A 129876-nucleotide genomic window follows, 5' to 3' on the forward strand; every position below is an offset into this window, starting at 1 on the left:
TTTGCTTTTGAAATTTCCTACATGAGGCATTTGCCTCAATGTAGTTACGGCCCTGTAAAAATAAAATAAAAGTGAGGTAAGGTTTCCTGAGACAATATACATGTACCTCAACGGTTAAATTAAACCAATTTTTTTTTAGACATTTCAAGTATATTCAAATAATATTTATATTTTTATGATTAAAAAAATTGGGAGAGTTTCACAATTTTCAGTTTGGGGAAAAAAGATGAATTTTAAAAGAATCTGGTGCCATCTCATACTTTCGTTTAGACCTGCTGAGTTATTCATGTTCAATACATTGCAAGTCAGGTAATATGTTTGAATATCAATTATCATGCAACAACTGCTCTTTCATATATCAGTTAACTGTTTATAAATCTTATCTTTTTGTTCAACTTAGAAATGAACTGATTGTCGTTTACTTATGTGGTTCATAAGTGTTTTCCTTTTCTCTTTTTTATATAGATTAGACCGAAGATATTTTACACTTCAAAAATAGTTAATTCCACTATTTTCATATATTTTATTACAATAGTTTAGGATATTACGCTCTTCGATATGAGTTAAATTGAACTTGTTAAAAGCACTGAAAGATTAGTTGTAGAACACTTACTTTATACAGGCTGAGATAAAAACGATATTTTACTGGTGACCGCCTAGTTTAGGTAACCAATAATACTAGCTAGCTAGGGACCTTAATTCAAATGTTCAGAGGAAGCCTTAAGCTGTAATATGGTTATGATATTTTTTGTTAACTATGACTTTCTGTGGAGAGCATGGACTTGAACATGTTGAATGTAGATGAATTTAAATTTCATTCTTAAGAACGTCCGTGTAGTATTTACGGCATACCACCACCACCTTGTCGGCTGCTTTATCTGCCGGTAAAAACACAAATCGCTTTTAAAGTTATTGAAATTTATTTCTTATTCTGGAAATAGGCGTGTTATGTACTCCATTATTTACTCAAGTTCTAAATTATTTTCAAAATGTGATATTATATTATCTACAACATTTCCATTTATTTAAATAAGAATAAAGAGATTTTTGTCAGATTTTCCCCGTTTACACCAATTTTTTCGAAACAAGGAAAGAGCATCTTGGGTGACCTGAGGATACTGTTTCCAATCTATTTTAGATGTAGGACGATATGAACGATGATGTACGTTTCGGCCATACAATATATCGCCATGAGGTAGGTACTCCTATGGGCACTAACTGTACCAGTTAATGACCAAACTCAGTACAATCTAATTAAAATATTAAAAGAAATTTACACTAAGGAACTTTTTAATTCCCTTTTTGTTATTTTTTTCCCATGGTCTTTTATAGCTAACTATACAGTATGGGTTTGCTCATTGTTGAAGGCTGACATCACTTACAATATACTTTAAATTGCTACTTTCTATATGTCTCTTGTTCTCTATTAAATCAACAGTTGTCTCATTGGCAATCATATCGCATCTTCTTGTTTTAATATGAAAGCCAATTCGAAAAAAATACTATAGAGATCTGTTATTGAGAATTGTTTTACCGTTCTTGTGTTACTGGCCGCAAATATCACTTTTATATATGTACCATATTTTTTATTCAAATAGTGTGTGTTGCTTAATACCAAATGGCAATAAATTGTAACATATGTGCAGCAGATCCACATTTATGAAATAACCAATAGATCAATCATCGGTTCACTTCGTATTTCAGACTTGAATTGATACTTTAACTTGACATCGCTATTTATTGTATGTAGAAAATCTCGATGAACTTCGTAATAAGCAATTAAAAAATCTGTTTCAGTTTGATCTTTTATTTTTGGAGATATCTCAAACATTTGTTTAACCAATGGATGAATTCGTTCTTTATTAGTTCCAGCTCAAACGGACTTTATTACCACCCTTTTCGCTGAACGTCTTGCTTAACATTGCAGAACAAGGTAGGCCATACACATTTTGACAGTAGCTTACAGTTCAAACAGGATCTAACGGTCTATCGTTCCCATCATCTGTTATAACCTGGGACAAGAATTAAAATATACATTTATATACGACTAGCAGGTCGGCAACCGGAGATACAAATCCGAGACTGAAATATTTTGTTGTCAACATGATAATGATACATTATTCCAAAAGCAAATCAGTACATCTTAAAGGATATCTGTATACATTTTAAAACAAAAGCAACTATATTAAAAACTATAGAGATACACTATTTGTTAGATTTGTATTAGAAAGAGAGAAAGGGACAACCAATCTTATATATAAGCCGAAAATAAACTGAAGCATTCATGGCAAAAAGAGACAAAAGACAAAAAGACAAACACCATAGAAAATCAAATTCTGAGCACTGAATACGTACACAACCATGAATCCAGTGTACACGTGGAGGGTAAGCAGGTCCTTCTTTAAATGTGGCACAATCACGTTGCTAATGTAAATACAAACCCGGTAATAAGTTTATTATTGACTGTGGTTACGACGATTGGAACCGTCAGCTGTAAAACAGATAGCCCATAAAAGTCAACCAACTATATATAGTGATGACGTCGGTAAATTTTCAAAAGGATGATTTCAACTTCACTATGTTAAACTCTTTGTTTGATAGTTTCCTTGAGAGCAGCAACACTCTAGCAAGGACATCGTGAAAAGAAATGCATTCTCTGGAGCATCATATATATCAACTGGGACATATATACTCCAAATGCAGGCAAGATGCGATCAACAGTCACAAAACTTTGAACTATCCGCGGCTAAATAGCGGAACATGAGGTTAAAGGAAAGTGCTCAGTAGCTTCTTTTCATTCTTCCTGTGTATTTATATATGAAGTTGACCTGATTTGAGTAAAGGAACAAGTCAGAGGAGCACAACTAATTTCAAAGGGAATGCCGAGTGTTTGTTGAAAAATGCACGTCCATAACAAATATGTTACCAAACAAGAAATCAAGCGTTTATTATAATGTCAGTACGTGAGTCTACGTCACAGTTTGCATTTATGTTGATGAAACAGAGAAGGAAGTAACTCTTTCTGTTTTGTCTTTTGGTTTTGAATGGCATAACACGACCAAAGAGTAAACATAGTAAGTAATACAAAAAAAATAGCCGAAGGGCACCAATGGGTCTTCAACACAGCAAGAAAATCCCGAACACTGACCCATGGCAGGGAGACTTCAGCTGACCCTAAAAAATGTGTACTAGTTCATAATGCCCCCCTCTCCCCCTCTTCTCCACCAAAAGAAGTAAAAATAAACTGTTTTAAAATTTAACGTGAGGGGTTCGAGGTGACACGGTGTGCTACTTTTCACAAATTTCTAGTTTCTTTTTTTCTCCTGATTCCATCTTTGTTGTTCCGTGTATTTCATTACCCAACTTTTTATAATCCTATTTCCAACATCTCCACTTCAAGTTTGTAGCCTTAATCCCCCTCTGTATACCACTTTGAGGACCACTTGCAAGATTCATTTTTCAGGGGAATATAACTAAGCTAGATTTAATTCAGTTAGACGTTTAACTGTAAAGGCCGTTCTCATCTACTTTTGCTTTAAACATCATTTTCACCATTTACACAGCCATGTAGCAGGTCCACAGGCACTTGTCTCAGAAAAAAAAATTACCTCTATACCTTAATATTAAGGTATAGAGGTAAAAAAAAATTCTGAGACAAGTGCCTGTGAGCAGGTCGAATAATTTTGTAAAACTATAGTTCTCTGATCAATCATCTTTTATTTCCCATTTTCCTTGTGATTTCAATTTTTAGAGTCCCTTTTATAACATTATATCATTCTTGGAGTTTCATAATATCGTGTTTCATTGTCAAATTCCGAAAACTGCAAAATTTATCATAAGTACCGATTATCAGGTTATTTGCATGTAGATATCGTAAAATATCAGCTGCGAGACATAATATGAAGCTTTTTGTCGAGTGAGCGTAGCGAACGAGATCAAAAAGCCTTCATATAATGCCAAGCAGCTGATATTTTACAATATCAATAATCAGATTCAGTGATCAGATTACACGCGCCCCCTTGGTGCAACTGAAGATAATATTACACGCACTTCCGAACGCACATTATATGACATGCGCATTACAATGTCCGGACAAATAGCCTTGACACTATTCGTCCGGCTAGCCAGACAAATAGCCACTCCGAAATAAATTTGATAACGTAAGTGTTATTATCGCTTTCAACTTGTTTACATTGGTTACAAAAAAGAAGTTTGGTCAACATCATTTATCGAAAAATAATCAACGTCAAGATCAACTATACCAGAAGTCAGTCTCTTGACCAATCATATCAAAGTATTCCCTAATATGTAAATCACATAAGAATTATATTACAATCACTCCATCCTCCAGAAAAGTAGTGGAAAGAGGGCGCTGAATTATTTGTGTTAGTATGATGTATATTGTTCAACTTACTGGGGCGAATTCTCAATCAGCTCAGGAATATAGATATACTGTTCCCATATTAGCTACAACTTACAAGGACTATCTACAATGACTATACAGACTATGTCATGTATGTCTAGACTTTAGTCCCAAATGATTCCCAAATGACTTTTAACCGTTTAAAAATAGGCCCTTAAAAATAAAATGAAACACCATACATGTGCAAATTTAGGGATGATTTTTACAAATTACAAGCCCAAAAGCCTGGCCAGGTTGCTGGCTGAGAGTGTGATGTTTGCTTAGACCGTGACGGGTACTAATTACTCTGATTTTAAAGTGTGCAAGCACAAGATTAAATGTTCTTTAAAAAAAGAAATATATGTATTGAATAGAAATTATCTTGCTCGTATATATATTTAACTTTTATAAGACCCGTTATGGAGTATGCGTGTGAGTTATGGGATGGTTGTACTCAACAAGAAGCCGATAATTTAGAACATGTTCAGTTAGAAGCAGAGTGGTGTCACAGTGGAAAAATGGACATAAATTGATTTTGAGACTTTTCGGACATTTTGTTAAAGATTTTGTAAAACCGATGTTTTTGTTATATTTGCAATATTTCACTAGGGATTCTAATATTTTTATTGTGCAAGATTTTAGGCCAAGATTAGAAGATAAAGCTAATCTAGTTTCAGGTTTTAATTTGTTTTCCAATTAGCGACATTTTACTTCAAAATGATCTATTATTCGTAAATGTTTAATCCCATAAATAAGTCTGTATGTTCTATTGTTAATTATTATCTATGTGCTTATTTTTCCGTAATCCCTTAATTGAATTTTCTCACTCATTTAGAGAAATATTTGTCAAGTCTATTCTAGTATTTTTTAGTTTGTTATATAAACTATGTTGTTATTTTGATGTGGCAGATTGGATTTAGTATTACACTGAGCAGTTCCAACTCTGTACAATTGTAATCCATGCTGAACTTATTAAATTATACATCGCGCTAACCAGAGTCGTCTTTTGTTATACAAGAGCTAGTCCCAGAGTCAGAGTCCGTGCAGACTTGTCATACTGTTTATTGTGTGTGTGTGGTTCCAGGCCAACACATTTCCCAGTCACAGATACACCCAGAATTTATTTGTGACAGTGGTTAGAAACTGGGTTGCCCGTGTTTGCTAGTCGGGAAGCTATATATTTTATACTGGCTGCATGGCAATTGCTTGTGGACAGAAGAAAGTCCAGAAAGCTCAATATGTTCTATTCTTTACATAATGGGACTGCCCCTGATTATCTCTGTGATTTAATGCCCCCCGCATGTTGGTCAAGTATCTAACTACGATTTGCGAAACAGTAATAATTATATATATTTAGTATCCGGTTATAGACTAGACATTACTAGAAAATCCCTTTTCCCATCCTCTACTATTGAGTGGAATAGCCTTAACCCCGAAATACGAACGTCCAAAAATATATTAATATTTTTAAACGAAAGATGAAGTCCAAATTGATACAGCCACTTTCCTATTTTAGTTGTGGGGATAAAAAACTTAATATCATTCATACACGTTTGAGAAATATGTGCAGTTCCTTAAATTCAGATTTACATCTTGTTAATATTAAACCCAGTCCCGCATGCAGCTGTGGCCATCCTGTTGAAGATATTATACACTATTTTTTTAGAGTGCGCTTTTCACAACGAAGCAAGAGAAATATTGTTTTCAAAATTAGATAGATACATATGCTATATCCATTGTGCTTCTATTGGCTAATGACGGTGACCTTTCTTTTCAGCAAAACAAAGACATTTTTGAGTCCGTACAATCTCATATCAGAATAACGCAAAGATTTAAAGATATCAATTAGCATTCTAAGTTTCTACTTTACAACCTTTCACTCCAGTCCAGTTGTTTCATTATTATTCCTTATTATATTGTTTTTTTTTCTTTTTATTTCTTATTTTCGTTTGTAGTTTGTATTACAATATAACATGCATTCCTACTATGTTTTTTCGTCATTATCTAATGTACTCCGCGGGGTTTTGGTGAATATACTTAAATTTAAATAAGTCGGATATCTTTTTTTAAAGATAGTTCTTGTTTCTCTATCCATTTGACGTTTTACTACGGAAATATCAGGGGAGTAATTAATAGGTACAGGACAATCAATCAAATTTTCATTTCCATCATCATTTTGGATGTAGTCCTACAGTCCTCCTGTTCGGGCATTAAAGTCACCACAGATTAGAATTTCTCCCTGATGTTTAAACTGCATGATTTCACGTTGAAGCTGTGTAAATATCAGTTCTGAATCATCCTCATTCATATATGGTTTTATATAACAAAAACAAAAAAAACTGTATAAGATAGTCCAGGTATTTGCTTATCCAGCTTTAACCAAATTGAAAATTTTGATCTTTTTATCTCTTTTACTCCCTTTCTGATATGCGGTTTGCAGTATACTGCTTTACCACCTGATGCCTTCCCTTTCTTTTGAATTCAAAAGCTTTAAACCATTTGTTCTATGACAACATCGTTTTTCGCCCCCTTTTACTTTCGCACCCTACATGCTCGCACCCAAAATCCGTTCGCACCCTACATGTTCGCGCCCAATTTAAATTGGTCTTGTGTTGAATAACTTTGTAATCAAGGTTTGGCAAGTGTATTCTTATAAGTATAATTGTTGCCATAATGGCATTGTCTCAAAATAAAGTGAGACAGCAAGTACCCCACCCTTTTCATATATTTCGTTTATCAAAAATATATACCTTGTCATATATTAATGAACAAAAAACAGACCTATAGATATATATTAGGATATTTTTCATCTTCTTGTACATTAATGTTTACAAACATTTTACGTTTTTGTTTAGATGCAAAGCAGTCGCAATCACACCTTGCTTCTCCAATAAATTCTTCACTCCTCTATTTGCCCCTTTTATAACTGAGGTTTAATCGCATCCAAAATAAATACGAACATTTAATTAGTTTCAGATACTTATAATATAAATCCAGCAAGTGATAATATCAACCTATTGATATATTTATTCTGAATTGCTCACACTTTTCATATATTCATGAAGCATGAAATAGTGACCTATTCCAGCGGCTCATCCCTACCAGTCATTACTTAGGAAGTGGCCCCCCGAGAGTTCACAAAGGGGAGTTGTACAAATGAGTGTTAAACAGCAATCATTTGATTTTCAACAAGTCGAAAGCATTTTATTTCTTCCAATTTCAGCATTACATATAGCATGTATAGCGACAACTGAGGGTGAAACAAAATTTTTTTTTCTCAGAATCTAAACAAATTATTTTATTTCTCAAAAAACTGGAAACAAATTTTTTTCCAAAAAAATCCATGTTAACTACTGGAAGTGTTTAATGGCATTAAGGTTACAAAACAGAATATTTTGAAGGAATTCATTTTTTTTGGGTGTGTGTGTGTCTAGAACAGTGGCGGATCCAGAAATTTTCATAAAGGAGGGGGGCTGATTGACCTAAAGGGAAGCCCGCTCCAGTGATTCCCTAAATTATCCAGTTCTGCCAACTTTTAATGAAGCAAATGCATGAGATTTGGCCAAAATTGATATTTAGATCAAAGAAAAAAAACAATGCCAAAAAAGCATGAACATGCATGAGTCTAAATGCAAGAGTCTAAATGCGTGAGACTTGGCATCCCTGTATAATTATAATTAATCAAATTTAACCCACAAAGGGGGGGGGGGGGGTCCCTGGACCCACCTATGTAGAAAACAATGGTCAGAACATTGAATTTACATACATACATGTACAATGTATATGCTATAATTGTATTACTGACAAGGAAAAGAGAATTAAAAAGAAACGATCACATTGATGATCAGAAAACAATTTAAAACCTGATTTACATTGCACTTTTTTCCATTCATGCTTCTAAAATCAAGAGATAGATTCAGCTTTTATTCCCATATTAATAATTTGATATTCATTCAAATCAATTTTGAAAATTACAACACGGAGTGACTGATGTATTAAGTATCATATATATGCATGTATCAGGAAAGATGAAGTAACAAAAGGCATAAGAAAAAATCTTTTTAGTGTATTATAAACCACACGAATAAAAACAGTGGCAGATTCAGGGGGAGGGGTGTTGCGGGAATCAAGTCCCCCTTTAGTTTGACGATCAATGAATTTTAAAGGGGACATGTAGTTAGACCCCTTTATCATGTTTGTTCAAGGTTAGGAACCACTCCCCCTCAATGGACTAAACCTGGGCTAAAAAAAAATCTCTAATAAATTAAAGCATGGCCAGAGATTATAAAGATTTGTAAAATAACTAAGCGTGGAACAACAAATCGGCTGGACATGATATTATAAAGGAACAAATCACAAAAAAAGATAATTAAAAAAATTAAATAAAGAACATTAATTTTAATTGAATTGCTTGTCTGGAATATTGGTTTGAAGACTTGGTGTGACTTTGTAATGCATGAACTACCATAGGGCCCCAACTTTTTTGTTGCAAAAAGAATGGGACATCACCTTTTAAGTTTACCTGGCCCAAAGGACCATGTGAGCTTTTCTCGTCACTTGACGTCCGTTGTCCATTGTTGTTAACTTTTACAAAAATCATCTCCTCTGAAACTACTGGGCCAAACTTAGCCATAATCATTTTTGGGGTATCTAGTTTAAAAAGATGGCAAAGCATTTAGAGCATGAATTCTGACTGTGTAACATTTGTTAACCATGTCAAGATCTATCTGCCCTGAAATTTTCAGATGAATCAGACAACTGGTTGTTGGGTTTGCTTCTGCAGAATTGGTAATCATGGAAATTTTATGGAAATTTTGCTGTTTTTGGTTATTATCTTGAAAATTATTATAGATAGAGATAAACTGTAAATAGCAATACTGTACAGCAAAGTAAGACCTACAAATAAGTCAACATGACCAAAATGGTTTATTGACCCCATAAGGAGTTACTGCACTTTAAAGTCAATTTTTAACAATTTTCATAAATTTGGTATCTTTTTACAAAATATTTTCCACTGTTGCTACTTAGCCAAGTTCATTATAGTCATAATAGATAGAGATAATTACAAGCAGGAAGACTGTTCAATAAAGTAAGATCTACAAACACATCAGCATCACTAAAACACATTTTTGCCATAAATCCATCTGTGTCCTTTGTTTAATATGCACATAGACCAAGGTGAGCAACACAGACTTGAGCCTCTAGTCTTCATTCGCTGCTGCATTACCATGGAACTTTTATTTTTTTAGGTAAAGATTTGCAATCAAAACCTTATGGGACGGGCTTGCTAACCTCTTGATCTTTATTAAAATTAGAGTTATCTTCCTTTGTCTAGAATCTATAATACTAAAATAATGAGGTCCAATTTGTCAGCCGTCATGGGAAAAAAACGACAAATCAAAGAATTCAACTTTATATATAGCTAATATAGATAAACTCATCATAGATACCTGTGAGGACTAAAATTTGTATATACGCCAGATGCACGTTTCGTCTACAAAAAACTCATCAGTGACTCTCAAATCCAAAAAAGTTAAAAAGGCCAAATAAAGTACGAAGTTGAAGAGCTTTGAAGACCAAAATTTCTAAAAGTGTTGCCAAATACAGCTAAGGTAATCTATGCCTGAGGTAGATCAAAATTTTGTAAACAGTAAATTTATATAATTGTTTAAATAAACCAATTTTTCAAGACGTTTCGGCCAATGGCCTTCTTCAGTTCTTTATTTTTCCTCTCAACTACATGGCTGACATTACATTCAATCATTGATAAGATGTTATAGCTAATTGTCCTTGGAAACGTCGTGACGTCATAATACTTTAACGTCATAATAACATGACGTCACAATACTTTTTCATGAATTAAAGTTAAATTTTATATGTTTTGATCAATTAAAGTCATTCCTTTTTAACGTTAACTCCAAATGGTTTAATTGTATTAAGTTTTTGAATCCATTGTGCCTCAATATATCTCCTGTAATTTGCGGATTTATCATAAATCTGTTGTAGAACCTGAACAGTTATGTCCTCTTTGCAATGATCCTCTTGGTTAAAATGTTCTGCCACAGCTGTATCCCTGTCATGTCTGATATCTGCAAGATGTTCTTTTATTCTTTCGTTTAGTGATCTTTCTGTTTCTCCAACATAGACATAGTGGTTACATTTTTCACAGTGAAGTCCATAAATAAGATTTACCAGTTGACATCCATGAATGTTCTTTTTGAGGTTGAATGTTTTATCTCCGAGTATAATTTTTTCTTCATTTCTTTCAATATCGCAAACTTCACATTCTTCTTTACATGTTTTGTTGTTGCTGTAGTTGGTACTTTTTTTGGTGATCTTATTTAGTTTTCCATGTACGATTATGTCTGCTAAGTTTCTATCTCTCCGATAAGCTACTAGTGGTGGTTCTGGAAATATTTCTTTCATCAAGTTACAGTTATGTAAAATATTAATTCTTTTTTTCACAATGTTATGAATATCAGGTAATAAATCTGTAAAGGTTACAACAAGAGGTATGCGTTCTGATGTTTTTTTAATTTTATTTTTCCTTTGTAATAGCTCTTTTCTATTTAAGTTGTCTGCTCTTTTTAGTTGGTTTTCAATAAATTTTCCGTTGTAGCCTCTTTTTCTCAGTTGTAATTTTAGTTCTTGTCTATGTTTTTGATAGTCATCTTCATTTTCACAAATTCTTCTTAATCGTAATGCTAAACCATATGGAATTGCCCTTTTTACATTTTTTGGATGGCATGACTTGCTGTGAACATATATATGTTTATCAGTTGGCTTTGTATAAAGGTCTGTCGTTAATTTACCATTTTTTATTTTCACAAGTGTATCTAAGAATTCAATTTGATTGCTGTTGTACCTAAGTTCCACCTTTATTTTGTCATTTATTGAGTTTGCAAAGTCCATAAATTCTTTGAGTTTTTGTTCGCCATGAGTCCAAATTCCAAAACCATCATCAATGAAGCGTTTATAAAACAATGGTTTCTCTTTGAATTCTAAATTGGACCGGGCTGATATGGGTTATCAGCCTGGGTGGGAAATTATGGCTTGTGTACTTCCGTTCGTTACACATATGCAAAAGCTATCATATTAATGCTAAGTATATGATAAACATGGTGGGAAATTATGGCTTGTGTACTTCCGTTCGTTACACATATGCAAAAGCTATCATATTAATGCTATAAATCATTATATAATATGTTATAAATTCAATATACTATAATTGTCAACTAACAGCATCACTACCTCCATATATATGTACATTGTATGGTAACATTTCCTATAGAGGCATTTTGAAACATTGAATATTTGGAAGAGTTTCATGATCATTATTACTCCATGTTTGTTGTACTTTAAAATGATTCATAATTGCCAATGGCATTTGTTAGCAAGTACTAAACTATCCCCACAAAAGTTCCCGTAAATTTTGACGTCGTCATCAATATCTGACGTCACAATGGAAAAATAACAACCGATACCGGAAACACCGGAAGTAACTTGCACGAGAAGCACTGTTATGGGTTTTTGCACGAGACGCCCCTGATATGGGTCGAGTAAATTTATAGATATGACCATATCAATGACAATTCATGTCAGCACAAAAAGTGCTGACTACTGGGCTTGTGATACCCTCAGGGAAATAAATTTCCATCAGCAGTGGCATCGACCCAGTGGTTGTAAATAAACTCATAGATACCAGGACTAAAATGTGTATATACGCCACGAAGGTTTAACATTTGTTTAATGTCCTTCTTTATAAAATGGCCTGAAATTGCCATTATAATTACAATTAATTGGTAGTCTTAAAAACACTGTTAACAATAAGTCCTAAGTATTGGTAACTTGAAACATACTCAACATTTTTATCCATAGTTTGATAGTTTGATATTTTACTTTTATTAATTCATGCATAAGTTGTCCCACTAAATTTGTTTGGATCTCTGTAGAATCTCTCCTCATCAGAGGCGAATTAAGGGGGGAGGGAGGGGACATCAAAATGGATTGGCCCTTCCTCAATTTGTAAAATTGTCAATTGACGTTGAATTGTGAATTAAAATAGATTTAAAGGGAATTTGCCGTTTCTAAATTGGTAAAGTATGCATGCAATGATTTGAATAAAGTAAAAGGCAACTGACCTTACGCCATATTATTTATGTATGTGCCTCTGTCCCAAGTCAGGAGCCTGTTATTCAGTGGTTGTCATTTGGTTATGTATTTGTTTTTCGTTCATTTTTTTATATATAAATAAGGCCGTTAGTTTTCTCATTTGAATTGTTTTAATCATTGTCTTATCAGGGCCTTTTATAGCTGACTATGCGGTATGGACTTTGCTCATTGTTGAAGGACGTATGGTGACCTATAGTTGTTAATGACTGTCATTTTGGTCTCTTGTGGACAGTTGTCTCATTGGCATTATCATACCACATCTTCTTTTTTATATTACCTAATTGGTAAAGTTGGCAAAAGTGTATCTGCCCTACCTAAACTGCTTAGATTTGCAATGGTGGTTTAAAATAAATTCAAAAGGATTAATAATTGGTACTTAACCTCTTTTCTGTTGCAGTTGGTATGATTTTGTTTTTGGATTGATTGTGTATATATATGTGGTTAACAGGTAATTTTTTATATTTTTATTTTTGTATTAAATTTTTACATAATTTATTATATATATACCATGTATATATCTGATGAGTTTGACATATTTAATTCTTTATATTTATTGAGTAGTTTTAAGTTATGCATCAGTGGTTATATTTATTGTAAGACTTTGTCATGGCTCAGTGAGTTCTGATATATTGGTTATACATGTAACTCTCTAGGTTTTACTAATTTGTGTTATGAAAACTCTGTTCTGTATGATAATTGGTTAATTAAGTCATATGTCCATTTTTTGGAGGGAAATTCTATTGTTTGGTTAGAATAGGATTTATTTTGAACTGAGAGAAAGTGTTATGCTGTTATAGTATTCATAATTTGGTGGACACCTTCATTTAATTTTGATAAAAACATCAGGTCAGTTTTCTCAACTTATTTATAGGGATTTCTAAAAACATGAAAATGTAAAAAAAAGTTGTAAAAATAACATATATACAAACAGCAGCTACATTTGAAATATTTTTATTGCTATATTCTGGACAGTAATTCCTATTTAACATGTTTAAGAAATATATAGTTCAGTTTATAATACTAATTATTTGAATTGAAGTCCTAAATATTTGCACACATTTCCTATAGTTGTGTTACAATAGTGTCATGTTTGAATTAGACTGTTATAGAGAGAAAATGTATTTTTTTGAAGTCCCAATGAATGTGCATGAATTATATGATAGCTAGTAACAATGGCGGATCCAGAAATTTTCATAAGTCAGGGGCCCCGCTCTGAGAATGCTTCAATGGTTCCCTGTATTCAACCAAATTTCTAAATTCGCTGTAAGTAAATGCTATAATTTTAAAATAGTATTTCTATGAACTCGGAGAAATAATATATCATGGATATTAAATGATACATGTATTTTTACATGCAGCTACAAAAGGTCCAAAATAATGTCTTTGAATAATAATATACTTAATGTAATGTACTGTGAAAGTACTTTTATTTGTGGGGTACCAATTTTCGTGGTTTTCGTGGATGACTTTATTCACGAATTTAAGTGTCCAACGAAATAAAACAACCATTGTCCAAATCAAGACATTGAAAGATCCCCATCGGTATGTTTGACTACTGATATGATCTAGAAAATGATATATTGAATAACGTCAAAACTGAGAATACCTTAATAGCGGTCACAGAACTACAACTGCATGCAGGATTTACCCATTTAATCTTTAATAACCTAAACTGTACATCTTTTGATCTTTTAATAAAAAATAGTTTTGATCGATGAAAGGTATCTTTCCGGTATTGATATGCTAGTATGATAAAGTGTCCATTTTATATTCTCATAGTCCTCGCACTTATGGGAAATAATAATTTCATGCTGGGCTTTAATAAGAATTCTTGGACAAAATAAGATACGTTTATAGCATTTGTTTATATTACTGTTTTCTTTAGGTGACATGTTTATGGCCTAATTAACACCTTTGATGGTCTTTAATCTGGTGATCACTTTATCATGGGTTAATTGGTGTTATCACTACTACACGGGTCAATGTTTACTTTGCAATTTCCTTCATGATCCAGAATATTTGTTACCTTTTAGAATCGTTTCTAAAGGCGTTTTTTTTTTTTTTTTTTTTTATATAGATTTGTAAAATCCACGAATTTAAAAACCCACGAACATGTAAATATTGTTCAAACCACGAAAATTGATACCCACGTTTTAAAGTACTTTCACAGTAACTGCAGTTATAATTTAGTTCATTAGACTTATGTAGACCTGTTATTTTATATTTTGTACAGGATTAGAAAGCTGATGTTTTAATGATCTGGTGATCTGGTGTCGGTGATGTTACCAAATAATCTGATAATAGGAGATGGACATTTGTATAAATATACATGGTAGAAGATCAGTGTTTTCATTTTTGTCGAGCCTGTCACTTTTGTTGCAGAAAGCTCGACATAGGGATAGTGCTAAGTGGCGACTGAAGATTATGTGATATTAGGTGAGACGTCATTTCAGTATGTGCATTCTTGTTTTAGATACTGTGGGTTTATTGATATTCATTGGATACCAATTTTCAGGGATTTTTTGGAATAAGGGAACCACAAATTTGAATATTCAACAAATAACAAATTTTCAAAAGGAATGAATGGAGACTTTGCCTTTATACCATGAAATTTAATATCCACCAATATGCAAGTTTTCCTTAAACCGCGAAAATAAATGAATCCACAGTAGTCTGTGTTTGTCTAAAGAATATACACCCATTTCTTGTTTCAATGCTAAGGCAGCAACCATTTGATTTTCTGGGGGGGGGAGCTATGGTTTTTTTTTTCTGTGCAAACTTTTTTTTCGCCTTTGGCGAAGAACAATCTATTTTTTTAGCGAATACCGAAAACATTTTTTTTCTTTCAATTTTAACATTACATATCGTGGCAGCTGAGGGTGAAACAAACAATTTTTTTTTCTCAGGGTCCAAAACAAATTATTTTTTTCACTAAAACCTGGAAACAAACATTTTTTTCCAAAAAAACCATAGCCCCCCCCTGAAAATCAAATGGTTGCTGCCTAAGCATATGAAAATTTTAAAGAAACTTTATAGTAATAGATATACCTCATTTATAAATCAATGAGTGATTACCATTGTACATGGGACAAAATTACCACCATATTGGGTGTTTACTCCCAACCTATTGTAGTGGATACTAAGAATGTAGTAATTTAGTAGATCTACATCTACATCGTACGACGATCCATCAGCTCATTGATGACTATACATGTATGTCAGCGCATCGCAAACAGTCACACTTAATAAAATATAATAACGAATGAGTGCAATAATTCAAAAATATAATTGTACACACAGGTTGGATATCTAAATATACTGACTCTGGATCAGTATTTTAAACTGATCCAGGGAGTTACCCACGGAGGAGGGGGGGGGGGGGGGGGGGGGGGGGGTAACTTCCTATTATTGGGTATACAGGGATGTGCCAAACATATGGGTCATTATAATTTTGCAAGATTTTATATAAGGATGACCCTCCTTTTTAATGACATCCTATATTAAAATGCATTTATGTTTAATAACTGTATATTGATTTGGGGTGTGATCTACATATCATATATAAATATGCTATTTAGAATCTTACATTATAAAATATTTGTGCATCAAACGATGTCAATTCATATATAAAAACTTAAGGGTAGCTGGAATATTTATGAATTATGAGTGATGATGAGTTAGTGCTTATATAAGCATGGGTCATATTTTGAATATTGTATTATATATAAGTATGGGTCATTCTCTCTTAAATATTTATATAACTATAGGTACTGAATTTCAGTGAATGTTATATTAATATGGGTACGTTTTTTGAGGCAAAAATGGCACACCCCTACCAAACAAATATCGAAGTAACAGATCAAGTTTGATTTTTAGCTCACCTGGCCCAAAGGGCCAATTGAGCTTTTCCCATCACTTGGCAACGTCATCGTCCAGCTTTTTTTTTACAAAAATCTTCTCCTCTGCAACTACTGAGCCAAATTACACCAAACTTGGCCACAATCATCATTGGGGTATCTTGTTTAAAAACTGTGTCCGGTGACTTGGCCAACCATTCAAGATGGCTACCATGGCTAAAAATAGAACATAGTGGTAAAATGCAGTTTTTGGCTTAAAACATAAAAACCAAAGCATTTAGACCAAATCTGGAGTAAAGTTGTTTATCAGGTCAAGATTTATCTGCTCTTGAAATTTTTGGATGAATCACAACCCGTTGTTGGGTTGCTGATCCTGAATTGTTAGTTTTAAGGAAATTTGCTGTTTTCTGTTATTATCTTGAATATTATTATAGATATTTATAATATTTATATACAGATGAACTGTAAACAGCAATAATGTTCAGCAAAGTAAGATTTACAAATAAGTCAAGTGACTGAGATGGTTAATTGACCCCCTAAGGAGTTATTGTCCTTTATTGTAAATTTTTAACAATTTTCATAAAATTTGTAAATTTTTTCCAACATTTTCCACTGAAACTACTGGGCCAAGTTCATTATAAATAGAGATAGTTTTAAGCAGCAAGAATGATCAGTAAAGTAAGATGTACAAACACATCACCACCACCAAAACACAATACCACAATTTTGTCATGAATCCATCCTCTTCCTTTGTTTAATATTCACATAGACCAAGGTGAGCGACACAGGCTCTTTAGAGCCTCTAGTTTTTCTGTTCTAATAAATTTATGCAAAGTTTTGGTTTTTGGACACAAAAAAATCACTTAAATAATCGGTTTTCAACAACTTCTTTACATTGAAGACCTGGTGGTGACCTTCTGCTGTTGTTTTTTTCCATGGTCGGGTTATTGTCTCTGATACATTCCCCATTTCCATTCTCAATTTTATTCATCTGACCTTGACCTCATTTTCATGGTTCATTGGTCAATGTTTAAGTTTCCTGGTAAATGTTAAGATTATGTGACAAAGCTTTATATTTAGGACTATCAATGATAAATAAAGACATTTCAGCATGTGCTGTCTTGTTCTGGTATCACCTGTAGGTTGAACAAAGGTATATATGTACAGAAAAAAACATATTAATTAACATTACATTGCATTGTACATTTGTGCATAAAAATATGAGTTATATTACAATGGTATGATCAGTTTAGCTGACAGGTTAACATCAGAGAGAATCCAGTTTGTCATTTATAATTCTAATAAATTGGCACAATTTTTGAAGTTTAGATTTCTGTTTTTGGTTCAGTATAGCATTGTATTTTAACAGCTTATCAATAAGTAGTGCTATAGTTCGTTCTTATGTTGTACTGTTATACCACTGTCCCAGGTTAGGGGGAGGGTTGAGATCCCGCTAACATATTTATCCCCGTCACATTATTTATGTATGTGCCTGTCCCAAGTCAGGAGCCTGTAATTCAGTGGTTGTCGTTTATGTGTTACATACTTGTTTTTCGTTCATTTTTTTTTACATAAATTAGGCCGTTATAGTTTTCTCGTTCGAATTGTTTTACATTGTCTTATTGGGGCCTTTTATAGCTGACTATACTGTATGGGCTTTGCTCATTGTTGAAGGCTGTACGGTGACCTATAGTTGTTAATGTTTGTGTCATTTTGGTCTTTTGTGGATAGTTTTCTCATTGGCAATCATACCACATCTTCTTTTTATACCCCACGCAATGGGTTGCGGAGGGTATAAAGATTTTGACCCGTCAGTCCTGTTTCTTGTCATCGCAACTCCTCTGAAACCACACAACAGAATTTTATGAAACTTTGTAGATAATAAGGACATACTACGAAGATGTGCATATCGACAGGAGATTATGATTCATTTATATACCCCCTCTTTAAAAAAGTTGAAAATTTTCATCACATTTTTCTCAGGAACTACAATACAAGGATTTCTGAAATTTGGTTTCAGGATTTATATTAGTCAGCTATACCGTGTGAAGCGTTTTCAGATTAATCACTTGACAACTTCCTGTTTACCAAACACTTGTATGATTTTACACATGATAGCCAAGTTGAAAATTTTCGTTACATTTTTCTCAGGAACTACAATACAAGGATTTCTGAAATTTGGTTTCAGGATTTATATAAGTCAGCTATACCGTGTGATACGTTTTCAGATAGATCACTTGACAACTTCCTATTTACCAAACACTTGTATGATTTTACACATGATAGCCAAGTTGAAAATTTTCGTCACATTTTTCTCAGGAACTACAATACAAGGATTTCTGAAATTTGGTTTCAGGATTTATATAAGTCAGCTATACTGTGTGATGCGTTTTCAGATTGATCACTTGACAACTTCCTGTTTACCGAACACTTGTATGATTTTACACATGATAGCCAAGTTGAAAATTTTCGTCACATTTTTCTCAGGAACTACAATACAAGGATTTCTGAAATTTGGTTTCAGGATTTATATAAGTCAGCTATACTGTGTGATGCGTTTTCAGATTCATCACTCGACAACTTCCTGTTTACCAAACACTTGTATGATTTTACACATGATAGCCAAGTTGAAAATTTTCGTTACATTTTTCTCAGGAACTACAATACAAGGATTTCTGAAATTTGGTTTCAGGATTTATATAAGTCAGCTATACCGTGTGATACGTTTTCAGATAGATCACTTGACAACTTCCTATTTACCAAACACTTGTATGATTTTACACATGATAGCCAAGTTGAAAATTTTCGTCACATTTTTCTCAGGAACTACAATACAAGGATTTCTGAAATTTGGTTTCAGGATTTATATAAGTCAGCTATACTGTGTGATGCGTTTTCAGATTGATCACTTGACAACTTCCTGTTTACCGAACACTTGTATGATTTTACACATGATAGCCAAGTTGAAAATTTTCGTTACATTTTTCTCAGGAACTACAATACAAGGATTTCTGAAATTTGGTTTCAGGATTTATATAAGTCAGCTATACTGTGTGATGCGTTTTCAGATTCATCACTCGACAACTTCCTGTTTCCCGAACACTTTCATATTTTTACACTATTAATATTATCCACATGCGTCGGGGGTATCATCAGTGAGCAATAGCTCGCAGTTTCCCTTGTTTTTTCTAGGAGTTACGCCCCTTTGAACTTATTTGCTTCAATGTGCTTCTGCAACAATTTGTCATCTCAACTCCTCTGAAACCACACAACAGAAATTCATGAAATTTTGAAGATAATAAGGACACACTATGCATGTAGATGTGCATATTTACAGGAAATTATTATTCAATATTTTTTCTTATACAATTTTTTTTCCTTACACTTATTTAATTTCTCCAATGACAATGTGGGGACGTGGGGTATGTGAGCGTGCTCACTAAGGTTCTTTAATTTATGCTTTATTGTTGTCAGTAGACTTGCATTCCATTACATAGTGGTGTTCGTCACCTATTGCAACTCTGCACAAAGGACTGTTCTCAGGCAATGTTTTTCCATCTTATAGATGTTTAATTTTGCTGCAATCAATTTGATTATTAATGTAGAATACGACAGGATAAATGAAATGTTGATTTGAAAATGTCTGATAGGTAAAGGTAAACCCCGATGCAAAAAAGGACTGTAAAACGTAACATTTAGTTTTTGATTACCTACATTGATGGTAGAAAACAGAGAAAATGTTGTATTTAACATTAAGAGACCTTTCCAATCTTGTAGTAAACAGGGAATCCTACTTTAGACAAAATATCCGTTGGTTAAACTATTAATAGAGGTCTGAAGCAAGGTTGAATCTAAATCATTTAAGGAGGCTCGTGGGTATAAGATTTTCAGAAAAAAATTAAACGATTATTTTTCATTACAAATTTATTAATTACCTTTAGTAGTTGTTACTTTATCATATGGTACAAATATCATCCCAAAAAATCATTTTTTGCTGGCCCCAGGTGACTTTTAAAATGGAGATATCATTGAAAAAGCTCCAAATTATCTCCCTTTGGTGCAAAAATGCCATTTTTTGCCTTATTTAAAAATTGAAATATCTTTTTCAACTCATCGGTGAACGATATTTTTTATTGTTGTTTTCGAATAAGCTGTACATAAACTAGGTAATTGTAAAGTTTAAGTGATTTTTCTGTTATTTACCTCTTTTTTTATTTCCATATTACCGCTTTTTCTCCCATTAGTTCAACAGAAAAAAAGGACATTATCAAAAATGTATGCTTCTTTCGAATGAAGATTGTGAGCGTAAATGAACGGTGACCCCATTTTTGATTTCATTTTTCTATATAGTATAAAATAAAATTCATTTATAGAAAAATATAGCGAAATCCTATATTAAATAAAAAAAAATATTTAGACCTGCGAGCCCCCTTAACCAAGGATTAAACAAATAAAAGGAGTAAAATTTATCCACAGGATGAACAGAAAATACCATACTAAAAAAATTAAAATGGCAAACATGAACCAACCACAATCATGTTCATTAGCAAATTTAAAAATGTTTGCATATGCATGTTTAGTTTTAGGATGATTTTATTCCAACCAGTAGCATAATCATGATAATGTAGCTAGGATAATGTAGCTAGGATAATGAATACTGTTTTTTGTTTATTTTTCAGTATGTAGAGAGAAGTTCAGAACAAGATATTGTTTGAAGAGGAATCACAGGGGAAAAGAGCTCAACTTTTAATGAATCTTCTTAGTACAGCACTGAATCATGAGACAATAATTCATAGTTGATTGTTATTACAAAGAGTGGATGTATCTGACTAGCATTTGTATAACATGTATCATGAAGACTTACAAGGCAACAAATCAGATGTTACAAACACATGTGTGTGCATTTAAAGACATGAATATATGTAAATGTTACTTTCTTCTTGTGATTTGAAGAGAATTTGTTTTAGATACTAACTGTGTATGAATTGATGGTTGTTTTAATACTATTTATAAATACATGATTGTAACCCTTAATCAATTAAAGAAGAAAACATTAGAAAAGTTGGGGTTTTTTTTCATGCCACTTATTACATAATTCTTATAAACTGATTCTTGATTGATATGCTTAGTGTAGAGACATACCACACAAATAGACCTTTGGAAAATGTATGTATCCTTCCATTATCTTTATTTCATAGATTCTATAAGATGTTATTGTATGACACATTGTATATGTGTTCATAGATTCTATAAGATGTTTGTGTATGACACATTGTATATGTGTTCATAGATTCTATAAGATGTTTGTGTATGACATATTGTATATGTGTTCATAGATTCTATAAGATGTTTGTGTATGACACATTGTATATGTGTTCATAGATTGATTTACTGGAGCTAATGCCGCACTTGTTTCATTTGTAAGCAACACAAAATACTACAGTTGTACTCTCAGCCAATGATGACACGGGAGATGTGAAATGATTGCCAATGAGACATTCACATACTCCATTTATTAATCATGTATCAAAGATAATGAATCAATGATAAATTATCATGGAATTAAATACATAAGAAAAGTCACCAAATTGAATACTATTAATGCTGTATAAAGTTATGATAGTTTACTGTTAAAAACTGTTTTGACATCTTCGTGTATTTCTGGTTGAGCTGTATTGTTCAGTGTTTACCCTATGACCACAACTTTCCCTATACTTGCAACTAAAATTGAAGAATGAAATTGAGAATGGAAATGGGGAATGTGTCAGAGAGACAACAACCCAACAAAAGAGCAGAAAACAAGACAAAGGCCACCTAATGGGTCTTCAATACATCGAGAAAATCAGACGCTCAGCTTGCTTCAGCTGGCCACTAAACAAAAATACGTACTAATTCAATGATAATGGACTGGTTCTTAGAACTTGACAATTGTAACACCAAGAAAAAAACTTATAATTTTTTATACCGATATTATTGAATTGCATTAGGTTCTTCAGTTGTTATAATTTTTCAGTGACTGACATGAAAAACAAAACATTATGTATAAGTTGGATACTTGTGTAAACATATGGGAAGTTAAGTCGCCATCTGTGTTTAGGGTTCACAGATACTATACCTCCCATTTAGGTATAGTAACGTCCCCTACCATATGTTACACAACGTATCCACAAACTGAGGCAGCTCAGTTTGACAGAGAAAAAAAAATATTCTTCAGCACACCATATGTACCTAGTAACCATTATTACTGGTACTAACTGAGAGTGAGGAGGCTCAATTTGACTGATTTAGGTCACTCGGTATCTACCAAGTATGTCCTAGTACTGGTACTAACTGAGAGTGAGGAGGCTCAATTTGACCGATTGAGGTCACCAGGTATCTACCAAGTATGCTCTATTACTGGTACTAACTGAGAGTGAGGAGGCTCAATTTGACTGATTCAGGTCACTCGGTATCTACCAAGTATGCCCTATTACTGGTAATAACTGAGAGTGAGGAGGCTCAATTTGACCGATTGAGGTCACCAGGTATCTACCAAGTATGCTCTATTACTGGTACTAACTGAGAGTGAGGAGGCTCAATTTGACTGATTTAGGTCACTCGGTATCTACCAAGTATGTCCTAGTACTGGTACTAACTGAGAGTGAGGAGGCTCAATTTGACTGATTCAGGTCACTCGGTATCTACCAAGTATGCTCTATTACTGGTACTAACTGAGAGTGAGGAGGCTCAATTTGACTGATTCAGGTCACTCGGTATCTACCAAGTATGCCCTAGTACTGGTACTAACTGAGAGTGAGGAGGCTCAATTTGACCGATTTAGGTCACCCGGTATCTACCAAGTATGCTCTATTACTGGTACTAACTGAGAGTGAGGAGGCTCAATTTGACTGATTAAGGTCACTCGGTATCTACCAAGTATGCTCTATTACTTGTACTAACTGAGAGTGAGGAGGCTCAATTTGACTGATTTAGGTCACCCGGTATCTACCAAGTATGCCATATTACTGGTACTAACTGAGAGTGAGGAGGCTCAATTTGACCGATTTAGGTCACTCGGTATCTACCAAGTATGCTCTCTTACTGGTACTAACTGAGAGTGAGGAGGCTCAATTTGACTGATTTAGGTCACCCGGTATCTACCAAGTATGTCCTAGTACTGGTACTAACTGAGAGTGAGGAAGCTCAATTTGACTGATTTAGGTCACTCAGTATCTACCAAGTATGCTCTACTACTGGTACTAACTGAGAGTGAGGAAGCTCAATTTGACTGATTTAGGTCACTCAGTATCTACCAAGTATGCCCTATTACTGGTACTAACTGAGAGTGAGGAGGCTCAATTTGACTGATTTAGGTCACTCGGTATCTACCAAGTATGCTCTATTACTGGTACTAACTGAGAGTGAGGAGGCTCAATGGTATGCTCTATTACTGGTACTAACTGAGAGTGAGGAGGCTCAATTTGACTGATTTAGGTCACTCGGTATCTACCAAGTATGCTCTATTACTTGTACTAACTGAGAGTGAGGAGGCTCAATTTGACTGATTTAGGTCACTCGGTATCTACCAAGTATGCCCTATTACTGGTACTAACTGAGAGTGAGGAGGCTCAATTTGACCGATTTAGGTCACCCGGTATCTACCAAGTATGCTCTATTACTGGTACTAACTGAGAGTGAGGAGGCTCAATTTGACTGATTTAGGTCACTCGGTATCTACCAAGTATGCTCTTTTACTGGTACTAACTGAGAGTGAGGAGGCTCAATTTGACTGATTTAGGTCACCCGGTATCTACCAAGTATTCTCTATTACTGGTACTAACTGAGAGTGAGGAGGCTCAATTTGACTAATTTAGGTCACTCGGTATCTACCAAGTATGCTCTATTACTGGTACTAACTGAGAGTGAGGAGGCTCAATTTGACTGATTTAGGTCACTCGGTATCTACCAAGTATGCCCTATTACTGGTACTAACTGAGAGTGAGGAGGCTCAATTTGACTGATTTAGGTCACCCGGTATCTACCAAGTATGCTCTATTATTGGTACTAACTGAGAGTGAGGAGGCTCAATTTGACCGATTAAGGTCACTCGGTATCTCCCAAGTATGTCCTAGTACTGGTACTAACTGAGAGTGAGGAGGCTCAATTTTACTAATTTAGGTCACTCGGTATCTACCAAGTATGCCCTATTACTGGTACTAACTGAGAGTTGGATGGCTCAATTTGACCGATTTAGGTCACTCCGTAACTACCATTTGTACCAAGTAATTGCTATTACTGGTTTAAATTTGGATAGTCAACTGTTTTTGTAAAGTTTTTAAATTCAGATGTTTAACTGTTTTTGTAAAGCTTTCAAAGGGGAATATTTAACTGTTTTTGTAAAGTTTTTAAATTCGAACGTTTACCTGTTTTTGTAAAGCTTTCAAATGGGGATGTTGAACATGGTGAAACTGTTTTTGTAAACTTGTTAAATGGGGATGTTAATCTGGTTTAGGAAAAAAATAACTTGGATTTTAACTGATTTTTGTAAAAAAATAAATAATTGGGGATGTTTACATATAGTTTTTGTTTTTGTAAAGTTTTTAAATGGGGAAGTTTAACTGTTTTTAGTAAAGCTTTTAAATCGGAATGTGTAACTGTTTTTGTAAAGTTTTTAAATTGGAATGATTTAATATTTTTGTAAAGTTTTTAAATGGGGATGATTTAATGACTCTCAATGTTTGTAAATTACAAAATAGTAAATCGGATATTTTACTTTCATCAACATTTTAGTTGCCTTTTTTTTATTTAAAAAAAATAACAACTTGGCTGAATACCTTATGCCAAAGTTAATAGAGAATTGAAACTGGTATATCGAAAGGAAGAGGCAGGTGTTTTGCAGTTGGCATTTACCTTTGTCTACATGCACTTTTAAGTCCAGATAGGCCACAGATGAGCTGGCGAGCACAAGCAAACAGGTTAGTTTATAACATTTGACCTTTTTAGCACTTATTTTCACGTTTAGAATTTTGCCTTTTTTTGTCGAGCCTGTGACAAAAAAGCAAGACAAATCAATCCTACTTTCTGTCATTGTTGTCGTTGTAAAAGGTGGCGGCATCCACCAATATTTACTCTGTGGTTAGTCTTTGAAATTTTGATAACTCTCTTAAAATATCCTGCTTTTCTACCAAACTTGGACAGAAGATTGTTTATGATAAGATTGTATCCAGAAATACATTTTTATTACCATAACCTCATGGTACTTTGGTCAATACTATATATTTTTTTTTTTTTCGTTTTTTCAATTATAATAAGCAATAGGTCAATTATAATTTGTGTTTTGAAATATTGGAAGATGTATATGTCTGTCTGACAGCATTGAGTTGTATACCGATAATACTGATGAAAAACTGTTTTTACTTCTTTAGATTGCTCTTCCGAATCCTGAAGCCAGTATCAGGATGTCCTTCCACAGAAAAGGTAACCTGTAGATAAAATATATTCTCCAAGGTAAAAAATGGTTAAATTCATACAAGTCTTTTGGATTATTGTTGGTACAATACTAATTTACGATCACCACAAGGTATAATACTTATAACTTAATTCTTCTACTGTATTCTTAATATGGTCCTAAAAAATAGTACTGTCAGTATGAGGACCACATCTTTGTTTGTAGGATGACTTTATTTTGGTCAGGCATTTTTTTTTATTGTACATCAAAATTATAGATATAGTGCTGAATTTCCGGTAGGACATGTGCTTTATGATGGTAAGCATTCATCTGTGCAAAAGACATTGGATGTTACCGATCTAGAAAACTTGCTCAAATTGGAGAATTCACTTTTGCTATAGCCATATGAGTTAACCCTACCTTTTTAACAAAAGCTTTCTATAGGCAGATCCTATTTTTATAGACGAATCCAATAGAACTGAAATTCTAACTATTGTTGAGGAAAATCGACCAAACTACCTTTTGATATTTGTTTGTAGAACCGTAGCTAATTTGCTTCTCCCCTTCACTACTTCACCTCTCTTAACTAGAAGATTGTCTAGGGTCATTTATACGGAAAGTTGGACTGATAGTGTGAGATATAACCTTCCTAACACTATCGGTATCCAGGACTCTCCTCTTGACTAGAAGATTGTCTAGGATCCTTCATATGGAAGGCATTAGACTGATAGTGTGAGATAAAACCGTCCTCACACCATCAGTGTCTTAGACATCAATCTCCACAGACTGGCATGCTTTACACCCTTCCACTTCACCACTTTGGTTTTCTGCCATGTGACGAAGCAGAAGATTTGAGTTTAACAGTCCTCATGACTAGAAGATTGTCTAGGATCCTTCATATGGAAGGCATTAGACTGATAGTGTGAGATAAAACCGTCCTCACACCAACAGTGTCTTAGACATCAATCTTCACAGACTTGGATGCTTTACTCCCTTGCACTTCATCACTTTGGTTTCTGCCATGTGATGAAGCAGAATATTTGGGTTCAGCAGTCCTCATGACAAGAAGATTGTCTATGATCCTCCATATGGAAGGCATTAGACTGATAGTGTGAGATATAACCATCCTCACACCATTAGTGTCTTAGACATCAATCTTCACAGACTTGGATGCTTTACTCCCTTGCACTTCATCACTTTGGTTTTCTGTCATGTGATGAAGCAGAAGATTTGGATTCAGCAGTCCTCATGACTAGAAGATTGTCTTTGATCCTCCATATAGAAGGCATTAGACTGATAGTGTGAGATATAATCATCCTCACACCATCAATGTCTTAGACATCAATCTTCACAGACTTGGATGCTTTACTCCCTTGCACTTCATCACTTTGGTTTTCTGTCATGTGATGAAGCAGAAGATTTGGATTCAGCAGTCCTCATGACTAGAAGATTGTCTTTGATCCTCCATATAGAAGGCATTAGACTGATAGTGTGAGATATAACCATCCTCACACCATCAGTGTCTTAGACATCAAACTTCACAGACTGGGATGATTTATTCCATTCCACTTTATCACTTTGGTTTTCTGCCATGTGATTAAAGCAGAAGATTTGGGTTCAGCATTCCTTATGACTAGAAGATTGTCTAGGATCCTCCATATGGAAGGCATTAGACTGATAGTGTGAGATATAACCATCCTCACACCATCAGTGTCTTGGACATCAATCTTCACAGACTTGGATGCTTTACACCTTTCCACTTCATCACTTTGGTTTTCTGCCATGTGATGAAGCAGAAGATTTTGGTTCAGCAGTCCTCATGACTAGAAGATTGTCTAGGATCCTCCATATGGAAGGCATTAGACTGATAGTGTGAGATATAATTATCCTCACACCATCAATGTCTTAGACATCAATCTTCACAGACTGGGATGCTTTACTCCCTTTCACTTCGCCACTTTGGTTTTCTGCCACGTGATGAAGCAGAAGATTTGGATTCAGCAGTCCTCATGACTTGAAGATTGTCTATGATCCTCCATATGGAAGGCATTAGACTGATAGTGTGAGATATAATCATCCTCACACCATCAATGTCTTAGACATCAATCTTCACAGACTGGGATGCTTTACTCCCTTCCACTTCATCACTTTGGTTTTCTGCCATGTGATGAATCAAAAGATTTGGGTTCAGTAGTCCTCATGACTAGAAGATTGTCTAGGATCCTCCATATGGAAGGCATTAGACTGATAGTGTGAGATATAATAATCCTCACACCATCAATGTCTTAGACATCAATCTTCACAGACTGGGATGCTTTACTCCCATCCACTTCGCCACTTTTGTTTTCTGCCACGTGATGAAGCAGAAGATTTGGGTTCAGCAGTCCTCATGACTAGAAGATTGTCTATGATCCTCTATATGGAAGGCATTAGACTGATAGTGTGAGACATAACCATCCTCACACCATCAGTGTCTTAGACATCAATCTTCACAGACTGGGATACTTTACACCCTTCCACTTCATCAATTTGGTTTTCTGCCATGTGATGAAGCAGAAGATTAAGGTTCAGCAGTCATCATGACTTGAAGATTGTCTAGGATCCTCCATATGGAAGGCATTAGACTGATAGTGTGAGATATAAACATCCTGACACCATCAATGTCTTAGACATCAATCTTCACAGACTGGAAATGCTTTACTCCCTTCCACTTCGCCACTTTGGTTTTCTGCCACGTGATGAAGCAGAAGATTTGGGTTCAGCAGTCCTCATGACTAGAAGATTGTCTATGATCCTCTATATGGAAGGCATTAGACTGATAGTGTGAGATATAACCATCCTCACACCATCAGTGTCTTAGACATCAATCTTTACAGACTGGGATGCTTTACACCCTTCCACTTCATCACTTTGGTTTCTGCCATGTGATGAAGCCGAAGATTTGGGTTCAGAAGTCCTCTTGACTTGAAGATTGTCTAGGATCCCCCATATGGAAGGCATTAGACTGATAGTGTGAGATATAACCATTCTCACATCATCAGTGTCTTAGACATCAATCTTCACAGACTGGGATGCTTTACACCCTTCCACTTCATCACTTTGGTTTCTGCCATGTGATGAAGCCGAGGATTTAGGTTCAGAAGTCCTCTTGACTTGAAGATTGTCTAGGATCCCCCATATGGAAGGCATTAGACTGATAGTGTGAGATATAACCATCCTCACACCATTAGTGTCTTAGACATCAATCTTCACAGACTGGGATGCTTTACATCCTTTCACTTCATCACTTTGGTTTCCTGCCATGTGATGAAGCAGAAGATTTGGGTTCAGCAGTCCTCATGACTAGAAGATTGTCTAGGATCCCCCACATGGAAGGCATTAGACTGATAGTGTGAGATATAACCATTCTCACATCATCAGTGTCTTAGACATCAATCTTCACAGACTGGGATGCTTTACACCCTTCCACTTCATCACTTTGGTTTCTGCCATGAGATGAAGCTGAAGATTTGGGTTCAGAAGTCCTCTTGACTTGAAGATTGTCTATGATCCTCCATATGGAAGGCATTATACTGATAGTGTGAGATATAATCATCCTCACACCATCAATGTCTTAGACATCAATCTTCACAGACTGGGATGCTTTACTCCCTTCCACTTCGCCACTTTGGTTTTCTGTCATGTGAGGAAGCTGTCTCTTGACTAGAAGATTGCCAAGGATCCTCCATATTGAAGGCCTTAGAATGATAGTGTGAGATATAACTATCCTCACACCATCAGTATGTTGGACTTCAATCTTCACAATCTATCCATCACGACTATGGTTTTCTTTAATGGGTTGAAGCAGAAAATTTAAGGTCAGCTATCCTCTTGACGAGAATATTTTTTTAGAAACTTTCTTTTGGAAGGTATAAGACTTATAGTATGAGATATTATACACCTTCTTCCCATTCGCAATGTTGGTTCAGCTGAGCCAATTTGGCCTAGAAATTCAATTCCATTGGATATGTCTATCAGAATTAATCTAGCAAGAAAAGTTTTGTTAAGAGAGTAGGTTGACTTTCTCGTATGGGCATTAGCAGAAGTGAATCCTCCAATTTAAGCTGGTTTTTATCCCACTTTTTTCTGGTTTGTCATTTTTGAATTTTTGAGAACCATTTTTCAGGAATAAAATTTATATTAGAAAAAGTAATCTGAGATAGGATTTTCTTTCAAATGGAAGTTTAATTTAATGGAAGATAACTGAAAGAGCAAATAGTAAAACAAAATTAAGGTTGAAATTAATATAAAAAAAAATGTTAGAAAACTAAATTTTAGGCTGCTGATTTCATAGATTTGTAAAATATATATTTGTGTTCATTTTTATTCTTTTGTATGTTATTTCAGCGACAATGTTTTCATGAATGTGGACTTTGACAAATACTGCATATATATTAGTAGGTATGTAATTCTTCTAGTGAAACACATTTTATTTTCGGAATAAAATAATTTAAAGGAAGTGTTCTAGTTTTTAAGCTGAAAGAGGTGAGAAAACCTTTTTTCTTCATATTTTTATGATTTTGAAGTTTTTAAAGATTTGAAATAGATAGTTAAAGCTGCAAGTAATATAATTTAGTACACCAGACGTGCGTTTCGTTTACATAAGACTCATCAGTGAAGCTCATATCAAAATAGTTATAATGCCAAACAAGAATTAAGTTGGAGAGCATTTAGGATCTAAAATTCAGAAAAGTTGTGCCAAATATGTCTAAGGTATTCTATTCCTGGCTGGGATACGAAAATCCTTAGTTTTTCAAAAATTCAATGTTTTTGTAAACAGGAAATATATGAAAATAACAAATACAATTGACGTTCGTGTCAAAGTCTAGTAGATGTCATATTTGTTGTGTTTTTGGGATGATGTCAAACTGTGTTCCCTTCATCTCCTAGCAAATTTTCTATGGCTTGTATGCAGACTTTGGCAAAAAACTGAATCAAATTCCTACAAAAATACAATTCGTCCTTAATCCATGGGAATCTTTACCCACAAAAATCCTGAATAAATTGAAAATGTTACCCACAAAAATATAATTGTCCATCAATCCATGATAATAGTTAACAACAATAAATACAAATGTTCCTCAATCCAAAGTTTAAGGAATCTAATAATATTTGAACACTGATTTTTTTTAACAAATTTCGAATGACTTATCATTTTACTTTTTAGGCCAGCATTTATTATAATTTGTCAGTATGGATTGATGTTTTAAATAGTCATTGGAGTTGGCTTTTAAGGTAAGAAAGAGTATTGTAATAGTATCACCTTGTGATTGCAACACCTGGAAACATTTGATAGACAGCTCTCATACTTGTTACGATAGTTTGCCATGGTGTGAGGTTGATTTCCATTTTGATCCAACCCTTTTTACAGGAATTTAACCATAAATGTCTATTGTACCACAATTACACATTCTCTTGACTGTTTAGTTTAAACTGGTTTATTTATAGTGGGTTGGGAAACAATTAGTTATTACAACTTATATGAATTCCTTTCCACTTTACGAGTGCAAGTGTTGTCTTGTACCAGCATACTAGCCTGCTCTTTTTCGAAATCTATAAGGGTTTTACGTGCAAGAGATAGTGCTCTCTTTTAACACAGGTCAGCCATTTATCGTCCTTTTCCGACGGACTATCATTGTTTCTCAAAACCATACTTACTAAACGTGTGACTGTTAAGGGAGAGCCGAAAATTCAGTCACTGAAGTTTTCTACCCGGAACTGTTATCGAAGCACCAACCTCATGCCTCGGCAAAATTTATAGGTCATAAGTGAGAAACATATATTGACACAGAGATATTGAATAATGATACAAATAATAAACTAAGCTATTGCTTGAACCAGTCTGGTATTTCTATCTTTCATTAAGAAAAAAATTAAACCTAAACTGTTTTTTTGGCCGTGCCATGATGAAATATCCAAACCATCCCCGAGCAGGGCGCTTTCACTTAATTCGTGGGAAAGTGAGTTATGGATGTTTTGGAACTTCGATTATCAAAGAAGTTGTTTATAAAAACCACAACTACAATGTAACAATTGTTTTACTTTAACAGCTAACCAGCCTATTGGATATTTTTCATCAAATGCTGCTGTAGTGCGTTTGACACCTTCCTTTGAAGTATATTATATTTATAGAACTCAAACAAACCATGGGTTTGTTGTTAAGTAATCATGTTTGTTGTGATAAACTTACTTTTTAAATTTTCGTCCTCTCAACAAATACTTTTTATTTCTGAGGACACCCATGCTTTGCAAATTTTAAGGGGGCGCTATCCTGCCACAATCCCGCCTAAATCTGCGAAAAAAACCTATTTGATATCAACTGCCATATTCCTGACTGGGTACAGAACATTTAAAAAAATAGACAATCATTCCACTTGCTTTATATGCCAGAAAAATTGAAAGTGTCTTAATTCTTTTTCAGCCTACCATTACCATGATAACTGTGACTGCATATAAGAATTGGAATTAATTTTGTCTTATCTTAATGTTAACATACAGTTAGCCTACCGTGCATGTTTTCATTCAAAGGACACAGCTTTCAATAAAGTTCATCACATTGAGCTAGCACTTGATAACAACTGTTGTGCTATTCTTGGTATGTGAGACTTATCTGCTGCATTTGAAGTTATTGACCAGCTGATTCTGATTGAACATCTTGAATACTTCTACAGAATATCTGTTATGCCATTTCATTGACAAGATTTTACTGAAGCAACTGAACATAAATTATCACAAAACTCTCTATTAAGATTACCACAAGGCTCTCTATTAGGATAACCACAAGGCTCTCAATTAGGATTACCACAAGGCTCTCAATTAGGATTACCATAAGGCTCTCAATTAGGATTACCACAAGGCTCTCAATTAGGATTACCACAAGGCTCTCATAAGAATTACAACAAGGCTCTGTATGAGGATAACCACAAGGCTCTCTATTAAGATTACCACAAGGCTTTCAATTAGGATTACCACAAGGCTCTCAATTAGGATTACCACAAGGCTCTCAATTAGGATTACAACAAGGCTCTCAATTAGGATTACCACAAGGCTCTCTATTAGGATTACCACAAGGCTCTCAATTAGGATTACCACAAGGCTCTCTATTAGGATTACCACAAGGCTCTCTATTAAGATTACAACAAGGCTCTGTATGAGGATTACCACAAGGCTGGTTTGACATATATAATTGCATAGATGAGTTCAAATTAGATATGCTTACATTAAATCAAGACAAAACTGAACATATTGTTTTTGCTCTTAAGCAACTAAAAATGGACATATTAGATTTCTGGCTGGCTTTCGTTGAATCTTCAGTGTGTAATGCTTAATTTGTTAATAGGTATATAGGTATATTTATACAGTTGTAATGATTATTCATTCTGTAATTTATGTAGTTTTATTGTATCAACCTTTTTATTTTATCTGATGTGACATATTTTAGTTTGTTAATTGACAAGATTATTCAACATTTTATGACATATATAAGTGTGATTTGAAGATAGCCCCGTCCCCTCAGACAACCATTTCAATTTTTTAAATGATATTTTGAAATCTAGTATAAATATTAGTTAAAGGAACCTGCAAGATAAGATTTTTCTTTGTTTAATTTGTAATGATCAGTTAAAGAGGATAACTTTTTTGTATTTGTCCATCTTCACCTTCTATCCAAAACTTCCTCCTGAACATGCATGCAATATATGACACTGGACGTAAAGCAACCAACAATCACTCAATCCAAAGTCCAATACGATATAATCTGAAAGTGATTCATGTATGAAGGGTTGGGTTTTGATAAATCACAGAATAAGATGATTTAAAAGAACAAGAGTTTAGGGATTGCTGCAGTGATTGGTAAGATAGACATAATTTGGTTTCTATGGCACCTTCATCAGAATTAAAACTACAGAGGTATACTAAAGCCTGAAGAAAAAATTAGTATTTTACAATGTCACCATCAGGAGAAATTATAAATAGGTAGTGAAAGTAGATGTGAAAGATAACTTGATCAAGAATGTTTAATAAAATATGTTTTTTTTATAAATTTGGACGACATTTTACTTGCAATTATGTATCATTTCCTACATTGGAAATAGTACAGACTTGCAGTCCTGTACCAATTCAACACTTGAAGAAGTATGTACGGTTGTCTGAGCGAAGCCAATTGGAAGCATGTACCTCTTAGTGAAGCTAATTGGGAGTGTACCCTCTGTCCTTGCGAAGCCAATTGGAAGCAGTGCATATATATCTCTGTCTGCTAACACTAATTGGAAGTAATGTACCACTGGCAGAGCGGTCCCAATTAGAGGCATGTAACTCTGAGCGAAGCCAATTGGAAGCATGTACCTCTGCAAAATTAATTAAACACTTTTAAACAAATTTTATTTAACATTCTTTTTAAAGTTTACTTTCATACCTACTTTCATTTTCTATTTATGATTATTCCCCCTGTTGACACTTTGAAGTGCAAATTATTACTTCACCATTTTGTACTCATCTGTAGTTCTTATTCTGATGAAGGTGTCCTAGAAATTAAAACATGCAAACATCGTTAAATACTCCAACAATCCCTGACATTTATTAATTCATATGAACAAATATTGCAACGATATCAGTTTGTTTATTAACATTTGTAACAATGAATAATCATAATATCCTTGACATAAAAGTAATTATAAGTCACCAAATAGAATTTACTAGAAACAAAGTACTTTTAAAATGTTGCACAAAATAGATTTAAACAGTAGCCTAAAGTACTTAATATGACAACAGATAGATTTTACTATTTATAAGTACTTAAAATAACACCATATAGATTTGAATAGAAACATTAAGTACTGTATATGGCACCAAATAGTATGAAATAATTCATTTATCACAACCAACATAATGTAAAATAATCTGTTTCATTGATACATGAGCTCTGTATCTGTCAAAAAAAACCTTATTGCATGTTTTCATTGTATTTAGTTAATTAATCTGTATGCAAATTACAACATCATAATTTGTGATTAAAAATATCTATTTTCCTTTGTTTTAACACAATGTAATCTTTTTTTTTAATCTATTTTCCATTTTGTTATTGTTAAAGCTTATGATACTTAGTGATAAGTAAGGATACAAAAGGGAAATAATCCATTACAGTAAACACATAGTTTTTGTTAAAAAAAATCAAAACATGCTGAGATTGTAATCAAAATGCATATAGATACAATATGCTACTACAAATAGATTTTAGTGTCAAATTTGATGAATTAAACTTAGTATTTGTTAGAAATATTCTTTTTGTGCTAGGATTGTTATGAAAATTTATATATAGATTTGAGCTGTTATTCCAAATTGATTTGCTATGTCAAAAATGTTGTGAAACTTTATATTTACTAAGATCAAATCTTATGAATTTTTATTTCTAGTGTTATAATTCATGAAATTTGAAACCCTTTTACAGTCATGTCAGGTTTAGGAAATTTTGTCAGATTATTATTTTTGAACTCCTATGCTTTCTTTCTATGATTCAGTGAAAAATATTTTGCACTATATCACCCACTTTTCTTTTCATTTTTAAGACTTTAAAAGTTCTTAAAGGGTCATTTACCAAAATTTACGCAGATTCTCTATTTCTTTTCTTAAGATTTTAGACCCCAAAAATGCCAATGCTTATTTGATGGTAAAAGTCTGTGTCAGCCATTTCCCATCATTTTTAAAACACATGTATTAGATATCAAATATCTTTAAAAGGAGTTCAACAACCATCAATATTTAGCTTATTTTGATTCTTATCTTATGCTCCTCCCGGATTCATAGTACCAATTTTAAATATCACTGGACTACTGCTTATTTTGATCCTTAACTTATTCTCCTCTCTGATTCATAGTACCAATTTTAAATTTCACCGGACTACTGCTTATTTTGTTTGTATCCAATTAAAAGTGTATGTATATGCATCACACAAAAATGTGCAAGCTGGACAATAGCTTTCTTGGTCTGTTTTTTAACAACATGTGCACTTATAAATGTTTATAAAAACATTAGGTTGTGTCATTTATGCATTTTGAATTATGAGGCAAAAGTTTCCCTCATTTCAGGGAATAGCAAGAAAACTTGTTAAGAAGTGTTAAGTTTTTGTTTAATTATTATTTAAAATATGAAATATTTTGTTTTGAAAGGGCCAGGTAAGCTTTTCTCATCACCTTGCATCCGGCGTCCGTCATCTGGCGTTAGCTCTTACAAAAATCTTCTCCTCTAAAACTACTGGGCCAAAATCAAACCAAACTTGGCCACAATCATCATTGGGGTATCTAGTTTAAAAAATGTGTGTCTTGACCCGCCAAACCAACCAAGATGGCCGCCATGGCTAAAAATAGAACATAGGGGTAAAATGCAGTTTTTGGCTTATAACTCAAAAACCAAAGCATTTAGTGTGTAATGCTCAATTTGTTAATAGGTATATAGGTATTTTTATACAGTTGTAATGATTATTCATTCTGTAATTTTATGTAGTTTTATTGTATCAACCTTTTTATTTTATCTGATGTGACATATTTAAGTTTATTAATGGACAAGATTATTCAACATGTCATGAAATATTTAAGTGTGATTTGAAAATAACCCTCGGACAACAATTTCAATTTTTAAATGATATTTTGAAATCTAGCATAAATATTAGTTAAAGAACCTGCAAGATAAGATTTTTCTTTGTTTAATTTGTAATGATCAGTTAAAGAGGATAACTTTTGTTTATTTGTCCAGCTTCATCTTCTATCCAAAACTTCGTCCTGAACATGCATGCAATATATGACACTGGATGTAAAGCAACCAACAATCAATCAATCCAAAGTCCAATACGATATAATCTGGAAGTGATTCATGTATGAAGGGTTGGGTTTTGATAAATCACAGAATAAAATGATTTATAAGAACAAGAGTTTAGGGATTGCTGCAGTGATTTGATAAGATAGACATAATTTGGTTTCTATGGTACCTTCATCAGAATTAAAACTACAGAGGTATACTAAAGCCTGAAGAAAAAAATAGTATTTTACAATGTCACCATCAGGAGAAATTATAAATAGGTAGTGAAAGTAGATGTGAAAGATAACTTGATCAAGAATGTTTAATAAAATATGTTTTTTTAATAATTTGGACGACATTTTATTTGCAATTATGTATCATTTCCTACATTGGAAATAGTACAGACTTGCAGTCCTGTACCAATTCAACACTTGAAGAAGTATGTACGGTTGTCTGAGCGAAGCCAATTGGAAGCATGTACCTCTTAGTGAAGCTAATTGGGAGTGTACCCTCTGTCCTTGCGAAGCCAATTGGAAGCAGTGCATATATATCTCTGTCTGCTAACACTAATTGGAAGTAATGTACCACTGGCAGAGCGGTCCCAATTTAGAAGCATGTAACTCTGAGCGAAGCCAATTGGAAGCATGTACCTCTGCAAAATTGATTAAACACGTTTAAACAAATTTTATTTAACATTCTTTTTAAAGTTTACTTTCATACCTACTTTCATTTTCTATTTATGATTATTCCCCCTGTTGACACTTTGAAGTGCAAATTATTACTTCATCATTTTGTACTCATCTGTAGTTCTTACTCTGATGAAGGTGTCCTAGAAATTAAAACATGCAAACATCGTTATATACTCCAACAATCCCTGACATTTATTAATTCATATGAACAAATTGTGCAACGATATCAGTTTGTTTATTAACATTTGTAATAATAAATAATCATAATATCCTTGAAATAAAAGTAATTATAAGTCACCTAATAGAATTTACTAGAAACAAAGTACTTAATATGACAACAGATAGATTTTACTATTTATAAGTACTTAAAATAACACCATATAGATTTGAATAGAAACATTAAGTACTGTATATGGCACCAAATAGTATGAAATAATTCATCTATCACAACCAACATAATGTAAAATAATCTGTTTCATTGATACATGACCTCTGTATCTAAAAAAAAAACTTATTGCATGTTTTCATTGTATTTAGTTAATTAATCTGTATGCAAATTACAACATCATAATTTGTGAACAAAAATATCTATTTTCCTTTGTTTTAACACAATGTAATCTTTTTTTTATTATCTATTTTCTATTTTGTTATTGTTAAAGCTTATGATACTTAGTGATAAGTAAGGATAAAAAGGGAAATAATCCATTTCAGTAAACACATAGTTTTTGTTAAAAAAATCAAAACATGCCGAGATTGTAATCAAAATGCATATATATACATATATAGATACAATATGCTACTACAAATAGATTTTAGTGTCAAATTTGATGAATTAAACTTAGTATTTGTTAGAAATATTCGTTTTGTGCTAGGATTGTTATGAAAATTTATATATAGATTTTAGCTGTTATTCCAAATTGATTTGCTATGTCAAAAATGTTGTGAAACTTTATATTTACTAAGATCAAATCTTATGAATTTTTATTTCTAGTGTTATAATTCATGAAATTTGAAACCCTTTTACAGTCATGTCAGGTTTAGGAAATTTTGTCAGATTATTATTTTTGAACTCCTATGCTTTCTTTCTATGATTCAGTGAAAAATATTTTGCACTATATCACCCACTTTTCTTTTCATTTTTAAGACTTTAAAAGTTCATAAAAGGTCATTTACCAAAATTTACGCAGATTCTCTATTTCATTTTTTAAAGATTTTAGACCCCAAATATGCCAATGCTAATTTGATGGTAAAAGTCTGTGTCAGCCATTTCCCATCATTTTTAAAATACATGTATTAGATATCAAATATCTCTGAAAGGAGTTCAACAACCATCAATATTTAGCTAATTTTGATTCTTAACTTATGCTCCTCCCTGACCCAAAGGGCCAAGTGAGCTTTTCTCATCACTTTGCGTCCGGCGTCCCGCGTTGTCGTCCGGGGTTACCTTTTACAAAAATCTTCTCCTCTAAAACTACTGGGCCAAATCAAACCAAACTTGGCAACAATCATCATTGGGGTATCTAGTTTAAAAAATGTGTGTCTTGACCTGCCAAACAAACCAAGATGGCCGCCATGGCTAAAAATAGAACATAGGGGTAAAATGCAGTTTTTGGCTTATAACTAAAAAACCAATGCATTTAGGGCAAATCTGACACGGGGGTAAACTTGTTTATCAGGACAAGATCTATCTGCCCTGAAATTTTCAGATGAATCGAACAAGCCGTTATTGGGTTGCTGCCCCTGAATTGTTAATTTTAGAGAAATTTGGCTGTTTTTGGTTATTATCTTGAATGTTATAATAGATAGAGATAAACTGTAAACAGCAATAATGTTCAGCAAAGTAAGATTTACAAAGAAGTCAACATGACAAAAATGGTCATTTGACCCCTTTAAGAGTTATTGCCCTTTAAAGTCAATTTTTAACCATTTTTCGTAAATTTTACGTCTTTTACAAAAATCTTCTCCTCTGAAACTGCTAGGCCAAATTAATCCAAACTTGGCAACAATCATTTTTGGGGTATCTTGTTTAAAAAATGTGTGGCTTGACCCGCTAAACGAACCAAGATGGCCGCCATGGCTAAAAATAGAACATAGGGGTAAAATGCAGTGTTTGGCTTATAACTCAAAAACCAAAGCATTTAGAGCAAATCTGACGGGGGGGGGGGGGGGGGGGGGGGGTGAAATTGTTGATCAGGTCAAGATTTATCTGCCCTGAAATTTTCAGATGAATCAGAGAACCTGTTATTGGCATGCTGCCCCTGAATTGGTAATTTTAAGGAAATTTTGCTGAATTTGGTTATTATCTTGAATATTATTATAGATAGAGATAAACTGTAACAGCAATAAAGTTCAGCAAAGTAAGATTTACAAACAAATCAACATGACCAAAATGGTCAGTTGACCCCTTTAGGAGTATTTGCCCTCTACAGTAAATTTTTAACCATTTTTCGTAAATTTTATATATCTTTTACAAAATTCTTCTCCTCTGAATCTGCTAGGCCAAATTAATCCAAACTTTGCCAAAATCATCTCTGGGGTATTTAATTTATGAAATGTGTGGCGTGACCCGCTAAACGAACCAAGATGGCCGCCATGGCTAAAAAAAAACCATAGGGGTGAAATGCAACTTTTGGCTAATAACTCAAAAACCAAAGCATTAAGAGCAAATCCAACACGGGATAAAATTATTAATCAGGTCAAGATCTATCTGCCCTGAAATTTTTTGATGTAATCGGACAACTCGTTGTTGGGTTGCTGCCCCTGAATTGTGAATTTTAGGGAAATTTGGCTGTTTTTGGTTATTATCTTGAATGTTATTATAGATAGAGATAAACTGTAAACAGCAATAATGTTCAGCAAAGTAAGATTTACAAACAAGTCAACATGACCAAAATGGGCAGTTGATCCCTTTAGGAGTTATTGCCCTTTAAGTCAATTTTTAACCATTTTTCGTAAATTTTATAAATCTTTTACAAAAATCTTCTCCTCTGAAACTGCTAGGCCAAATTAATCCAAACTTAGCCACAATCATCTCTGGGGTATCTAGTTTATGAAATGTGTGGCGTGACCTGCCAAACGAACCAAGATGGCCGCCATGGCTAAAAATAGAACATAGGGGTGAAATGCAGCTTTTGGCTAAAAACTCAAAAACCAAAGCATTTAGGGCAAATCTAACATGGGATAAAATTATTAATTAGGTCAAAATCTATCTGCCCTGAAATTTTCAGATGAATCAGAGAACCCGTTGTTTGGTTGCTGTCCCTGAATTGGTAATTTTAAGGAAATTTTGCTGTTTTTGGTTATTATCTTGAATATTATATCAAAGTATGTATAAGGTTAAGAGACAGGTTTCCAACTTTTTTCACGAGTTTGCTCGTTTTAGTTGGTTTTTCCTGACCAGGGGGATTGTCGATGACAACAATTTTGCCATTTCTTTCTCTTTCAAATACATTTTCTTATTAATAATTGTTATGATTTTATTGATGCTTATGCTTATGAGTTGTATTAATGTATATTATTTTAATAAATATTAAAATCTATTGCCCTACTAGCTGTCTGGGTTATTGGCAATATATATTTGTAGTTTGCGAAAAGATGTTGCTGGTGAGTTGGGTCATAACATATATAATGTAATGGTAACATTATTCTTGATTTGGTGATATAAACACTTATGTTGTGTCTGTTTCAACCCAGTTCTTCCTCATAATTTAGTTCATGTCACCAAATCTTAATTTCTGCATTCGACACTCAGGTGTTACAATTAGAAGAGAACCTTCTGAACCTTCCGTGGGCACTTGAGATAACCCCTGGTTTTCAGTAAGGTTTGTGTTGATCTTTAGATTCCTAGGAAGTGTTTTGTAGAATTTTGTTTGTCATACATCGCTCTTCAACTTTTGCCATAATGTTTTGATATTATTGCTGATTATTGGTACTTAATAGATAGCATTATTCAGATATGAGGAAATTGACAATTGGAAAGTTAAAATCATCCTTTTAAAAAAATTTGGTTTGAAGGCGTCAATCTGTGTCAATATCAAAGTAAAGGTTGAGATATGAAGCAAAAATCTTGGTTTCTGTAGTATCCTTTATCACAAGCTCACTGGGGTATATGATATGTAAGTACTGATTGACTGACAATTGGGTTTTAAAAAGAGAAACATGATATCTTTAATATATCGAACTTTGAAATCAAAGAATTAAGCAAAATGTATTTGTAGAGGTGTACAGGTCCAACTGGCAGGTGTCATCTGACCTTGTCCTCATTTTCATGGTTCAGTGTTTACAGTTAGGTTTTTGCGTTTGGATTGTTTTTCTATTACTGTAAGCAAAAGGTCTACTATGTTTGGTATATGGAATGATTACAAGTTATACATGTCTAGTTGGTAGGTTTCATCTGACCTTGACCTCATTTTCATAGTTAAGTGGTCAAAGTAAAGTTTTTAGGTCAACTATATTTAGTGAATGGAAATATTTTATGATGTACATGTCAGTTTCGCAGGTTTTATTTAACCTTGACCTCATTTTCACGGTCCATTGTTCAGTGTAACCTTTTTGTGTTTTGGTCTGTTTTTCTTAAACTATGATAAGCAATAGTTCAACTGAATTTGTTTAATGGCAGATTTGAAATCTGTACATGTCTGCCTAGCATGGTTCATCTGACCTTGATCTCATTTTCTTGGTTCATTGGTCAATGTTTAGTTTACTTGGTTAATATAAAAAAAGATGATGTGGTATGATTGCCAATGAGACAACTGTCCACAAGACACCAAAATGACATAAAAATAAACAGCTATTGGTCATTGTATGGCCTTCAACAATGAGCAAAGCCCATTCCACATAGTCTGCTATAAAAGGAGGGCCAGAAATAACATTGTAAAACAATTCAAACAAGAAAACTAACAGCCTTATTTATATAAAAAAAATGAACGAAAACAAATATGTAACACATAAAAAACAGTCTGTTTCTTAGAAACTATAAGCAATAGGTTAACTATCATGGGCAAATTTGGATGATTATATAAGAAATCGCTGAAGCATGACTGGAGCGTTCCAACCTTTTTTTTTACAAAAAGTAAGTATATAATATAGAGGGTCTCTGTATATCAAAGTAGTATATTAATCATAGTATGCATGCAGATTCAGCATGTGTTTAAATGTTCAGATTAACTGACATTGGCCGGACAAACTAACAGAACATAACTGTTCAGATAATCGGGCATTGGCCGGACAAACTAACAGAACATAACTGTTCAGATAATCGGGCATTGGCCGGACAAACTAACAGAACATAACTGTTCAGATAATCGGGCATTGGCCGGACAAACTAACAGAACATAACTGTCCAGATAATCGGGCATTGGCCGGACAAACTAACAGAACATAACTGTTCAGATAATCGGGCATTGGCCGGACAAACTAACAGAACATAACTGTTTAGATAATCGGACATTGGCCGGACAAACTAACAGAACATAACTGTTTAGATAATCGGACATTGGCCGGACAAACTAACAGAACATAACTGTTTAGATAATCGGACATTAGCCGGACAAACTAACAGAACATAACTGTTTAGATAATCGGACATTGGCCGGACAAACTAACAGAACATAACTGTTTAGATAATCGGACATTGGCCGGAAAAACTAACAGAACATAACTGTTTAGATAATCGGACATTGGCCGGCCAAACTAACAGAACATTACTGTTCAGATAATCGGACATTGGCCGGTCAAACTAACAGAACATAACTGTTTAGATAATCGGCCATTGGCCAGACAAACTAACAGAACATTACTGTTTAGATAATCGGACATTGGCCGGACAAATTAACAGAACATAACTGTTTAGATAATCGGCCATTGGCCGGACAAACTAACAGAACAATGTACAAACCATAAGACATCTAGAGGTCACCATGCAGTCTCCACAGAAAACATGCATCTTTAAAAAAGAAAAAAAAACAAGCTCTAAATAATAAGTCTATGAGTTTTATGAAAAAAGCAGATTATCACAGATCTGCATTACGCACCAAACTCCCAAAGTCAACTGATTAAAAAAAACACCAAAAAACAGCTTAAAGAGTCCACACTTGACAAACGGAGATATGGTATGATTGCCAATGAACCAACACTATCCAACAAAGTACAAATGAAGTTGATATAAGCAATGATAGGTCGAAAGCATGGTCTTCAACAATACGAAACCAGATGCTCCGCAAGGCGTAGCTTTATACGACCGCAGAGGTTGAACCCTGAACGGTTGGGCAAGTATGGACATAACATTCAAGCTGGATACAGCTCTAAATTTGGATTGTGATTAAATAGTTGACACAGCATAGGTTTCTGACACAGAATGAATGTGTTCTAATGAACTTAAAATTTTGGTTATCTCTTAGAGAAATTCACTATGCTGTTGAATATTAATCCTCTCAAAAAAATGTTTGAAGGCATTTTCTTTTTATTTATGAAATTTCAAATGAGAATGAACCCAATTTTTTAATCACATCCCCCTTTCCCTTATTCCAAAACTAATCTCAATTAAAATTTCTAATGGAGTTTGCAACAATAACTACTCATTTAAATACATCATAAAATATTAAGATGTAAAAAAACGGCTTGTTATCACTGGATGGTAAAGATTATTTTAATTTATCAGTTGGTAGTAAAAAGTGAATATACATTGTTTATTGTATATAACAAAGATTTGATTCTGGACAAAGAAAGATAACTCCAATTAAAAAAAAAATCTTGCAATTGCACAATATTGTGCAATTAGATATTTCTTGCTTACTATTCTGGACAAAGAAAGATAACTCTAATTTTTAAAAAAAATGTTTTTTCACAATATTGTGCAATTAGATATTTCTTGCCATTGCGCAATACTGTGCAATTGAAAAGACTTACTATTGCACAATACTTAATATCATAATTTTAGATCCTGATTTGTACCAACTTGAAAACTGGGCCCATAATCAAAAATCTAAGTACATGTTTGGATTCAGCATATCAAAGAACCCCAAGATTTCAATTTTTGTTAAAATCAAACTAAGTTTAATTACAGACCCTTTGGGCCCCTTATTCCTAAACTGTTAGAACCAAAACTCCCAAAATCAATACCAACTTTCCTTTTATGGTCATAAACCTTGTGTTTAAATTTCATAGATTTCTATTTACTTATACTAACGTTATGGTGCGAAAACCAAGAAAAATGCTTATTTGGGTCCCTTTTTGGCCCCTAATTCCTAAACTGTTGGGACCTAAACTCCCAAAATCAATACCAACCTTCCTTTTGTGGTCATAAACATTGTGTTTAAATTTCATTGATTTCTATTTACTTAAACTAAAGTTATTGTACGAAAACCAAGAATAATGCTTATTTGGGCCCTTTTTTGGCCCCTAATTCCTAAACTGTTGAAACCAAAATGCCCAAAATCAATCCCAACCTTTCTTTTGTGGTCATAAACCTTGTGTCAAAATTTCATAGATTTCTATTAACTTAAACTAAAGTTATAGTGCGAAAACCAAGAAAATGCTTATTTGGGCCCTTTTTGGCCCCTAATTCCTAAAATATTGAGACCAAAACTCCCAAAATCAATACCAACCTTCCTTTTGTGGTCATAAACCTTGTGTTAAAATTTCATAGATTTCTATTCACTTTGACTAAAGTTAGAGTGCGAAAACTAAAAGTATTCGGACGACGACGACGACGACGACGACGACGACGACGCAGACGACGACGCCAACGTGATAGCAATATACGACGAAATTTTTTTCAAATTTTGCGGTCGTATAAAAACATCCTTTATGAATGATATGGTAACAGGAAAATCAAAAGGTTTGTAAATTTTACACAAATGTAAGCAATTTTTGGGTCAAAATTGATAAATGCGAAAATAATTGTCCTGTCCCCGTCTGAGTAAATCATGTGTTAAAACCGAGGTGCAATAGTATTGGTTCTTTTAAGAAGAAGTTCATATGTACGAAACAAGAAATACATGCACACCTAATATTATTCAAAACACTAAATACATGTACATGAAATAGTCAGTGGCGGATCCAGTCTATTCATAATTTTGATCTTATTTACGACCGGCAAAATAGCCAAACTCTATATTAAATCGCTATTGTGCCGGAGCCGGCAAAATAGCAACTGTCTTATAGTACACCTATGTTCGTAGTATATAGAAACACAAAAATATATAATCCATTCATCAGCTTTTTATTAAATGGTGTTGAAATCCGGTGAAACACAAAATGTCCCCGTTTACAGTTCGTATTTTTGGTTTACTCCTGGTTTGCCCACTTTTAATTCTACCAATTATCTATTAGTAAAGAAAACAAAAAAGACAAAAGGATTAATGAGCATACAATTGTATAGTCTGTTCCAACTTAGGTATGGTCAGGTATATAGTTAGTAAGTGTTTTCTGCATATTCAGGTTGTTTTTTTGTATAGAAAAAATTATTATAAAAAAATCAAATATTTTTTCTCATTATTTTAATACAAATTCATTCAACAAACATACATTTACACAACAAATAACAAAAAAAAAATCAGTTACAAAATGTCTATATTATTCATTAGTAACTGTTTCTGAATGATTTTCATGATAAAAATACATTGATAAAAGATCTCTTTTATTGCAAACATACTTTAATAAATTAATCAATTTTATAAATGCACTGCATGAGGAAATATGTAAAATGAGGATAAATTCAATCTTTTATATTTACACCAAAAGTCACAAAACATGATATTTACAAATCTTCACTTCATTGTCCAGTTCAAATGGAGAATATGGGATCGATCAACGGCTGAATAGTCCTTGTTGGAATCTTTCTTTCAGTAGTTGGAGTCTGGTTCTTATACTCTGTATCATCATCTTTTTGGTGGGCGGGCTCTTCCTGCTGCATACTGGATAATGTTGCATTCTGTTAGTGCCTGTGTCTTTTTCAGTAGCTCAATGATCTCGTAGATGTTTGCGTGGGCATGTTTGAGTCTCTTCTTAAGTTTGTTGTGCCATCCTCCCAAGTGATTTGTGGTGGGGGTCCTTCTGTGTAATAGTAATTCCATAGAAAACGGTAGCTTTCAATTCTGAACTCTGTCATGTATTCTGTAAATGAAGTTGTAGCCAGTATGTTTTCAGTTTCTCAAATGTCTTCTTTAGTGTTTAGCCAAACTTCCCCAACAAGGTGGGGTGGAACAAGAGGTAGTACTGCGGCTCCTCGTATTAGTTGAGTTATGTCTTCTTTTTTCTTTATAATAGGACTGTAGTCCATATTTCTGTGACTATTGCCAAATACACTGGGTGAAGTGGAAGTAGCAGCCTTTCACATTAACCCCTAGCCATACTGTTCTTGCTGCGTTGTTGGTTGCTGTTTCATAGACAGTAAATAGCCTTTTTGGTTGAAGTTCTAACTGGTGTTGTTACCAATTATGATTATTAATCGAAAAATATTTTATTGTTATTATTTTTTTAAGCAAATGCTAGCTTGGATGCAGATTACTGTGTAATTTGTGTTATATTTATGGGTACGTCTAAACACCGCTCAGGACCTCCTGAGTGCACTCAGGACATACAAAGTGCACTCAGGACCCTTTATAGTTATCGCATTTGCACACAGGATGTATGTATATATTCGTTACATGCTGCTTATATAAGAATTAAATTTTGGTAGAATTTGAAATCGAACTTAGATAGATATGTTAATTTTTTTAAATAATGAGGGCACGTGTCACTGATTACACAACTACTGAGTCGTGAATTATCCAATCAACAAAATTAATTGGATTATCTTTATTGATGTTTATGAATTGTTTTGTTTGTACAATGTTGCATTTAAGATAGTTGAGATTGTTTAATGTAGTTGAATTTAAATTATGCACTGTGAAAATAGTGAATTGTATGTTTATGGAAAAAAAATAAGATAACCCATTCGATGTTCTTTTTCAGTTTATTTTTCATTTTGACGGCTAAATTTATTTTTTTGTATTCTGCAGTTTATGAATAAAGAAAATACAAAAATCTGTAACAAGTTCTATTTTTGTTTTTCTTTGTTATTTTTTTCTCTCTCTCCATATCAACTTAATAAACAAAAACAATGTTTACTAAATATCAAATTTTATTCTCAATAAACAATACACATAGTTAAAGAGAAGACAATTACATGTATGTACAATAATTACAATGACAATATTTACAATTTTAAAAGAAGTCTATCTTGGCTGTGTGCATGCTGGCTGTCGAAATTCGTTCAAGGCTTGTATTACTGGACAAGAACGACTTTAATGAGAAATAAAATCTTACTAAATGCGGATTTGTTCAAACAATCGTATTACTCGGGAATTAAATTACTGGACAAGTCCGATTAAAATGAGAAATAGAATCTAACTTTATGAGATTCTTATTGTTTGAAAAATTTATTTTGGTCAGTACGGTTTCTATACTTAAAAACGGGCTCTATATAAAACTTATTAACTTCATGAAAAGTAAATTTATTTCCCTTTTTAACCTCGTTCAAGGAATGTATTACTGGACAAGAACGAGTTTCAATAGGGGAATAAATCTTACAAAATATCTTAACGACAAGAAAAAAGAGAAAACACACACACGCACATGCATATATATATATAAATATTAAAGTATTAAAAAACCCAATGATACCAATTTAAAAAAAGAATCAACGCTACTATTCGTAATTGTAACTGTTAGCTTGGAAATAAATTATACATAAAAAGGTGTATCACATATTCTTTTATTCTTTTTTTTACTATGGAACAGTGCAATTAAAATCTATTGTAGTAAATCTAGAGATATGAAAATACGAAAGAATTATTCATCTTAATTTTTGAACTATTAAAGAATAAAACTAAAACTTTTCCGTATATAGAACGAAATTTGATAAAAAAAATAAATAAACGCAACTTTTTTTTTATTAACTGTAAGCTTAAAAGTAAAAATATATTCCGTTTTTTTCCCACTATGGAACAATACCATTAAAAAGTCTATTGTAGTATATCTAGAGATATGAAAATACAAAAGATTTATTCATCTTGATTTTTGAATTAAGAATATAACTAACACTTTTCAGTATTTTTTTTTTTATAAAATTCGAAAATGTTTACGATATATTTTTATCTATTAAGTTAATATACCTTGCTCAATCTCTGGAAACACTCTGGAACTGGGTTTTGATCCCCAAGGACGCCACATTTTCCAATAAATTTTATCTATATTTTTGAACGTTTTCAAATGAGATGAATTGAATGAAAATTTCCCAACTTTAAGTAGATTTCTGATATTTCTCAACTGGCTTCAATAATTACAAAAAAAGAAAAGTTTATTTAACATTTTTTTCCAAAACAATATATCTTCTTTGTTCTCTATTTTTTAATAGACATCTTGGTTTTGTCTGTTTGCCAAGCTTACATGTATGAGGTTAGATCTATCACTAATCACTTCTTATCATTAAAGATTAAACGACCTAATCAACATGATAATTGGTATTCAATATAATCATCGGTCATGCCTGACATATTTCATAAAAACGGCGCGTGCCAATGAAAACTCAAATAACTTCTTAAATATAAAATTGATTTTATCGAAACCAAAACTATAAGATGAAGAATTAAATTATCTATCAAATGCATACCTTCACCACCAAATAAAACATAGATTTCATGTCCTGAGTGCACTTTGCATGTCCTGAGTGCACTCAGGAGGTCCTGAGCGGTGTTTAGACGTACCGTATATTTATAGCTTGGCTATTGAACAGTTGCATTTATAATTTAGTTGTTAGAATAAATTGGATATTTTTTATATTAAGTTTCAGAACAGTGTATTTTATTAAAATTAAAAAAAATTAAGTTAAATAAAGTTAAAGATATTCAATGAGATTTATTCTAATAAATCTTTAGATTCATTCTTTTACTTTTTACCCTTTTTCAGAATGTACCAATAATTAAAACTAATTGTTGATAAATTGGAAAAATAGTTCATTTCTAGTGCACATTTTTCCTATTTTTTGTATGAATAAAAATACATTTTCCTGCCAAAAATATATAAAATTTAGAAAGTTTTGCACACTTTCCTTGATTTAATAACAGAATATAATGTTCTTTTGAACATTTACAGGTATAATAAACGGTAAAAAATATGATTATAATTCAGAAATAAACTATAATTGTTAAAACAACAATTCCCTCTATGTTTACATATACATGTAATTAAAAGTGGGCAAACCAGGATGACACCGTATTTTTTACCTTTATTATAATTTGTCATCAAAAGGGCTTCTAGGATTATCTTTTTCGCCTAATGCATAGAACATTATGTGTGATGTTTGAATAAAAAATTGAAGAATTTCAACGGAGGCAACTTTCATAAAATCTTTATTACGTTTACAGTTATTGTGCTCCTCTATTTTACTTTTCGATCAGGGCGATTTTGACTCGGGGTTTTTCGGCAATACAAAATAAATCGGTGGAATTTCAGCGGCGGAATCAGGTGGTGTGGAGGGAATGTACGCCACCTTCTATTTAATAATAATATCTTTATTTCGGCAAAACATACAAAAACCAATTTTGATTGTGGCAAATACATTGACAAACAAACATAATGAAACATATTGAAAACTCGACAATATTATAAGAAATATGATAAAAACAGTTACTGTTCTCCTTTCCTCAGTTCTAATGACTCTTTAATAAAAGAAACAACTGCTTTTACATCATTTGGTGTTGATGGATTAAGTATTATCACGAGTTTATCAGTAAAATTAAGTGTATTAAAATTTACATATTTTTGTATATAATATTTTAGAAAGATTTCTCTTTTATTTTTATTTATTTTACAGTTGAAGAAAAAATGAAATTCATCGTCTAAGATATTTCATCTTTTACATTTTCCATCATTTCGTGGTATTTTGGTATATCGTCCAGTTTCTATGAAGAGACAATGATCGCTTATTCTAAATTTGGTTAACATTTTTCTTGGGTAATTGGGTTCATTCCCTCTATTCCCACTTTTTTAAAATTTGGTAAGATAAGATAAGATAAGATATTTTATTTTCCAATTATGGGCCCCAAAGGGCATAAACATTACAACATCAATAATTTTTTTAAGAAAAGGTAAAATTTCATGTGGGAATAGGAGGAAAACTTGTGCAAACAAAGGATTATACTGTACAAACATTTTTTAATCAACTGTTAATTGTCCAGTGTTGTTTTTTTTTATTAGAACAGGTAAAAAGTTACTTTTGCATCTGTATGAATTCTATTACTTTTATAACACAAATTCAACTGTAGATTTAAGCAAGCATAATGTAACACAACTTGTACAACAGCACTTAATCAAATCACACATTGTAGCACAAACTTTAGACAATCACTGATTTATACAAGTCTATGAAGGTTTGTCAATCTATTCCACGTGAAGAAGGTGGGAGGCTGCATCACCAAATTCTACCGTTGTGACTTCCTGGTTGCGGTGTCTAATCTTAAGTTCGTCTAATCTGTGATAGATTTCTACATACTTTTTGGCGGCCACTCTCTTCCTACCGGCTGCATACTGGATCATGGTTAGGGCGTTGAAGGCTTCCTTATGGTTCAGATGTTTAATAAGTTGAAAAATATTCGGATGTTGATGCGTGACATATTTCTTCAGCTTGTTGTGCCATCCCTCTAGATGATTCATTGACTTGGTCCTTGTGTTAAGTAGTGGTCACAAAAGTGACTGTTCTGTTCAACCCAGTATGTTGTTACGTAGTCTAAAGGCTGTGTAGTTGATGTTGGTATCAATCTGATCTATGTCTGCTAGGGCCTTAAACCACAGAGTTTTAACCTCAGCAAAGGGTATTCATGGAAGTACAGCGGAATGGCGTACTAGTTGATGAATATTGTTTCCCCCCATTTTTTTTTATATCTTTGATTATTGGTCCAAGTAATGATATTTTCAGAGTAATGATTTTCCACATCTTAAGTTTATACTTTGTTATAATAATTTTATCATTTAAATCATGATTTATTTGTACAACAGACATTAGTTTTTAAATAAATCTTTTCTTTATTTTTAAGTACAAATTCATTTTTTTTATAAATAAATCTAACCCCAATCTATTTATCATAATTTTCTTTATTTTTAAGTATTTCTTTGATGAAAAAGAAAAATATTACAAATAAACAAGGTATTGTACCAATTATGTTATGCTTTTTAAAAAAATACAGGTAAATCTTAGGTGAAATTCTAATTAACCTTGATTGTTATAAAAACAAATTATTTATCAAAACATCTATTGTTATTTGCAAGTGGGAATAGAAGGAATAGTATTTTTAAAAAGTGGGAATAGGAGGAAGACACCTTTTCTTGTCTCTTTACTTGGGTGTGATAGGTAGTATTTCATTTGGTTATTCATATTAGATTTAAGAAATTTATATAGATATATTTTATTATTTTTATTTAAGTTATTTATTTTATCATCAATAAGAGTTTGATAATAGTTGATATAACTTTTTTTTAATTGGGGTTTTAACATTTTAGTCTGTTTTAAAGTTTTAGTTTCCTCAATAAGTTTAATGTCAATATTTATATCTTGTGACACATTTTTTGCAAAAGTATGGGAAATACATCCCTAGCATTAACTTGTCCCAAATAAAATCTATATATTGCTTTTGTTTAAAAATTTGGGTAGCTTGATAATGCCCCTTTCAAAAATCCTCGATCCCTCCTGTCATTTCACTGATTTCATATTTATTTGGGGTAAATATGAGACTGCTATAACTACTGTGTTATAGAAGTTTCCGGGTAAATTACCACCCATAATTCTGAAATCCTCATAAATCAGTAGTCCGGTGCCAACTTCTTTTACGAATTATTCATGCATGATGCGTTACAGTAAATAATGTCCTTGGCAAGAATGGTAAGAATGATTTTTGCCACGGTGCTCTCTCCATACACAAAACGTGTATAGTTGCCGTTTCATATTCAGTATGTAGGAATGGACATCTCTCAACCCCAACTTGTCCTAATCCTAATTTAAAAAAAAAAAAGAATTATAAAAAAGGTCAATCCGTCCCTCGCTCCTGATTTTATTTACTATTTTTTTTTATTTTTTTTCAAACCTTAGATTGATACATTTAAGAAGTAAGATTGAGGTGAAACTTGAATATGTTTTTGAAAGATCTCAAAGTTCAAGCCATGACAAGCACACAATAATAAGCACTGTAAAACTCAGTTTGAAAGAAATCTTTCTATGACAATAACATAAAAAATAAATAAAGCAATATTCTTGATTTATTGTACTACGGGTTTTATTTACGATGATTTAAAAAACAACAAAAAACCGCTTTTTAAAATTTCGCGCATATTTATACTTTATATTTTCTTGTTTTTGATTGGTTGGATAACACAAAATATGCTAATGAGGTAAAAACACCGCAAAGGACCTCCTTTGTGCACAAAGGAGCACTAAGGACCCCAAAGAAGTTTGTTAAGAGCACAAAGGACCTGAAATTCCCTTCAAAGAATAAAATTAACATAATTCCTGAAGAAAAATGAAAAAAAAATAAAATAATTTCAATAAAAATTGTGATTTTAATAATGTACGATTTGGTGCAAACTCCCCGGCAGTTCCAGTTCCGATCCGCATACGGGCCCGAATACTACTCTACACTAATTGATGGAGTAAGGGAAAAAAGTTCCGGAACGGAAACGATCACTGTCCGGAGTTTGGATTTGGTGTTGTCACCGGTATCGGTTTGGAACCTACATCATATCCGGGCTATGCGATAGCTCATGTATATGAAATTTTTAACTAGTTATAATATTATATAAACAGAGACTATATGTCTCTGATTTTAATGATAACGTCAATTAGTATGCTTAATATTTTTTTGTTGTAATAAAACTACTTTACCCAAACTACGAAAATTATGTAAGTATTAGCGAGCACAAAGGACCACAAAGTAGTTTGATAAGTGCACAAAGGAACTGAAATTATTTATGAACTGGGGGAAAGTGATTGCCAACGAAGAAATATTTATTTTTTCACAAAAAAAAACCCGTCTCGAGTAAAATTGGAATTAAAGTTGAAGATTTGAGAACCGTGTTCTGTAATCGGTACGGATGTATTGAAAAATATTGAGAAAACACAAACATATGATATAAATACAGACTGGACATGAAACCGAAAATAAATAAATAAAGCAAACACTGTTTGTCAAGATTTATATCCATTTGAAAATTAAAAAAAATTGCGACAAGTTTAGGATCTCTTAACCAAGACCTTCATAAGACAGTTTCAAGATGAGGTCTGATATATGTCCGAGAAGTAAACGGACAGAAAGTCACAAATTTGATAGGATAAAAAGTCACAAATATTTTTTTAACAATTGTTAAATATATTTTGAAATATTTTTATATTTTTCAACATATATTCATTTTTTAAGTTTCGGAGCTCATTACCGTTGATAAATGAAAATGTATTAACTTTCAATCATGCAGAGGATATATATTTATTGGCAAAATGAAGCCATTTAAGCCTCGTTTGATATTTTGTTTTCGTAACAATTATTTATTAATTATTGATATTTATTGAATAAAGGAGTAGGTCCGGTAAGGAATCATTTTGGCCTCAAATTTCAGTTTCATCTGACGAAGGATTTGGACCACTTTCTCAACACTTAAGGGTCTTTTTCACTTGATTCAATTAGTTTATGTGAAAGATTTTAACTGATTAAGTCATTAAAAACGATCCGATTGAAGCTCAAATATGAAAAATCTCTCAAATATGCCAAAAAACGTCACTTTTGTGATGGTTTTTGGCAAAAATGAAAGTGGCCGCATCCGTGTTCATCCACAACCTTTATATGTTATGTATTATCATAAAATACAACTTACATTGCAATATTATGGATGAACACGAATGCGACCACTATCATTTTACACGTAAACCGTCTAAAATTTAACTTAAATGATAGAATTTTGAAGATTTCAGTAAGTTAGCATGACTTACTGGTGCTTCAACCAGATACATGTGCATTGTATTGCCAAAAACGGCCCATATTTATGTAGCAGAAGCATTCAACTGTCCAATAAAAAACTAAAAGTTTACATTTTAACAATTTTGTAAAACTGTTATATTTTGGGCCAAAAGGGGCCTTACCTACTCCTTTTCATTACAAAGTTGCTTCACGAATTAAACTTCAAGAAAAAAACTGAATTGTCATTTTTTTTCTGTGACTTTCTGTCCATTACTGTTGTGTGCAAAATAAAATTTGATACAACAGAGTGTGTATTGAAATTTCTTGAAAAATACGAATTGAAAAAATCAACCCAATTTCCTACCTAGAGAGTAAATCACATACTGTTCCCTTTGTGGCTTAGAAACGTTTTCTTTAAAGTACAAAATATGTAGTTTGAGACTCACCAAGTAAGAACATTTCGGTACATACTTTATTTTTGAGTAGAATAAAATTTTATATAACAAAGTGTGTACTGAAATTAATTTCATAAAATACGAATTGACAAATCCAAATTAATTACTTTATTGTTATATGTCTCTGTTTTAACATACTGACATGAAAAATTGTTAATTCAATCACTCTCTCTAAATATTATCTATACTCTCGAACCATCATGTATTTACATTAGCTGCGAAAACGTAGCTCTTAAGGTCCTTTTGATGATTTTTGATATTTGCGGACCATAGAGCTACGATTTACTCCCATTGAAAAACCCTCGAAAAAAAAAAATCAAAAGGACAATAGAGCTACGTTTTCGCAGCTAGTATTTACATTAGAAACATCAAGGAGTTGTATAGTAAGACCTTCGGGTCAGTTGTGCACATGGAGCCTCTGGTAATAATTCCAGCATCTGAATCTGTATTTTATTAAACAAGTTTTGATTAGTTAGTATTTTGAGATGTAAAATAAACACCAATGAAATTATGTGTTATATTAGAGTTCATGTCGTCACGATAACTTATGCAGTAATGAGGACCAGAAGGTAATCTTTTTCAAGGGTAACATTAGAAAATCCACACCTTGATAATCTTATGTAACAACCATAATAAATGATATGTTATTATATGAAATATTTACAAACACATGTGTTAAGCAATTAACAAAATTAAGAAAGCAAATATTGAAAGTAGTTTTCCAAAATTTATATTCGGAAACGATATAGTTCATCCGGGCGGTTTTCTAAATAGAGGACCTGCTTCTTCATTCATCGCAAAAGTACACACAAAATAAAAAAAAGTTGAATTAAGATAGAATGAACAGTCTGTGAAACAGAGACGAACCTCTGCAAACAATTTAACACAAAGACTGATAGGTTCTGATTAAATTTGGTTTGATATCATAAGAGAAAGGCACAAGAGATAGACAAAAATAGCTCTAAGATCATTTTGGAAAATGCATAATGATACAGAACATTTTTAGATTTTGAGGAGGATTTTTTGTGTATTTCGATTATGTGTAACAACAAACAGGTAATGTTTATTGATATTGTCATATCCCTTGCTCATAAAAGCATTATCAGTTCTGCATTTCAGGACTAATCATCTCATTATTAATATCTGACCATGTTATCATCAAAAGCTAAATGGCAAAGACAAATGAAAGAAATGTAATAGATTAATGACCAAATGACTTCAAACCTCATGCCTTTTTACTAACTTATTGTATGAGTGTGTTTCACCAAACTTGTGTATAAAAATATGGAGCATTGGCCTTTATTATCATGATCGGGATATTATTTTCATTTAATTTTGTAATCAGTTCAAATACACAAATCTCAAGTTGTATTTTTGAATGAGTTATATTAGGTGACCTGAGGTCAATCTGCGTAAATGACACCATAGACCTAAGAACAGTAGGATTTTATTGTGATATGTACATTTAATAAAATAAGCAGTGTGACAGGTAGTCAAAATAATTATGATGTCTTCTTTAAATTTCTGCTTTGACGACTTCCTGCGAATAATTACATGAATGATGACATCTAGAAAGGCTATAATATTTTTTTCTTTGGCGCATCGATGTAAAGCGTCAAAGAAAAAATATAACATGTATAGCCTTTCTAAACGTCACAATTATTTTGACTAGATGACAGGAAAGTAAAGGGAAAACTGTAGTGGATTGGGAAACAAGTTATTACAACTTTTATCAATTTCATTCCACTTTGCGGTTGCAAGTGATGCCTAATATATGAACCTTTGTCGTAAAAAAATTCCCGATGCAACCATTTTGGGGGTCATTTTGGTAAAAATTATAGAATACTCGTGTAGATCTGACCAATTTAGAGTATTCTTTATGAATGAGTTGCACCAGTTGACTTTGTGTTATTCAATAACCAACTCTTTGACTGTGTAATTATATAATAACATTACTCAGAAGCATTGTGATGTTGAAAATATACAAGGAAGTACATGAATGCAATTTATCTAAAATGAATAATATGTTAACCCTTACCATGCGGTGACCGTCATATGATGGGCTACCCTAATAACCGTAATTTGGGTCCAATGGCGTTCCATACTTTTAGAAGTCCACTTTGTGATACTTATTTTAAAAGTTATGCATGTTCCGTCAACCTGAGGCTATCTATATTCACGTTTCTCATGTATAAGTAGCATTAATTTAAGCACAAATACGGACTTGGAAAATTGAAATTGGCTAAAACTCGGTTTTCTGGAGGGGTGGGCTTCACATCTGTATCTTCCACAGCAATTTCAGAGGCATAAAACTTGCAAAAATAGTGCAAACCCACGGCCATATACAGGGGTTTATCTGGGTATTTTGGGAAAAAGGACCCTGTCCAGTTTTGGGAATTTTTTAACGCGGTTTTCGATGAGATTGGGAAAAACAACCAATATATATACCAGATGTTAGTTTTAGTGCGTTTAATTCATTAAACATTTTTTTTGTTGGTGAAAATAAAGTAAGGACTACAACTTCTTTGTTTTTGAATATAACAACATGACATTTGAGTATCAAAATAATGAGTTCTAACTTCTTAAGGATTGTTACATTTTTTTGATTTTGACATGAAAATTTGTAAACTGAAATATTTTGAGTTCTGTATAAAATATATCCTGTTTCTATTTTCTTTTTTTATATATCTTTTAGTTTTCAATTTTAGTGTTGCTAAGTCAGCTGTCACATGTTTGGTTATTTTAATTTTTAGCTCACCTGACCTGAAAGGTCAAGTGAGCTTTTCTCATCACTTGGCGTCCGTCGTCCGTCGTCCGTAAACTTTTACAAAAATCTTCTCCTCTGAAACTACTGGGCCAAATTTTACCAAACTTGGCCACAATCATCCTTGGGGTATCTAGTTAAAAAAATGTGTCCGGTGACCTGGCCATCCAACCAAGATGGCCGCCATGGCTAAAAATAGAACACAGGGGTTAAATGTATATTTTGGCTTATATCTTTGAAACCAAAACATTTAGAGCAAATCTGACATGGGGTAAAATTGTTAATCAGGTCAAGATCTATCTGCCCTAGAATTTTCAGATGAATCGGACAACCCGTTGTTAGGTTGCTGCCCCTGAATTGGTTATTTTAAGGAAATTTTGCAGTTTTTGGTTATTATCTTGAATACTATTATAGATAGAGATAAACTGTAAACAGCAATAATGTTCAGCAAAGTTAAACCTACAAATAAGTCAACATGACCAAAATTGTCAGTCAACCCCTTAAGGAGTTATTGCCCTTTATAGTCAATTTTTAACAAATTTTCGTCAGTTTTTGTAACTTGTACAAAAATCTTCTTCTCTGAAACTACATGGTAACATGGCCAAATTAAACCAAACTTGGCGATAATTATCATTGTGGTATATAGTTTGAAAAATGTGTCTGATGACACCGCCTACCAAACAAAATGGCCGACATGGCTAAAATTAGAACATAGTGGTAAAATGCAGTTTTTGATTTATGGCAGATTTTACAGTATTGTGTTCTGTCTCCTACTTTCATGTTGCTAACGTGACGGAGACAAAAATAAGTAACGTTAGCGACATTTGGACATGTAACATGAGCAACAACATCTTTAAAAGTTCAAATGTATGCACACAGTGATGTTTAATATATGCCTGAAGTATTAAATTGTACAGTCTGGTTTAGAATTTCTAAATATACAGAATGTCATTTGCAGGTGTACTTTATATCAAATGAATACACATGAAACCAATTCGTAATAGTAACATTAGCAACATCTACTATCATGACATTACGTTTTGTTGCGAACGTCTTTTTGATGGACGGAATACATTTAAGGTCCTCTTGTAACGATATTACATACAACTAACCTTCTTTGCTACCCCATCATGTGAAGGAACTGACTCCGAATCTAATTCTGCAAAGGGCGATATCGTAACTCCTATACAGGAGAGTTACAGATCTAAATATATGTTGCTCACGTGACACTGATTTGGACGGAAACCTCAAGTAGTAACGTTCGCAAAAAATAAAACAGCCAATGATATTGATTCCTCAAGTCCTTTGACCCCCTTACGTCATCCAAATTTAATATGATTGCTATTTTCAATTATTTATAAAACCCGGGATAAAAATAACTACAATTGCCTGTCTGAGAACCAACAAGAAAATTGCGATCGTGACATACCACAATGGACGGAAAAGACGTGACGTTAGCAACAATATTATTAAATTACCTTTTTTAGCCTTTACCAATAAAAATCTGCCTTAAAGTTATGATTAAAACACAAAAGAAGACTTTTTATTAAAATATCAGTCCATGTGATAAGGCTCAACTTATAAATAATACTTCAAAATTCCACTCCAAATAAGCTGGATGTCAGTAAAGTAGGTCATGATGTCTATTCCATGTCCAATATTTTGAAATTGAAAACCCTCTAATTCTAACAAAAAACACAAGCACAGAGTAATTTTTATTTTTATTTACTCAGAAAGACACATTTTATTCAATAACATAATGCATTACTCCATTACACAGTCTGTTTCACAGTTTCAGCAATTGCTTTTTTGATGGATACAAAAAAACAATAATTCCTTCTTATTGTAAAATCTGCCTTATGTCTTTAAAACTAAGACATTTAGGGGAAATCTTTCAAGATTTAAATGTCCATCAGAATAAGATCTATCCCCTCGCAAATTTTCAGATGAATCTGACAACTTGTTATTGGGTTGCTGCCCTAAAATTGGTAATTTTAAGGAAATTTTGCAGTTTTTGGTTATTATTCAATACTATTATAGATAGAGATAAACTGTAAACAGCAATTTTGTTCAGCAAAGTAGGATCTACAAATAAGTCAACATGATAAAAATTGTAAGAGTACCCCTTAAGGGGTTATTGCCCTTTATAGTCAATTTTGAACAAATTTTCGTCATTTTTGTAACTTGTACAAAAATCTTCTTTTCTAAAACTATGGGCCATATTAAACTAAACGTGGCCACAATCATCACTATGGTATCTATTTAAAAAAAAGTGTCTAATGACCCCACCTACCAACCAAGATGACCGACATCAGTAAATACAGTAACAGGTGAGCGACACAGGCTCTTGAGAGCCTCTAGTTTTATTTACTGTATTTGATTGACAAACCCGGAATAATATACTTGTCCGTTTCCGGATTTGATCTGGTTTAAGTATTTTCCCACACTTCCTGTTTATTTATGGCATCCATTGTTTTTCAAAAATTGTTCAAATTATATGTTTCAACTTGGATTTACACATTACTTGTTGGCGATTTTTGACATAAAGCTACATTTGTAGCAGTTGAATAAAATAAACATCTCTGTCATTAATAATAAAGATGGAAATGAATTTTTTGATCGTTTGCGAATTTTGCTCCCAAAATTGGGAAAAATGTAGGGTTTTTGTCGTTGGGAATGGATCCGAAAACCGGACCCTGTGGAATGCTAGAAAAATCCATGATATAACTACTGATCATTATTATTATTGAAATAAGCTAAGGAAACAACTACTTCCGGTTTTGGGTCCATTTGAAGTAAAAAATCTGCAAAAAGTGTGAAATTCAGTATTTTTGGTCAAAATGACCTTCTGTAGACTGCTGAACCAAGATCAGATTCACTCCGACCTTACAACTGTTGGGGTCAATTTGTTAACTAGGGTCCACTCTACATGCAGGCTACAGCTGGATACCTTTACCAGCATCCCTGCAGCTGGGTCTTCTGGGTCAAGATAAAGGATGACAAATTGGCAAAATTGACGCTTATTGCACCTGATGACCCACTTTGGGGCAAAATTCTATTATAGAATATGTCTGGTGTATAAACTAAATTTAGTCCTGGTATTTATGATTAGTTTATTTAACTTGCTGTTGGGTGAGCCAAAGCTCTATGTTGAAGACCATACTTTGTCTTATAATGATATACTTTTATAAATTGTGACTTGGATGGAGTCCGAGAGTTGTCTCATTGGCACTCATACCTCATCTTATTATAAAATTGAGAAAGGAAATGGGGAATGTGTCAAAGCGACAACAACCCCACCACAGAGTAGACAACAGCCGAAGGCCACCAATGGGTCTTTAATGGAGCGAGAATTCCTGCACCCGTAGGTGTCCTTCAGCTGGGCCCAAAAAAATATGTACATGTATACTAGTACAGTGATAATGGACGTCATACTAAACTCTGTTTTATACACAAGAAACTAAAAATTAAAAATCATACAAGACTTACAAAGGCCAGATGACTTGGGACAGGCGCAAAATTGCAGCGGGGTTAAACATGTTTATTAGATCTCAACCCTCCCCTATACCTCTAGCCAATGTAGAAAAGTAAACGTAAAAGTATACCTGTTAAGAATTAGGTAACATAATGCATCTTTCAATCATACATTTGACATCAAATAAATTCACTTTCTACTTAAAGTTTTTGACAATAAAGTTGCCTGACTTTACCAAAAAATGTGTTACAATGTATATTGATAAGCAATTAAGCATACATGTATATACATGCTAGCAAAATTTGCGTTATTTTTAGGGAAAGGGAAATAAACAGTGACCTGATAAATCAAGAATAGAGAACTTGATTATTACAAATAAAACCAACTTTTGAAGATTTCAGCAGATAGCTGTGTACAAAGCATGCTAAGGTTTATGAAAACTTACATTTTGTATCTGTTAATTTGTCATGTACATGTATGTTATTATATCATTTAACCCTTACATCAATGCAGGTCATCGATCAATAACTACATATTTTTTTATGCTGTTTTTGTTTCAAAATACAAAAAATGTATAAACATCTCCTTTTATTCATATTTCATGTACAAATGTATGTAAAACACAAATTCAGTATTAGACCGTTGGTTTTCCCGTTTGAATGGTTTTATACTAGTAACTTTGGGGCCCTTGATAGCTTGTTATACGGTGTGAGACAAGGCTCTGTGTTGGAGGCCGTACATTGACCTATAGTGGTTTACTTTTTAAAAATGTTATTTGGATGGAAAGTTGTCTCATTGTCACTCACACCACATCTTCCTATATCTATATTTAGTCTACTGATGAAGAATCTATAACTAATAAAAATATATATAATTTCAGGCAATCAAAAAGATTTGAAGAAATATCAAATGGAAATAAATTTAGAATGCAGGTATGTTTTGTTTACCATGTTTACTAAACAGCTAAGAGTCATGTCATCCAAAATACCTGTATATATACTCTCACAGTGATTTTTTACCAGCAAAGATTCTGTCCATCTGTAACTGTGTTCTGTTGTTTTTCATATGATCTTTCAAATTGAAAAGAAAATATGAATACATTTGTATACTTGATTAATAAAATTGAGAATGGAAATGGGGAATGTGTCAAAGAGACAACAACCCGACCAAATAAAAAAACAACAGCAGAAGGTCACCAACAGGTCTTCAATGTAGCAAGAAATTCCCGCACCCGGAGGCGTCCTTCAGCTGGCCCCTAAACAAATATATACTAGTTAGTGATAATGAACGCCATACTAATTTTCAAATTGTACACAAGAAACTAAAATTAAAATAATACAAGACTAACAAAGGCCAGAGGCTCCTGACTTGGGACAGGCGCAAAAATGCGGCGGGGTTAAACATGTTTGTGAGATCTCAACCCTCCCCTATACCTCTAATCAATGTAGAAAAGTAAGCATGGTAGGCTTTCACATAGAATACATATACTTCATGTACATGTACTTCATTAAATTTCTTAAAATGTAAACTATTGCTATTGAATGATTGACATAATCTTATCCACCCAAGTGCAACAGAATGTCAATATGCTGTGATATTTCTAGTAAGAGCAAAGAGAAAGAATGATTGCAAAAGAGAAGAAAAATCAAACAAAGATCTAGTATTAATCAATTTTAAAATGAACATTTTAATATACCAAAACTTTTATCATTAGACAACTTTCGAGTTTGATTCATTTCCGTCTAAAACTTTGGTTTTAGTGAACATCATTTGTGTATGTAGGGGCATCATCACTTCCGTTCTCATGTTGAGTGAGTGATTAGAAAACTATGATGCTACATTGCACGAAATATTTGGCAAATTGAATTCTCATAATAAAAAATCAGCACTGCTGTCACTAGGGAAAACTACAGAACAAATATTATTTCTAGTTTATCCTTCACAATGACAATGACTGGATATTTACTTGGGCAGAAGCTTCTTATGATCAAAAGATAGTATTCAGAGGAAAATTTTTAACATTTTTTTTGCCATTTTTATTGAGCCTGTGACTAACAGCAAAAGTACATGTAGGTGAGACACTTGGTTAACATTGAATATTTAATGATTTTACTTCAATCATTGATTATGTGATAGTCAATTATTACCGAGGTTGATTTTTAATGCTTGGTCTTATGAGATTCATCCAGCTGGCTCAAATATTTTTTAGAAGCCCTGGTTCATTGGTACATGTATTGTAATGTACAAAGTGTTCAGGTTCCTGGAAGCCTTCATGTACCTGTAGCTATGATGGTCACTTTACATCATTTGTACATGTGTTATAACCTTTACAATGAGTTCAGGTTCCTGGCAGCCTACATGAACATGTAGCTATGATGGTCACTTTACATCATTTGTTTATGTGTTATAACCTTTACAATGGGTTCAGGTTCCTTGGAGCCTAGCTATAAAGGTCACTTTACATCATTTGTACATGTGTTGTAAACAATACAATGGGTTCAGGTTCCTTGGAGCCTAGCTATGATGGTCACTTTACATCATTTGTACATGTGTTGTAAACAAAACAATGGGGTCAGGTTCCTTGGAGCTTAGCTATGATAGTCACTTTACATCATTTGTACATGTGTTGTAAACAATACAATGGGTTCAGGTTCCTTGGAGCCTAGCTATAATGGTCACTTTACATCATTTGTACATGTGTTGTAAACAATACAATGAGTTCAGGTTCCTTGGAGCCTAGCTATGATGGTCACTTTACATCATTTGTACATGTGTTGTAAACAATACAATGTGTTCAGGTTCCTAGGAGCCTAGCTATGATGGTCACTTTACATCATTTGTACATGTGTTGTAAACAATACAATGAGTTCAGGTTCCTTGGAGCCTAGCTATGATGGTCACTTTACATCATTTGTACATGTGTTGTAAACAATACAATGGGTTCAGGTTCCTTGGAGCCTAGCTATTATGGTCACTTTACATCATTTGTACATGTGTTGTAAACAATACAATGGGTTCAGGTTCCTTGGAGCCTAGCTATGATGGTCACTTTACATCATTTGTACATGTGTTGTAAACAATACAATGGGTTCAGGTTCCTTGGAGCCTAGCTATGATGGTCACTTTACATCATTTGTACATGTGTTGTAAACAATACAATGAGTTCAGGTTCCTTAGAGCCTAGCTATGATGGTCACTTTACATCATTTGTACATGTGTTGTAAACAATACAATGGGTTCAGGTTCCTTGGAGCCTAGCTATGATGGTAACTTTACATCATTTGTACGTGTGTTGTAACCTATACAATGGGTTCAGGTTCCTTGTACGACTTGTTTTGCGTTGCTGCAAACCAGCCATACCTGTAATGGGTTCATGACTTCTGAATTTGACAGTGTCCGTGAAAAATAAGCTCCACATGATTTTTAACCCCCATAACAATTACCAAATTATCACTTGATATCATTTGTACATGTGTTGTAACATTTACAATGGGTTCAGGTTCCTTGGAGCCTAGCTATGATGGTCACTTTACATCATTTGTACATGTACATGTGTTGTAAACAATACAATGGGTTCAGGTTCCTTGGAGCCTAGCTATGAGTATGAAGGTCACTTGATATCATTTATACATGTGTTGTAACATTTACAATGAGTTCAGGTTCCTTGGAGCATATATCTAGCTATGAGTATGAAGGTCACTTGATATCAATTGTACATGTGTAAAACTCATTGTAAAGGTTACAACAGTGTTGTAACCTTTACAATGAGTTCAGGTTCCTTGGAGCCTAGCTATGAGTATGAAGGTCACTTGATATCATTTGTATATGTGTTGTAACCTATACAATGAGTTCAGGTTCCTAGGAGCCTAGCTATGATAGTCACTTGATATCATTTGTACATGTGTTGTAACCTATACCATGAGTTCAGGTTCCTCAGAGCCTAGCTATGAAGGTAACTTGATATCATTTGTACATGTGTTGTAACCTATACCATGAGTTCAGGTTCCTGAGAGCCTAGCTATGATAGTCACTTGATATCATTTGTACATGTGTTGTAACCTATACCATGAGTTCAGGTTCCTAGGAGCCTAGCTATGATAGTCACTTGATATCATTTGTACATGTGTTGTAACCTATACCATGAGTTCAGGTTCCTAGGAGCCTAGCTATAAAGGTCACTTGATATCATTTGTACATGTTTTGTAACCTATACCATGAGTTCAGGTTCCTAGGAGCCTAGCTATGAAGGTCACTTGATATCATTTGTACATTTAGATGTGTTGTGACCTATACCATGAGTACCTAGGAGTCTCTAGTAAGTTTATAATATTGTCATGCCTTTGTAACATGCACACATGTTGTACTGCAATAGACTTTATTGTACCTAGGAGCCTCTAGTTTATAGAACTGTCATGAATGCCTTTGTAACATGAAAACGTGTTGTACTGCTATAGACTTTATTGACTCTAGGTACGTTGGAGCCTCTAGTTTATAGAACTGTCATGAATGCCTTTGTAACATGAAAACATGTTGTACTGCTATAGATCTTATTGACTCTAGGTACCTAGGAGCCTCTAGTTTATAGAACTGTCATGCCTTCGTAACATGAAAACATGTTGTACTGCTATAGATCTTATTGACTCTAGGTACATTGGAGCCTCTAGTTTATAGAACTGTCATGCCTTTGTAACATGAAAACATGTTGTACTGCAATAGACTTTATTGTACCTAGGAGCCTCTAGTTTATAGAACTGTCATGAATGCCTTTGTAACATGAAAACATGTTGTACTGCTATAGACTTTATTGACTCTAGGTACCTAGGAGCCTCTAGTTTATAGAACTGTCATGCCTTTGTAACATGAAAACATGTTGTACTGCTATAGACTTTATTGACTCTAGGTACGTTGGAGCCTCTAGTTTATAGAACTGTCATGAATGCCTTTGTAACATGAAAACATGTTGTACTGCTATAGATCTTATTGACTCTAGGTACCTAGGAGCCTCTAGTTTATAGAACTGTCATGCCTTTGTAACATGAAAACATGTTGTACTGCAATAGACTTTATTGACTCTAGGTACATTGGAGCCTCTAGTTTATAGAACTGTCCTGCCTTTGTAACATGAAAACATGTTGTACTGCAATAGACTTTATTGACTCTAGGTACCTAGGAGCCTCTAGTTTATAGAACTGTCATGAATGCCTTTGTAACATGAAAACATGTTGTACTGCTATAGATCTTATTGACTTTAGGTAGATAGGAGCCTCTAGTTTATAGAACTGTCATGCCTTTGTAACATGAAAACATGTTGTACTGCTATAGACTTTATTGACTCTAGGTACATTGGAGCCTCTAGTTTATAGAACTGTCATGAATGCCTTTGTAACATGAAAACATGTTGTACTGCTATAGATCTTATTGACTCTAGGTACCTAGGAGCCTCTAGTTTATAGAACTGTCATGCCTTTGTAACATGAAAACATGTTGTACTGCTATAGATCGTATTGACTCTAGGTACATTGGAGCCTCTAGTTTATAGAACTGTCATGCCTTTGTAACATGAAAACATGTTGTACTGCAATAGACTTTATTGTACCTAGGAGCCTCTAGTTTATAGAACTGTCATGCCTTTGTAACATGAAAACATGTTGTACTGCAATAGACTTTATTGATCTTCATGATAATTAGTCCAATTGTCCTCTGCTTAATGAATTAATCATGTATTAAAACACAAAGTATTCTCCTATGGCCTCACATAGTAGTCAATTAGCTATACTCACAGGAATTCAATTCATACCACAAAATATTCATCATATACACCTTGCAGAGTTTTACATACAAAGAGCCATGTCCCCATAATTAAGCTTGGAGCCTGGAGAAAGTTTTGTAATACTTGGATCTATATTAAACCATTTAGAATGACCCAAGATAGTTCTGATATTGTGTTTGTTAGAAAGACTTTTACAACTTATAAATACTTGTAGTTGAGACTCTTGGCAATTCTTAACAAGCCTTTTTAATTAATACTCGAGTATATACATTCATACTTTATTAACCTAAATTTAGTATAAATACATACTTAAGAAAGTCATGTAATTATACATGTAGCAGTTCAAAAAAGATTTTTCTCGTATTGAAATATTAGACTATTTTTTGAAAATGATTGAAATTGTTTTCTATGGAGTAGACTACTTTTTGGTCATGTTAAACGTTGTTGTCTCTTTGACACCATGGTTGTCCAAAACTTTAGAAAATATAATCAGAGTTATGCCACTATTCTATATTTATTTATAAAACAAAAATTGACTCAGTAGCTGACAGTTTCACTTGTTAAGTCTTTATAATCTAAATATCGGGTCAAAAGATTGTTTTTTTGTGGTCGACAGAACACATGTACACTGTCACTGGTCCATTAGTCTCAGAGTTTCCTGGAAAAATTTTGATGTTTTAATTGCTCTCTCATTGACTGGTAGCCCTCATCCATAGCTTGTAGTTTTGAAGTGGGGTGAATTATAAAAATCATTGCATAATGAAATAAAGTAGTAACAAAATAGGAGGCAGCTGGTTTCCAATTCTGGAAAAACAATGCATTCTTTGTAGTAATTTAATCCTTTCCTCCATAATGATGCCTTTTGACGCCACCCCATTACTCCATAATGATGCCACCCCATTTACTCCATAATGATGCCTTTTGACGCCTGTGTAGTGCCTCAGTTGAAATGCCTTAACTAAAATTTATTTGATGGAATATTTGTTTTTCGCAATGCATTAATACTTCAAAGCATATTTCAATATTTTGTTGAAAAATCCTATGCGAATCAAGTATGCAAAACAAAAATTTCTAAGGAGGAAAGGGTTAACATGCATGTTGTGATTTTAACATTTTTTTTGCTCTCAGTTTATTGGTCTCAATTAATTGATCTGTTTTACAGTTGTTATAATTTACCAAATACAGTACAACGTTAACATGTACATTGAATTTTGTATCAGGTTTTTTTTACCAAATAACTGATAGACGGAGTTGTAACCTTTGATTACTTTAAGCTGACTGTTAAACATCAATTGTCACTGTGATGCTGATATGGAATATTCTTGGATAGAAAATTTGTAGTTGACAGTTACTGCACTGAAATGAGCTGAAGTTATCTCCCTTTGACCTCACCAGAAAATAATAGAATATTGTGATTCACCACTGAAATTTCTACCAATTCATTTGTAAGCAAATGTGTTTTCAATTTTCTTATGATTTCAGTCAGAAAATGATTGTTTATTAATTAGATGTACAAATGTATATAAATTTTCTTTCATAAATGACCCTATAGTATGAACTAGAACATGAAGTTTTGAAAGGAAAGTTTCAAAGTTGCATTCTCTGCAAAAGAACAATGGAATTAAAGTCAAAGTGAATCATAAGTTTAAAAAGCAAGGGGACAAAAAATATTGACCTCACCTGATAACTTTTAAATTATTTCTGAAAAAGGATTCCTATTTGAAAGTCTTAAAGCTTAAGGTTAATATTCCATTAATGTTGTAAATTACACAAGAAGTTGTTATATTTGGCTTGGAGTGTTATTTGTTACCTTTCAACCTTTAATCCTTAATTTGGTTTCTGTATGTACATGTACCATTGATGTTCAATAAATGTATGTAAGGTAAGCAAGTTTAACAAAGTTGTGAGTCCCTGTGATATTTATCTGAAGTATTTTATATGCATGTACATGGAAGCTGCATCTGTATCCACTAAGTTATACTTTAACCTACTTACATGTATTGGACCTTTAATTGATGGTTTACTTTTATAAATTGTGACTTAGATGGAGGGTTGTCAGATAAATGTCTCATCTGCACTTATACAATTGTTACGAATTTGCAGTTTGAGAATGTTATAATAGTTGTACAGTTTTATATTTTCCGATATCTCTATTAGTTTCCCATATCATCCGTTTATCGTTGAAAACTGTATCAAAAATCATCCCTTTATCCTTGGTTGCTATCAGACGCTTTACCTATATATTTGTTGCTAGGGTGCTCTCTTCGAGGTCCGCGTTTAAAGTATAAATAGTGGGTAGCTTTTCAGTTCAAATCGTCATTTGTACCGAAGACAGCAGACAGTTAACATCGTAAAGGTTGGAAAGGAAGTAGTGAAATAGCAGGCAGACGGTTTAGTATAAGTAAAGTGAAGTGCTTGGAACCTGCGGAAAGAATATAGAAAGGGCTGAGACTGTTGGTTCGGTACAAATTGTCCAAACAGGGCTGGTGCTAGGGTTTTGCGTCTCACATCTCTCACTATTGCAGTGAGTGTTTGCTGACATACCATGCCTTAGTGCTGCCCTGTTTTCCAGAAAGTTATAGACATGTTTATTTAATAAAGTTTCATACGTCGAAAGTTACAACAGTTTGAATAGTTTCCATACATTCGTTTTATTCAGGTTTAGCCCGTTTTAAACATTTAGGTTTTAGACTTGTTCCAAACATTTAGGTTTTATACCAGCTCCAAACATTTAGGTTTTAGACAATAGTTCCAAACCGTCTGACCCGTTTCAAACACTTAGGTTCCAGACAGGATTCAAACATTTAGGTTTCAGACAATAGTTCCAAACCGTCTGACCAGTTTCAAACATTTAGGTTCCAGACAGGTTCCAAACAGTTAGGTTCCAGACAAGTTTTATACATTTAGGTTTCAAACCAGTTCTATACATTTAGGTTCCAGACTATAGTTTCAAACAGTTGTTTTAAACAGTATCGGACAGAAAGGGTTTTAAACAGTTTTTAATTCAACAAGTTCGGATTATGTTGATAGGTGTTGAAATTCGTTTTATGTAGTATAGTATTTGTTTCATATTTGATAGAGATAGTGTAAACATTTTTATTGACTTTAGTACCTTTTTTTTAATTGCTTTTCAAATCCAGGAAACTGGTACGAACCCGAGGATGAAAACATCTAAACTTCCCCGCCCGGTTACACGTTACACAATATCTTCTTATATCTTCTTATATCTATTTGACCTATAATATTAATAGTTTTCGTTTACAAACAACTGTGACTTGGATGGAAATTTGTCTCATTGGCACTCATACCACATCTGCTTGTATCTCATAATCTACAGCAAAATTCATTAGAATTAATAAACTGTGTATAAAAGAGTAGATATACAGTTTTAAGAAAGAAACTCAATTTAAAAGTAACTTGTCCTGATGGTCAACTTGTAGCTTTAAACATTTAAAAAATAAAAAGACAAGACCTGCTGTTATTATTATAAAAGAACAATACAGAAATCTGCTCTAACACAAATTTGATTGGTTAATGATATACATTTTTGATGTACAGTTTGCAACAAACTTTCTCAACTTATTTGTCCAAGGAACCAAATGGAAATTTTAACTAGTCAGAATAAAATTTTACAAGTTTGGGAAAAGAAAAAGTAGGTTTTAGTGGGGAAAGTTTTTATTGTCACTTCATGGATAAACTAGAGGATTTTGAATATCTGTCAAAATTCAAAATCTGAGTAGGAAACACTCTTCTAAAAGTCTGATTTCTGAAATCAAAAGGAGGGGTACTTCAAACATAGTCAACACTGAGGTTATAGATTTGTTTTGATTCATTGTCAGTTTATGTAAATGCAAAAAAAAAGAGTTTATTTTAGGACACTCAGATACAACAAGTTTCATTGTTTTCAGTGGTTCTAAGTGGTTGTTCTTTAACCATCACATAAGTCAAAATATTAGACAGTTGTGTTGTGCCATGTTTACACATACATGTACATCTAAATGAAAACCATATGTAAAAAGCCTATAATTACATACAATACTGCCAATGTTCACATCTGTAAATAATCTGTATTATACATATGAGGGAGAGTAATTTGGTGAAAAGTACTAGCTAGGTATCTGTGGGGTGGAGAATAGGTTTGGGTGAGGAATTCTCAACAATAATGATTGAATGGTTTTGATTCATTTATTATCTGACAAAGTTCCATCTTTTCTTTCAGCCTGTTTTGACAATCTTTTTTTGTAAAGAGTAATGGATATTTATATATATAGGAAGATGTGGTGTGACTCTCCATCCAAATAACAAATTATAAAAGTAAACCATTATAGGTCAATGTACAGCCTTCAACACAGAGCCTTGGCTCACAACGAGCAACCAGCTATAAAGGACCCCAAAATAACCAGTGTAAAATCATTCAAACAGGAAAACCAATAGTCTAGTCTATATAAAAAATGAGAAACGAGAAACATGTATAAATTACATAAACAAATGACAACTACTTTACATCAGATTCTTGACTAAGGACATTTAGTCTTTGTGTATATTTATTAAATTCCATTCTTTTTTTGTAGTTATTCAGTGAGGTCATTTCCTTTTAGTCCACCTTTCAATTTTCCTTTTTTCCCCGATGAACATTTAATTTTTTACACACATATCTTGGCTAGAAACTTTTTTTAATCAAAACAAAAACAAATCTGCAATCATTGATCAGCAGCAGCAGATGCACTTGAAAGATCAAGTGACAAAAATGTGGAAAATCATAAATTTTATGCATGGAATAAAATTTTCAGAGAGCATTCAATAATCATCTAAATAAAATTGTAAATTTATTCTGTTTCTACAATAATAAAAATAAATCACAATATAAAGAATTGCATAACTCTGCTGTAAAATAGACAAAAACAAGAAAATCTAGTTTGTCATGTTTAATGATAAAGTTTGCTAAAAATAGCTTATAGTTTAAATATATATTCTAAAGTGGAATTATAGCTTTTTTCAAGGTAAGTGATAATAATGAGTTTTTACCAACAAACCTATCAATGAAATCATATACAAACTAATGTACTTAGAATGGTATATATTTAAAAAACAAATACCAAATACAAAGGGGAAAAAATATAAACAAATTCCAAGGAGAAAATTAATTTGGAAACAAAATTTGCTGCAAGGTGAAATAGTATATAGATCTAATTCCAAAAGTAAATATTATTTATACTTTCCAATTGGTTAAACATTTTCTAAACACTGTTGTTGTTTCATATTGTGATGGTCAGTTGTTTTGGACTTTAAATAAATTGTAAAAAGATATACATGTGGTAATATATTTATGTAAATAGAATGTCCATAAAATTTAAAACACAGGTAAGTCCCAAGACATATTCAAAGGAAAATGAGATACCGGTACATTTGTATACATGTACAATAATGAATTATGTAGAGTTTTGAAGTCCGAAGGGGGTAAAATTATAGTGTTTTGTAATCAAATAACAAAGTGATACAATTGTACATAGTTTTTTTAATCAAATGACTAAGTAGTACAGAGTTCTGAGTCAAAGGAAAGGACAAAGTGATACATAGTTTTCTAGATTTTCTAGTGAAAGGAAAAAGTAGTTGTACATTTTGTAGTCTAAAGTAAAAGGACAAAGTGGTACAGTTGCAAATAGTTTAGAAGTCAATGGGCAAAGTGGTGGTCAAGGACAAAGTGGTAAATTTGTAAATCAATTTTTGTTCAAAGGACAAATTTTGTACAAAGTTTTGAAGTCTAAGGCCAAAGTGACACAAAGTAGTTTTTGTAGCATATGAATTATGACAATACAGATAATAATAAGTGGTAAAGTTTTTTTTTGTGTGAATTAGAAATTGAAAAAGAATTAGAAAAGTTTACTGGTATCACATGTACTAGTTAACCGATGGTGAAGATAAAGTGATTATATTCTTACACTATTTGATATTTACACTGACAGACTCACTCCTGTTGTGAGCCCCTGATTAAAACAACACACATACTAGAGTACTCATTAATGAACACTTCTTATTTATATATAGTTATTATCATAATTTAGGTGTGAAAAAGTGTGAAAATTATTTTTCACCTCAAATGGGATATTGCTTTTAACTTCTTCAGGATTTTAAGTGAAATTCATATGATGAAAGTTATAGTTGAGAATTTAAGGAATTTTTGTGTGTAATTTGTGAATAAGATAATATTCTGGGATGGTTCAGAAGTGTAGGGAATTTGGTGCTGTGAATAATTATCTACAATAGATGAAAATATATAATGACAGTAGATTTTGGTAAGTCTTCTTGACAATTTATATCGGAAATTTTTCTAATTTATTTTAGCATCAAAAGTTACATGTAAAGTTTGAGATGGGGAGGGACTGATGCTACAGTATTAAAAAATATTTAGAGTTGATGGAGATTTGAATAATATTACATGTATATATACATAACTTAATCAAAGCTTAAAGACAACAATTTTATGAAACCCATGGAGGGGGAATTTAAGTTTTACCTTTGTCAGTCTGTACATATATGTAAGAATGTATGTAGGTAATTCCCCAAAATAGTTTCTGTTCTCCAATTTTAGTTTGCCTCAACAAAATGTTATGAAACTGAGACACAATATTTCTTACCACAAAATTCAGATAAAATCCAAATTTGCGTTTGGTCACTTTTACCATTCTTAATTCAGTTTTGTTCCTTTATAGCTTTATATAAAATACAAGTGGGGGCATCATCTGTTTTCCATGGAGACATTCCCCATTTATTTTTTCTCACTTATTGCTTGTTATTTAATTTTAATGCGACCTGTTCATTGCTTTTTTTTTCCGTTCTTACTTTTAATTTGCCTCAACCAAAGGTATTAAACTTATACACAATGCTTATTATCACAAACAAATCACAGTTCAAGTTTGAATTTTGGTGGTGTTGCTTTAACGGTTCTAGAGTTATGTCCCTTTACAAATTGAGTTGACTCAATCAAATGTTATAGACTTGTAGATAATTGTTATTACCACAAAACTCAGGTAAGGTACAAATTTGGTTAGCTTCACTTTTACGGTTCTTCAGTTATGTCCCTTAATAGTTATCAAAGGTACCAGGATTATAATTTAGTATACCAGACGTGTGTTTCGTCTACATAAGACTCATCAGTGACACTAATATCAAAATATTTATAAAGCCAAATTAATTACTTTATATGATGTGCAAGCGGGGGCATCATCTGTGTACATCCATGGGACACATTCCCCGTTTATTATTATTACAAACTGACAAATCTCAGAAGGATTTTTATTATCAGTTAAAATCAGCTTTACAATACAGAGTTAGAATGAGATTTTGAGATGGGGTAACTTCTTCCTACTGATTCTTCTAGACAGCGATATTAATTGGTAGTTTGAATTTTCAGCTCATCTTCTCTTACATGATAAGATGGTCATTGTGATCTATGTGACCTCCATGATATTTTGAACATATTATAAACTATAAACAAAGTTCAAACAGACCTTCATAGGATATATCAGAGGTTTCACTGGTTCGATAAATGCTTGTTGTAGTACATTATCTCTTGAAAGAGAATTTTCATGCGATTTAAACTGTGTGTTTAGATTGACCAGCTTATGGGATCATCTAAATCCATTTAGTACACACTTTTCAATAATGAACATGATGAATTTTTATCAAAGCTGATAATTGTATTTTCATTTCAGATGTAGTACATGTAATGGCCTCAGATAATTGTATTTTCTCCTCTCTATTTCAGATGTAGTACATGTAATGGCCTCAGATAATTGTATTTTCTCCTCTCTATTTTAGATGTAGTACATGTAATGGCCTCAGATAATTGTATTTTCTCCTCTCTATTTCAGATGTAGTACATGTAATGGCCTCAGATAATTGTATTTTCTCCTCTCTATTTCAGATGTAGTACATGTAATGGCCTCAGATAAAGCCTTTCATAAGAGAGATTCCTCAAATGTTCTAGTCAAACAGGTAATATATAAACTTATATACTGTAAATTCAGAAATTAATGCGAGGTTTTTATTATTGCGAAAAATGCGACTGAGTTGTAAACGCAATAATTTAAACTCGCATTTTGATATATTTTATATGAATTTAACAGGATTTTTCTGAAAATCGTAAAAAATAAAATTGCATTTAATTCTAAAATCACAAAATCGCAATAATAAATGCACGCAATAATTTCTGAATTTACAGTACCTATAATGGTTTACTTTTTAAATTGTTATTTGGATGGAGAGTTGTCTCATTGGCACTCACACCACATCTTCCTATATCTATTATAGAAACTTATATTCCAGCTTAAAATAGCTATGATGGCATGAATAAAGTCTTCTGAAAGAATTGTAGGTCTTTTTTATAAGTTCACAATTTAGAATTTTGTTTTTTGTACTCCGCCTACAATAGTTGTGAATTTTTTGAAATTTATGCTCAGTAAGGGTTTCCACTTAACTGTCCAAGCTCATCTGTTCAGTCTTGATACCTGAAGTATGCTTCTTAATTTTATTCTTATTTTAATACCGACCAGATTATGCTGTGTGTCTGTCTGTCAGTTCTGTATCAGGTTATAGGTTTGGTTTAGTGTAGTTTGGGGTCATATCAACATGAAACCTTGCACTGCATAATTCATTAAAAAGTTAACTGTATTTTATGTTTTACAACATAACTTCAAACTTGTTTGACCACGATTTCATTTGGAAGTAAAAGTTGATAAGTGGGGCATGGTGTCCTATGGAAAAATATTCATGTTACAATCTGTAACAGACTATTGTTCAACTATATACTCCTTGAGAAAAAACATTCTTATTGTTTGATACAAATTTTCATGGGTACAGTTGAACCAGGAAATAAAATGTTGAACGAATAACAAACTTTCTATAAGCTTTGTATTTAGAGATTGACAAGAACACAAAATCAAATATCCATGAAACTGCAAGTTTTCCTGAATCCACGAAAATGTATAATCCACAGTAATTACTCGTACATGTATTAACATGATGGCTTTAGGTAGAAGTAGGGTGTATCATGTCCTCATGGTGTAGCTGTGTATTCATACTGATAGATAGAAAAAATGCTAAAAGAATTATCAGTTACAAATAACTGTCAGATGTAAGCAAAAAAATAAAAAAAATAACTTAAGATCAATTTGAAGACATTTAATTTGACCTTGATATGTACATGTGTAGAATGCTGCACATTCGAGAAAAGAGGACAATCATGTTTATCTTATTAAGCTAATTATTATCTACAGAAAGATTGGACATCTTCCAAATGAAACAGACTCTGTCTGCTAACATATGTTATAATAATGATAATATTCTGATTATATTCATTCATGTAATTATGATGGCAAATTGATGGCATCAGGTCATTTTACTAAAAACTTGGCATCACAATAATGTAAAGTTGCCAGGGACTAGGTTTGGTGGTGTTAACTTAATGTTAGAGATAAACCATTGCCCCCAATCCCCAACTATAGTCTTAATTGATGGCATAGGGTCATTTTACTAAATACTTGGCATCACAATAATGTAAAGCTGCCAGGGACTAGGTTTGGTGTTTGTTAACTTAATGTTAGAGATAAACCATTGCCCCCAATCCCCAACTATAGTCTTAATTGATGTCATAGGGTCATTTTACTAAATACTTGGCATCACAATAATGTAAAGTTGCCAGGGACTAGGTTTGGTGGCGTTAACTTAATGTTAGAGATAAACCATTGCCCCCAATCCCCAACTATAGTCTTAATTAGTGGCATAGGGTCATTTTACTAAATACTTGGCATCACAATAATGTAAAGCTGCCAGGGACTAGGTTTGGTGTTTGTTAACTTAATGTCAGAGATAAACCATTGCCCCCAATCCCCAACTATAGTCTTAATTGATGGCATAGGGTCATTTTACTAAATACTTGGCATCACAATAATGTAAAGCTGCCAGGGACTAGGTTTGGTGTTTGTTAACTTAATGTTAGAGATAAACCATTGCCCCCAATCCCCAACTATAGTCTTAATTGATGGCATAGGGTTATTTTACTAAATACTTGGCATCACAATAATGTAAAGCTGCCAGGGACTAGGTTTGGTGTTTGTTAACTTAATGTTAGAGATAAACCATTGCCCCCAATCCCCAACTATAGTCTTAATTGATGTCATAGGGTCATTTTACTAAATACTTGGCATCACAATAATGTAAAGTTGCCAGGGACTAGGTTTGGTGGCGTTAACTTAATGTTAGAGATAAACCATTGCCCCCAATCCCCAACTATAGTCTTAATTAGTGGCATAGGGTCATTTTACTAAATACTTGGCATCACAATAATGTAAAGCTGCCAGGGACTAGGTTTGGTGTTTGTTAACTTAATGTCAGAGATAAACCATTGCCCCCAATCCCCAACTATAGTCTTAATTGATGGCATAGGGTCATTTTACTAAATACTTGGCATCACAATAATGTAAAGTTGCCAGGGACTAGGTTTGGTGGCGTTAACTTAATGTCAGAGATAAACCATTGCCCCCAATCCCCAACTATAGTCTTAATTGATGGCATAGGGTCATTTTACTAAATACTTGGCATCACAATAATGTAAAGTTGCCAGGGACTAGGTTTGGTGGCGTTAACTTAATGTCAGAGATAAACCATTGCCCCCAATCCCCAACTATAGTCTTAATTGATGGCATAGGGTCATTTTACTAAATACTTGGCATCACAATAATGTAAAGTTGCCAGGGACTAGGTTTGGTGGCGTTAACTTAATGTTAGAGATAAACCATTGCCCCCAATCCCCAACTATAGTCTTAATTAGTGGCATAGGGTCATTTTACTAAATACTTGGCATCACAATAATGTAAAGCTGCCAGGGACTAGGTTTGGTGTTTGTTAACTTAATGTCAGAGATAAACCATTGCCCCCAATCCCCAACTATAGTCTTAATTGATGGCATAGGGTCATTTTACTAAATACTTGGCATCACAATAATGTAAAGTTGCCAGGGACTAGGTTTGGTGGCGTTAACTTAATGTCAGAGATAAACCATTGCCCCCAATCCCCAACTATAGTCTTAATTGATGGCATAGGGTCATTTTACTAAATACTTGGCATCACAATAATGTAAAGTTGCCAGGGACTAGGTTTGGTGGCGTTAACTTAATGTCAGAGATAAACCATTGCCCCCAATCCCCAACTATAGTCTTAATTGATGGCATAGGGTCATTTTACTAAATACTTGGCATCACAATAATGTAAAGTTGCCAGGGACTAGGTTTGGTGGCGTTAACTTAATGTTAGAGATAAACCATTGCCCCCAATCCCCAACTATAGTCTTAATTGATGTCATAGGGTCATTTTACTAAATACTTGGCATCACAATAATGTAAAGTTGCCAGGGACTAGGTTTGGTGTTTGTTAACTTAATGTTAGAGATAAACCATTGCCCCCAATCCCCAACTATAGTCTTAATTGATGGCATAGGGTCATTTTACTAAATACTTGGCATCACAATAATGTAAAGCTGCCAGGGACTAGGTTTGGTGTTTGTTAACTTAATGTTAGAGATAAACCATTGCCCCCAATCCCCAACTATAGTCTTAATTGATGTCATAGGGTCATTTTACTAAATACTTGGCATCACAATAATGTAAAGTTGCCAGGGACTAGGTTTGGTGTTTGTTAACTTAATGTTAGAGATAAACCATTGCCCCCAATCCCCAACTATAGTCTTAATTGATGGCATAGGGTCATTTTACTAAATACTTGGCATCACAATAATGTAAAGCTGCCAGGGACTAGGTTTGGTGTTTGTTAACTTAATGTTAGAGATAAACCATTGCCCCCAATCCCCAACTATAGTCTTAATTGATGGCATAGGGTCATTTTACTAAATACTTGGCATCACAATAATGTAAAGCTGCCAGGGACTAGGTTTGGTGTTTGTTAACTTAATGTTAGAGATAAACCATTGCCCCCAATCCCCAACTATAGTCTTAATTGATGGCATAGGGTCATTTTACTAAATACTTGGCATCACAATAATGTAAAGCTGCCAGGGACTAGGTTTGGTGTTTGTTAACTTAATGTTAGAGATAAACCATTGCCCCCAATCCCCAACTATAGTCTTAATTGATGGCATAGGGTCATTTTACTAAATACTTGGCATCACAATAATGTAAAGTTGCCAGGGACTAGGTTTGGTGTTTGTTAACTTAATGTTAGAGATAAACCATTGCCCCCAATCCCCAACTATAGTCTTAATTGATGGCATAGGGTCATTTTACTAAATACTTGGCATCACAATAATGTAAAGCTGCCAGGGACTAGGTTTGGTGTTTGTTAACTTAATGTTAGAGATAAACCATTGCCCCCAATCCCCAACTATAGTCTTAATTGATGTCATAGGGTCATTTTACTAAATACTTGGCATCACAATAATGTAAAGTTGCCAGGGACTAGGTTTGGTGTTTGTTAACTTAATGTCAGAGATAAACCATTGCCCCCAATCCCCAACTATAGTCTTAATTAGTGGCATAGGGTCATTTTACTAAATACTTGGCATCACAATAATGTAAAGTTGCCAGGGACTAGGTTTGGTGGCGTTAACTTAATGTTAGAGATAAACCATTGCCCCCAATCCCCAACTATAGTCTTAATTAGTGGCATAGGGTCATTTTACTAAATACTTGGCATCACAATAATGTAAAGCTGCCAGGGACTAGGTTTGGTGTTTGTTAACTTAATGTCAGAGATAAACCATTCCCCCCAATCCCCAACTATAGTCTTAATTGATGGCATAGGGTAATTTTACTAAATACTTGGCATCACAATAATGTAAAGTTGCCAGGGACTAGGTTTGGGGGCTGTTAACTTAATATAAGAGACTTATAACCCATTGCCTCAAATCCCATCTATAGTCTTAATTGCTACAGTCATTCTTTTACACTTATATCCCAAATGACCCTACATATGTTTTGTAAGAAATGCCCCAGCTGAAATGTGTTGGCAGCAGGGAGTTCACTTCTTGGTGTTTTCAGATATGTTGTTACAAAAATATTAAACCATTATAAATGTATGTTCTTCTTAGAGATAAAATTTAAAAAACTGAAATGTAGCTGAGATCAGATGAGGTAAGATCTATTTGAAGTTAGTAGGTTTATGGTATAGGTCCTAGGTAATCACTGTTATCATTAACATATTCAAAGGATGCAAGGAGGTATGATCCTGATTATATGGAGAGAAAGTTGGTCTGTAAAGACTATAAGGGGAGATAACTGTTATGTTCAAGATATATAAATATAGGCATTTCAGCAGACTTGGCTTGCCGTTTTTCACTAAAGAGTCAATTGTACTTCCAATCAGCCTGTGAGGATAGGTTGCTCTGAAGTAATAATTGAATGAAGAAAAAAACCCATGTCATCTTGGATTCTCTACAGAATATGAAGATTGTATTTAAATAGAAAACTGGACTTTTTTCAGCAGGAGTTTCTTTGCATATACCTATTGCAATACACATGCCACACAGAGTTCGCGAAATCTTTTTTCCCCTGGTGGTCCTTGAAGAAAATCTGTTGGTCCTCACTATTAATCTATTGAAAAATACTAAAATTCTGTCAGTCCTATGCAAAATTTTGGTGGTGAAATCCCCATGACTGACACTTTTGGGGAACTCAATCCACTGCCATCTACCCATCCTCTCCTTTGCCATCTACTCCTCAGCTCTTTTGTCATCTTGTCCCCTTTCTGTACCCACCCATCCTTTCCTTGAAAATAAGAGGAAAGAAATATAAGATATTTTGACCCTTTGAACTAACCATCAAAATATTCTTCAGATGTATAGACATCGATTCTATCAAATATACATTCTTTTTAGATTTTTGATTTGTATCAGATAATTTAGAGTAACAAAAGGTTGTGTTTATTTCCAGCAGAGAAATGAACTGAGAGTGATATGTGGTTTTGTTAAGTCCTGATATGTCATGTTTTGATTTTCTACCCTTTGACCTTTGCAATCATATGAATGGTTTGACCAAATAAATGAATTATTCATTACAAATATCTGACTTGTGAAATATATTGACATTTAGTTGTAATGAATTAATGATATTCATTGTTGTATAATTATGTCTTTTTATAACTGACTCTCATCCAGCCAGCCATGTCAATTGGAGTATTGATTTTCTTGTGTGTTACTTCCCCTTTCTGAAGCCATCATTATGGAAAGGACAGGAATAATTATCATTGTCTAAACGTAAATAACCCTATTTGATGGTGAATTGCTGTGGAATTGGGCGACATCTTGGTTTCTATATTAGGTTCTGGGACATCTTTTATTTTCAAAATGAAATTTTGTTGAAGATGGTGTCGTCTGCTAATTGGAGAAACCATTTAATGTGCTGTATATATTAGTTAGATGAGACTTGTACAAATGTAATTCAGTCATAAACAGTTATAAATTGTAGTTAGACACAAACTTTGGCTCAAACTGTTTGGACCAGAATATATATCAAGTATTTCCACCAAATTACTGCTGGATATTGTGTATTAATGAGGATTTATGACCCTACATGTTGTGTGACTGGTTTCCTAGACAGATGAAGGACAAAAATTAACAGATATTTAAATGTCTTCCTATGTTGTTATGTTAAATCAGTAATTTTATGAACTAGATGTTTAAAAGTTGATGTTAAATTTTGTGGGGTATTCTTTTAAGTGGAAAAACTGATAGCTACGTTACTATTGCTATTCTTTGACAGATATTTTCAGTATTATTTTTATCGCTCAAACTTAAAGGAAAAGGAATGCTTCAAACACAGACATTTGTAGTATTCAGTATCTATATATAAATTCAGACAAAAAAAATAATTGTATTAAGTGAAAAAAAGTTAGAAAGTTGAACTGACATGACTGAGCATTGTTGTTGATCTGCCAGCATGTCCCAGAACCATGCTGGAATAATAAGATTGCTAACCCAGGAAGTAAATTAATATGGTGATCAATGAAGTGGAACGTTTCACAGGATGAACCCCTCCTCGATATGGGAAGGATTCGGAAAGTTGTTTCAGGACTCAGCGATAATGACTCCCTTGTGGTAAGGTTGTATTGAACTTTGCACCTGTTATTTGGGGAGGGGGATGTTGCAAACAACAAGATTAAATGCAGAGTATATATTCACATATAGAGGGGAAAGTATTTATTTTGTTCTCAGGACAACAAAAAACATACCAATGTTTTAGGTAAATATCAATGAAACAGATACTAGACAGCAGTGTAAATTCATGCTCAACCTTTTTATGACAAATCTTAGTGCCTAGGGTAATGATGGAGTATGCTTAAAAAATGTTATACTAAATTATACTCTTGAATGAGTCTTGATGCATATGGCTTCAAAACACATAGATGAAATATGTGGGTTTACTAATTCTTCTTTGTCACCTATCAAACATGGAATCTATGATTGGAAGTCATATGTATACTGTTTTTCAAAGAATGTGGCTTACTTGGAATGACTCAATTAGGTTAAGAACTTTTCTCTTTTATACAGTTTTAAAACATTTGCAACATCAATAATGCACCTACTACTAAGTATATATATATGTTAATGGATTTCATTGGCTTGTAGTAGAAATTCACATTCACTGGCCAAAAAGTAATTTTACAAAACTGGGCTGATGTGTCAATATTCCAACAATTAGTTTTGTTTTTAACTTTTATTGGAGTAAAACTTATAAGGATTTTTCAGTCACTGACCAATATTAAGTCAATAATCAAATTGTAACCTGTTGGTGAATTTTCCTAGATTAATCATTTTCTGTTCCTTTCTACTTTGTTAGTTTAATTATTACTGTGGATCATAATCTGAGGATCAAGGGTCACCAATTTTGTTACTCCTGCTTCCCTGATCTTGAGGTAGGTATGTGAAGCCTCTAATTTATACCCATGTAGGGAACAAAAGAGTTTGTGTGTACAATGTAACTTGAGTTCTAACTCTGTTTGTCAGACTTACTTTGTCAGTAAGGCCCTTAGGGTGATTAAGGGAAGGTATACGGATGGATGGTTAGGTCACAAGGTCAGTTTGTATTTAGACCCCCCACCCCCAACTTAGCCTGCATTAGTATAGGTACATGGATATTAGACTAAGGTAGTTCTGACACCCTTGATGGCTGGTATAGGTACATGGATATAAGACTAAGGTAGTTCTGACACCCTTGATGGCTGGTATAGGTACATGGATATTAGACTAAGGTAGTTCTGACACCCTTGATGGCTGGTATAGGTACATGGATATTAGACTAAGGTAGTTTTGACACCCTTGATGGCTGGTATAGGTACATGGATATTAGACTAAGGTAGTTTTGACACCCTTGATGGCTGGTATAGGTACATGGATATTAGACTAAGGTAGTTCTGACACCCTTGATGGCTGGTATAGGTACATGGATATTAGACTAAGGTAGTTCTGACACCCTTGATGGCTGGTATAGGTACATGGATATTAGACTAAGGTAGTTCCGACACCCTTGATGGCTGGTATAGGTACATGGATATTAGACTAAGGTAGTTCCGACACCCTTGATGGCTGGTATAGGTACATGGATATTAGACTAAGGTAGTTCTGACACCCTTGATGGCTGGTATAGGTACATGGATATTAGACTAAGGTAGTTCTGACACCCTTGATGGCTGGTATAGGTACATGGATATTAGACTAAGGTAGTTCTGACACCCTTGATGGCTGGTATAGGTACATGGATATTAGACTAAGGTAGTTCTAACACCCTTGATGGCTGGTATAGGTACATGGATATTAGACTAAGGTAGTTCTGACACCCTTGATGGCTGGTATAGGTACATGGATATTAGACTAAGGTAGTTCTGACACCCTTGATGGCTGGTATAGGTACATGGATATTAGACTAAGGTAGTTCTGACACCCTTGATGGCTGGTATAGGTACATGGATATTAGACTAAGGTAGTTCTAACACCCTTGATGGCTGAATTAACATCTACAATGTTGCTGTGAAGTGATATTCCATGATATACGTCTTAAAATTATTAAATATTTAAAGAAAATTGTTTACTAATTTTACTCATCACTTGGTGTCTGTAGTCTGTAGTCCGTTGTCATCATTATAGATCTCGTTGTCATTTCATGCATTGTCGACTAAATATTTATATAAATCTTCTCCTTTGAAACCACTGGACCAAATTTAACCAAACTTGGTCACAATCATCATTTGGGTATTTAGTTAAAAAGTGTGTCTGATAGGGTTGGCTGACATTGCTTAATTAGAACATAAGGGTAAAAAACAAGTTTTGTCCATTTTGATACTTTGAAAATCATTACAAATAGAGATAAACTCAAAATGCTTTGACCAATTTGCATGAAAACTTTGATGACCTGTTTATATCTATTGACATGAGGTTCCTTTCATTTTTTTTAATTTTCGATTTTGCATTTCTGAGTTATTGGGTTTTATTCATAAAAAAAGGTGTTTTTTTCCAGTTTTCAGACAATAAATCAAAAATGCTTTTACCAATTTGCAAGAAACTTTGGTGAATTGTTTACATTTATTGACATGAGCTCATTTTCATTTTAATAATAGATTTTATTTCTAAGTACATGTAATGGGGTTTCATTCATTAAAAAAGGGGGATTTTCCAGTTTTCAGACTATACCAATACTTTTACAGTGCTCTGAGTAGTTTTCATTAAACTTAAATGCCCAGATTATGTCTTTTAAAATAATCTCCCTTTAATTTTTCATTTATTTCTGACATGACATTGAGAAGTTATTGAAATTTATTCTTAGAAAATGCGAAAATGATGCACTCATGGTGCAGCTGTTTATTGGCTATATATATATATAGCTATGATCTTCAAAACTACATTTATATTCTGTAGATATATATTTATTTATTTATGACCTAATTTCTTGCATGGTGTATTATTGTAGATACCAATATTTGATATTCATGTTAAACACCCAATACATACATGACATACAAAACCAACTATCTGTCCTAGATCTATGTTAAATGTAAAATATCTGTCCACGATATAAAACAAAAAAGTGTGTCTGTCCATTTTTTAAACATTTTCTGTCCTTTATGTAAACAAATTGTAAATAGTTGTCCTTTGTGCTTGTTCTTGTGAACTGAATGACAGCACAATTGGTCATGTAGAGCAAGAAATAGGACTAAGATTGAGGTTTTTAACACCAGATGACCAAAGTTAGGGCAACTATTCAGCATTGTTATAAGAGTTAAGAGACCAACCAAGGATGTAGACGAAAGTGGTCTTTTAATTCCACAGTTTCACCCACATAATAAACAAGAAGGTCACATATTTACGGTTGGCCTTGGCTAGCGCCTTTTTGGGCATTAAATAATTTAATTTTTCCATCAATATTTTATGTTCAATACCTTTCTTATAAATTTCAATTCAAACATTGAATAGAAGTATAATTATTTTAAGTGATTTTTTAAAATATAATTATTTTTTTTGTCCAAAGGCATACAAAGTCATCTAATTGCTATCCTTTTTGTCTCGCCTTGACAGAGTCATCGGCGACAGCGTCAACAATGTATTAGTTTGTGATTAAGTTTAGTTTATGGAAAACCACAAGTAGGTCAATCATATTAGGTATGCAGTTGTATAAGCATTGGCACATCTCGTTCCATGGAGATAATTTGTCCCTGCCCCCTCAGTCATGTTCTATTGACTTTGAACTTTTGCTTATTTTACATGTATTAGTTTGTGATTAGGTCTTTTTATGGGGAACTACAAGTGGTAGGTCAATGATATTTGTGTGCAGTTGTGTAAGCATCTGCATATCTCATTTCCATGGTAATAATCATAGGCGGATCCAGGGGGGGCCTGGGGGGCCCGGGCCCCCCCTTTCGTGGGAAAAATTTGGTTAATTATATAGGGAATCACTGAAGCATGACTTAAGCGGCCCCCCCTTAGGTCAGTCAGCAGGCCCCCCCTTATGAAAAGTTCTGGATCCGCCACTGATAATTTAGCTCTGCCCCCTAAGTCGTGGTCTATTGACTTTTAAACTTTTGATTATTTTACAAGTATTACAGTTTATGGGGAACCACAAGTTGAAGGTCAATGATATTTGGTAAGTAGTTGTGTAAGCATCAGCATATCTCATTTCCATGGAAATAATTTAGCTCCACCACATTAGTCATGGTCTATTGACTTTGACTTTTTTTCTGAGTAATCCTGTATTAGTTTGTTATTAGACCAATGTTTATTGGTCTTTAGTTGTATAAGCATTACTACATTATTTCCATAGAGAATATTTGGCCTCACCCCTTAGTCACAGTCAAATGACTTTGAAACTGGTCTTAGTTTATACATGTATTAGTTTGTGATTAGATCAGTTTAAGTTTTCCTATCGAAGGTTGGTGGTTTTCTCCAGGGACTCTGGCTCCCTCCACCAATAAAAACTGATGGCCATGAAATAGCCTAAATGCGGTGGTAAAAAGTGGCATTAAAACACCAAAACTCAAATCAAATCATTCAACATTGAAAATGAAATATCCAAAAGTGGGAGATACATGTACTATACTCCCATGCGGGAGGGTACCGGCAAGGGAGAGATTTCCTGATTTTTCGCCTTTTGGGTTTCAGGTTAAAGTTGTTGGTCAAGGTAGTTTTTCATGAAGTTGATGTCCAATGAACTTGAAACTTAGTACACATCACATTCCCGATGATATGATCTTTCTTATTTTAATGCCCAATTAGAGTTTTGAACCCAATTTCAGGGTCACCTGAACATAGAAAATGATAGTGCCAGTAAGGCATCTGTAAACTATGAACACATTCTTTTTTAAATCATAACATGTGCACCAGTTTACATGTTCACATCATCTAGCATGTGCTTCATTTATGTGTTCACATCATCATAAAATGTGCTTTGGTTCACATGTTCACATCATCATCACATGTGCTTCAGTTCACATGTTCACATCATCATAACATGTGCTTGAGATAACATGTTCACATCATCTAGCATGTGTTTCATTTATGTGTTCACATTATCATAACATGTGCTTCAGTTCACATGTTCACATCATCTAGCATGTGCTTAATTTATGTGTTCACATCATCATAACATGTGCTTCAGTTCACATGTTCACATCATCTAGCAAGTGCTTCATTTCTGTGTTCACATCATCTAGCATACATGTGCTTCAGTTCACATGTTCACATCATCATAACATGTGCTTCATCATGTGCTTCAGTTCATGTATTAACATCATCATATTCTGTATCACTGATACTAAAAACCTCATTTTCCAAAATTTCATAAGCCAGTAGTTTGTGTTTTACATGTTGCAAGTGTATTACATTTAAACTATTTTTGTGTTTAAAATTAATGAGCCTCAGTTTACATACATCTGTATCCTTAAGTTATATGAATGATGTCCCCTGCAACATAGAAATACAGGGTGTTGATTTGACTGTCAAAACTTCTAAGTACAATTCTCTCCAGATTTTTATCAAACTTATATCATAGGTTTATATAAATATTGTTTCGGACAAGATCTTAAATTAGTGCAGATCAACACTTTTTACAAGAGTTATGGTCCTTAGTAATATTATTATATGGAAAATTTCCTTTGTTAGTGCTCTCTTGTGTAGAATTCTTTACAGAGTTTTATGAAACTTGTATCATACATGATAGGTTTTTATCAGTAATGTCTAGTATAAGCTTAAGTTTGAAAAAGACAAATGGTCTGGATCTCCAGATGTTTCTATGCATGTTTTTTAATTTTCAAAAAAACTTGAAGTTTATGAAAAAATGGATTCCGTTATTTTAATTTGAGAAACTTAAGGCCTCTAGTTGATAGACGAATGAGCCCAGATGTTGCTATATGAAGAGGGATCCTCCATTTATAGGCATATGGATCCCAAGAGATTTCTATGCACTGTACTATGCAGGATATGTTTACTGGTGATTGATTTACAAGATATTCTCCCCAGTTCTATTGACTTTGGGATATTGATTTTCTTCTGTCATCCATTTGTGAACATTGTCACATAACCATATGTGTGCCATTTCATTGGCGATGACCTCATTTTAATGTTGCAGTGCATAATTCCGCACTAAACTTCCTCTTTGATGTTATATATATATTCTAGAATGGCTATATGAATAATATGAGCAATATGATTCAGAATAAACACAATTAAATATTTATATTTCATATTCCTAACAAAATAGATTAATGAATTATGCAAGATAAAATTTCCCATCATCACATATCGTGTTTCCCTTCTTCCTATAGATGACTAAGTACTAAAGTGTAGGATGCAGATTCTTTAACTATTTAATTCCTCGTGCAAATAAGAAAGTCAGATATGCACTTTTTACAGGGGTTTCAGCCTATAACTTAGGATACAATTGAATTTATCTTGACGAATTTTGTAAGCCAAATATAAAAGATACACATTCTCAGGTTAAAATATTTAATTTTTCCCTGTCTGAAGATAGATAGAGAATTTAGTGGGATTTGTTATTGTAACTTAAACTTATATCAGGTTAAGATAAAAGGTTATCTAGAACAAGCTACATCATAACCTCATAAGTTGCACATTGTTAGACTCTTTCAAATTTTCAATCCCAAAATATCAATATTAAATTCAGCTATTCACTGTCACATGAAACTAATTGTACTTTTGTGATTTTTTCTTTTCCTCTATTTTTATGCCCCACCTACGATAGTAGAGGGGCATTATGTTTTCTGGTCTGTCTGTGCGTCGGTCCGTCCGTTCAGGTTAAAGGTCAAGATAGTTTTTGGTGAAGCTGAAGTCCTATAAACTTGAAACTTAGAACACTTGTTGCTTATGATATGATCTTTATGCACCACCTAGGATAGTAGAGGGGCATTATGTTTTCTGGTCTGTGGCTCAATTCGTTCGTCTGTCTGTGTGTCCGTCCGTTCAGGTTAAAGTTTTTGGTCAAGGTAGTTTTTGATGAAGCTGAAGTCCAATCAACTTGAAACTTAGTACACTTGTTGCTTATGACATGATCTTTTTTATTTTAAAGCCAAATTAGACTTTTGACCCTAATTTCATGGTCCACTGAACATAGAAAATGAAAGTCAGAGTTTCAGGTTAAAGTTTTTGGTCAAGGTAGTTTTTGATGAAGCTGAAGTCCAATCAACTTGAAACTTAATACACTTGTTGCTTATGAAATGATCTTTCTTATTTTAATGCCAAATTAGATTATTACCCAATTTCACTGTCCATGGAACATGGAAAAGGATAGTGCAAGTGGGGCATCCATGTACTTTAGACACATTCTTGTTTGTATAGATATATTAAAAGAACACAAGGAAAATTGAGTAAAAGGGAGCAACGTGTTTTTGCTGAGAAAGTGAATACAGTATTATGACTGTTGACAGTGGTATGAACATTGAATCTGTGTAAGGTTAAATGTACGAACATTGAATCTGTGTGAGGTTAAATGTACGAACATTGAATCTGTGTAAGGTTAAATGTACGAACATTGAATCTGTGTTAGGTTAAATGTACGAACATTGAATCTGTGTTAGGTTAAATGTACGAACATTGAATCTGTCAGGTTAAATGTACGAACATTGAATCTGTGTTAGGTTAAATGTACGAACATTGAATCTGTGTAAGGTTAAATGTACGAACATTGAATCTGTGTTAGGTTAAATGTACGAACATTGAATCTGTGTAAGGTTAAATGTACGAACATTGAATCTGTGTTAGGTTAAATGTACGAACATTGAATCTGTGTTAGGTTAAATGTACGAACATTGAATCTGTGTTAGGTTAAATGTACGAACATTGAATCTGTGTAAGGTTAAATGTACGAACATTGAATCTGTGTTAAATACTGTGGATTCATTTATTTTCGTGGGTATAAGTTTCAGTAGATTAAGGAAAACTTGCATTTTTCGTGAATTTTTGATTTCATGGTTTTGCTGATTTTTCTGCACAAGCCTATAGAAAACTTGTAATTCATTGAACATTTGAATTCGTGGTTCACTGGTACCCACGAAAATTAGTATCTTAAGAAAAATAATGAATCCACATTAGGTTATATCCAGTGATAGTAACTATGAACTTTGAACCTGTGTTTGCTTAGTCACTATGAATATAAATGTGTGTTGGTTATATACTGGCTGTAATTGAATCAATTCTATGTTTTTCCAACAGTTTTTATTCTGCTGTTTCTGTTGTTGGACAAAGTGTTAATATGTCCAGAGTGGGTGTGCATCTGAGGTTTCAATCATTATTTATCATCTTTTCCAATTGATTATATATATGATTATCTCCCTTGGTTGACATTGATCTGTTTATTGAGAGGAAGGAATAAAAGAATGGATGGTAGTCTCGAGAGAGTTTGACTTGATTAAAAATGACAATAGATAGAAAATGACATGTTTGATTGTCAATTGTTTGATTGAGTGTGGAGGACTAGTAATGATTCATAGATTTTATAAAAATCAATAAGAAAACTGATGATTTTGTGTATGCATATTATTGTGTGTATTAATGTTTCAAGTGGAGTGATCTGAGGAATTTATTGGAAAATCAACAAGTACAGTGAAATGCTGTTTTGACTTTGGTGTTCTATGGAAACAAGCAGATTATACACAGTAGTAACTGAACTCACAGGAGAATTTGTGCAGTGTTTAAATATTTGTTAACCAGATTGCTTAGTTTTCAATGATATCTATTTATCAAGGACTTAAATGAAGTTGTTGTAGAATTTTCCAGAATTTGATTGTATTGACTTTGTTGAAGTGATGTATTGGATATTTGATTAAGCAATGAATGATTCAACAGATTGGGATATTAGACAGACGAAGTTATCATTGTATTTCAAATCAAAAACAAATTACAACAGTCTTCCAGTAGTATTCTGTATTTTCCTAGAAATCTGAAGAAAGGATTTACGAACAGGAAATTCACCAAAAGTGTCAAGGGAGATAATGAACATTGTCTTAAGATTATATTATTATTATGGTTGCTGTAAAACTTCAGTCACAGGATCAGTATAACTTGTTAGATAGCTCATCTTCAATATCACAGGTAAGTCTGTGACAATCTGTAAAGTGATCATGGTTAAACTTCAGTCACAGGATCAGTATAACTTGTTAGATAGCTCATCTTCAATATCACAGGTAAGTCTGTGACAATCTGTAAAGTGATCATGGTTAAACTTCAGTCACAGGATCAGTATAACTTGTTAGATAGCTCATCTTCAATATCACAGGTAAGTCTGTGACAATCTGTAAAGTTATCACAGTTAAACTTCAGTCACAGAATCAGTTTAACTTGTTAGATAGCTCATCTTCAATATCACAGGTAAGTCTGTGACAATCTGTAAAGTGATCACGGTTAAACTTCAGTCACAGAATCAGTTTAACTTGTTAGATAGCTCATCTTCAATATCACAGGTAAGTCTGTGACAATCTGTAAAGTTATCACAGTTAAACTTCAGTCACAGAATCAGTTTAACTTGTTAGATAGCTCATCTTCAATATCACAGGTAAGTCTGTGACAATCTGTAAAGTGATCAAGGTTATACTTCAGTCCCAGGATCAGTATAACTTGTTAGATAGCTCATCTTCAATATCACAGGTAGGTCTGTGACAATCTGTAAAGTTATCACAGTTAAACTTCAGTCACAGAATCAGTTTAACTTGTTAGATAGCTCATCTTCAATATCACAGGTAAGTCTGTGACAATCTGTAAAGTGATCAACGTTAAACTTCAGTCACAGAATCAGTTTAACTTGTTAGATAGCTCATCTTCAATATCACAGGTAAGTCTGTGACAATCTATAAAGTGGTCACGGTTAAACTTCAGTCACAGAATCAGTTTAACTTGTTAGATAGCTCATCTTCAATATCACAGGTAAGTCTGTGACAATCTATAAAGTGATCACGGTTAAACTTCAGTCACAGAATCAGTTTAATAAAATCAACGGTACCAATTTTGTTGCACCAGATGCGCATTTCTTATTTAACTTGTTAGATAGCTCATCTTCAATATCACAGGTAAGTCTGTGGCAGTCTATAAATAACCTGCTAGTTGTGGTTTATCTGGATTACTGGTAATGGCCTCTGGCTAAATTATCTGGTTGAGACTGCTTTACATCTCTGTTTTTCAGAATACATGGCCTCAGTCTAGATTATCTGGTTTTTACTGCTTTACTTTGTTGTTTATCTGCATAAGTGACCTCAAGCTCTGTCAAGATAACTTAGTGGTTACTGCTTCAAATACTTGTCTTATGGACTTTGGCAGTGTGTTGGCTTATTGACATCATACCACAACTCCTTGATTTTATATTCATGGCAAAATTTTAATTTTACCTATATTGTGTTTTGAATCAGCACAAATGGTTTAACCATTCATCTTAAAAGTATGATTAATCAAGTTATACATTTACAATATTTAGATTGTAAAAATTAAATCTGACCTATTTATGAGTGACTAAGGGAGAAATCATTACTGGGAATAAGTGACAATGAATAAAATATTGCCAATGCTTTAGTGACTAGGAGTAAAATCATAAATCTTACTTACAAATGAGAGACTATTATTGAATGTTGAATAATAGTAAACCTTACCTAGGAATGAGTTAATTTTGGTAAAATGTTACCTTTGAATGAGTGATCAAGAGTAAATTCCAACCTATGGAAGAGTGACTAAGGATAAAATCTTCCCTACAAATGAGAGACCAACAGTAATATCCTACCTATGAATGAGTGACTAAGGGTAAAATCTTACCTACGAATGAGTGACTTAGAGTAAAATCTTACCTACAAAAGAGTGATTTAATAAGTGTAAAATCCTATTTATGAATGAGTGACTAAGAGTAAATCATTTTGAATGACTGACTTAGGTAAAAGTCTATAAATGTTAATCATTCATTTGATAATAAAATTTCATGGTATATTCATACAGCTTGAACTTTGCTTGTAAGAAAGCAATATTTTCCCTTCCTTTTGACTTGTGGAATATAGGGTTTATATAAAAAAAATATCTATAATACTAAAATTACGAGGTCCAATTTGTCAGCCGTCATCACGTAAAAACGACAAATCACAGAATTAAACTTTATATATAACTAATATTGTACAAAAATGTAGATTAAAAATTACACCACTCCAGGCCCTTTTGTTTTCCACGTAATTAATATTGCCAATAATTAAGAAGTTCCGGGTAGAGTCCGATACCGATACCAATAGTATATTAACCTGTTACCTATTACCTTATCAGTACGTTCCGCATCTGACGGGCGCACCACCAAACGGTGTATTCGGGATTAATATGCTATATACACGGGTCATAATCACAGGGTTGACACTACTAAATTGTCAAATTGTTACCTATTGTAGTATTTTAATCATGAATCAGTAAGACTTTCTAAGATAACAATACGAATACTAAAAGTCTGGACTAAAAATAAGGCATATTGGTACAGTTTTCAATTTGTTAGTGGGCATGACGTAAAACAGCGAATCAAAGAATTTAACTGTATTTATAACTAATACCAATGTTGTTGATTAAAAATACTCCATTCCAGGACCTTTTGTCTTCCAAATAATTAATATTACCAATAATTGATAAGTTTCAGTTCGACGGGTTCAAACAGAAAGATTTGAAAGCAGAGAAAAACTGTGTATCTTATAATCGGCATGACTTTATCAGATGACGATATTAATACTAAAATAAGACTTGCGCATAGTTATATACTTTAATTCAACACGGACCTGTGATGTCACGGGTGTGTTCTAGTATATATAAATAAGGCCATTAGTTTTCTCGTTTGAATTGTTTTACATTCTCTCATTGGGGCCTTTGATAGCTGACTATGCAGTATGGGCTTTGCTCATTGTTGAAGGCTACACAGTGACCTATAGTTGTTAATGTCTGTGTCATTTTGGTCTCTTGTGGACAGTTGTCTCATTGGCAATCATACCACATCTCCTTTTTTTTTTATATATAAAGGAGAGATACATGTGAAAGGTTTTAGAAGTTTGCATTATAAGCAGTAACTTCACTATATAATGACTTTTTGTTTTATATTCCAGGGCTCTGCTGATTCCAATTACAGTCAAGACTCAGACATTTCACTTCAGGACGACAGAGAGGCCCTCAGAAGGGAAACCACACGACAGGCTTTGGAACAACTGACAAAAGCAAAGGTGAATTTCATTGAACGATCATTTTGTGTAAATAAACTGTTTATAAAATGTAGAATCAAAGGTTAATCTTTCCCAAGGTATATATTTCCCAAGTCTTTTTTGGCATATCTTCTTGGAATTGTTGGTTTCTGTCTAACTTTGTTTTAGGATAACAATCCCAGGGGGTGTTAACAATATGTATAAAACTTTTACAAGTATAGTTTTCATGTGAATTTCTTGGATAATAATATTTTGTAATTGGGATGTTTTAAGGTCTACATGTCTGTCACACAGGATTCATCTGACATTGATAAGTGCTAAATATTAAAGGTCCATTTATCAGATACTATAAGAAGTAGGTCAATTATATTTGGTATAGGGAATAATTATACGGTGTACATTTCATCTGACCATGACCTCATTTTTATGGTTCATTGGCCAATATTGATATTACTGGTTTATTTCTAGAATTAGATGCAATAAGCAATAGGTCAAGTCACCCTCAACTATATATGAATAAAGGTTGCTGAGTGGTCTTAAGTAGTCCAACTGCTGTATACCTAGCCTGTCAACACTGAGGGTGTCACTGTGATTCAAATATTTATTAAACAAACACCAATCTGTGGGTCTTATAAGATCTTGTTAAAAGTTACAGTGAAAGTGAATTATATAAACAAAATAATTTCAACCTTATAACTTTTTGAATTGTAGACAAAACCAGTTGCTTTTGCGGTTCGTACCAACGTAGCATACAATGGCTCGGGTGATATGGATTGTCCCGTACATGACCACCATGTTAATTTCGATGTTAAAGATTTCTTACATATAAAAGAGGTAAAGTATTTATATGATCTTCAATGTGCAGTAACTAATTAATGTGATACATCTATAACAAACCTTAGCTTCATTTATTTTGGTCAGCTGTCAAGAAGAAAATCTTAATTGCTTGGTATGTCTTGGCTCATAATACCGCCATTACACATGTTACATAACTATAATCATCCCTCATTAAATTATGAATTTTGCATGGTTTACTTGCCCTAACCTGCAACTTATTGCATATATACATAATTGTAAATTTTATTGATGGTAAATTATTCGCCATGTTATGTTTTTTTCTGTTATCCTAGACTAATAATGGTTATATATTACATCTGTGTAGAGATATGGATTGTGTATGTTGTAAATTGTTGGTGGTTCTTATCAGAGCATTAACTTCTCCTACTGCACCTGGACTGGATGTACTCTACCACAAAAATCAATACTGTAACAGCTATTGTTAACTAATTATTGATTATCAGACACACAGTCTCTACACCATTTATACATAACATATTAGTGGTGTGTTTCATGTGTATTGCATTAAAGGCATACACATATATAATATTACACATCTAAATAAGTTGTTAAACATACAAAAAAATTATTTATTACATATGATTATAAAAATTAAGATTTATGAAGCACCAACCCATTGATTATTGGAAAACCACAAAATTAAATTGTTTAACAAAATATGATTATACTACAAAAGGCTTAGATCGCCTTGTATGGGGACTTTGGCAAAATGAAATTAAATATTACTTTTTTCCAAATCCACAAAAATTTGTGCACGTGTGAACCCACCAAAATGAATCCCAAGTAATATAAATATAGACATCAAGTGGAGGTCACTGTGCGTCTTAAATATTGGACAAGAGCCACCTCTATACATTTTGATGTGTAGAATGTCAAATTTTATCTGGTATTTGCATATCTTGCAAGGTCCTCTGTCAGACAGTTTTCACTTGACCTCGACCTGGTTTCATGGATCAGTGAACAAGGTTAAGTTTTGGTGGTCGAGTCAATATCTCAGATCCTATAAGCAATATGTCAACTATATTTGGTGTATTTAATGATTGATCAGACAATTTATTAAAATCTGACTTACTACTGCTAATTTTAATTTAGATTTAATAGATGTGTTTTGACAAGGAATCAAATTATGGAGTAGTTTTGAAGCAGAACAACAAAGTCAAAATTGTCATTGTGTAGACAGAGCCATACCATTTGTTGTAAACTTCACCTAACAATGTAGATGATAGATTTTCAGTGTTAAGTTAAAATTGTCATGTAGACAGAGCCATACCATTTGTTGTAAACTTCACCTAACAATGTAGATGATAGATTTTCAGTGTTAAGTCAAAATTGTCATGTAGACAGAGCCATACCATTTGTTGTAAACTTCACCTAACAAAGTAGATGATAGATTTTAAGTGTTAAGTTAAAATTGTCATGTAGACAGAGCCATACCATTTGTTGTAAACTTCACCTAACAATGTAGATGATAGATTTTCAGTGTTAAGTCAAAATTGTCATGTAGACAGAGCCATACCATTTGTTGTAAACTTCACCTAACAAAGTAGATGATAGATTTTAAGTGTTAAGTTAAAATTGTCATGTAGACAGAGCCATACCATTTGTTGTAAACTTCACCTAACAAAGTAGATGATAGATTTTAAGTGTTAAGTTAAAATTGTCATGTAGACAGAGCCATACCATTTGTTGTAAACCTCACCTAACAATGTAGATGATAGATTTTAAGTGTTAAGTTAAAATTGTCATGTAGACAGAGCCATACCATTTGTTGTAAACTTCACCTAACAAAGTAGATGATAGATTTTAAGTGTTAAGTTAAAATTGTCATGTAAACAGAGCTAGACCATTTGTTGCAAAACTTCACTTAACAATGTAGATTAAAGATTTTAAGTGTTAAGTTAAAATTGTCATGTAAACAGAGCCAAACCATTTGTTGCAAAACTTCACCTAACAACTTAGATTAAAGATTTTAAGTGTTAAGTTAAAATTGTCATGTAAACAGAGCTATACCATTTGTTGCAAAACTTCACCTAACAACTTAGATTAAAGATTTTAAGTTTCCTTACATTCCCAGGAACTGTATTATTTAAGAAGTTTGCCTGTCTGACAATGTCTGATATTAAATTTTACATCATATTCCAGTCATTGATTAAGCTAATAGAGCTGTCAGTTTCAATTTGTACATATTATAAATAGGAGAAGATGCATGGTTTATTAGTTGATATTGATTGCATTCTCCTGCATTAAGTCTGCACTTGGTTACATATGAATACTGTTCTATGTATTTTCATACAGAATGAAATATTCTAGACTTTCAAGGAGATGTGAATTATTTATGTGGATTGTCAGTCGCATACAAATAAACTTGAATATATTCACATGACCCTGGAAAAGATGTGTAGGAAAATATTCTAGATAGAACATTATTATTGCTATTTTCAAAATGAGAGAAAAACGATCATTTTATTGAGAAAATTCAAATTAAAGCTTTGTAAAGACATTTTGTTGTCCTATAAAAAAGTTTTCAGTATTATTGGTGATATGATGCATTTTTATGTGCCGCTTACATTAGTAAAGGAGAGGGGGGAATAATATCTAGGCTATGAGTCCATCCGTCTGTCTTTACTATAACAGAGTAAAGCTTAAGTTTAAAGATAGTTTACCATAAAGTTGTTGTCACAATCAACATATAAACTTTTTATACATATTTTTTATGATGTGAACTTTATAAAATATATGCCATTATACAGTTTTCCTCCAAGATTTCATGATTAATTGTACAAGAAAATACTATAATTTGAGCTGGTTGTGTTACATATGGACACATTTTCTTGTTTTCGTTATTTTAAAACTAAAATAATAACTGTATGTTTTATATCTTTTCTAGAAATTTAACAATGAATGGTGGATAGGTCGTCTGGTAAAGGAGGGCTGTCCTGTTGGATTTATACCAAGTCCTGCCAAACTAGAAAACATGAAAGTTCAACAGCAGCCTGGGACAGCCGGTGGAAGGGGGGCAAAACTTTACACAGCGTAAGATTCATTGCTTTATTAGTGAATATGAGTTAAACCTTAAGTAGATATTTTGATAATTAGATATGCCTATATCAATGCATGGGTTTTCAAATTCCCTGAAAAGCTCTTTGTGATAGAATTTTGATTTTCATTTATGAGATAGTTATAAGAAATATGAACTTGTACTTTTTCAGTAAAAACCCTTCGTCGTCTAATATAGAGAGTTTATTAGGTGGTGGAGGGACGAACCCATCTAATTCACGTGGCTCAACTCCTCCCACACCAGATTTAGGGGTGATCGGGATGGACACAGAGAATGGGATGGATGGAGGGCAGAGTACAGTTGACGACAGTGATAGTGTCGGAAACTCTAAACAGTCCAGCAGTGTAACACCTCCTAGTGGCAAGGAGAAAAAGAAACCATTTTTCAAAAAGGTATTTATAATGAATATCTGTTTTAAAGAAGAATGAATAATTTGACGGAAAAAAGTGTGTCCAATACAAAATTGACTTAAAAAACCTCTTTTAATGTAAGATAAGGAAGGACATGTGGTATGATTAAGTTTAAACATATTTGTTTATCGTGTATTGGGAAACAAGTTTTGCAACTTATATTAATCCCTTTCCACTTTGCGGGTGCGAGTGCTGCCTTGTAGCGGCATTAGCCTACTCTTTTTCGAAATCTACAAGGGTGTCTTTAACATGCAAGAGATATGGCTCTCTCTCAACACGGGTCAGCCATTTAATTGTCCCCTTCCGACGGACTATCATCGTTTCCTCAAGACCATACTCACAGATGGTGTCAAGGGAGAGCCGAAAATTGAGTTCCTGAAATTTTCATCCCGAACGTGAATAGAACCAGGAACCTTTGTGTTAGTAGTCCGATGCACTAACCACTTCACCACGGCTTTCTTTTCTTGTGGTATGATTGTCAATGAGACAGCAGTTACTATCCACTAAAGTTCAAACAAAGTGAATGCAAGGACTGCAAAATTTTTTGTTTTGTTCGTATAATGCTATGATGTCGTCAGCAGCATCATCGTCTGGAGATAGTCAAGCTATGAATACATGGGCATTATTTCGTTATAACATAAGCACAGATATTTAAAACATTTCAACAGATACAACAAAAAGCATCGCTGTAAGGTATCAAAGCTCAAATATATAATAGCCTTTCAGGACATCATACTTATTTGGATTAGTCATTCATTTGACATATGTTATTTTTTTCCAGTCTGATAGTATTCCACCGTATGAAGTAGTGCCTTCTATGCGACCTATAGTACTAGTAGGGCCTTCATTAAAGGGATATGAAGTAACAGATATGATGCAGAAAGCTTTATTTGATTTTCTCAAACATCGGTTTGAGGGCAAGTAAGTACTTAATTTAAATGAAATTTACTGCCTTATTTGATAAAATCCTTTTAGATCTGCATTGAATGATTCAATAAAAGATTATTACCATCAATGAAAATTGGTACTAGTTATCTCCAAACTTAAAGATATATGTGCACATAAGGCAAACACGAATGGGATTAAGATTTAAATACAATGAAGACAACAAATGTTAAAATCTCATCATTCAAAAAATAAAAATCAAGTTAATAAAAACTATACGAATCACATGAACACCCAAAGGCATGAGAGAGGTTGCTTCTGCCATGTATGTATCACCTGCCATGTGAATTCACACTCAGGCAAAATGTCATAATCAGAAGCTGGACACATTCAGTTAGTTTACTGATCAGACAACTAATCTGGTGTCTAAAATGCATGCAAGATAATCATAGTTTGTCGTAGGTAGACCTTTAATAGAGGTCTCTACTTTCACAAAGTAGTTTACAGAATTTCATACCTTTCAATACAAACCAGTTCTATTATTAAAGGACCTACATTATTGAAAATAGTAGACATAAGTTTCTGTTCTAGATCACAGTATCTCACATTTTAAAGGGCTTATATTGCAATGAATTTAAAGTATGTCCATCATTGAAGTCTTGACATATATGCTTGTTTTTCAGAATCATCATAACTAGAGTATCTGTAGATATATCTTTAGCTAGGAAATCAATAGTTAACAAACCAAATAGGGTACTTGGTACTGGTACCAATAAAATGACTGCTGTTGGTAAGTCACTTACAAACTAAATAGGGAACCAGGGAATGGTACCAGTTAAATGATTACTGTATGTAAGCTTACATGACTCAACATAAGTAGGCATTGATACAATAGATATAGGAAGATGTGGTGTGAGTGCCAATGAGACAACTCTCCATCCAAATAACAATTTATAAAAGTAAACCAGATACAATGATACAATGTCTTTAACCAAAAAAACAAAAAAATTGTGTAGGTCATGATAGCCATGCCAACATCATTACATGTACCGAATGAGATTCTATTCCTAATTGAATTAAAAAGGTGTCAAGAGTAGAAACATTTCTTCAATGTCTTATATAAGACATTAAAGCACCTCCCTTGCCATTTAACAATTATAACAATTATAGCATTACATAGTTACAAGCACAATAAAGAGACGGTATAAAAAAGAACGAAAGCAAAAAGCAAGAGAAAGGTATTGATGATTTTTGTGTACAGGAGACATAGTCTTCTCACATAATTAAGATAAGTTTAACATTTGAGAGGGACTGAGAATCAGAATGGCCTGAACAGAGTTCTGGTAACAGTCAAGTGTTGAATTTTAAAACAGATTTTGGAAACATCTGATAAAAAGTGAAAAAAAACAAAAACAATAAGCAATAGAAAGTTTAAAATGATTATATATAGTTGTTTTGTTTTTATGTTATATAACATAGATAATAAATATAAATTGTAATGTTTTATTTTCAGGCGAGGTTCAGGAAGAAATTGAAAGAATTTTCGGCTTATGTAGACAACTACAATTAGTAGCATTAGATTGTGACACTATAAACCACCCCTCTCAACTAGCCAAGACTTCATTAGCACCCATTATAGTTTATGTAAAAATAGCTTCACCAAAGGTAAGTCACATGACTTTATTGGGACAGCAAGATATCATGTGCATTATTTTTATAATCAACCATCAGTGTTGACATCACTTGCATGTTCAGCTGTCTGTCTGTGCAAGTTAGGTCTAATTCAGAACTTTTAATTGCCTTGATAGAATTTTAATGATACTCAATATTATTAAGTATAGTTGTTGCCATTCAACATTATCTAAAAGGTATACAAATTCCTACTCTAAACCTTAAAGGATAATAATGATGCTTTCTTATATTAAAAAAAAGTCTTTCAATAAAAATGTAATTATTTTGAATATCAGGAATGAATATTTATCTTCAACTGGGTACTTTATTTGGCCTTTTTAACTTTTTTGGATTTGAGCGTCACTGATGAGTCTTTTGTAGACGAAACGCGCGTCTGGTGTATATACTAAATTTATTCCTTGTATCTACGATGAGTTTATTTATAGAGTAACAAGAGAGAGGAGAATGATACCAAAGGGATATTCAAACTAATAAGTACTACTATTAGCCACCTGGCATAAAAAACAACAAACAAACAAACAAAAAAAATACACTAAACAACATACAAAGACTGGTAAACATGAACCCCACTAAAAACTTGGATTGAAATGTCATAAAGAGAAACACATTTTGATATATGGTATAGCAGACTGTATCAATCAGTGTCAATCAAGGGAAAAATACATTTTTGTTTAAATTTTGTTAAACGCTATTTTATGAAGTTTTCTTTTGATCTTACTGACTGATAATTTCCTTTCTCAGCAAAGCAGAGTGATATAAAAAATTATCGATAAAAACCAAGGATACGTTGTCAATTGAATTGTGTACCAATTAGAATAAATAGTGAAAAAAAACAGATTATCATTGATCATCTCAAGTAGAATGCATTTGTCACTTTCTTCATACTGGCTCAAGTGAGAAAAACAATCTCATTGAGATGACCTAAAATAAAATTTAAGAACACATTGCATAACCCTGGTGTAAATAGCCAAAATTTTGCTTAATTAGTAAATGATGATACTTTTATATTTCAGGTATTACAGCGATTAATCAAATCTCGTGGGAAAGCCCAGAGTCGTAACATGAATGTTCAGCTGGTAGCTGCTGATAAGTTAAACCAGTGTAGTTCTGTAAGTACATTCATTAGATATAAGAAGACGTGGTATGAGTGCCAATGAGACATAAATGGTATTTCTCTCCATTTGCTTTGATGATTGTTGGTAATAAGAAAAGGAAACATTCAGGAGTAAGGGTTTATGATTTGACAATTCTGGTGTTGTAAGAGATATAAGATCTTTAACAAATAAAACAATTGTCTCAGAGAATAATTAACTATTCGAGTTCATGTATCATTTAGTTAGAATGTCAAAAAATTATTTGAAATAGAGCTGGCTAGAGATTTAAACTTCAAATTTAGTTATGTCCTTTTATTTATTTTTATTTACAGGACATGTTTGATGTGATTCTGGATGAAAACCAATTAGAAGATGCATGTGAACATTTAGCTGAATATTTAGAAGTTTATTATCGCGCTGCTAATCCTCCTGATCTGACACCTCATCATACGCCACGTCATCACGGGCACAGCCCTCACTCCCCGACGTCTCTCAGCAGGCATAATACAATGCCTGCCCCACATGGTTCACAACATCATCGTCATTCAATGTCTCCTGAACGTGGACATGATAGACGTGAAAGACACTCACATGAACATGATGCAGGACGAACTTACGATAAAATGCATGAACGTGATATAAGGAATGAACATAGGGAATATGATAGACGTAGGGAGCATGAATATAAACATGATGACAGGCTTTATAGTGATGAACAAGATTCTATAGATCCCAGGTACGGATCACCATCAAGAAACTCTAAGTTTAAACCAATTAAACAAGCCAGTATAGACATTTAACCAATCAATTTTTGTCCGTTTGAATATTCAATTTATCCAATCACCATGGTTATACTGTTAACCAATCAACTAAGACATGATACATAGCAGACCTAACCAATCAACATGTTTGTTACTGTATAGATATGGAATTGTTATGGAGTAGCACAGCCATTTTATTAACTGATTTCCAATTTAACCAATCAACATTGCTTGTAACTGGATGATTATCCAATCAACAATGACTGAGAGTTATCTCCCTCTTTCAAATAAAATCATGTGATTTTTGAATTTTTTCACCTTTTAACTTATAATATTAACACATGAATGGAAAGTTTTATGCTATGTTTTATTGAGTATGAATGTGTTTGTATACATGGATAAGAAGTAGTATATAGTAAAGCTGCTGAAATTAAAACATGAAGCCTTCATCCTTTTTACATGTGGAAAACCTAGAAATCATTTGTAATTCAGATATTTTCAGAAATGTTGTTTTGAAATGAGATAACAATCTGTTTTTAGAATGTTCTGTTTTCTGGTCTTTTGAACTTTGAAGTAAAGCTGTGTCTTTTGTAGAACAATGATAACTCACTACAAGATTTGAGAATCAGATATTTTAATTGTAGTGGTCTTCAGTCAAACACATATTTAATTGAAAATATTCTTGTCTTTTATGTATAGTATACATTTTTTTAAGAGGCCACCAGGTACATACCGGTAATTATTTTTTGGCTGGGTTGAGGACATATTGGTGGCCCTGAACTTTTTTAGGCTCATTGGTCATGTCTCTTTCACACTTTCTCTATTCTATTTTAAGTGATGTAGTAATTTTCAGTTTCTATGAAGGAGGTGAAATGTTGCATTTATTAATATTAAGTTGATCATGATTGATGGCATTCAGTCTGAAGAAATATAAGATGTATGATTGGCATTTGTTTGCTGTTATTTTATTTATTGACATAAACTCAACTTGGTTGTCAATTAACCTCAGTAATTTTCATACAATTATAAACTGAATTATACCATTAATGTATAGAACTGAATTATACCATTAATGTATAGAACTGAATTATACCATTAATGTATAGAATAGTGGAAAATGTTTTCCCAAATTATCTTAACTGTATATTTAACATTTTACAAATACATGGAAAGGATGGAGGCTTTATAAAAATTGATGCATATAAAAATGTATTTGATTTTTAAAAATTTATTTGATTTAAGAATACATTTTTTTCTAATTAATTTATACTGTATGTGCAATAGGTGATCTACACAAAAATGCAATGATTTTTATTCTGTATATTACTTACGTGCAATCTGCTACCAGTAAATGTAAATGTAGGTTTATGTTGCATAACCTTACAATTAAGTAAACTTTGTTTAATTCTTTACTATGAGCTTTCAGGGAATGATGGTAAAACTTGATGAAGTTGAGTATTAATAATTTTGTTTAGATGCTACCTAGCCACTTTTTAATGAAAACAATTTAGGAATCCTTTAATTTGCAAGTAAAGTACATGTAGATTTACTTACTGAATACAAATTGAATTGAGTCTTTTTGTAGTAGTTGTCATCTATTATTCATTTAAGTAGTTACTTTTATTATTGAATAATATTATTACATTACTATATATTGAGATTTATAGAGGAAATTTTAATGATATTTTGAAGAAAAAAATTTATCAACAATGTAAGGTTGGATTTGTAAACCAAATTACTACAAGCATAATAATAAACTTTCTCATAGACATATACTCCACATCTTTCATCATAATATTTGTGTAAGAATCTCAGTTTTAATGGTTAGGATGAATCTCAATTTTATAAAGTTGTATTTATAAATCAAAAGAATATTTATACTATGATATAACACCCTGATATTTTTTGTTTTTCCATTTTACATGTAAATCATAGCATACATGTGATATACAAAAGCTGTATTTATTTACGCTGTTAAGTGCTTTCAAAGATTGAATCCATATTGGATAAATTCACAACAGCCTATAGAATAGAAATATCAGACCGGATTGGCTGAGTGGCCCTCTTAATTTGTGAAACTGCTCAAGCCTGTCATTGCACTAGTAGGGTTTTAAATTATTTTATTTAATTTACATATATTTTCCAAATATTTTTGAATTACACTGCCACTGGTTATTAAAACATTTTCTTACTTAAATCTGACCAGAATGATGTTTTACAAGCACATTAAAAGTGGGATGGAAACAAAACAAGCATGACATACTATCATTATCAGAAAAAGCCTACAGGTACTTCTTACAAATAACAAACAGCAATATGATGAATAATGTATCCACAATTGGTGCATTCAAAATTGAATTAGTTTTAAAATCTGAGATATCACATGTATGTTAATGAGATTAATATATATATTTTTTTCTTTGTACAAAATATTTACTATTATTTTAAGTGCAATATTTGATTGTTTACACATTCATTGACCAAAAGAAGTTTTGTTATTTCTAGTAAACCGGTTTTAGTAAAAACAACAAATCAGTACTTCAAATGGAAACTTGCTGTTTCTGTTTGAGGGAAAATTAAAAGTATATAGTGACAAAACTGCATATACTTGAGAAATCTGCACATATAATTGTCTGTCTGTATACTTTTGGGGATTGGACAGTAACAATGCAACATATAATTGTATTTGATCATCCCTTATTAAACAATTAGTTATTTTAAAGGTCTGCATTAAACAATTACTCACTAGTAAATGTAAAATTTCTAAATTAGTATACTCAAACTGTGAAAATAACAAAACAATGATTTGGTTTAGGTTGTGACATATATACATACTTTAATATTTACTTTGAACTTAATGGTTGTGAGATATTAAAACATAAGAAAAAGATTACATTTATGCTTAATAAACTAAAATTTAAGATTATAAGTACAGTTATTAAATGTTAAGGGATTTTTTAAAACCTAGTGCATAATAAAACTTCGTATTTAAAAAAAAATAAATTAAACTATAAAGTGTGCATTATTTTTGTCTTGGTACATTTGTAAGTTATATTTCTTGACCCCATTTTTCTCTATGAAAGACATCACACCATGGGTTAGGATCAAGGAGGTGGATAACTATAATTACCCCCATGTTATTTTACTCAGATTCTACATAAAGATCTGGTATATTTTTCTTTAAATGCACTGAATTTCTTGTAAAACCAAAGGGTACAAACATACAAAATCCAAAGAGAAATCCAGAAACATGAATATTCATGTTGTGTTGACAGAAATCCAGAAACATGAATATTCATGTTGTGTTGACAGAAATCCAGAAACATGAATATTCATGTTGTGTTGACAGAAATCCTGAGAGTCTTTTCTCTTACGTAATTTCATTTTCATTTGACTAGGAAATAATTTACTGTGTCTTATATACAACTTACACTGACTCACGCAGGTTAATCCATGTCACATGGTTATTACTATTATAAAACATTTACATAAAGAACACATGCAGCTGTAGCTATGGTTACATGATTACCAGATGACGACAAGTAGAAATTATATCACTACAGATTTCTAGTTGGTCAAAATTTGTGAAAAATGTCACTAAATCCTGGATTTAACATGGTTATTCTGTGAACATTCTAGATTTTTTATATTCTGATGAAACAAAGAAAACAAATAACGTTTTTCTGCAACCTTATGGAAAATGGAAAATGGGTTTTCATGTTCAGTTGTGCAAGTACTGAATAAATGTAAGAAATTACATATTGACAATAATAGACAACTAACAACTGTTTAAACTTTTTTGTTTGTTAATGACATTATATTTTACAAGGTCTTGATATTGGCTATTACCCATAACAGTTTAGTTTATTTTGCAGAATGTTTGGTTGTTAAAGTGTATGTAAGGTTGTTCACTAATGTTATATATGAAATCATTTAAGCTTCTACAAACTTGTACAATTTTTCACTCATATTACTCCATTTTTGTTGGATTTGTAAATAAAAACGGATTTTTATCTCCAGACGTGTTATTTTTACAGTGTTTGTTGGAGATGACAAATAGTCACACTGGTAATTTTTGAAGCAGCAGTGGTTTAAGGGTTAAACATTGCAAATACCTAATTATACTATCACTTCTCTTCACCTAAGTATCTCAAATTAGTAAAGTGATACCATCATTGCTGTATGGATTACAAAATGTAAACTACCATCATTGCTGTATGGATTACAAAATGTAAACTCCATTTATCACTTTGAGACCTACAGGAGATTAAACTTGACCAGTGTAAAATCAACTTCAAAAGGAATTATATAAACATATAAAAAAGAACTCTGCACAAACAGACCAAATGACACAGAAAATAACAATTACAGGTCACTGTACAGCCTTCAACAATGAGCAAAGCTCATACAGAATAGTTGGCTATAAAAGGCCCTCATTAGAACACATTGGCAATATTGTCGATCTGTGACCATGATAATTTATAAAGTATTTGTATTGACTTCTAATGTAGTCACAACTTGTTGGAGTGCTAGCAATACTGTTCTTTCTGAACTTGTCCTTGTTTTCTTTATAACACAGCCCAATCATATCCCTGCAAAGTAACTAAGAGGATTACAAGTGGCAACCTATCAATCCAACAAGACACAACATTAAATACTGCTGAAGAACAAACAATTTCTGAACCTGTCTCACATCCTTCAGCTACTTATTATGGGGACTGTGGATTCATTTATTGTTATGGTTACACATTTTTGTGGATATTTGGTTTTGCCGGAGTCTGTACTTGTCAATAAATTATAGAAAATGTGTAATTCTTTGGAAAATAGATTGATGGTTGTAAGTATCCTTCTTATTCTAACGAACAGTATGTCAGTCCTTAATACTAGTAAATGAGTCCTTGTTCATTTTATTGCACCTTTGCTAATAGCAGGGTTATCTAATGATATCTATGATAATCATGTTGTCCCTCCAATAATGGCTTAATTAGTGAGGATAAAGGTAATCAAACTTATGCCAGACTGCTGAAAGCACTAACAATATGATTTCCCATATTATTTGTCTCAAAGTAGCACAACTCTTTTCATAGGACCGCAAAAATTGAAAAAAAAATTAATTGTATATTGGTATCACGTTGGCGTCATCGTTTGCTACGTTGTGTCGTCCGAAGACTTATGGTTTTCGCACTATAACTTTAGTATGATGAACAAAAATCTGTGAAATTTAAACACAAGGTTTATAACCCTAAAAGAAAGATTGGAATTGAATTTGGAAGTTTGGGTCCCAACAGTTAAGGAATTAGGGGCCAAAAAAGGGCCCAAATAAGCATTATTCTTGGTTTTTCGCATAATAACTTTAGTATAAGTAAATAGAAAACAATGAAATTTAAACACAAGGTTTATGAACACAAAAGGAATGTGGGGGTGGATTTTGGGAGTTTTGGTCCAAACAGTTTAGGAATTAGGGGCCAAAAAAGGGCCCAAATAAGCATTTTTGTTTTGTTTTCACACCATAACTTTAGTATGAGTAAATAGAAAACAATGAAATTTAAACACAAGGTTTATGAACACAAAAGGAATGTGGGGATGGATTTTGGGAGTTTTGGTCCAAACAGTTTAGGAATAAGGGGCCCAAAGGGGCCAAAATTTAACTTTTTTTGATTTAATCAAAAATTTTATAATTGGGGTTCTTTGATATGCCGAATCTAACTGTGTAAGTCATGTATATAGATTCTTAATTTTTGGTCCTGTTTTAAATTGGTCTACATTAAGGTCCAAAGGGTCCCCAAAATTAAACTAAGTTTGATTTTAACAAAAATTTAATTCTTGGGGTTCTTTGATTACTGAAATTAACATGTACTTAAGATTTTTTTATTTTTAGCCCAGTTTTCAAGTTGGTCCAAGTTGGGTTCCAAAATTAAACTTTGTTTGATTTGAACAAAAAATAAATCTTTGATAGGCTGAATCTAAACATGCACTTAAATTTTTATTATGGGCCAAGTTTTTTTGTTGACAATTATTGATATCAATTCAAAAAGACGTCACAATGATGTTATGGAAAAGCAACATTTATGTTTATAATTTACTGGAATAGTTTTATTGTCGAGCCTGCAAGTTTTGTTGTAGAAAGCTCGACATAGGGATAGTGATCCGGCAGCGGCGGCTACGGCAGCGGCGTTAGCTAACTTCTTTAAAGCTTTAAATTTTAGAAGGTGGAAGACCTGGATGCTTCATACTTTGTATATAGATGCCTCATGTTATGAAGTTTCCATCAGTCACATGTCCAATGTCCTTGACCTCATTTTCATGGTTCAGTGACCACTTGTAAAAAAAGTTCAGATTTTTTGTAATGTTGAATTCTCTCTTATTATAAGTAATAGGATAACTATATTTGATATGTACGTACCTTGCAAGGTCGTCATGTCTGTCAGACAGTTTTCACTTGACCTCGACCTTATTTCATGGATCAGTGAACAAGGTTAAGTTTTGGTGGTCAAGTCCATATGTCAGATACTTTAAGCAATAGGGCTAGTATATTCAGTGTATGGAAGGACTGTTAGGTGTACATGTCCAACTGGCAGGTGTCATCTGACCTTGACCTCATTTTCATGGTTCAGTGGTTATAGTTAAGTTTTTGTGTTTTGGTGTGTTTTTCTCATACTAAATGCAACAGGTCTACTATATTTGTTGTATAAAATGATTGTAAGAAGTACATGTCTAGCGGGCAGATGTCATGTGACCCTGACCTCATTTTCATGGTTCAGTGGTCAAAGTTAAGTTTTTGAGTTTTGGTCTTTTTATCTAATACAATATGCCATAGGTCAACTATATTTGGTGTATGGAAATGATGATTTTATTTTCTTTATGTTAGTCGCGCAGGTTTTATTTGACTGTGACCTCATTTTCACGCTTCATTGCTCAGTGTTAAGTTTTTAGGTTTTGGTCTATTTTTTTTCAACTATAAGTAATAGGTCAACTATATATGTTGTATAGAAGCATTGTTAGCTGTACATGTCTGCCTGGCATGGTTCATCTGACCTTGACCTCATTTTCAAGGTTCATCGGTCTTTGTTTAGTTATCATAATTAATGTTAAGTTTATGTGACAGTTGTAATAAAGCTTTATGCTTAGGACTATCAACATAATATCAATGATTAGTACAGAAGGCGAGACATTTCAGTGTGTGCACTCTTGTTGGCTGTTGAACAGCATCTGAGGTAACATGCATGAAACTCTTTTATGTGTTTTGTTAAACAGTATCCTTGAGATAGAATTTATGGAACCTCATGAAACTGATCATGTTTAGAACATTGGAAAACAAAACACTAGACCTCATTACACTGGTCATTCATATGTTTCACTTTAGACATAGTTAACCTCTGTAAGACTTTAAAGGTTATTTTTTTGAGGGGTTGGGAGGGAAATCTCTTTGATGTATTATCATGATCTTGTATTTATATTACTGGATTAGAGAAGAGTGTGTAATTCAAATTTATGGTATAAATGAGTTTTTATTTCCTTTTGGTTTTCCAAAAAAACTGAATAGGAAACATTTTGAAAAAAAGATAGAATCAGCAATTGTTTAAAAGTTTCAAATCTTCATTTGGCAAATATTTATAATAGTCATCTGAAGTAGTTTTCAATTTTTTGGTTGAATCTTAAAAAAATCCAAAATACAATGCTCATTTATTTGATGTAACCTTTGTTAGGACCTAAAATAAATATCCAGAGACCAGTATGATTGACCAGTGTTTAATTGTTGATATAAAGGGTGAGTGCAAGATATCATTGTGTCAAAGAAATTCATTTTCATATAAATCAGTTTGTTATTTGTGCATTATACAAATAAAGTATAATTAGTATCTCTTATACAAAACATTTCTATTGTATTTGTGCAGTTTATTTTACATGCAAGGACAGATGTCTGCAGGAATATTAAAAGTCCTTTTAAGTTATTTTAGTTGCTTGAAATTCAGGTATACATGAAAATTGTTCTTTCAACAGATGTTGGGTTTTTAGACAGGTTTAGTGCCATTTTCAGTTTTAGGCCTACAGCATTGTTTCAAAGTGAGGTTATCTGTTATCATTTCACAGAATACTCTACTGCAACAAGAATACACTATCTGATATGGTATTCAGAGTAAATAATGACTAAAAAAAACGAAATAGACCTTGTGTAAAAAAAAAGATGATGTGGTATGATTGCCTATAAGACACTTGTTACCCTCCACTAGCGACAAAATGAAACAGAAATAACAATTATAGGTCACTACATGTATGGCCTTCAACCATGACCAAAGCCCATTCCGCAAAAATATGTATAAAAGACCCCATTATTACAAATCATAGAAAACATCTACCTGTTACTACATAAAAAAGCTTCAACTGCTATTGTACATTACATCTATCTGTAACTACACAATAAAGACCCAATTGCAAATGTTCTAAGAGAGGTGAAAGATGCAAAAGGACACTCAAACTCATAAAAAGTGATGCCCTATCCTATTGTGACCCCCACTCCACTCTGGAAGTGCTTCTAGCTCATATAGAAATGTTCCAAGAGAGGTGTAAGATGCAAAAACTCATAAAAAGTGATGCCCTACCCCATCCTGACCCCCACTCCACTCTGGAAGTGCTTCTCATATAGAGTTATCTCCCATTAGTTCATCAAATGGCATATTGGATATGGCTGATACAACAACAAAAAACAGAGCCGACACAACACGAACATAACTTTGGATAAACTTAAACAAGGCATGAAAAGAAATTTAAACAGAGAGAGCTTGCTAAGTACTGGCTGATTTTAGTATTTGCAGTTGTATGTTTAATACTACTATACTATAAAAGAAAAAAAAGGAATAGAAACACAATTTCTAAGTTCAATTATAACTTGACCAATTTAAAGGCAGCAGTGTTTTTCATTGTGGATCTAGAATTTTTCATAAGTGGGGGCCCACTGACTGCCTAAGGGGGTCACTCAAGTCATGCTTCAGTGATTCCCAATATAAGCAACCAAATTTTTTCCCAAAATTGGGGAGCCTGGCCCCCACCCTAAATCCGACTCTTGTTTTTAAGATACTTGTACTAATTAGCTATTACAATTATCACAATAACCATAATATTTTGGTATTACATAACACTTGTATGCATTATGTCTGCACTCCCCATTTAATAGAAATTTTAATAATTATATTTGATTTTTTTTAGATTCAGATTACCCCATATCACATGAAACTTGCAAAACTTCCAGTGAATAAACTTATAGACAGACAAGTGGAGGTAAACAATTATAAATTCTTTACCAATATTCTAAATAATATATCTGATGAGTTAATATTTTTAATCCTAAGTTACTTAGTGAGTAGTTTCAAGTCATGCACTAGTGATTATCTTCATGGATCAATGAGTTAGGTTTGTAATAACCTGTTAGGTTTTACAAGTTTGGGGTATGACAACTCTTTCTTCTTTATAATGATTGGTTCATTAAGTCACATGTCTTTTTTTGGAGGGAAATTATATTGTCTTGGTTATAATTTGCTTATATCTTTGAACTGAGGGGTGCTGATATAGTTTGTACTCATATTTAATGGATATCTTTGATTTAAAAAAAAAAGGTATGTATTATAACATTTGTAATATCTCAAATTTAAACATATATCTGATATGGTCTGCATAAATGGTAAAAATAAAAGATTCCAAATATTTTAAAGATTAAACATGTCAGGAAAACCTATTATATGTCTCTGATTTGACAAGTTTTTTGAATCAATTACATCAATGGCGGAGCAATATACGAAATCATGTTCCAATATTTCTGGTATCAGGTCTGACCGTCAAGTATGCCCTGAGTTTGTACCCCAATAGAGTCAAATCGCCCTGTTTTCATTCAATATTTATTAATGTTTTTTTTGTGGATAAAAAATGACATTATACCTCATTATATATCAAATGATGAATCATACCTTAATTGAGATACAATTCACTGGCCAATTAATGGTAAGTCCTTCTTTTTGCTGATGATCTTTTAATCCTGTCAGAATCAAAAGAGGGTCTACAAAACAGTTTAAATAATGTTAAATTATATTGTAACAAATGGCAACTCTCTTTGAATACAAACAAACTAAATCCATGATTTTAGTCAGTCAAAACATAATAGTGAAACATCACATATTTACTACGAGAATAAAGCCATAGAGATGTGTAACAGAATATTTATTTTTGGGAATGTTGATAAACTGTAATGGAAATTTATCACAAAGTACTTTAGAGCTGACGAAAAAAAACAAATTTAGGAGCAAGAGTTGAATTAGGAAGATTGCCTATAGAATGTTTTATCAAAACACAAACCCTTTTATATTTAGCTAGACTATTTAAAATAATATTAATCCATTGTTAAAGGAAGCTTTTTCTCTAGCACAGTCTCTAGACTTGACAGGAACTTACTCATGGTATACATATGCTAAAAATATTGTTAAAGAGACTAATGTTGACCTTAATATTCTTTCTATTTGTAAGGACATAAAAGATGTAAATAAAATAAAAAACGATATAAAGTTAAAAATGAGAAATAGAAATGAAGATTTAATTCAAACTAAATTTCAAAACATTGATGATAAAAGTAAATTTTTACTTTATAAAAAAGTTAAAACTTAAAAAAGATTACAAACTAGAATCTTATCTATAAATACATCTAATTTTCAGATAAGGAGATTAATCACTAAATTTAGAATAAGTGATATAAAAGGGGAGATATTTTAAAATCCCAAGAGAGTAACGACCTTGCCATAAATGTAAAATACTAGAGGATGAGAAACATTTTTTACTGTATTGTGAATATAATAAAACTATAAGAAATGAAGAAGAAAAAATTCATTATTTACTAAATCCATCTGACATCGTCTTTACAAACAAATAAGTTAGGATCCTTCTTGAAAAAGTCATTAGAACTGAGGGCAGGGGACTCTTAACAGCTTATTTGTTATAAATTTTAAGGCTGTTGTTATTGTGTATGTTTAATATGTATTTGATTTGATTTGATTATTAACTTGTATGTTATTATAAATTGATCAAACTGAAACTCTTACCCACAACAGTTATGATAATGTTTTTTATTGCAGATATTGAACCAGACTGTTCCAAGATTGTACATGATGTAGTAACCACATCCAGGGTCCTCACAGTTTTGTGTATACAGGACAATTGTACCTCATACATGGTAAGTTTTGTATTCTGTTTAATATCTGGACTTGAAAAGCCAAAATGCAAGACAGCAATTGTTGGTGTCAACAATTATATTAGTTCCTGAATGAAGATATAGGAAGATGTGATATGAGTGCCAATGAGACGACTCGTGATTGTGTCAGTTTGAGGGGATCTATATTGGTAGGATATACCGTTTTGCACCAAAAATGAACTCATTTGTGCCAATACTACCTCAGCGCCATTTCATTTAAAAGACTGTATGAATGTATCATTTGTGCCAATAAAATGATCATCTAATTGAGCCAATTCTGTAAATTTGATTATTTATATGTACTACGGTAAATGGCATATCAGGAATGTATTCATCAGAAAAGCTATCATTCACGTATTCTGGTTAACAGGTTAACAGGTTTTATCTGAAAATAATGGTGTAACCATTTTCTTATGTCACTTTCAGTTTCCCCGATATTCTTTCCCCGTTGACTTATTTCTGTTTCTTTCTCCACCAAGCCACATATCAGACATTTTTACATTTTGAATTTTTTTTTAGTCCAAAACAATTGTTAAACCATAGTTTTTAAAGCTGGCATTTTTTTTGTTGATAATGTCATATAAAATGAACAGAGTTATCTTTCTTTGTACTGTTTATTTGTAGTGCAGGGTTGACTTGTTATTCCAAAATTACCTAGCTATATATATAGTTTAATACTTAATATATATTTTCCAAAAGTATTCCTATTTGTTAATCCTAATTCATGATTTTAAATTAATGTTTTTCAGGACAGTAATAGCAATTGAATCATATGAAGAAAATCAGACTTAAAATCATAGAAACTAGCTAAGAAAAGAAATATAAAGATTTATTGGCCAATGGATGAAGTCGCTTATTTTAAAGGTGAGGTCACATCAAAGAAAACTTACATTATTTTGTTGTGCTTGTGACTGTCACATGTCCATTGTCCTTGACCTCATTTTCATGGTTTAGTGACTTCTTGAAAAAAGATTTTTTGTAATGTTAATTTTATTACGAGTATTTGGTATGTGCGTACCTTGCAGGTTTTCACTTGACCTCAACCCAGTTTCATTTCATGAAACAGTGAACAAGGTTAAGTTTTGGTGGTCAAATCGATATCTCGGATACTATAAGCAATAGGTCTTGCATATTTGGTGTATAGAGGGATTGTAAGGTGTGCAAGTCCTACTGACAAGTGTCATCTGACCTTGACCTTATTTGCATAGTTCAGTGGTCAAAGTTAACTTTTTATACGACTGCAAAAATGGAAATTTTTTGGTCATATATTGGTATCACGTTGGCGTCATCCTCTGCATCATCGTCCGTATACTTTTAGTTTTCGCACTCTAACTTAAGTAAAACAGAATAGAAATCCATGAAATTTTAACACAAGGTTTATGACCACAAAAGGAAGGTTGGGATTGATTTTTGGAGTTTTGGTTCCAACAGTTTAGGAACGAAGGGCCAAAAAGGGGCCCAAATAAGCATTTTTCTTGGTTTTCGCACCATAACTTTAGTATCAGTTAATAGAAATCTATGAAATTTACACAAAAGGTTTATGACCATAAAAGGAAGGTTGGGATTGATTTTGGGAGTTTTGGTTCCAACAGTTTAGGAATAAGGGGCCCAAAGGGTCAAAAATTAAACTTAGTTTGATTTTAACAAAAATTGAATCCTTGCGGTTCTTTGATATGTTGAACATGTTGAATCTAAAAATGTACCTAGAGTTTTAGCTTACCTGGCCCAAAGGGCCAAGTGAGCTTATGCCATCACTTGGCGTCCGTCGTAGTCCGTCGTCATCGTCTGTTGTCATAAACTATTTCAAGAATCTTCTCCTCTGAAACTACTAGGCCAAATACTTCCAAACTTAACTGAATCTTCCTTAGGGTATCTAGTTTATAAATTGTATCCGAAGTTTTGATCTATCAACAAACATGGTCGCCATTGGTAAAAATAGAACATAGGGGTCAAATGCAGTTTTTGGCTTATATCTCAAAAACGAAAGCATTTAGAGCAAATCTGACACGGAATAAAAATGTTCATTAGGTCAACATCTATCAGCACTAAAATTTACAGATGAATCAAACAACCCATTGTTGGGTTGCTGCCACTTTATTGGAAATTTTAAGGAAATTTTGCAGTTTTTTGTCATTATCTTGAATATTATTACAGATGAAGATAAACTGTAAACAGCAAAAATGATCAGCAAAGTAAGATCTACAAATAAGTTAATATGACCAAAATTGTCAATTGACCCCTAAAGGAGGCTCGTGGGTATAAAATTTTCAGAAAAAAATCAAAAGTTTATTTATCATTACAAATTTTATTAATTACCTTTAAAGAAATTGTGACTTTATCATATGGTACAAAAATTATTCCAAAAAATCAATACGTGTTGGCCCCAGGTGACTTTTAAAATGTAGATATCATTGAAAAAGCTCCAAATTATCTCCCTTTGGTGCAATAATGCCATTTTTTGGCATTAAAATTTAAATATCTTTTTTAACTCATCGGTGACCTATATTTTTTATTGTTATTTTCGAAAAAGCTGTACATAAACTAAATGATTGTAAAATTTTAGCCATTTCTGTAATTTAGTTCTTTTTTAATTTCTATATATAGATATAGGAAGATGTGGTGTGAGTTCCAATGAGACAACTCTCCATCCAAATAACAATTTAAAAATTAAACCATTATAGGTTAAAGTACGGCCTTCAACATGGAGCCTTGGCTCACACCGAACAACAAGCTATAAAGGGCCCCAAAATTACTAGTGTAAAACCATTCAAACGGGAAAACCAACGGTCTAATATATAACCGCTTTTTCTCCTATTAGTTCAACAGAAAAAAAGGACATTAGCAAAAATGCATGCTCTTTTCGAAGGCAGATTGTGAGCGTAAATGAAGGGTGACCCCATTTTTTTATTTCATTTTTCTATTAGGTATAAGACAAAGTTAATTTATACAAAAATATAGCAAAATCTTATATTAAATTAAAAAATTGATTTAGACCCGCGAGCCCCTTTCCTCCATTGAATTTTTTTTTTTGCCTTCTTGATTCGCATAGGATTTTTTTGATAAAATGCTGAACATATGATTTGAAGTATTAATTAAAGCATTGTGAAAAACAACTATTTCATCAAATAAATTTAAGTCAGATATTCCTATGATATTCCTTTTCATATTGGATACAAACTTTATTAAGTCAACTGCAGACACTTTGTAGTCGAAGTGTTTCAACTGAGGTACTACACAGGCGTCAAAAGGCGTCATTATGGAGTAAAGGGGGTGGCGTCAAAAGGCGTCATTATGGAGGAAAGGGTTAAGGGGTTATTGTCCTTTAATGACATTTTTTCACAATTTGTTCATCATATTTGCTAACTTTAAAAAATCTTCTCCTCTAAAACTACTCACCCAAATTCAACCAAACTTCAATTGAATGATCAGTAGGGTGTATAAAATAAAGTTTGTGTTTTATTTTCTATTTCATCAAAAAATATGGCCGTCATGGCTAAAAATAGATCACAGGGTAAAATGCAGTTTTTGGCTTATATCTCAAAAACTCCAGCATTTAGAGCAAATAAGACAAGAAGTTAAAGTATTTATAAGGTCAAGGTCTACCTGTCCTGAAGTTTTCAGCCGAATTGGGTAACTGATTTTTCAGGTATAATGCCCCTGAATTGATGGTTTTAAAGAAATTTTGCAGTTTTGGGTTATTAATGAGTTTCAGAGTATCTATTATAAATTTTATATTTTATTTCCTTGTATGTCAAGAAACATAGCTAAAATAGAACATAGGAGAAAATGATTTTTTTTTTGCCTTTGAAGAAAGTAGGACAATTCAAAGAACATTTAAATAAATTGAAAAGCCAAAATAATCACTGATGAGAGGTTTAACCAAAAAAATTAAGGTGAGCGATTCAGGCCTTTGAGAGCCTCTTGTTTATTATTGGCCCAGTTTTCAAGTTGGTTCAAATCGGGGTCTAACATTAAACTTTGTTTGATTTCATCAAATATTGAATAATTGGGGTTCTTTGATATATGCCAAATCTAAACATGTACTGAGATTTTTTATTATGGGCCCAGTTTTCAAGTTGGTCTGAATTGGGGTCCAACATTAAACTTTGTTTGATTTCATAAAAAATTGAATAATTGGAGTGCTTTAATATGCCAAATCTAACTGTGTGTGTAGATTCTTAATTTTTGGTCCTGTTTTCAAATTGGTCTACATTAAAGTACAAAGGGTCCAAATTAAACTAAGTTTGATTTTTAAAAAAAATGAATTTTTGGCTTCTTTGATATGCTGAAATAAACATGTACTTAGAATTTTGATTATTGGCCCAGTTTTCAAGTTGGTCCAAATCAGGATCCAAAATTATTACATAAGTATTGTGCAATAGCAAGAAATTTTCAATTGCACAGTATTCAGCAATTTAGCAAGAAATCTTCAATTGCACAGTATTGTGCGATAGCAAATATTTTCAATTGCACAATATTGCGCAATAGCAAGAAATATGTAATTACACAATATTGTGCAATAGCAAGAAGTTTTCAATTGGAGTTATCTTTCTTTGACCAGATTTTTTTTAATTTTTCTCATTTCTGATTTCATAAATAAAAAGAAAATTTCTTCAAACATTTTTTTGAGAGGATTAATATTCAACAGCATAGTGAATTGCACAACAGCAAAAGAAAATTTTTAAGTTCATTAGACCACATTCATTCTGTGTCAGAAACTTATGCTGTGTCAACTATTTAATCACAATCCAAATTTAGAGCTGAATCCAACTTGAATGTTGTGTCCATACTTGCCCCAACCGTTCAGGGTTCAACCTTTGCCATAGTATAAAGCTGTGCCCTGTGGAGCATCTGGTTCTTAAACTATAAGCAAAAGTCAACTATATTAAGTGTATTGAATGAGTATTAGGTGTACATGTATTTCTTGTTTGATTTATGTGATAGTTGTAGTTAAGCTTTATATTTAGAACTATCAACATAATATCAATGTATTAAAGAAGGCCTGATATTTTAGCGTGTGCACTCTTTGTTTTTTTTTTAATATCCTTTAAAATTGTTGATGTGGTTCATAAGTGTTTGTCGTTTCTCCTTTTTGTTGAGCCTTCGACTTTAGTCGAAAAAGCAAGACTAAGGGATCCTACATTCCATCGTCATTGGTGTCGGTGGCGTCGACAAATATTCACTCTGTGGTTAAAGTTTTTGAAATTTTAATAACTTTCTTAAACCATACTCGATTTCAATCAAACTTGGACAGAAGCTTGTTTATGATCATAAGATAGTATCCAGAAGTTAATTTTTAAAAAGATATCTTATTGAGAATATGAGATATATTTAAAAAAATGTCACAAAAGCTACCCATTATGTCATCGGCTCCTTTTACAAATATTCACTCTATGGTCAGATCTTTTGCAATTTTAATAACTTTCTTGAACTAGCCTTAAAAAATAAATTTTGTAAAATCCTGTTTATCCATAATTTACTTAGAAATGGACTTATTTTTTCTACCAGTTAACATGACATTCACTCTGTGGTTAAAGTTTTTAAAATTTAAATAGCTTTCATAAAATAACCTGGATGTCTACTAAACATGGACAGAAGCTTAAAAATAATTTATGATAGAAAATTAGTATCTTCATGATCTTAGTAGAAGAGAATTTTGTAAAAGCTGATTTCCTGTTAGTTTTTCTTCTAGTCTATATTACATAAAGTCTGCAGTTCAAGTTTTTAACACATTTATAAGATTCATAAATCTTCCTGGATTTTTACCAAACATGGAGGATTTTTTTTTTTTTTTTTTTGTTGAGCTTGTGACTTACAGCAAAAGTAGGTGAAACTCTTACAATTTTTCATAATATATTTTTATTATTTTGTCTAGTTCCTATGTACACAAATTTTTTAACCTTTGGCCTTTCCCTTATTCCCTTTTGGATTTATCTGACATTGACACCAGTCCAAGGTAAGGGGAAGATTGGGCATCCCCTAACATGCTTAACCCTACCACAATATGTATGATTGTGTCTGTCCCAAGTCAGGAGACTGTAATTCAGTGGTAGTTATTTGTGGCTGTCTCATGTATTTGTTTTTTGTTCCTTATTTTGTACTTATATTAGCTATATATATATAGGCCATTAGTTTTCTTGTTTGAATTGTTTTACAATGAACATTTTGGAACTGTTTATAGCTGACCATGTGGTATGAGCTTTGCTTATTGTTGAAGGCCATACTATGACTTATACTACAGTTGTTAATTTCAGTGTCATTTGGTCTCTTGTTGAGAGTTGTCTCATTGGCAATCAAACCACATCTTTTTTTATAAAAAATTACCAATTCAAAATTTATAATATATTCAAAATTTATCAAACTAAACTTGTCATATGAATGGCTGATTTAACTCAAACAAAATGTATAGGAAGGTGTGGTATGAGTGCCAATGAGATAACTCTCCATCCAAATAACAATTTATAAAAGTAAACCATTATAGGTCAAGAATACTTTAAAAATAATAAATGTTATTTTTACTTTTCAGTATGTTGAGAGAAGTTCAGAACAAGCCATTTTGTTTGAGGAGAAGTTGTCAGCACGTCATCATTGAATAAATTGAATTATAGTGAAGCCTAAACAGAAATGAGACAATTGTCAAATAATTCAAAGACTACATGGATGAAGACTTACAAGGCAAATAATTGGCTGTGGCAAACATGTGTATGCATTTACATGTTTAAAGACTTGAAGAACTTGTACTGCCTTCTTCAGATTTCAGTAGAATTTGTTTAAGACAGTAAATTCTGAGTATGAATTGAAGAATTTTTGCTCATTTAAATGAATTATGAAAATGTTTTACATTTTAAATATACAAAAACAACATACATTATTTTTTCTTTCTTGAAACTTATTACAAAATAAATTCTTATATATATACTAATTCTTGAAATTTACAAGTTTATTTTTAGCCTGAACGTACAACTTAATGCAAGGGTTATTCACACAGAAAACTACATTTATCTCTGTCATATTAAAAAAATGATATATGGTAGGATTGCCAATGAGACAACTATCCTTAAAATAAATGCCAATGATCAAAGATAATGAATACCTTATAGTGTATCATGGATTCCATACGAAAGAGAGATTACTATATAAACATATTTTATATAAGATATCTTATAAATTACATAATATATAATTAAAATATATATAGATATCTTATACAATTTATAATTTATAAGATATCTTATAATTAAAAGCATTTGAGATATCTCTTTAAGTTTATAAGATATCTCTTTAACTTTATAAGATATCTCTTTAACTTTATAAGATATCTCATTAACTTTATAAGATATTCTATATCTATATATTAAGTTATCTCAAACAGTTAAAAAAAATATATTATACAGTTAGACATCTTATATAATTCATTAGATATCTTGTATAGTTCATGTGATATCATATATAGTTTATGAGATACCTCATATAAATAATGAGATATCATATTTAATTTATAAGATATCTTATATAAAATATATTTATAAGATATCTAATAAACTAGGAGATAAAGTACATACTATATCTTATAAACTATATAAGATATATCTAATATCTTCTATATCATATAAGATATCTTAGAAAAACAGATTATATAGGATATCATATTTGCTATATGAGATATCTTATTTATTATATGAAATATGGTTTATAATATATAAGATATCTTATTTATTATATGAAAAATCGTATATAATATATAAGATATCTTATTAATTATATGAGATATCTTGAAATTGAATAAATAGTAAAACAGCTTACCATATAATAAAGCTGAAACAATTCATTGTTTAATAGATATAACAATATGTGGTATGAGTGTCAATGAGGCAATTCACCATCCAAGTCATTATTTGTAAACATAAAAGACTATTTTTTTGGTTTTACTCTTTAGTTGAGTTGCTGTCACACTGTACTGTGTTTACTGGAATGAAACATCTTATTCAATCCTTAGGAAAACCATCAAGGATATCAAAACTGTATAGAAAAGTTATTTCACTTCTTAACACAGGCAACTTGGATTCAAGGATTTTGTTATTCTTTTAGTTGTTACATTTAAAAATTATTTTCAGTGACTGAAAATGAAAAACATGACAAACTTATGTATCAGTTAGCATTAGATACTTGTGTACACGTATGGGAAGTTAAGTCGCCTTCTGTGTTTAGGGTTCACAGATACTATACCTCTGCTCTAGGTATAGTAACGTCCCCTACCATACGTATCAAGTATCCATTCTTACTGATACAAACTGAGAGTGAGGAGGCTCAGTTTGACTGATGTGCGGTGGCTCAGTCTGACTGATGTGCGGAGGCTCAGTCAAAACATTTTTGCTTTTACGGTAAAAACTGAGAGTGAGGGGGCTCAGTCTGCATGTGAAGCTCTGTAACATGTTTTAACGATACAAACTGAGAGTGAGGGGGCTCAGTCTGCATGTGAAGCTCTGTAACATGCTTTTAAGGGGAAATGGGTATTTTTATTGTTTTTATCAAATTTTATTGGGGAAATTTTACTGTTTTTATCCAAATTTTAATTGGGGGTATTTTACTGTTTTTACTGGAACAAACTGAGAGTGAGGGGGCTCAGTCTGCATGTGAAGCTCTGTAACATGCTTTTAAGGGGAAATGGGTATTTTAATTGTTTTTATCAAATTTTATTGGGGAAATTTTACTGTTTTTATCCAAATTTTAATTGGGGGTATTTTACTGTTTTTACTGGAACAAACTGAGAGTGAGGGGGCTCAGTCTGCATGTGAAGTTCTGTAACATGCTTTTAAGGGGAAATGGGTATTTTAATTGTTTTTATCAAATTTTATTGGGGAAATTTTACTGTTTTTATCCAAATTTTAATTGGGGGTATTTTACTGTTTTTACTGGAACAAACTGAGAGTGAGGGGGCTCAGTCTGCATGTGAAGCTCTGTAACATGCTTTTAAGGGGAAATGGGTATTTTAATTGTTTTTATCAAATTTTATTGGGGAAATTTTACTGTTTTTATCCAAATTTTAATTTGGGGTATTTTACTGTTTTTACTGGAACAAACTGAGAGTGAGGGGGCTCAGTCTGCATGTGAAGCTCTGTAACATCCACATGCTTTTATGGGAAATGGGTATTTTATTTGTTTTTGTCAAATTTTATTGGGGAAATTTTACTGTTTTTATCCAAATTGGGGGTATTTTACTGTTTTTATTGGAACAAACTGAGAGTGAGGGGGCTCAGTCTGCATGTGAAGCTCTGTAACATGCTATTAAGGGGAAATGGGTATTTTAATTGTTTTTATCAAATTTTATTGGGGAAATTCTACTTTTTTTATCCAAATTTTAATTGGGGGTATTTTACTGTTTTTACTGGAACAAACTGAGAGTGAGGAAGCTCAGTCTGCATGTGAAGCTCTGTAACATGCTTTTAAGGGGAAATGGGTATTTTAATTGTTTTTATCAAATTTTATTGGGGAAATTTTACTGTTTTTATCCAAATTTTAATTGGGGGTATTTTACTGTTTTTACTGGAACAAACTGAGAGTGAGGGGGCTCAGTCTGCATGTGAAGCTCTGTAACATGATTTTAAGGGGAAATGGGTATTTTAATTGTTTTTATCAAATTTTATTGGGGAAATTTTACTGTTTTTATCCAAATTTTAATTGGAAATATCTTATTGTTTTAAAAGGGACTGGGTATTTTATTTGAGTTTATCAAATTCTAATTGGGAATGTTTTTTTCCAAATAGGGGATGTTTTACTGTTTTAGCATGTGAAAGCTCTGTAACATGCTTTTAAGGGAAAAGGGTATTTTATTTTATTTCATCAATCCATTTTGGGAATGGGGGACAAAGGGAATATTTTACTTTTAAGACTTAAAATTTAAGTTTTTTTTATTTAGTAAAAATGTTAAGCCCCCAAGTCAAATCAAAGACTTAAAAACTGGTACTCCAAAAGGAAAAGATAAGTGAGCTAACTGTGGGCATTTGTCTTGGTGTACTAGCACCTTAAAGTCCAGCTAACCCACAGGCCAGCTGGCTAGTACAAGCAGACAGATTTTTTTAATACCATTTGGCATTTTTAAACTTTGGCATTTTTCATTTGGCTTTTTGCTTTTTGTGTTTTGAACTATTTGGATTTTTATAACATTTGGCATTTTTCATGTACTTTTTTTTCAACACACCTAAAACACTTAAATTGAGAGTTAAATATACACTTTTGGCATTCATGATGTTTATCAATCAAGGTAGCATTCTATTTTTAAAATTTACATTACACAATTTGGCTTTCTGTAACTTTGGCTGTTAATCTTTTGTACGAATGCTATGATAACCATTATGTGTAGAAAATAAGACTACATTTCTAAAAGTGGCTCAGGATCATATTTTTATGTTTGATATCAAGTTCTAAGTTTCCTTCGTATTTCTAAAATTTAAGTTCTTCCATATCTGATACATCATATAATATTGTATTCATCTACTAACCCAATTTTCTCATAGGGACTTAACACGAAGCAGAACTGAGGGGTATAGGTGGTAGGTGGTTAAGGGTGTTACGAATAGATAAAAAGGCGAGAAAGGGAGGGAGAAAAATAAAATGATTGAGAGGGTGAGGGTATATGATTGTGAGTGGAATTTGGAGAGGGAGGAAATCTGTGAGAGAATGGAATTTCATGGTAAGGGCAGGATGTACTGGTCTGGAAGTTCACTTCTCTGTTTTGTCTCATGTAGTTTCTATTTTCTTCATCAATTCTATAAGTTTAAATATTGAAATTGCTGCCGTCTAAAATTTAACAAACAATCAATCAATCCAAAATCCAATATGATATAATTTGAAAGTGATTCACGTATAAAGGGTTGGGTTTTGATAAATCACAGAATAAAATGATTTATAAGAACAAGATTTTAGGGATTGCTGAAGTGATTTGATAAGATAGACATAGTTTGGTATCTATGGCACCTTCATCCGAATTAAAACTAAAGAGGTATACCAAAGCCTGAAAAAAAATTACGTATTTTACAATGTCACCATCAGGAGAAATTATAAATAGGTAGTGAAAGTAGATGTGAAAGATAACTTGATCAAGAATGTTAAATACAAATTTTTTTTTTTATAAATTTGGACGACATTTTACTTGCAATTATGTATCATTTCCTACATTGGAAATAGTACAGACTTGTAGTCCCGTACCAATTCAACACTTGAAGAAGTATGTACGGTTGTCTGAGCGAAGCCAATTGGAAGCATGTACCTCTTAGTGAAGCTAATTGGGAGTGTACCCTCTGTCCTTGCGAAGCCAGTTGGAAGCAGTGCATATATATCTCTGTCTGCTAACACTAATTGGAAGTAATGTACCACTGGCAGAGCGGTCCCGATTAGAGGCATGTAACTCTGAGCGAAGCCAATTGGAAGCATGTACCTCTGCAAAATTAATTAAACACTTTTAAACAAATTTTGTTTAACATTCTTTTTAAAGTTTACTTTCATACCTTCTTTCATTTTCTATTTATGATTATTCCCCCTGTTGACACTTTGAAGTGCGAATTATTACTTCACCATTTTGTACTCATCTATAGTACTTATTCTGATGAAGGTGTCCTAGAAATTAAAACATGCAAACATCGTTAAATACTCCAACAATCGCTGACATTTATTTATTCATATGAATAAATTGTACAACGATATCAGTTTGTTTATGAACATTTGTAATAATAAATAATCATAATATCCTTGAAATAAAAGTAATTATACGGCACCTAATAGAATTTACTAGAAACAAAGTACTTTTAAAATGTTGCACAAGTAGATTTGAACAAGCCTAAAATACTTAATATGACACCAGATAAATTTTACTATTTATAAGTTCTTGAAATTAACACCATATATTTTGGGAAAAGATAAGTGAGCTAACTGTGGGCATTTGTCTTGGTGTACTAGCACCTTAAAGTCCAGCTAACCCACAGGCCAGCTGGCTAGTACAAGCAGACAGATTTTTTTAATACCATTTGGCATTTTTAAACTTTGGCATTTTTCATTTGGCTTTTTGCTTTATGTGTTTTGAACTATTTGGATTTTTATAACATTTGGCATTTTTCATGTACTTTTTTTTCAACACACCCAAAACACTTAAATTGAGAGTTAAATATACACTTTTGGCATTCATAATGTTTATCAATCAAGGTGGCATTCTATTTTTAAAATTTAATCTTTTGTACGAATGCTGTAGAAAATAAGACTACATTTCTAAAAGTGGCTCAGGATCATATTTTTTATGTTTGATATCAAGTTCTAAGTTTCCTTCTTATTTCTAAAATTTAAGTTCTTCCATATCTGATACATCATAAAATATCGTATTCATCTACTAACCAAATTTTCTCATAGGGACTTAACACGAAGCAGAACTGAGGGGTATAGGTGGTAGGTGGTTAAGGGTGTTACGAATAAATGAAAAGGCGAGGAAGGGAGGGAGGAAAATAAAATGATTGAGAGGATGAGGGTATATGATTGTGAGTGGAATTTAGAGAGGGAGGAAATCTGTGAGAGAATGGAATTTCATGGTAAGGGCAGGATGTACTGGTCTGGAAGTTCAGTTTTCTGTTTTGTCTCATGTAGTTTCTATTTTCTTCATCAATTCTATAAGTTTAAATATTGAAATTGCTGCCGTCTAAAATTTAACAGGGTTAACAGCCTTTCTTGTTACTGTTTATGTGCTGCTTATTTATAACTATTGTAGCACTTCTCAGTTACTAGATAGAGTTGTAGCTTTTCATCAGTTTTAGCTGCAGCTAAGTGTATCCTGTCTATTTCAGAAGGACACCAGAGTGATCAGGTTGTGAGACTCAAACATGTTTTCTTAGATGAGTGTTTTCTCTTGTGATGGCAGGTGTCACCTGACCTTGGCCTCATTTTAATGGTTAATTGGTCAATGTTTAGTTTTCTTGGTTAATGATAAGTTTATATAACAGTTGTAATAAATTTAGGCTTTATATTAAAACTAGTATATATTTGTTTAGGGGCCAGCTGAAGGACTCCTTCTGGTGCGGGAGTTACTTGCTACATTGAAGACCTGTTGGTGATCTACTGCTGTTGTTTTTTCTATGTCTCTTTGACACATTCCCCATTTCCATACTCAATTTATTATATTTAGGACTATCAACTTAAAACCAATGATTAGTAAAAAAGGCGAGACATTTCAGTGTGTGCACTCTTGTTAAGTTATTTGAGTTGCTTGAAATTTAGGTATACCAGAAAATGTTCTTTCAACAGAAGTTGGGTTTTTAGACAGGTTGAGTGCCATTAATTTTCAGTTTTAGGCCTACAGCATTGTTTCAACACTGGGGTTATCTGTTATCATTTCACAGAATACTATTACACTATTTGATATGGTATTCAGAGTAATTTAATGACTAAAAAAACAGAAATCAACCTTTTTTTGAAAAAAAAATGAGATAATCCTCCACTAGCGACAAAATGTCACAGAAATTAACAATTATAGGTCAACATACGGCCTTCTACCATGACCAAAGCCCTGATTCCTCAAAAATATGTATGAAAGGCCTCATTATTACAAACGTATAACAAAAAGAGAATTTAGGGGGAGGGCCCATGGGGCCTGGGCACCCCTTTTGAGAAAAAATTTTGTTGGTTATATAGGGAATCACTGAAGCGTGGCGGGAGCAGGCCCCTCTTAGTCAGTCAGTGGGCCCCCATTTATGAAATTTTCTAGATTCGCCACTGAAAACAATGTAAGATATACAAATACCAGCATGTTTCACAGCAACAAAAAACAACCACTTATTTCTATTTAGCACTTGAACTATTGACGTCATACATCTATCACTTTTCCATTGTGACTTCAGATATTTTTTCTTTTATTTGAACCTCTCTGATGTCCTGTAAATGTGGACAAATAGTGATTAGGTTAATTCATAGAAATGATACTTTACATTAAGGATTATGTACCATTCTGTTGATTCAATGTTAAACATATAGAAATTTTATAGATAATTTACAGCCTTTATCCTTGTACTCTCATATTTGGCAATTTGATGACTTTTTGATAGATATAGGATTTGTGCATGTAGTGCTAGCATTGATTTCCTTCAAATAAGTTTATTAATGTAGTTATTGGTTAAAACAAATAAAAATATGGATCAAATCAAGTACACCTTTTAGAGTGCGCTCGATACGAGGTATTTTGGAATTTACAGGTTGGTTAGAACATTTTGTAGAAAATGAACACTAGCACATCATGGAAAAGCAAGTGAGTAATCTATGTTTCAAATTTTATAACTAAAATCTCTATTAAAGGCTGTGGATTTTCTATAAAAATCTTGGTTTATTTGCTACAAAGTACCCTTTTTTCTAGTAAATGCAATGAAATGGTAATTTATTATGCTTTCCATCAAGTTTCCCCTTGGTATATATACAAAATGTCCTACCTCTATTATTCATTATTAATATAAGTAGTTAAGATACAATTGAAGTTTGAAAAATTCGTACAAAAATGGCTACAGAAGGGGTCATTAACCTTAAACCCATTCTGTGGGTATTGCCCGATCTTGCCTGGAAATAAATAGTCCCCTACCAGATAACTCATTATACTGGAACAAAATGCTAACTTGATCTATAACTTGTCTTGGTGTACACCAAATAATAAATACCTTCAAGAATGATGGAAAAAATAAGTGGAAAATTGATTTATTTTTAGAGAAGGACCATAACTCTTCATAAAATCATCAGACCAAAACAAAATTTGAATTTGATCTGAAACTTGGTATGATAATCTATATATAAATTATAAATTAAGTCCAAGGACCGTTGCTTTGCACAAAATCAATAGACCTGACCACATTTGAACTTGTCCTGGAACTTCTCATGATAAAACTATATACCAAATAAGGCAAATATCAAATCAATATCTTCAAGTATGAAGAAAATGAGTGTGAAAAACTTATTTGCCAGTATTCTGGTAATAAGAATTCTATTGAGGCACACTCAGTTTGAGAACAGAACCCAAAATTCAGCAATTCAGCAATATTTCCATAGTAAAAGAGCATAACTCTAGAAAGGTAAAAGTGACACCACCAAAATTCAAACATAATCTGTGTTTTGAGGTTGTAAGCAATGTATATAAGTTCCATGAATTTGATTAAGGCAAACTTAAGTTAGGTAACAGAACCCTAAAATCAGCAATCTGCAAAGGGACATAACTCTAGAAAGGTGAAAGTGATGCTACCAATATACCAAACTCTATCTCTGTTTTGTAGGTATAACCATTTTCATTTTGGTCTCTTGTGGAGAGTTGTCTCATTGGCAATCATACCAAATCTTCTTTTTCATATTGTGTATAAGTTTCATGACATTTGCTTGAGGCAAACAAAAGTTAAAGAACAGAAACCAGATTAGGGACGTATGGATAAAACTTTAATGCCCAATCTGTAATGACAGGGGCATATAAACAAGAATGTGTCCATTATAATAGTACACGGATGCCCCAGTAGCACAATCATTATTTATGTTCAGCGGACTGTGAAATAGGGTTAAAAAAAAATAAACAAGAGGCTGTCACAACGACAGCAAACCGGATTATTAGCATTTATTTGTGTCCTGGCAATATCACAAGAACCATTACTGATGATTGGTGAAAGTGAAAATCGCCAATATCAAATTTGACCTCTATATTGTCATCAGTATCAACATATTAAAATCTGAAAAGCTTAGATTGAATGGTTCATGAGTAAATGCAACAACGTGAATGGAAACAACATTTTACAACCTTTCAAGAACCATAACTCCTGAACTGTAAAAGTCAAAATCGTCATTATTGAACTTGACCTCTATTATGTCATCAGT

At 32.8% G+C, this 129876-nt stretch overlaps 1 protein-coding gene and 3 long non-coding RNA genes across 9 annotated transcripts; all 4 read left to right on the plus strand.

The window, feature by feature from the left end:
* Positions 1-13125: 13125 nt before the first annotated feature.
* Positions 13126-21469, plus strand: LOC134694692 (uncharacterized). Its single transcript, XR_010102585.1, has 3 exons — positions 13126-13420; positions 14808-15010; positions 21111-21469. It is a non-coding gene; the product is annotated as an uncharacterized LOC134694692 (long non-coding RNA).
* A 3899-nt stretch (positions 21470-25368) lies between these two features.
* On the plus strand, positions 25369-30299 carry LOC134693997 (uncharacterized). Its single transcript, XR_010102540.1, has 3 exons — positions 25369-25385; positions 25836-25887; positions 30245-30299. It is a non-coding gene; the product is annotated as an uncharacterized LOC134693997 (long non-coding RNA).
* A 25056-nt stretch (positions 30300-55355) lies between these two features.
* Positions 55356-106795, plus strand: LOC134694836 (voltage-dependent L-type calcium channel subunit beta-1-like). 5 transcript variants are annotated; one of them, XM_063555908.1, is made up of 13 exons: positions 55356-55377; positions 61928-61979; positions 74742-74812; positions 93926-94039; positions 94730-94852; positions 97764-97909; positions 98086-98326; positions 99126-99265; positions 99913-100019; positions 100743-100894; positions 101935-102030; positions 102348-106041; positions 106097-106795. In XM_063555908.1, exons 3-12 carry the CDS (start codon positions 74756-74758, stop codon positions 102813-102815), a joined length of 1644 nt encoding a protein of 547 aa, XP_063411978.1. In that variant the 5' UTR covers positions 55356-55377; positions 61928-61979; positions 74742-74755; the 3' UTR covers positions 102816-106041; positions 106097-106795. The 5 variants fall into 5 exon arrangements, with proteins under 5 accessions (XP_063411978.1, XP_063411977.1, XP_063411975.1 ...); XM_063555907.1 differs by lacking the exon at positions 55356-55377 and adding an exon at positions 55558-55864; XM_063555905.1 differs by lacking the exons at positions 55356-55377; positions 61928-61979 and adding an exon at positions 72835-73110.
* A 5178-nt stretch (positions 106796-111973) lies between these two features.
* Positions 111974-120863, plus strand: LOC134694941 (uncharacterized). Of its 2 annotated transcripts, none has more exons than XR_010102655.1 (4): positions 111974-112052; positions 113891-113988; positions 114756-114870; positions 120533-120863. It is a non-coding gene; the product is annotated as an uncharacterized LOC134694941 (long non-coding RNA). The 2 variants fall into 2 exon arrangements; XR_010102654.1 differs by lacking the exon at positions 111974-112052 and adding an exon at positions 112289-112387.
* Positions 120864-129876: the final 9013 nt, after the last annotated feature.

This window comes from Mytilus trossulus, chromosome 13, assembly GCF_036588685.1.
Source record: "Mytilus trossulus isolate FHL-02 chromosome 13, PNRI_Mtr1.1.1.hap1, whole genome shotgun sequence".
Classification (NCBI taxonomy): Eukaryota; Metazoa; Mollusca; class Bivalvia; order Mytilida; family Mytilidae; genus Mytilus; species Mytilus trossulus.

Bases quoted from the DNA above. Each gene is read 5' to 3' on its own strand.
- LOC134694836 (XM_063555904.1), top strand. From the start codon at position 81,828: ATGAAGTGGAACGTTTCACAGGATGAACCCCTCCTCGATATGGGAAGG. The intron at 81,921-93,925 runs GTAAGGTTGTAT...TTTATATTCCAG, and splicing joins GCGATAATGACTCCCTTGTG to GGCTCTGCTGATTCCAATTA. The intron at 102,031-102,347 runs GTAAGTACATTC...TTTTATTTACAG, and splicing joins AGTTAAACCAGTGTAGTTCT to GACATGTTTGATGTGATTCT.